This window comes from Tasmannia lanceolata, unplaced genomic scaffold (genome assembly GCF_043159265.1).
Source record: "Tasmannia lanceolata isolate RefF3 unplaced genomic scaffold, GAP_Taslan_0.1 ptg000018l, whole genome shotgun sequence".
In the NCBI taxonomy this organism is placed as follows: domain Eukaryota; kingdom Viridiplantae; phylum Streptophyta; class Magnoliopsida; order Canellales; family Winteraceae; genus Tasmannia; species Tasmannia lanceolata.
Genome location: NW_027518695.1, coordinates 7,315,734 through 7,435,604, shown reverse-complemented (window position 1 = coordinate 7,435,604; position 119,871 = coordinate 7,315,734). Strand labels below are relative to the sequence as shown.

The window sequence follows — 119,871 nt, the reverse complement described above, 5'->3', positions numbered from 1 at the left end:
TTATAACTTTACGAGGGGGTCACTAGGGTTGAGGTTGGATTTTTTTAAAAAATAATTTTATGACTGGTAGATTATAACTTCATTTCACTTACCCAACGTTAGGATTGGAAAATCCCATAACTTTACCGTGGATATAACTTCGGTTTACTTTAAAAATTGGGTGGCCTCCGAGATTATTTAAAATCATGTAAATGTAAAGTTTTCTTCCACTATCAAATACCATATAAATGTTAATTTCATTATAGTTCTTGAATACTAAATATATTATACATGTAAATATCTTCCTAGCTATTACATACCTAGTAGATGTAGACTTAAGCGTCAATGGTGCGATCTCATTGTAACTGAATGAGGCGCACCCATTGCGGCATATTGGCTCCAAATTTTTAATTGATCTCAACATATAGGTTTCGCTTTGGATCTTGCGTATTTTTTGCCATTTAACATGAATAGTAAAAAAATTAACATAAAGGCACAGTTCAATTGAAAAGCAAAATTACGAATTACGGATGTTAGGATTACATGATTGGCTTGCTTTTGGGCCTATAAGAGATCCAAAGCAAGTCCTGTCAAATGGCCAGTCTGGATCAATCAAAAGTGGGACCCACTATGCTGTAGTGGTCACCATGGTTTTAAATTTCGACCGAAATCCGAAATTTTCCAAAATTTCATTTTTCACCATTTACCAAATTTCGGTACAAAATTTCGATTAAATGCCATTATTTCTTTTTTTTTTATAAAAAGTGTTACACAATTTCGTCCGAAATTCCAAAATTTTGAACCAAATTACCAAATTTCGGATTTCGCCGAAATTTCGGTTTTCGGTGGGGTCAAAACGGTTACCGAAACCGAAATTTTAAACCATGGTGGTCACCCCTTGTTGTTTTACCTTGACATTGAACATTTTTAAGGACGCCCTAGGAGAATGCTAGGGTGTGGATGGCCACTCCCTTCGCAACCTACGTGTGGGCCAGACTGGGCAAATGGTTTGGCCCACATGTATGGCGTGCAACAATGAGTGGTCATCCTGGCCCTCACATCCTGCAAGAACAACTCCTTCAGAATTTAATCATAAAACATATATTTTTGCATGAATAATGTCCACGGTTCATTTTTTATAGCTAGAAAGAAATTTAATTACTTGTACAGAATATTTAATAGCCATAAAGAAATTAACATTTATAAAGTATATATTTAGGGATTTGATAGGCAATTTTGCGGAAAGCTATTTTGTGGCGGACTTCCGTAGGAGATAACATCCACCTCAGATGAATTAAATGAATAAGATAAAATATTCTGAAATGTGAGCATGTGTGATTGCCTAGCAAATCCCAAGTATTTACTACCTAAAGAAAACTCTACACTCATAAGGTTTTAAATAACCTCAGGCACCACTCAACTTTTCCCATTAGATAGTTTTGGTAGAGTCAAATAGAAGTGATATATTTGCGCCCTTTTTTTTACTTGGAACAGCACCCTCTAGTGTATTCACGACTACTCTTTTACACTAGAGGGGGCTCACAACTAAAAAAAAAAGGCGAATATTCTTTACCTTTCTTCAATTGATAAGAGGCCCATCACAAGGAATTTTGTGGATGCATTTACAACTCCACGCAAAGAGCACATGCTAATGCAAATATTTTTACGTCAAAACATTATTTAATTATTTAATTACAAAGGAAGAAAACCTTTCTGTCAAGAACATGGCTTAGGTTGAGTAATCCATTTAAAATTATTTTTATAATATTATAAAATAATTATATATGCTTTTGAATATTAGAGCTCCCATGTGAAGGAGATGACCAGAGTCACTAAAGTACATGTATTGTTATGTTACCCCATATCTAGAGTGATGTAGATCTAATTTATTATTAAACTTGATTCGGTATTTGATTAATTTTTCATTAAAACCTTTTTTTTTATGGGTTTTCGTAGGGTGGTTAGTCAGATCCATGGCTGAAATGATGCGATCCTTAATGTCCTAATCTCTAGTCGGATCCCAATTGGGATTCTGCCTTCCACGGGCGGATTGTTGTTTAGTTTGTCCCCGTGCTCCTCGAATGGATCTCTTAGTTGTTGAGAGGGTTGCCCAGAAGCGGTATATAAGGCGTAAAGCTTACAAGTGAACCAGATATAGATAATGTTCCAGAGTTGAAAATGCCTAACACATTATTTACCCCCTTTCTCGTGGTAGATTTGTAACCAGTGTCATTTTCCTCTTAATAATTCAAATGTACTATTAATTTTCCATAGTAAAAAAGGCCTCATACATTTGTTTTCTTTCTTTTTTCTTTCATATATTTGTAATTGCCGACCAGGGTGATTTTCCACAAAAGCTCCGTTTCTTTCAACATAAAATTTGTTTTGTGTTGTAAAAATGAAAATAAAACAAATTTTACATCCATTTTTACGTCGAAAGGAACAAGGAACAGAGCCTCAGTAACTAAAATGTAAATCATAAGTATAGGTAAAAAACTAAAATTAGTAGTTTTTTCGAATTAAAAATCCTAATCAATAAACAAAAAATGCGATGGACAAAGTCGTTCACCCCCATACAGTAGAATTGGATCCTTGTTTTAGGGCCTTTTTGAATATCTCTAAAAATTGTTTGCATATACTCTTATGCAAATGATTTTAAAACTTAAATATGATTATTTGCCTATAATGGTTACAATAGTTTTAGAAATGATATATTCGCCCAATTTCCTTCCCTGGGCCACCCGCCTGTAGTGTAAAAAGAGTAGTCATAAATACACTAGAGGGGGTGAACCGAGGAAGAAAAGGGGGAGAATGTATGACTTCCCTAAATTAAATTAGTCTTATATGTAAATAAGGATCAATTTTGGTGGCATCCAAAAGGCTTCAATGTCCCCTTTGCAAATATGATTAAAGTATCACAAGAAAAAAGCCCTAAAGTTCATTTATCTTGCCTGGGAAGCAATCTTGGATAAGACTGTCCTTGCAGGACACAATATGATTGTTACATGTTACTTTCAAGAAGGCCATCTTAGTTTCTTACATAGAGAAAGTACCACTATTTTAGCAGTTTGACAAATTTAGGAAGACAACCTTCGCCCAAGTCTAAGGCAGTGAAAAAGCCGAGGGTGGCTTTGTAACAAAGACCCACCTCCCTTTAGTAGGACTATTATTACTTGAGGTGGGCCCACATCTGTCTCCCAAAGTGTGGCTCAAATATGTTGTTAGAGACAAGCCAATCAGAGCTGGCCACGTGTGATGGTCGATTTCAAGGCAATCCATTTGGCATTTTCAGGGAGGGCTTGATAGGGATTGTGCATGCAACACTTTTGGGATGTGGGCCCGATGGACATGTGTCTAAGGTGACAGGAGTGATGTGGTGTTACGAACCTAGATCGGATTCGCAACGGATTGATCTTCTTAGAGGGAAGATCGGCCTCTTGACCCACTTCGAGGTAAGGATCAATCCTCCTCTGTGCATGGGAAATGTTTTGAAATAACTTTCTTCATTCATTCCCTTCAATGCCGTTTACAAGACTTAAATAAATGTTTACAAACGTGATGCTCCCATGAAAGTAGGCGCTCCCTCCCAACGAAATTATCAATTCCCTATCAAATAGCAATTTACTTCTATAGCTGCTAGTTATTATCCTACCAAAATAAGAAAAGATTAACAAATCCACATACGTTGCTAATTTCTAACGTGATAATGCCTATGTGGGACCATACAAGCACGTAACATGTGGACTAGTGAGGATGGGACACGTGGTGGATAGCCACCTGGCAAGGTTGAGGATGGAAAGCCACACATGAAAGGATCTCAGTGCTTTTCTATTGGAAAATGACAAAAATATCGATCTCAATATATCTCTTACATCATTCTCTATTGATCCAAGATTAGAATCAACATTTACAAGATAATTATGAAAGGAAATCAAATTCATTTTCCTAGAGCATGTTAATGCTTCACAAATAAGAATTTTGACCATTTCCAACTAGTCCATGCTTTTTGGTCCATAAATTTGGGTGTCTTAGAGGGTGTTTGGATCTAGGGAAAAAAAAATCATGGAATTTTTTCCATAGAAAATAATCCATGGAAAAATATTGTCCGCAATTTTCCTTGAAAATAAAGAAAAATTAAAATTGTGGGAAAAAAAAAGTGAAAAATTAGTTTACCAGAGGCTCCAAAACTTCATTTTTCTTAGAAAATATTTTCGAATAAAAAATTTCCAAGCATTCAAACATCCCATGGTTTCAATCCATGTGGGCCATGAGCACGAATCCCTCAACTGCAGGTTTTGAGTTTAATCCTCCGGATTATCGGACGAGAAGAGGATGCCACACTATTTGCACCTGATTTGTTTGTTGATCCATGCTTTTATTTGCAGATTTTATTGAGTTTTCGATCCTTAACATGCTACTTACGTTTAAAAGGATAGTTAAATAATTGAGATTGATTTATGATCATCCTACGAGAGAGACCGTTGATTGTTCGATAAAGGGTCAAAATAAAATTAATAAATAACTAATCATAAGAAAAGGGGAGTGATATACCCTCCCCCCCTTAACAGTTTTCGTTAACTTTTATGCTTTTGGAGTTAACAGTTGCTTCCCCGCCCCCGCGGGGGGGGGGGGGGGGGGGGTGAAATAGCCATCAGAGGGGGGTGGGGGATATTAGTGCCCTAAGAAAAATGGGAACATTTGGATTTATAGACATGAGTATATGACCCATATTTTTGGTCCTCTTGTAAATGTTATTTTATTGTTTTGGTAATTAAAATTTAAACATCTCTAATCAGATTTTGACTCTATCCGATTACGAAGGACTAACGACTTAAGTACATTATTTTTGTGCCATTCAAAGTGTAGGCAACTAGGTGGTCCACGTGGTTCATAGAGGATTAGATGGCCGACAACATGATCTTGAGCCTAGAAAATTATTCCCCATTCATGGTCCATTGTCACAAGGAGATAGAAATGAAAAGTTGGGTCCATTTGTACAAAGGAAATTCCTTTGAGCATGGCCTCATAAAGTGGGAGGAGAACATTTCTACTGTAGTAGATCTTGTTCCAGTGAAATTATTAAATTACCCATCATCTTTTATCTATTATATTTTTTGGATTACTTGATTTTTATTTTTTTATTTTCATTTTCTTTGTTTGGAAGCTCAGCTAGAGCTAGACCATAACCTCAAATGGGTGTGAGCCCTAGTCTTGAGTCCACCATGGCACATGATATGACTTTTCGGGGCTGTTCTCCATGGGAGTAACCAGTCGGGTTTATTTGTCATTGGTTGGTTTATTATCCTTCGTTCGGGGCTCTTTGGTTTTTGGTTGAACAAGAGCTAGAATGGATTAGGGGTCTTGCTTAGCATTTGGGTGTCACGTCACCAAAACTCTTTGTTTGGTTGCCAATGTAGCATTGAAATCCCAGGAGACCCCAGGGATATCTCTTGGTTAATCATTGCATGCTTGTTGATGTGTCATCCTTGTCTCCTCCCTTTTATTTGGCTTTACCGGAGTTTTAAAATCCCACCCTCTCCATGGACTTTACTTGCCCAAAAAATGCTTAAGCATTCAAATAGGGCATGAAATCTAAACCAAAAACTATAAAAAAAGCCCTAGATTTCTAGGGATTGATGTTTAATCTCTCTCTCTCTTCTCCTCTATATTAGTAATGACACCCCTACCACTACTCACAAGTTTGACAACCAAGCACTACCTAGTACCTATCACTATTCTACAAGGTAAGTTCCAGGTAAATCCAATACTCGTCTTCTCCGTGTTACTCCTTACACCACTTATCTACGAGGTAAATACCTGCAGCCAATCCCATTGGTTTTATTCAAGATAATATTATACAAGCTGGGTGGCCTTTCACTATTCAAGGACTTTTATCTGCCCAAAAAAAAAAAACAGAGGAAAAAAAATCAGAGTACAAAGACATATTATTCTTTCCCTATCATTTTGTCATTTACTATTCACAAGATAGTCCTTGTCGGCTGTAAATCTTTCAAAATCAGGCAATTTTTTATTGTTCGAGTTTCCTCTCAAATCAAGAGGAAAATGACAGTAAAGAAATGATAATCTGTTTTTCTTTCCTTCTACTTCTCCATATCAGCTTAAAACTTCTACTACTTCATCAATCAATGGTTAAAACCTTCTTTATTGATGACAAATAAATTAGGGCAGTGATAAATCCACTCCCCAAATGGATAAATAGACTCCCCGTGTGTGTCTTTCTCTCTCCTCTAGGTTAGAGAGAGAAAGACACATGGAGAGTGGATTTATCAATTTGGGGAGTCGATTTATCACTTCACATAAATTATTTTTCAAAATTTACTTGAAAATATTATTTGGGTTTCTCATATTTTAGCTAGACTTATTAAGTATAAAATAAAATAAAAATCTAAAATTCCAAATCTTCATATAAGGGATTTTTTTATTTTAAAATCCTACTTATAATGAAAGGAGAGAAAAGCCAAATCCCACTTAATGCTCAATCAATTATCATTTCAAGTGATGGGTCCCACTACACACACACACAGTGACAACTCACTAGATTTTAATCACCAATAATACACATAACCAAACATAAGAACTTTTCTACACTTGTGAAAGGATCCCCTTTATATTGATGACGTGGAGCCTTTGTATGTGTGGGCCCACCAAAGGGGGGGTGGGGGTGTCAAATCAAGACTCCCAACAACCAATGACAGATGGCTTTCATGCTGTGAACTTGGGCACTTGCACGAGCAACGATGTGGACATTCTATTGCTGATGTGGACAATGTGGGCCCGCCCAAGGAGCTAGAGCCAACCCTGCATTTAAAGCTCTTGCTTCTTCCACATGGAATGTTTGTTTGTTGTTTTCATTGTAGGGCTAGCTCACCATTCAAGGGGTTGGAGAGACGTACAAATCTCCCCCATTCATGATAAAATTTACTTTGGAGATTTTGTGTGAATGCCGATGTCAACCGAGAGTCTCATTTGGTTGAGCTCCATTGAAAAAAATTAGGGTTTTCAATGACAAAACCCTAATTATTGAATGTGAAATGATATTAATTTTCATATTATTTCCCTTAGGCTCTGTTTCTTTCTAAGTAAAAATGGGTGCAAAACTAATTTTCCGCTTATTTTTAAGCGGAAAAATGGGCGTAAAACAAAATTTTGTTTTACGCGCATGTTGCGTTGGAAAGAAACAAAGCCTTAGTGAATAATCACCAACTTGATCATCTTAAGCCTGCCACCAAAGTATAGGATGAATCAAGAGACCCAGAGCTCACATTCAAATTGTTCAACAAATTAAATTGTTCTTCATGTTAAGTGATCTTTATCTTTCCTAATTAAGTTTGTGAGTTAATAACACCTTCGAAAAGGATTTCATAGATTGAAAAACCGACTGTCCTCGACACATTTAACAGGCAAGGCCAAGGTGGTAAACCGCGTAAGATTAGGTGGGAAGGCGCCATTAGTTCAAGTGAACCAGTTGGGCAAGACTTATAGAGGTGTTAATGTATTAGGTATGAGACAGGACATGTTAAGTCCATACTAAACCCGTAGAAGCTTATATGTGCATGGGCCCAAATCCCAACAGATAATATTTCCCTGCTAAAGCCCAACCTAACTGATATTATTATGATTGTATTTACTAAAGGCGGGTTTGGGAAGGCTTCTCATTCTCATTGGAAGAAATGGGCAGAAATGGATGAATGAGAATCACCCCAAGTGACTCCGCATAATTTTGGAAACTCTGATTCTCCACTGCCATTTTAGCTGGATTTTGAGGCGGGCCTTGTGACTCTTTCAGTTTCTTTCGATCTTTTCATCCTCCAAGTAGAGAAAATCCTTTGGGTTATAAACTTACAAAAAGAAGTTTCATTGAGAAAATAGCGAACTAATAATGTTTATTGCTTTGGTTATAAAGTAACATGCACAAAATGAAAATGATATTTTCACCCCCTTTCCCATCATTTCCACTTCCTTTTGTTTGTTTTTTCTTGAAATTGACTACAGCAGCACCTCTTTTGTTTGAATTTTCCTAAACTTAATGTTATATTCATGGGACAGGCAAACCAAATATGGAAGAAATGCTAGAAAAGTTGGTGCAAATATCATTTCACTTTCATTTAATGGTAATAAAAATAACTAACAGTCTCTCAGGCTGATCTTAAGGGTCCAGACCCAATCATCATGCGCTCCCAGATGAGTAACCCCTTAAAAGCCCATTTGAGAACTTGACTTTTGGGTCTGGAAACGAATTGAGGTTGATCATCAGAAACTAACTGCATTTCCTGTCAACTGTTACCATTGATAGATATGCTAGTTTATTTAGGTAAAAACGATGCACGTGGCTCTTATACCAAATGTTAGATATCTAACCATATGCAAAAAGCTATCTAACCATATGCAAAAAGCTTCTAGAATGATGGAACGCATTAGGCTAGGCCTTTTAAACTTGCCCCATACTAAGTTGAGTCCCACTTAGTCTCGTACCTAGACAAGCCCGGACCCTACTTAGGACTGTAACAGTGCACACCGCCACCTTTGTCTGGTCAAAATATTGGTCGGCCCTTTTTTTGGTTTGAACTAAGGAAGTTTTCATCTATGTTGGTAAAGGGAAAAGGACCTATGCTTTCTCGACTTGACCTTCCAATTTTCATAGCTACCAAAAATTAGGGTTATCGAGTCCCATTTTTCGATTGTAGCTTCACAATCAAAGTGGGCTTGAAAAGACACATGACCCATGTCTAAAAAACATATAGGGACTTCTAGAAATCTATCTTAGGGATTTGCCAGGGACCATCTCAGAAAGCAATTCGCGGGCAGGCTGCTGAATGAGAGAACAGCCACATAGGCTCACTTTTCAACAGATTTTGTCTTATCATCTGATGTGGCTATTCTCTCATGCAGCAGCCCGCCCGCTAAATGCCTTCTGCGATGGTCCCTAGCAAAGGTCAAGGATATTTTATAAGGGGATACTTATTGGTACCTACAGATTTAGGCATTCCACCCATTTTAGTTTGTCCTTTTTGATAGTCATACCACGTGCAAAATTGTGTACATTGCGGAATTAAGTGGCCTGCCTAATTTTTCTGGGTGGCACCTCGAATTTGACCCCCCCTACAAAGAAGATTATTTTATCATCTGCTATAGTGTGAAAAGCTCTCACAAGATAAGATAATAGTTTTGACACCCTTTCGTTTTATATGAGGATTGACTAAAGTGGTGAGTCCACTTCGCTGCAAAGTGTTGTGCCGAAATTCCAACCCCATTCGATTCTCTCAGTGGGTTGGTGAGAATATACTATTCCCCCACTTCATCTTAAGATAAGACCCCTCTCTCTAATCCCTTTGCTCCACAAATACCCATATGAAACCCGTGTGGTTCTTGCCAACTCTTTTTGAAATCATTTTGATGCTTTCTCTCTCTCTCAACCCTTTGCAAAACCCATATGAAAAACGTATGGTTCTTGCCAAGTCTTCTTGAAATGAATTTGGTGCTCTCAGCTCTCTCACCCTTTGCATCTCTCCTCAAAAATCCTTGTAAACCAAGTATGGTTCTTGTCAACTCTTTCTTTTCCAAATGTTAGTGGTGCATGATAGGTAGGACTAGACAATAGTGACACGTTTTATGTTGGTCTAAGACGTGTTGAACAAGTACTAGTCAAATGCGCCAAACAAGATGATGAAACAAGATTACCAAGTGTTGGTACAGAAAAACAAAATGATTTTCACTAACCTTGATTAGCCCATAATAAACTCTAATCAGTGCTTATGTAAAGTACTAAGATAAATATCGTAAAATGAAGATAAGAATAATCCTAATCTAACATAGTTGCCTAATCTACGACTTGGATAATCAGTTTTGGACTCAAAATCAATTCTCAAAATCCAAAGCAAACAGAGCATTAATGAATATGGGGTGTCCTTTTTGGTAATAAGGGACATATTCTTTCAAGAATTGCTCCTCATGTACATTCTATTTTCCAACCCCAATCGCATTCTCTATTGGGATATTTAAAGTTAAATATCAAGGTAATTCTATGGTGATAGTAGGATTGACATTGGGGTAATGTACTATTGGGTAGAGTTTATTTTTTTCAATTAAGGTTTTCTTATCAAGGTAAAAAGAGTTATCTATTGAGGTAGAGGGGCTAATCTATCGTGGTAAAATATTAGGAAGTCCTACTAGTGAGTTCACATGAGAGTATAAGTGGGTCTACTTGTGAACCCACATGTGTACAAGTATATCTTTACTTGTGGTCTCATATAAGATCGCAAGTGGGGCCTACTTGTCACCACCATCGCCTATATGTGGGCGTCCCATAGAGTTATTTAGGTGGTCTTCATAGCCTACTGTGTTAAAGACTAGAGAAAAGCTGAGCCATTAGTAATTAAAACAATTTGTAACCCTATCAAGAGGATAAAGTCACATTGTGCAAGTTGTGAGCTAAAATGATACCCTGAGTTCAATGTGTAGCACAAATTTCACTCCTCGTCCCTAACCCCAGTGTCTCCATTAATCGGTTTCAGAAGTTCATTCTTATTTGTCAGCTTGCATTTTTCATACATTTTTTTACACTAAAATTTGTTATCTGCAGAGAAGCATGGATGAATGCATGTCTCAATAACCTAAGTATGTCTTGTTTGGAGGTACACAAATACATAGACAACTGTTAATTGAAGAAAACCTTATTGTTGAAAAAATGATTTTATTGAATATACATAATCATACTAAATATAAGAATAATCTTATTTTCCCATCTTCAAATGGAGGTTTAAGTTGGTGTTTTTTAGTAACTTCTAGAAAAAAACTAAAACCAAAATTACCTTTTAAGTCTACCAAATTAATTGTCTGGATTCGGGCCCGGAGTGAACCGGCGACGCACTTTTAGGTAACCGAACTTCCCGGCACCTGGAGACGATCCTTCAAATATATATGGCAAATAACCAGTGGCAGCTTTGTATCTCTGTTGAATCTGAAAATTCCAACACAACAATTACAATACGTGATTTTTCACACAGATTGTGAGTGAGCATGTTCATAGATTTTGTACAAATAACCAACATATCCAATTTTCCTAGTGAGAAAAAGATCAATATTTTAAATTCACTGATGACATTGTTTAAATTTAAAGGCAAAGGCAGCCAATACTGGCAAACCATAGCTCATCTGTCCCATTGGTGTGACCAAATGAGGCCCATGAAATGATAAAGGCACCCTTGTAGTGGCACTAGTCTCAATTAAAACATGGGATCATTACACTTCACTCTCTGAAAATTGAGGTCAATTTTCAAAGAAAGAGGTGAAGGGTTGAATTTTTCAAACATAATGAAACTATATTTAATATTTTGAGAAAAAGGCAAACAATCCACATTTGCTGTTTAAATACATGTATGGCCTCAATGCTTTATGCAATATTTATTACTAACCGTGTTTTCGTATGTGTTGATGTTAGAATTGCAGAATAATTATCGGTTATAGTTGTTGCAAGCAATCATTTTCATACAACCCAGTAACAGTTAATAACAGCTGATTAGAAAATGTTTTACAAGAAGAGTGGATTGCCATTATTGAATTAAGGGAGTGTGGAATATTTATCTGGATGTATTCTATGCAATATTTATTTGAATGCTTTCTACAAAAAATATCTCATAAAATAAATTGCCGTCTCTTGCAATGTACTATATTTAGCGAGTGCGTGATAAGAAAAAAAAAAAAAAACAATTTAATTTACTGTGTATCAAATCAAGCCCTTACATATAATACCAGATAATACTTTATCTTTGCACAGCTCTTGTACAACAGTACAAACATACAAATAAATATGATAATTGCTTAATTGTTTAGTCATTACTTATTACTGCCAACTCAATACCTAGATAATTTTAACACGTATAATTCGTATCATCGACGTTAACATTCAAAACATTATTCATCATAAAGGTTGAGTGGAATTAGTCAGTAACAAATAGATTCAATTTGGTCCTCCACAAGAGAAAAATTCTGGGTCTGGGTCTGGGTCCTCTCATCCACATCGCTCGGATGAGACCTATGGTAATTCAAGGTGGTTGCACAATTTCATGTCAGATTGGTCCGATCACCCCACCAATGGTTGGGCGAGAGAGCAACCTCCGACAGAGTACCAGACCGTTTCCTAGTATGCTGCTTTGCTAGAAAATAGGAAAAAAAATTTAACCTACCAAAAAGAAAGTAATAAATTTCTAATTAAAAAGTCTGCAAATGAAGCAAGATTTAGAAAAAAGCTACCTCAAGAATTTCCTTGCTACTTTGGATACAGTTCCTTCCCATAACACAAACAGAACCACCTGAGCCGCCACCAGTAATCTTTGCACCAAATAAAGTCCCGCTTTCACTACGGTTCTGCCTTTCCTCCACCAAATTTACTAGTCTATCTGTCCCATCGGATCCAAGACCGCACTCGCCATAACTATAGTGGCACTACAAAGCAAGAAAAAAACATTTTTACTTCTAGAGGAATCTATATGATTTAGAAATTGACATGGGTGTCAGTTTCACATGCAAACACAAGTCATTAGACACGATGGCCTTGGAATGACCTAGACATGCCAACACATTTGAATAGTTGCATGATGATATTGAAAGACATGTAATGCAGAAATACAATTCTTGTAAGTGCAGAACACTGGAAAATGTATCAACGTAAATTATAGCACAATAAACATGCAGAACTAACAACTAAGCCACAGCAAAAGCCCAGGAAAAGGATAAAATTAAGTTTTGTCCTAGTAGGCATAAAAGACCTGCCAAATCAATGCAGTGCAGAATCCAAGTTGAACTAAGTTCAGGCATCCTGATTCCTGACCTTCCAGAGGTTGTACTTTGAACGTGATTTCAAAGATCTCTTAGGGACCTAAAATTTCTATTCTACATATTTTACAAGATTTCATCATTTTGTATCACAAAAGTTGCCAAAGTTAATTGGCAAGATTGCTGACAAAAATTGAATTTTGATTGTCTAAGTTTATAATTTTAGTTTTAGTCCTTATGTCCTTAGGAAAGGGTTATCAGGGTTGCAATGAACTGCTCGAATTAGATGATAATGAAAGATTGAGAGTAAAGGTGGATTCTACAATTGTTTAAAGAGTGTTTTCCCCCCATTTTGATGAACTTTTAGCTAATTTTTAGCTATTTTATTGTTATGATTTGAGAACTGAAAAATTGAGAGCCCTTGCCCTTATTGAGTTCTTTGATCACTATCTTTGTTGTTTTCGCTAGTTTCTTTATTTATTTTCAAATCAAACCTTGTTTTGCATTGTTTAGCACTAAAGTAAGTTCTGGTCCTTGGAGTTTGCTATGTGTGGATTCAGCGAGTGACTGGCTTGATGGAAAGAGCAATTACAAGGGTAGTTGTAGATTGTGAATCTCAAAGGGAAAAAGGGATGCAGAACTTTCAACAGAAAATTGAGTAGATAATTCGTAGCCTAGAGCATGTGGGACTTCTGGAGCACAATGATGAGCCGATAGGAGGGCTATTGCCGAAAATCTTCAAGCTACAATTCTGATTGTGATGATTTTCATGTCCATTGCCATGAAATGTTAGTAGTGGTTGTGTTATTCCATGAAATTTATGGATGTTGAAGAAATTATTGGGAAAGTTGACCAACTTTTAATGAAAATATTTACAAAGAAAATAATGGAAGAGTTTGGAGAATTACTCTTTCATGAAGCTAAAGAAAATGATTTAGCTATGTTGACAAAGACGTTTTTGAATTTGGGAGGCCTCATCTTTATGATTATGGAAGTCAAAATTTCGATAAGGAGTTGAAGAAAGTTTTTAAGAATCGAAAATTTAATAAAGATTGCCTAAGCGCTGGGAGATGATGTTGCTGCCATTGATTCTGTGAAACTACCAATTACTCCAAAAGCGTAAGCTGTTGGAGAAGGCAATATTTAATCTTTTATACCTCAACACTCCCCCTCACGTGTGGCCCCTCTTTTTTTAGGGTTGGCCCACACGTGGCACATGTGGCCGCTCTTTTTGGGTTTGCCATTCCATGTGAATTTTTTAATATCGAGGAGGTTTGAAGTTTGAACACAGGACCTTTGGCTCTAATACCATGTGAATCTACCAATTACTCCCAAAGCTTAAGCTGCTGGATAAAGCGTTATTTGATCTTTTATACTTTAACATATTCAAATTGATGAGAGAAGTGTAAAATATCCTAAATGGAAATTTGCGAAAATTAAATCGGAACTCTATTCCAAGTACGTAATTTGATGGAAAGCATTTTTTGTATTACTTATGAATATGAAAGTATTGAGGGATTTAAACCCGAGGACGAGTTCTTTCTAACTGGGAGGGATGAATGCAATATAAGTTATTAATATGATTTCATTTCACCTGAAATGGACAAAATGTTTCATTCCATTTCCTAAAACGGAACAAATCTGCCTAAAAGATGGAGTATATTAGTTAAATAGGTTATTATAATATTATGATGGTAGGACAAAAATAACCCTTCATATGGGCCCATCAATCTTGTTAAATAGGTTATCATAATATTATGATGAAAGGACAAAAATAACCCTTTATATGGGCCCATCGAGAAGTATAATTAGTCTTTCTAAGCATATGGACCTTTCTGAGGACTCAAAACCTAATAAATTATGCAAATGACTATTTTTTGCAAAATTAACAACCCTATTCTTGTAAATCAACACGGAACTATTTTCATATTTGCAAAGATCAGAAGAGAATAACAAATTTAGCCAATTCAAAATTGTAGGCTATTTCTAGAGAAGAAAAATTGAAACTTTAGCATCATTCCAATAACAAACAAGAAACCTCTTGCACTCAAAATTGTAAGTACCTGGTACATGAGCTCCCCAAGAGCAGAAAGTTGTTCATCTGTTGTAGCTGCAGTCAGTAGAACTTTGAAAGCCTGCAGATTAAGCAACCATGAGGAGACAAATCAAAATTAGTTTACTCTAGAAACAGCTACCACCATTTTGAACATTACAGTAGAACCTCCATTAGCTAACACCTAATGGCTTGACACCAGTTTGTATTAGGATTATGGTATTAGATATTAATCACTCGTCTAGTCCTTAATGATTCCAGGAGGTTCCAAACAATTTAAACTAGGTCTATTAGTGATCATAACAATATATAGACACTCTGAGGTTACCTCTCTTCTTTATTGGGTTATCCTATTGGCTTGTGGTTTTTCAAACTTCACATACAAAAATCTCCACTTTTTCTGGGTAAAAAAAGATTAAGGGTTTCAACCAGTGTTTAAAAATGCGGATACGACGCGGAATGCGGCCGAAGAAAAACCTAGTCGACTCGACGCGGACGCGGCCAAGAACGCGGTTGACGCGGCTGAGTCATAATTTAAATTAAAAAATTAAATATGTGAAACGGACGGTTTGGATCATCCAATGGTATCGGCAGCACAATATTTTTCAGAAAAACTCTTGAGAGTATATGTGACCTATCAAATGGACGGTATGGATTATCCTATTGTATGGGTAGACAACAGTCGTGCACTTTTAGGAAAAAAATTGGACTATACACCATCCACAGATCCAAACCGTCCATTTCATAAGCCATAACATTAATGGGCTGTGCGTCATTTTTTTTTAAAATTTCGCAATGTATTAAAGAAGGAAGGTTGACTACTTGACTTACTTGCTGGCCATTCTTTCTCCTAAAAACGAGCACGTGTCCCTAAAAAGTGGGGAAGAGGAAAATATAAAGGGAGAAAATTAAGTAGGTGTTGAAAATAGAGCTGAAAATACAGCTCTCACAGCTTTGTTTTCCAAATCTGACGGACACATTATTTTTTTCAATGATATCCTCTCTCTTCTTTAGCGATATCCTCTCTTCTTTCGCTGTTTTTTTCTTTTCCAAGCTTTAATGGCGGATTTTTTTTACTCGGCTCGAACTCGTCCGAGATGGACTGGACTCGCCGAGTCCGTGACTCCACGACTCGGTAACCACCAAACCGCGTCGACTCGGCCGAGTTCCGAGCCGAGTCAACGAGTTTTTAAACACTGGTTTCAACTATGTACACAAGGTGTCAGATTGTGAGCATGAGAATCCTAATAGACTCATGTCCAGGCTGTTATAATAATCGTAAAAATATATACAATTAGATAGTATTGGCATACAAAATCTTAACCCACAGAAAAGTATAAGCTGGTGGACAGAAATAAATAGCAAATAAATAGACCTATGGAAAACAATTCACAAATCATCTGAATCTTATTTTTTTTTGAAAAGCGACAAGTTTATATATATTAATATATGAAGTCGAAATATACAGGAGATAGGACCAGCGGTCCCCTGCATATTTACAGACATGAAGGATGCCAACAGACCAAAAAACAAAACCATCTTTGTTCCATCAAAGCCCACTACTCCATAACTCAAAGTTTATCTGTAAAATCACTATGCATCAAACTCTAAAGTAGTCAAAATTAGAACTTTTGGAAAATACTCCCCTTAAGATGAACACTTATTTAATTCCAGAAGGAGGCCCACAACCTCAGAGGCGAAAACCTCCTTTTCAAGACTCAAGGTCGAGAACTCATCATCAGATTGATCTTTCTCTCCTATTGCTCTCTTCCTGATAATCATTGCCTCTAACTTCTGGATCCCTACCTTCTTTTCTTCCTCCCACCGAAGGCGTCTTGAGGTCTTTTCATCCTCCATCACCTTGATAAAGAAAGGATGCTTGTGCATGGGAGAGTGAGATTCTTTCACGTTACGCAATCCGGTCAGATTGAAAAACACTTCTGGCCTCCTGTTAGCAGCCTCTTTAAATAACTTCCATTGTCGTTTTAAGAAGTCCCTAATAACTTCTCTATGTGTAGGCGAGTGGTTAGAGGCTAATTCCTCCATATATACCATCTCTTTCAACTGTTTTAAGGAGACCTTCATCTCTGATAGTTCCACTGTTTGTTTTCTCTTTTGGCTTAGAATCAAGGAGCTTGAAGAAGCAGGGCAAGAGGAGGACGAAGCGCTCTGGTTTTCCATCTTGAAGTAAAAGATCCCGAGCCCAAAAAAATTAAAGGAGACGAGGAGGCAAAAAGGAACTAAATTTTTGATAAACTGCCTCGGGATGGTTACTGAGTGAGAGCCAAGTATCCGAACTTGTAATTAATGTGACGTGCAAAAATCTCCCGCTATCATATGTGATCATTAATTGCGCCGAAATGGCCATTTCTAAGCCCCCCATTACAAGTAACCTTTACGTCTTCCCAAAAAATATTAATGTCTCGAGAAATGAATACTTTAGTCATATGTCAAAGCAGGTATTTCAATCAACTCTCTCATGAAAAGAAGGTAATCATTCCTCCAATAGCCGACATCATTATAGTATCCGTATCAGATAAGAAATATTACCTTTTTCGATTATTATCCCCCAAACCCAAACCAGGACTTGGGGAACCCCCTCATCCACAAGCGACACATGCTTTGGGTAGCAAGGGGGTCCCATCAATCAAATTGTTAACTTCTAAAATCTCACACACACCTGGTGTAAATTTCTGGGGGGTGCTCATTTTGTCCATGAGTGATCTTCCACAAGATGGCCCCCCAGTGGAATCAGATTTATCCATTCTGCAGCCTTGTTTCCTTGGACATACATTTTCCGGCTTTCGAGCCTCAATGCGGGCTCCCGAGATTGGTAAGCGAGAGATCATTGGTCAAAAGGTTTCAAGATCTACCCTTGTCTTCACAAATCCACTCTACCATATCTTTTGGCACAGGGATCTGACAAACCTAGGGGAAAATTATGACGATGCCTCTTCCTATAGGGCTCTCTCATAGTAGGCTCTGATAGCGTAGGCAGGGGAGAAACTAAACTAGGAAGGTTTGAGATTTCCGAGACCCTGACTTCATTCAGAGGGAGGGACAGAAAGGAGGTAGACACCGTACCTTGCATATGACCTGGCGCCTTGGTAAGATTCAAATTTGAATTCGAGGGCCTCATTGGGTCATCGGTCTCCTTACCCTGAATTTCCGAGGAGAGACAAAGCAGCGACCCCCGCTCCGACAACTGCTCCGATCTCTGATTATTCCGAATTTCAACTCCAACCGTGTAACTTCGATCCAATACTCGAATCTGAATGAGGAATGGAGGTGGCTTCCACCACAGAGCAAGGATTTTAGCGGAAACGAATGCCATACAGCTATTATGGTCCCCTTCCATTTTCACTTCCAAAACTCGACCTAGCAAATTGCCTAATGCTTAGATTGTTGATAGGACCCAAACATGAAGGGGGATGCCATAAAAGTTAACGCAAAGCGCCTCCACACCTTGGGCATACTCTGTGCTCCAGGTGGAGAGAGAAGTCAAATTATTGTCCCACGCCTTCGATCCTTTGGCCAGGATCATGGCAGTCTCCTCATCCAATTCGAACATAAACAAAACTTCATTCCTTAATAACTCACAAGGACTAGGAAGAGAGGGGATGTTTCAGTATCTCTTCGGCCATTGCCAAAAGTCATCAAGGGATCCAGACGCATTCTGCTTGCTCCCGATGAGACAACTTTTAAGAGTATTCAGTCTCGTTTCAACCTCCTTACCCGAGATGGTTATGGATGGGACACCCCCTTCAACCAGCGAGGAGATCTGCCCCGAATCAGGCCATCGGCCAGCTTCTTTACTAGTATTATCCAATGAGCCACTAGGGTTTTTCTTTTGCTTACCATATCTAGTTCCCTCCAACCTAACCAAGTGGCACCTCCGGCATTTGTTCCTCCATCTGAAATTGAGATAATGACAGGATGAACAACTCCAATCTCCGGGTCTCCGAATTAACTCCTCCTTGCTTCGATTCCTTGACCCCCTTCGATGGGTATGGGGCTGAAACTCCTAGCAGGAGATCGCGATGATTTTGCATACACCATCGACAACAACGTCGCCATTTGAAGTTCCAGTAGGCACAGGCCAAGCAGAACCAATCCGCCTCCAACATCCCTAACTTCTTCACAAATCATCTAAATCTTATTTGATTATTGCCGTATGTGAATTGTATGATTCAATCAAAATAGAATGGGCATAACTATTGATGATTTTAAATTAATTTCTATTTGTTCGAGATATTGCACATTAAAAGTAACCTGAGTTGATGGGATTGAGATGAAAAGTATATATAATCTAACTTAACTGACTTAACTTCAGTTGGTAATGAGCCTCAATTTTGCAGAAGTGGGTTTCTATTCCCCGCGATTTCAATAAAGAATGGCATAGGTTGGCTTTCTCCGAACTCCATGAACAATTGAACACAATTATTTCCCCAAACAAAGATTATATGGAATCAAAGCATGGTTAAACCCTAAACTCAGAGATCCAAGGGTTCCTCTCCAGGTATTTTTCATTCATCTTGTATTCATGAATATTTTTTCACAGCTTACATAATCAATCGTATGGTCCACAAGTGTATCTTTGATGCGGTTGATTAAGAGGGAAGAATAAGAAAGCAATAACACAACCAAGAGAAGAAGGAAAAGAGAGCTATGCTCAACCAAATTGATATAGCACCAATAATATAAGCATGTCTAAAATCTCCCAACGTCATCTCATACAACACATTTTATAGGATTCTTAGGACTCTCTGCACAACATTAATTACTACAATTTTCAACAAAAGTTACTAAACTTGATGAAATACAACTTACTAGACACTAGTTAATGAAACACAACTTACCATGACTAATAAATAAGGTAGTTGTAGAAGGAATATTCTTAGGATTTATTTTAAAACAACCCTTGGTAATCCACCCAAGCCACCTAGGCATGGCATGGCAGCCCAGTTGGCACTGCACCATCCTTCACGGGTGAGGAAGAACTCGCCCACCAATTTTCATCGAATTCTCTATGATATGTTGCTTGAGTCTTGAACATTGAAAGTTGGCTGAGTGTTGATATTTGGTGGGAGCTTAATCTTGTAAGCATTTTCATTGACTTTCTTGAGAATTCAACATGGACCAACCTTCTTCTATTTGAGCTTGTTATAGGAGCCGAAGGGATATCATTCTTTCTTCAAATAAACCCACATAAGATCACATTCGTTGAATATTTTTGTTCGACGATGAGTATTGGCAGTTTTCTTGTCCTTGGTGGTACTTTCCTCAAGATTCTTTGTCTCACTTCTTAATTCATTCTTGTAATGGTGGTAACTAAATCTTCAGCCTGCTTGTTTAAAATTGATGGATTGGGAATGAGTGCAATGTCAAGATAGTGTTATGGAGATTTTCCATAGATCACCTTAAATGGACTCTTTCTGATGGAACGATTCACCACATAATTATAATAGAATTCAGCTTGAGGAAGCAACATATCCCATTGCTTGGGTTTCTTTGTTGCCAAACTCCTAAGAAAATTTCCCAAGGTTCAATTCACCACCTCGATTTGTCCGTTTGAGGGTGATAGGCACTACTATAGAGCAAGCTAGTACCAATCCATTTCCACAAACACCTCAAAAAATGACTAAGGAATTTGGTATCCCTATATAAAATAATGAACTTGGGAATACCATGACGCTTAATGAAATAAAGATTAGTAACATAGGAAGCATCATTAGACTTTTGACAAGGAATAAAATTAGTCATTTTAGGAGAGCAATCATCAACTACAAAAGTAGAATCATTACCTCTTTGAGTTATTGGCAACCTAACCACAAAATACATACTAACATCTTCTCATGGAGCATTAGGAAGTGGAAGTGGACTGTAGGAACCGGTCTTTTGAGTATCTCCCTTTCAAGTTTGGCATATTCGGCATCCGTTCACATAACAGGTCAAGTCTCGGTAAATGATGAGCCGGAAATTTTTCTTTCACTAGCAAAACAGTTTTGTCTCTTCCTAAATATCCTCTTAAACCATCCAAATGTAGCTCTTTAATGATGTATTATCTAAGGGAACATTTTGGAATGCATAGGCGAATCCCCTTAAAGAGAAAGTCATCTTGGCGAGGATAATCTTCAAGTTCCAGGGACAGCTAGAAGGCTAGAAAGGAAACCTTCTTTAGTTGAGCGGGGGAGGGGGGGTGGCGTGGCGGCTGGTTCATTTTGCTCAATCATGTGATGTCGGCTATGCATTTCATCCCTTAAGCCTCTTTTAGTGGGTCTTGAACGTCTTGGAAGCATATTTGCTAATTCTTGGCAGGGAACTATCGAGTATGGTGTAAGTGTATAACACATCACTGGGTAACTAGGGAAAAGCTTTGCAAACATTCAGAGTATGGTAAAAAAATCTTTGGATTGATGCTTCTTTACTCGTGTACTGAATGGCCAATGATTTCGAGGACTCTGGCAAAAAAAAGGCATAGAAAGGACTCTTTTATCTGCAGGAGAACTCTGCCTCTTTTGCGAGTTTGCTAATCCTTTTATCTATAAAAAAAAGCTCTCCATATTCGTCCACATTAAAAGTTCAACATATCCCTTTTCTCCCTTGGTAGCAAGAGTAGCTATTTTTCAACCAATTTTTTAATTCCAATGACAATGCTTTGTTAATTTCAGATTTCCTCACAATTAGTTATCAGAGGAGCATACTAAGTATATGTGTTTTATGTTTTACCACAATTCCCTTGACCCCTTGTAACATGCAAAGGGTTTGCAAAAAAAAAAAAAGGGACTTCCTTGGAGGTATGCATTTTATAGGAATAATCTTACATTCCAATGAAATTGAAGTACGTTAAAATAACAAACCTTGACACGGAAATTTTCATAGATAGGGTGTCTAGCGGGAGCTCTCACAGCATAGTTGCACTTGCAGTCAATCACTGTAACTGAATCATTGTGATCAAAGTACTTGTCCAAGAATGTCTCTCCAAGCATGAACTCTGGAAGCTTCTTTGCATAGACAGCTTCATACCTGCAACATAGATATATAGCAAACAAAAAATAAACATTCCATCTTCCCAAAACAATGCTGGGATAAAATAACTAGGTCCCCGTAAGCCAAAACCAGCCATGTATCCAGTTTTTTAGAATGGAGCACCAAATTCCTAAAATATGCCAATTATAAATATGTTAAATGTGCGAGTCTTCTCAGTGTTTAAAAACTCAGACTTGGACGAGAAGTAGGCAAAGGTAAATAGGAATAGACTCGAGCAAGTCAATGATTGGCTCATAATGCTGCATTAACTCAAGCAAGTCAAAGGACTATTTGATTGACTTGATAAGGCAAGACTCAGATCGGAGAAGAAATTGTCCAAGGTAAAGGGGTGTAAGGGGTGTCAACTCAAGTGAGTCGACGATTGACTCAAGGATTTTTTAAATAGTAAATATTCCACATAAATCTCAAGTTATTAACTGCATTCTAAAGGCTTTTTTAAAAGATCTTCGAACACACACAACATATATATATATATATATATATATATATATATATATAGAGAGAGAGAGAGAGAGAGAGAGAGAGATTTTAGCTTCAAAAATCAATGTGAGAGAGATGGAGGTTGATCTTCTCCGGTTCTTCCGTTCTATATTCTCTCTTTCTTCTGTCATTAGTTCTCTAATCTTCTAAATCGTACAGCTACAAAACCTTATCTGTTACGAACCCTAATCGGTTTGCAACGTGATTCGATCTTCTTAGAGGGAAGATCGGCCTCTTGATCCACTTCGAGGGAAGGATCAGTCCTCCTTTGTGCACAAGACACAATTTCTCAAACAAGTTTCTTCTGATTTCCATTACAGTAGCAGGTGCTTATATAAAGCACTCCAAGATAAACACAGAAAGATCTAAAAAGATCTTATGATAAATATAAAAATAACTAAATAAAGATTACACTAATCTAAATTAGTATTCTAATCTATCAAGCTAATAAATGTATCAGATCTAGTATGATATGATCTTATTCTCTAAAATAACAAAGTAGTTTATTCCATTCTAAATGGGACCCATTTAGGCACGTATCATTCCACCCCTCTTGAAATCAACCTTGTTCTCAAGGTTGGAGATTAAGAATTAGTTGGTGAAAAATGAGATCTTGTGTCCTTTTTTCCTCTCTTCGTCTTGTAATTAGTCATCATTACGCATGTCGTCATCATGAGTTTAGGCGGCTCCATTTTAAAACTGATATCATCGGGTCTTTTGTCAAAGCTCTTTCGTTGCATTTTTTTGGAATGGTTAGGATGGTGATTCAAGGATGGTTGTGGGCGAAGATCTTTACGTTGGTGTTTGATGGGCTGAGATGATTGACAGATTTTCCGGTGGCGAACTCGTCGAACTCGACGACATTGAAAATCAACGGTGATTTTCTTTTGTGGCTTCTTCAGTTTTTCTTCTATCTGCTTTCTTTCTCCATTCCTCTTTTCTCCTCTTTTTCTGTTTCGCCGTGTCTTTTTCATCGTGCATGCCTTTTCAATCATCGTCTCAATTTTGTTCAAGCCTTCCACAAACCGTCGATGTCCTTCCATCATTTCTCAAACGAGTGCTTTGATCTTCTGAAGATCTCCACGCATGGATTCCCAAAACTCTGAAGATGTAGCCATGGAGAAAGATCGACCGCTCTGATACTGATACATGCCTAAATGGGTCCCATTTAGAATGGAATAAACTACTTTGTTATTTTAGAGAATAAGATCATATCACACTAGATCTGATACATTTATTAGCTTGATAGATTAGAATAATAAATAAAGATTAGACCCATTTAGGCACATATCAGATACCAATTGTTATGAACCCTAATCGGTTCGCAATGTGGTTCGATCTTCTTAGAGGGAAGATCGGCCTCTTGATCCACTTCGAGGGAAGGATCAGTCCTCCTTTGTGCACAAGACACAATTTCTCAAACAAGTTTCTTCATTCATTGATTTCCATTACAGTAGCATATGCTTATATAAATCACTCCAAGATAAACATAGAAAGATCTTATGATAAATATAAAAATAACTAAATAAAGAATATACTAATCTAAATTAGTATTCTAATCTTTCAAGCTAATAAATGTATCAGATCTAGTATGATATGATCTTATTCTCTAAAATAACAAAGTAGCTTATTCCATTCTAAATGGGACCCATTTAGGCACGTATCATTATCCTTGTAAATAAGGCAAGAATATTGTCTCTATATAGTCAACCTACTCTTCAAGCAAGATATAAATGGTGGGGTGATTGCAAGAGCTGGTCTGAGTTTGGACACTGGGGAACTGATTTCAGAGTCAAGTTCATGATTTTAAAAGAGAATAATATCACGGCTAGTTTAAGACATGTTATGCGGTGTTGAAGTTGGAATTCATTTGCCACATTGAAATATTAACCGGTATGTGTTTTGGTTAATTTTGAAAAAGGAAAATGATATGTATGCATGTTTCATAAATTCAATGCAATTAAGTAGGTCCCAAACTGAGCAGATCATTTGAAAAGAGTGTCAATGAGACAAGCATCTCAAGTAGCAGCTAATTTTATTTTATTTTTTTGGAATGGAAGCAGCTAAGTGAATTGTTAAAAAGCCACTGCTTAAGGACTGAACAACATCATATTCATTGACTCCAATGGAAACCGTGTCACAATCTCTAAAACTAGAAGAAAACCATAAGTCAAAGGATCTTTACCTGTGAGGTGAGAGGTTACATAAGTAATCTAGCGATGCTTCAGCTTCAAGTAATCCAATGTCAGGCTCTTCAAATTCATCAGAATTTGTTCCATTCTCATGCTGAGGATTATTGGCACTAGCCACTGAGTGGGACAAAAAGGCAGCTGCCTCTGACTTTATCATCTTTCGGCCCATAAATGCACCTATTCTCACAGACCCATAGTCTGCACCACCAACACTGCAAGTGATATTAATTAGTGTTAAAGAACGAGGAAGGGATAGATACAGTACATTCATTATATGAAAACTTTTAGACGGGAAGTGATCATAACCAGACTCAAAATATAGATCAGTGAAAACGAGAGCTTAGCCAATTGTAAAAAATCTGTAAAGGGAAATTTTTCAGTATGGTTTTATGCATTTTGGAAGAAGGGTTAAGGCCTAAGAAGTTTGGTTGTGGACTTAATATATCGTCATGGTTATATATCACATGTTGATGCTAGTTAAACATATGAATGTAGGAAATATAATTATTTTGGTATTGAAGAATCAGTACAGCAGTGTTTTGCAAAGAATTCTACAGAGCAATAAGATATTGAATTATAAACACCTCCAACTTTGAGACCTCTTAGACTACAAACAAGATTGAAATAAATTTAATTATAATGTTATATAGTCAACAATTTGATATCACAAGAAACAATAATGAAAGCGTCAACTAGGATTCATACCTATGTCTTATCCCCGAGTCAATGCCCCAAAACTGTATATGGGTAGGAATATTAACAAGTTCTTTTACCTCAGCCGGCTGCACAAGAGAACATAGAAAAGGTAAACACATTTTTCTGTATAATAACAACTTGAAGGTTGTCTACAACTACCAGTGCACACCTGGCAAACCATGGCAAGAAGTTTGTTGGCTTCACCACATGCTGATGTCATTTGATCCATCACTCCACATGGGGCTCCCACAATGAGATTCTCCACCTGCCAAAGATTTGACAAGAAAAAATAATCATCTATAGTTTGAAAATTCATCCTAGAGAAACAAAAATATTTTACACAAAAGGCTATGCTCATGCCTTTTGACAGAGCAACGCAAGATCTCTCGGCGTGATTTTCAAGCCTGCAGACAAGAAAAGGTTGAAACTTAGTTTATTTAATAAAAGTGTCTCCAAGGGAATATGCATACCACCTTTCAGTACTAAAAACATAAATTTATCTGTGAATGTAATATTAGAGTAGAATTGGACTAATGGTAGCATAAAACGGAAACCTTAACCTATCAAATAACAAGCTACAAATACGTGTTAGTTGTCAATATTACATTTCATACGATTGCACATGATACCCATGTTATCGATCCTTCACTTTTCTTTACGTGGTATCACTGTCAAGCGCATGAGTCCCTATTCAGTACTTTACCCCAAGTAAACTGATATACTGAACTTAATTTTAAGCCCAGTTTCCACAAAACACCCACCCACAATGTGAGGCATACACCTCAAGCCTTGAAGCTTAAACTTAACTCTGAGCAACTATTCTTTTTCATGCTTTCTTTGTTTAATCATCCTGTCTTACTTTCTTTCTTTTATTTGTCAATGGCAAAGTGATTTACACAGACGACTGTCGACAGTAGCATCGACAAGAACGGGGAAACCTTTAGCAGTTAATAGTTTGAGCGTTGACTGTTGAATGTCTTAGTCATTGAGTGACCATGTCAGTTTGTTAGATGCATAGGCTAGATTTTCAGCCAAAAGAACATCTCAAAATTACAGTTAGTGATCATCAGTGACCATATGGAAATTGTGTGTAATTGATAAATGGATGATTATTGTATATTTGATATTATGGATATACCATGATTCATTAACTCTTAGTGAATGTTAATATGATTTTTTATTTAATTTTTCTCTTTTTTCTAAATAAAACCCTTTTTGTGAGGTTTTCACTCCTCACCTTCAAGGTATTTTAGCTTTTTAAAGTAAACCAAAGGTTAAATGTAAGAAGAAAAGAACTAAAGGCACGAAATTAATAAATAATAAGTCTGAATTCTAGTAATAGTAGTCCAGGAAAATATACAAGAAAATCACAATGATTTGGTCCAAAAAAAAAAGTTTAGAGGATATAGAGAATGTTGACAAACCATGAGCAGCAGCTATTGCGGACATGGTAGCAACCTCCACCGCGGCAGAGGAAGAAACACCTTTGCCCTCTGGAACTGCAGAAGAAACCTGGAAATTTACATTGCTTACATCAAACAACTAGAAATATGGTCAGCTGTATATGAAACTAATAGTACTAGTGATGTTTTAATCGATTCAAACCACAAAAGTGGCATTATAAAGCTACAAAAGAAGTGGGTCATGCCAACTATAAACGAGATGGAGTCTTCATAGAAATGATCCTTATTTCGAGTTAGAGTTTCTGAGAAATCATGTCACAGTTTCTTCTGAGTGCACCTACACAACAGTTCTTGATATAAATGGCTACAACAAAAGCTAGACTTGGAAACAACAATTTAATCTTTTTTTTTCCATTTTCAGTTAGTGCTAGGCACTTTTGCACTTATTGATTTTTTCACGACTAGTTTAACAGCTTCCCTCACTTTATCTCCTTCTTTGAAGTGTGGCCAGTTTTACCTAGCCAGGAAAAAGAATATGCTCCTACTGCTCACTAAAGGAGCAAGGATCAACCCCAAGGCATACTCGTACTTTCCGCCATGTTGTCATATAGATCAAACAGATCACCTATTTGTTTAGGAGACACCCTGGTTTTGAAAAAAATAAAAAAACCCTGCAAAATTGCAGCGAGTGAACCACTTTGCATCAATTCTTTCGAAGACTGGATTCAAGTTACTCCAGATGGGATAACTTGTACAAAAATCACCCTGGTCTTAAAGGATATGAAAGAAACAGATTTTGGTGGAAGATTACTTAGATCACACAGATATAGGTTGATCAACTTCTATTATACAAACTTTGAAGAAAAGAATATAAAAAAAAGGCACAGCCCCCAAAGCCAAAGTATCCTTATCAGCACAAGAAAGCAATTGACCAAAACTTCTGTGTGGCAGGAGTGTGCGGAAAAGGAGAAGAACACCGTCTTCAACCCGGTAGAAGAAGAACAACGTCTTCTTTGATAAAAGAAACCCTTGAATCCACAAGGAAAAGAGAGAAAAACTGAAATATTATTCCATCCAAGATATATCTTTTACATACACAAACGTCCAATATTTATAGTCTTCTTGTTTCCTAATTTCTCTCAACTAAAATACTAATTATTACTAGCTACTCCTAATCTAATAAGGATTCTAACTTATCTTTAATTAGAAACTCTAACTTATTGATAAATCTATAGGAAAATTAGAAAGTGTCCTACATCAACTTCCTTGACACTACCGTGAAACGATACCTTCCACATAATTTAGTATAATTATTATAGTGCTTGAAAATGGAAATAAATGAACTACTACAAAGCATTTACAAACTAAATTCAGAAGCATCCAGTGTTTCCTGTTTATTCTTAAACTGTGTATCAATGTAATTTGCAATTAAATCAAAGATTTTGACCCAACCAAAAACATCCAGAATGCCAGTCATTTGTGGCCCTTTTATGGAAATAAATGAACTACTACAAAGCATTTACAAACTAAATTCAGAAGCACCCAGTATTTCCTGTTTATTCTTAAATTGTGTATCAATGTATGTTACAATTAAATCAAAGATTTTGACCCAAGCAAAACATCCAGAATGTCAGTCATTTGTGGTTCTGGAGAAAGTTCAGAAAGATAGATAGCATGCATGAAGAATTAAAGGAAAAATAAAAGAGAATAAGAAGGATTTTTACTAAGAACTGGTTTATAAATCTAGTAACTGAAACTCAGGATCTACAACTCAAGGTTTGGTAATCTGAAATGTAACCTAGTTCGAAGACTAGACCCTGGTTTTCTTCTGACGGTTTTAATTACTGCAAAATACACACGTTTAAATTGTAAGGCATCATGCTTCTAACCAATTCAAATGCAGAATTTCCTTCCATTCTAATGGAAGTTTAAGAAGAAAGATAGGGTTGAGAATATCTTGATAAAAAAACAGGATAAGAAACTCCACAGTAAGTCACTGGTACAACTAAAAAATCATAATAAAAAGGAAAGGAGGTCTACCAATATGCTGATACTGTCTTCAAAACGAACACTCAATTCGGACATCAAAACCAAAATCGTCCCTGCAATATATGCTGCCCACCTGCAATGAAATCTATATTAGCAATCAATAAAGTACAAACAGATCAAATATCCAAACAAAAGAGATGAATGACCTACTTCTGGGATGGATCTTGTGCAAAGTATTTGTATGCTTTTTCATATGTTATAGGCTTATCACCATCCATCAAATCAGATAAGTCCATGTCAAAGGTTGGTGCACGGCTACCCAATTCTGACCCAAATGATACCTGAAATGGCCAAGAATTGTAAAAAAATAAACATAGGTTGAAAGTAAATTAACTGTTCATAATGAAATTTTTGCTCTTTAGCATATGGATGAACATATAACAAAAACAGATAAATTCAACCAAGCCAATGACGTACTATTTGCACTACAGGGATGGGTCCTTGTCCTTTTGCATCCCGCCGAGCTACAGTATGTCTCCAAAGCTTCTGCTTGCTAGGAGGATTTCTTTGCACAGCAACGTGGCAGGCCTCTTTAATGGGCATCTATGAGAAAAATAATTGTTAGAAATAAATATTTCAGATTAGTAAAGGAAAACTTAAATAATATTGATGCATGCACAGGACCACAGGCCCAAAATGTCCACATGGACCCCACACAAAGCAAAGAAGCAAGGGAGGCATTAGACGTTCACTACACGACTTATATAAATTTATTTGTCATTAATTACATCACTTAGAGGTGTTTCATCATTTTTATTTAATCACATAAAATAGAAATATTTAAGTCTTTTCCATTATAGTTCGCTTTGGAACAGGGGAGGGAGGTATGCTGGAGCCTTTCGATTGTTTTAAAGCCATCAGCTAGAGGTTTTTGGATGGAAAGATGAGAAAATGTGAATAGAAGTTCCTTTGCTTAGGGCATATATATATATATATATATATATATATAGAGAGAGAGAGAGAGAGAGAGAGAGAGAGAGAGAGAGAGGAAAATGATTGTGAGCTTGAAGCTCATATAGCTTATATGAGCTTGAGGGCCCAAACACATGGGTCCCGCATTTTTTGTGGTGATCCAAACCATTCATTTGCAAGGCCCCATCATAGATAGGGTGTGTACAAAAAATCAGCTCCGTTGGATCATCCTAACCCCTCCAAAAGTGGAGGGCAAAAATGGGCAGATTTGTGGCAAACGGTGTCTGTCCATTTTGCCCTCCACTTTTGGATAGGTTAGGATGATCCTATGGAGCTGATTTTTTGTACACACCCTATCTATATAAGGGCCTTTCAAATGAATGCTTTGGATCATCCTAACAATGTGGGCCCACATGTGTTTGGGCCCTCAAGCTCGTATAAGCTATATGAGCTTCAAGCTCACAATCATTTTCCTCATATATATATATATATATATATATATATATATATATATATATATATATATATATATATATATATATATAGAGAGAGAGAGAGAGAGAGAGAGAGAGAGAGAGAGAGAGAGAGACACTAAATGTTTTGCACTACAGGGATGGGTTCTTGTACTTCTGATGCTGAGTTAACATACTATATGGTTATTGTTGATAAAAAATAGTTGAAATTGTGGCACTCAAATATAGATAGGAAACATGGGAACGAGAAAGGAAGAAGCTGACCTGCAAAACAAGGCTTCCTGAATAGTCTGCAATACCTCCCATTACATCCAACCTTCCAGGGGCCCTTGCCACAAAAATTTCCTCCTGCAAGATAATTTATCCCAACGGTGAAGACATAAATTGTAAGCAGTAGACTACTGATCCGTTGAATGTAATTGCATGGAACAAATTCTAATGCATTTACTTGACTAGTACATGAAGGGAGATGAATTAGAAAAAAAAAAGTAGCAAATATAGATTACATGCACTAATAAGAGCAGTTGGCACACGTATTGCCTTTGCAAAACCTGATACTTGATGGTTGAGACTTCAGTAAAGGAACCAACACTCATCAACACAGGCAAATGCAGATACACATTAGATGTGCAATAACCGGTAAACTTTATCTCATAAAACTTAGATTGTTCAAGTGGATGAAATTTTCTGCCAAAATAAAAATTACTGTAAACACAATGAAATGCAAAATGGAATAAGACCTCCCAGTTGAAGAGTCCAGCAGCAGCAATACGCTCCCTCATTTGGCGTTTCTCAGCATTCTTTCCCGAGTCAAGTGACTCAAGTCCACTATCCAGTCCTGCCAAACTTCTTAAAAAAGCCATCGTATCAGGGAGATCATGCAGCTTACCATGAAGAATCTCAAAGTTCTCAATGCATCTGCCAAGACAAAAGTGGAAAATGTTATCCACTAAAAGATATAGACATAATACCCGAGAAACAAAACTTAAAAAATACTCAGAAACCTACGATTCTGCAAGAGAGGTTTTCCCATTTATTTCCACACTTGGCAATGCTGGGCGAAGACCAAGTTCATTTTCAGCGAGGATATACCATTCAGGAATGCCGATATCTCCACTGGGAGCTCTTTGTAATTGGTAGCCAAGTATTATAGCATCACGCAATCTCCTTACCCCACTAAACTACAATTGGTAAAAGAAAAAAAAACAATTAATAAAGTAAGTCCGGCCAATAGGAAATCATACATATTGTCAATATGTCTAAGAAAATGGACCCCTCCTAGTCATTGAACATGGTTATGAGATACCATTTTCTTAGCAATTCTTGATTCACTGAACCAACATGCAAGTGAAAAAGGTAAACTACAACCAAATCTGAAAGGGTCCCTGAACAATCTATAGATGGGATCAAAATTTTCAACCATTGGGCCAGTTGTTTAGGTGGAATGATTCACTTCAGTTAAGAAAGTTCAGATATATTTATTTTGATTATTTAAGTATGCTGCTCTGCCTTTACCTATCAAGAAAACAAAAAACCAGAAGCATCACAAAGTCAATGTCCTGTCCCAAACCAGTAATGAATGTACATTTCCTACAACAGCCTTTTGAACCAAAAGTTAGAGTATGACTTGGCAAGATATAGCCATCAATACATCACATCAGTTTTCTAAGCATAGTGGCTGAACACATTGACACCTTCTACCACAAAGAAGACAGTAGTTTCTCCATGTAAGCATGAAAACACGCCTCAATCCCAGCCAACATGAACAAGAGTTGCCAAATACCAAAAGCATAAAATTTGGCAAGCTATAAGAGGCAAATAAGGATATGCATTCATTGTAGAAACATCAAATCAATAACAAATACACGTAAATCCGACTTATCTGAATCTTAACACATAAGAAAACGTATGTGGTTAACTATTTGATGCAGGAGCATCCCTTGGATTTACTACATCGACCCACATTGGCCACTAGTGTAGTTTTCATTGTTTGTTTGTTTTTATGTTCATTTGTGCTACTTTCCTATGTAATAGGGTAGTTTAGTCTTTAGACTAGTTTGGTGAGTCCTTTTATGTCATTTGACTCATTTTACTTCACTAGGGATAGTTTGTTTATTGTGCTCCCTAGGGTAGTTTTCATTGTTTGTTTTTCTATTCATTTGTGCTGCTTTCCTATGTAGTAGGGTAGTTTAGTCTTTAGACTAGTTTAGTGAGTCCTTATATGTTATTTTACTTCACAAGGGATAGTTTGGTTATTGTGTGGCTACTCATGTACTTTTTGGTCATTTTATTCACTTAAGGGTAGTTAGGTCATTTCTCGTTGTACGTGGTCAATAAAAGGGACTTTTTCCTCCATTTGTAATAGCTTTGTTTGAAATTGAAAAGAGGTTTTCCCTAGATCTTGGATCTAGTGGGATTTGGAGGGAAAACCTCTTTCAAAGAGGATTTCCTTTTGTAATTTTCGTCCAAGGGAGAAATTGAGCATGGAAATCAAGCTCCTCCTTGGAATTTCATCATCTTTTGCCTTGAAATTCAAGGTTTCGTCCACCTTAACCAAAATTCAGCATCCCTTAGCTGAATTTCAAGCTTTTTCATGAAGAATCCGTCAAGAAGAGATCACAAATTCAAAATTCTGCCCTAAATTTTAAAGTTGTTGGAAATTCTAAGCTTCCATGTGTTTTCTCCGTCATCACTATTGGCATCAGATAGACACAATAAAGATCACAGAAGCTGAAAGCACCACGCCGTACTGGACAATGGCAAGCAGATTCATATATTTAAAGATATTTACAAATCCTACCATAATAGTAAAATTAATGGTTTATACTGCAACTCTTACAAATGGATAAAAAAGAAAATATTTTTAATTAGACTACTAAGGAAACAAACATGATATAACAAACCATTCGTTCATGAAGAAAAGAAGTATCACTGGATTTCAACTTACTGAGAATGAAGATAAAATATTGCAGACCAAAAAAGTAAACACTATGAAATCAAGAATTCTTTTCATATAAACAATAAACTAAGACGTTTAGAATGCATCACCTTATCTGAAGCATAATTCTTTCCAATGGCTGTATCCTGTAACATGCCAGCAGCCACCTGAAAATTTGGCGAGGCAATTATCACACATATTAACATCACAGGATATGAATTGAGGCGCACAAATATCAGGGAATAAAGGCGTGAGTGTGTTCCCATGCCAGTCTATGTGCAAAGGTATATGCTTTCTTTTGGTTGGTCATATATGCTATACCTAGTCATGCCTTTGTACAAGTGTATGTGCATCTATGGCTATAAAACAGGCCATAAAAAAATGCGGTCCAGTGCATGGCGGGGTCTAGGGAGGGCTAGATGTACGCAGCCTTACCCCTGCTTTGCAGAGAGGTTATAAAACAGACCATATAGTCGATAAATTCCAAGGGTATAGTCATTAATATGCAACAGAGAGTCAGCAACATACGATTCATCAGTCATAAATTCTTACCCAGAAGCCTAGAACTGAAACTATTGATCTAAATTCTATAAAATGGATCAGAAGTTAATTATTAGAAACTGTCTCTACTATGAAGATCATAGCAATTTTGATCTCTAATTTGACAAGCTACATTGATAGTTTTGAATTTCAAAGACTACCCATGGTTAAGGGCTGCCCAGTGCACAAGGCTCCCGCCATTGCAGGGTCTGAGGAGGGCTAGACGTACGCATCCTTACCCCTGCTTTGCCGAGAGGCTGTTTCCGTGTCACGAACCCGTTACCACCAGGTCACAATGGAGCAACCTTACCGTTGCGCCAAGGCTCGCCCTCTAAAGACTACCCATGGTTCCTTCTTTTAATTCCTAGCTAATTCAGCATTATGTGGATCATTATGCAACACTTGGCAATTGTGATACTAGTAATGTGAAATCTGCTTAGCAGCCAATCACAGTCATCTGTTAGGCCATTAACGTATGCTTGTTAAGCCATTACATAGGTTCAAAAAGTGATTGCAACCTTCTGTGCATTTAGTTCTATAATGAGCCTTCCCTGGAGTGCCCGTATTTCTCCAAAATTCACAAGCAGGTTTGTAAGGACAAATACATCCAGAACATAGTAAAAGATAGGAGTCACATACAGTTTTCATCATGTATAATTTATAGAAGTTATTTGGGATACAATGCTTGGGAAGAATTACGATATACTCTGTGTGTTTGTATATATTTCTGAGTACTCTATCAGTAAGCTATGAAATTGCTCATAGGCTTTGCATATATAACATAGTTCACTGCCACAAAGACAAGGCCAATGAAATTCAGCCTTCTACTATAAAAATTGAAAGGAAGTCATTTTAATCTATAACAAAAAAGAAATTTATGAAAATGAATGCTCCAACAGAATAGCCAAGAGAATCTTCCATGAACTGACATACAAGGATCTCCAACTAGAAAAATGTTGTCAGCTACCAAAGCAGCACAAATACACCATCCTGAGGCTGTACAAATATGACATAAATTAAGAGAAGAGGCATACCTCACCACCATTAATGCCTCCTTCGTAGCATGGTTTCAGACATATTGCACGCTCAAGGTACGGCATCCAATGACCAGTGATTAAATCCCTCCTAATCATCTCAACACCGCCCTGGTAATACTGTTGAAACAAAATAGATATAGTGTCTGACAGAGGTTGAAACAAAATAGATACTGTATCTGACAAAGGTGAGATGTTGCATGCCAAGTATCAAAGTGAAGAAGAATAGGAAGAAACTGATTGTACCTCAAGCATATTTCTCAGAAATGGTTCTTCGTTAAAATAATCTCGACGTACAAAGACAAATGGTAACTTGTATGCCAGAGCTTCACTGACAGTGCCATACTCAATTTTTCCTGAAATAGCAAATGGAAGTACATTAAGGTTAGTTTTTATCCAAAGAAAGCAATTCCACCCTTTTAGCAATCCCACAGCTTACCAAGCATACAATCGCACGCTGCAATCAGATCAGGTGTATACACATCTTCTGCGAGCTTTATAAAATTTGGGGGCAGTTCTTGATTGTCCGATGCTCCACAAACCTTAATCAAAGAGAATAAAGAATTTCAGAAATGCGTGTATGATGCAAAGATTATTAATTCTCATTCTTACAAAAGATAAAACAATCTAATATTAAAAAAACAAAAGCTAAAACAATCTAAAACTTATGTGCAACAATGCATACTAGACATAGCCATCCAGCAGGTAACCACTCCTGCTTCAACGTCCAGCCTGCTTGCTGCAAGTAAAAAATAACAGCATGAAACGGAATCAGAATGACTGAGAATTGACAGGTGTTAATAAAGAGTTATCAAAGGAAATATGCGAGATTTTTCATGTATAGCATGGATAGGAAATAACTGAGTAAAGTCTATTGAAGTACAGAACACAATGGACATCACTCATTCTGTCCTTTGTAGTACAAAAATTCACAACATAAGGTTCCACAACAAAATTGATTGTCCTTTGAGGTGCATGGAGAACCCAAAAAAATAAACATGATGGTGAAAATGGAAAGTAAGCAATGCTGACCAATGAGTATCCATTTCTCTTTAACTTTTAGTATCTCATGATTTTGTCATTGTTTTGGTCAAGAGTATTAGCATCCTCATTTTAGGGTAGATTTTCAGTTGTGGAGCTAAAGGGAATAACAGGTACACGAAGTGAAGATCAAAATTTGTACGTACATAAGTAAAGGAATAGATCATCATGTTATACCAAGGCAAGATATACCACAAGGAATAGGAAATTATTCCAGGGTTGTTAACAGTTATCGCAATCAAGTGGCTGCGTCAATTTATTCTATGAAAATATATTGATTAATAGAATGATACATCTCACGATATATTCTGGGATTTAATTTAAGTGATTTCATTGATTCGATACAAATAAAGAATTCAACCACAGATTAAGGAAAGGCATTTGGATCATCTTTTACACTGGTAAGATGAGTGTACAACTTGATGCATGTGCGAACCATGGCTCAGCAAGGATTCAGCGTGTGTGAGGGGCATGAAGCCATGAACCACCAAAGGGTCCATGTGACCCTTAGGGAACCTTAGGGGATCAATTTTATTTTAGTAGTACCTTATTTTTACTGAATAAGTTGCCATAAAAGGACATTTGTTTATATTAGAATAGGGGTTTAGGTAAAGATAATTCAGCCTTCACCTTTTGGCATGTAAGAAGAAGGGCAGAGATTATCCTTTAGCAACGAGAAAATAAACATAATGCCATGCATTAAATGGGGTCAAATGATAGTCCAAAGTTTCTTAAATGAGTGAGATAATCGTGAACAAACATGTTTAGATATTCAGGCACTGATTTATAATCACCATAGAAAATTTCCAGATCCAAAAAACATCAATAAGTGTTTCTTCGTAATGAAATGCACCCCACGGAAGTAAAGTGCTTAAAATGCAATTAAGTCCTTCAAAGGCATACTAATGAACAATTATGGTTAATAACAAATTTACCATAAAATAACATCTAAATGAATAAATGATGTCTCACCTGTCCACCAAAATTGAAAAGAACTAACTTCACATCATTTCCAATTCCAAGCTCCTTCCTCACCTGCAAAATGACATCATCAAGGAACTATATATATAGTGCATCCACTCTAACACCAAAATGCTCTGCACAATTGCATGGCCCAAACCTGCACACGCGATTTGTGTAACCTTCTAACCACAAGGGGTATGTCAATAACATCACGAAAAGCAGGCACTGCAAAACAAACAAGTATATTTTGGAAAAAGTGTTAGAAGCTGACTACAGATCAAGATACATATGTATGAACTCAAAGAAAACCTGATACGCGGTATGCCCTCTAAAGTCCAATATAACATACTTGGGCAATATCCTGGAAGTCGGAGTAGAAATTCACAATGAGAATAATCTTCAGCAATCTGTAGAAATAAATAAACAAACTAAATATCACATGCCTGAATTTTACTCTGTCATCAAGATAAATGGGAGAAACCGTTGGTTGGATGAGGTAGGAGAGTAGTCTGTGGGAAATTACTACATGGACTGAAATAGAGGTATAGATTGATCAGCTCAAGCTTCAAATATTTGTTAAGCACAAAAGCAGGAGGAAACTACTGTTTATGAAGAAAGTTCAAAATAGTGAATATGAAATACAAGTGATACATATCTCACAATGAATGGAAGACAAGCAAACAAAATAAATCACTGGTTTGGGCTGCTCTAATTTCGCTCTACGCTACTACGGGAATCGCCTTTGCTTTCTTTTCCTGTGGCTACTAAGATGGATAAGTTCGCCGCAAACGCATATAACTTTGAGAATATCTCTAAAGAAGCAAGGCATCAGTTTATTGGACCAATTGTATCTTTAATAACCAAGTTGCATCCCAAGAAATTTATTGCTTGACATTCCATAAAATTATAGCCTTCTTTGGATATTTGGGTGCTCAATCCCCTCATCTTTCACTAGAAAAGCCTTCTCCGATCCAACCCCCACCCTGCCACCCCCAATTGACTATGAGACCTTATCCGCAACAATTAAACAAAGTTTAAAATTTGTTAGTTACCACAACCTTTCCGTTTCATTGCCCTATCGAATTCTATAGTCGATGGAAAAAGGAGTTATTTTATGACAAACAGATTTTAAGGATGACACGCCCCATCTAAAGTCATTATCTCAAGATACATCTCTTTAACAAATCAATAACAATTTTCATTATGCCTTCCACCACCGAGATCAGGATGTCTGTGGATGTCTGTTTAGCTGGGGAGAAAACAAAATAACGAGCATAAATGAGATAAAACATTGCTGGCACCTGATTACAATGATCCAACTTATAACTCACCCAAAGGAGATACATGAGTAAATTTGAACCTAGAATCCAACGTTGTATGTTACGATTCTAAGTGGGGGCCTGTCTAGATATGAAAGTGGGACCCAACTTGGAATGGGACATGTTCAAGGGGCCTAGTCTAATTGTTCCATCTACTCTGGGGCTTTGGCGTCTTGGTTATGTACCTAACATTTGGTATAAGATATGCCCCCACATCACATGTTTGAGTCATGGAAGGGGCGACCTGTGGAAGGACTACCTGGTAAAAATGCCAGAGTGAAAGCAGTTAAAGTGAAGTTACCACAGAGTGGGTTGCAGCACAAGGGGCAACCTGTGGAAAAAAAGGCCAGAGTAAAAGCCACAACAGTGGAACGTTATGGTTCTAAGTGGAGGCCTGCCTAGGCATGGGACTAGGTGGGACCCAGCCTGGTATGGGGCAGGTTTAAAGGGCCTAGCCTAACGCATTCCATCAGCTCAGGGGCTTTTTGCATATTGGTTATTAGTGTAGTGGAAGAAGAAGAAAAACATAAACCCGAACACAACTCGCCTGCAAACCACTTGAATCTATGGGCTTTTTGCGAAATCCATAATACAAGAAGAGAGAAAGTCTAATAGTTCAAAAACGTCCAAAAGTCCTTTTTCCTATGCTCCATCGTCCATATATAGATCAATAACAAGACAAAAGACTCTTAATAAAAACTCCTAACTGCAGATGACGGATGACCATCAAACCTATTAAATGACACAAATAACAACATATTTTAACTCCTAACAAAAAATAAAACTCTAAAAAGAACTCCTAAAACCTCTTACTACTCGATAAGGATAATCATTAGAAGATAAAATCTCTAATGTGAGGCTTGATTATTGGCTCCAAGTTTTCTGAGGATGCGCCTGCATCAATTATGCACCTAACACTGTATGTAGAGATCAACCATAAAATCAATCTAATAAAACATTTTACACAAAGATACATCTCAAAGAGTAGTATAACATTACCACATTTTACATGAAGATAGACCTCAGTTATACACCTCCAGTTAAGGTTTTCAAAATTGAGATTTTTGTTTTATCAAACAAGTCGGGTCCCTTGTTCCTTAGAGCTTCAGTAGGCAGACTTGGTGTTCAAGTATTGGAGAGACACCCAAGTGTTGTGAAGTTGAGGATTGCAGAGACTTTTGATCCTCTCATGCGTCTCACTGGCGACACCTACACAAACTCTTCCAAAGTCAACAAAGCAGGTCGATGATTCGTAGATGGTGCTTTCATGCATCTTTGGTTTGGTAAACAGCTCTATTTGATTCAAGACATTCACATGCTATTATTTAATCTTATTTTACTCTTTTGTTTCAGTTTCTCTCTCTCTCTCTCTCTCTCTCTCTCTCTCTCTCTCTCTCTCACACACACACACACACACACACACACACATGCATGTGCTAATGAATCCCTCTAGAGATCCTATCTCCTCTTCTGTGTCCCTTGGCAATGAACAGTAAAATCATGGAGCCGACGTGGCGCAAGGGAACATCGAAAGAATTTGAAGAACGGTTGCAGATATTTACAATTTGATGTATTATGATTGTTGTTCAGTTCAGTTAGGAGTTAGCGGTTGGTGAGAGCAAGGGAGATGAAGGAAAGTTGTAATCATGTACTCCTGATGTAGTGGAAATTTGTCTTTTCATGCTTTATCTAATATTAATAAAATAAAGTGATGAATTTTCCCAGAACATGGATTGTTATCCAACAAGAATATGGTCCGAGCATAATGGGGCCTAGCAGCCGAATAGTTTGGACCATCAAACAAGGAGTCACGAGAATATGGTCCATTTATAGTGTGGCCTAACAGTTGAATAGTTTGGATCATCAAACAAGTGATTTGATGCCCGCCAGTGTTTTTCCAAGACAAAGAAAAACAAATATAGCACACAAGAACTATATCTGTAACTCGGGATGACTAGTATTAGTATACTTGTCAATTAAAAGTATTATATAATAACAACTTTTCATTTTTTTTATGTTTTATATGCGTTGACAAGTAGGCAAGAGAAAAAGTTTTGCAATGAGGGAAAATTGAATTTTTACTTTCTAAGCAACATAGGCAGTTCAAAGATTGCAGAAATAAGAAATTATATGTTGAAGTGATATAGTCAGACAAAGAAGTTACTTTACTCTTTTCAGTAATATGTATGGTTAGGGGAAATTAATATGTTGATGTGAAATAGTTAGACACAGATTTTACTTTTATTTTTTCAGTAATATATATTGCAGATAAAACATTTTGTGGAAAATCAATTTTCCAGCATTTGGCTCACTTTCCATGGAAAGGTCTTTTAGGCTCAAAGTTTTTCCTTTTTATTCTAAGAAAATTTCAAACCTGTTGAACCCTGGAATTTTTTTCCCAGAAAATTTGTTACTCTAGACCCAAACAGCTCTGTTTTGACCAATAAAACTCTAGTACCATCCAAATTTAGAAACATACAATTAAATGAAAATCTGGTTGAAATTTTGCAAAATTCATCCACTAAAATGAATGTAGAAAATTGTAACTCTATATATTCTTTGTTTGCATAACAATTGTCCATCATGGCCATCAACCACAATTTTGTACTTGGAATCTACTAATGGGAATAATTGTGTTTCCTGGAAGGCTGACCTAATAAAATTTGGTGTGCCATACAGAGAAGTTGACCAAAAGGGAGCATGGAGAAGGGCATGCTTTCACAGAATTTTGTTTCAATAATTTGCTAACTAATCATACTAGCCATGTCATTATCGTTCGAGTTGTTGACAAAAACAAAAAAACAAAAGGCTCTTTGTGAACCCATGTTCTCCTTCCAAGCAATTTACAGAGTATTAAACTCAAGAAATTAGGTTTCCATAACCTGAATCCAAATAGTTTGGAGGAATAAAAAGATACAATGAACTTTAGTGGTGGAATCTAAGCAAAATGAATTCCATATGAATGAATGGTTTGATTTATTCAAGAAGAACGGATTGGTTATGCCTCAACGGAATTAGCAACTACAATCTTAGAGAAACCTGCAAAGGAACAATATAATCCCACATAGAAATTCAATTAATAAATAACATTTTATTAATTCACCTGCCAAATTATAGAACGATGATGGTATCCAGCTGCCATTACATACTCAGCGTAGATGAAATCCCAACTGCAAAAGGAAAAAACAACAATAAGGCAGTCCAGGAATCAAATTAATTGACGTCATGAAGTGGCTAACAAGTCGCAGAGACAATTTTTTACCGCAGTGAAGATTGATCATTGTAACAAATACAGGCAGATAGCAATGCCAAAGAGGATATAAGGATTTGAACGTGTCCCAAAGAATAGATCTAAATGAACAGTGAAGATATAGTAGTTCATATATCTAAATGAATCAATGATGAACAATTTAGATATATTCATAAATCTTTAATTGTAGCATGAGATTGAATATTTGAATGGGTACCCCACCAATGTTCTTTTCATGGATTGGTCTGGGTGGCCGATGGGTTTTCAAATTTTGACATGGGCTAGGTTCGTGTTGAGCCTCTTCAGCACAACTTGTGTTTGGGGTGGTTTTGAGTTCAAAATTTTGGACATGGGCTTTACTCAGTTATACCCCTACCCGAGTTTTGAACCCTGCCCAAATTTCACCCCTGGTTATAAACAAAGATGGGGACCTCAATCTCCAGCACAACTTGATTAGACATCACTACTATAATGACATGCTGAGAGATGAGAGATCAATTTCAACAAGTTTAACTCAAATAAGATCTACCATCTATCACCATTTTGGAGAATTCTAGTTCCACCAATTTTGTTCAGTTTATTTACAAACAATTCTTCTTTCTTTAAGAGAAGTTTTAATTCGTCCTTAATACATTCTTACTTCCTCAAGGGAAAAACTAGTTTTAATAACAGTAACCCCAACAGATGCCAACATAACTTCCAAGTTCATCACTAACAAATCACCCCAAACAATAATGCAAATGAAATCTTTTAGACACTTGATCTCATGCATACATAAATATTAACCTCAAAAAGATCCAAACTATTCTCTTGGCTTGCTAAGATTTCAAAAGATCATGAGTCGCGCCACAATAACTCCAAAAGGACCAACACTCATCTATGATTAAAATTGAATAAACACTTTATTTTTCAAGAAATATCAGTTTTAGAGGAATACATTTTCCATTTATAAGCGTATATATTTGTTGGGGCTTCCAAGCAAAAGCAAAGAACCTACATCGGAAAAGTGAATGGAAATGGATGGGCTTATAAGGACTGGGGCACCCTCCCCTTATCTGCTAGCTTTTAAGGGTGAGTTCTTCCCGGGTCCCAACAAGTGGTATCAGAGCCGGGGCACAGTAAACCCTATGCGCCCTCGGGGAAGATCTCAGTAACCCCGATGTGCCTCCAAGGACGGAAAAATCCCTCAGGGAAGATCTCATAGTTCCCATGTTGCTCCTGCATGGATGGGCAAGAATCGCTAGATTGTCCACGTCGCTTCCGCGTCGAGGGGGAGATTGTTGTGGGTTCCATGCAAAAGCAAAGATCCCACATCGGAAAAGTGAATAGATGTGGGTGGGCTTATAAGGACTGACACACCCTCCCCTTATCGGCTAGATTTTAACGGTGAGTTCTTCCCGGGTCCCAACAATATTAACTTCTCATTCCTTGTCGGGTTTTCACTCTCATAGATGTGTCTGAATAAGCAAAAAAAATTATTAGAAAATATTCACTCAAATATTTGAAGCAAAACCACATGAAACTTTGTCCATGTTCTTGGAATTCTAAGGTTAAACTATTTTAAGCAAACTGCATGAAATTATTTCAGTGTGCTTGAAATATTAGAAGCAAATTACATCAGAATTGGACACACATCAATATATAACAAGAAGAATTAGAACACCCAACAGGGGCTTGGCCAAATAACAGTGTAGTTAATCTCTCATAAGAAAATGAGTAACAATACAAACTAAACAGTTACCTGAAGTTTGTAACACAAACGGAGCGAATTCCAGCATCTGCTGCTGCACGGCATGCAACAGGAACAATATCGGAGACCTGTTTCCATAAATCATTCATAAGTGTCACACCAAGGACCATTCCTGTCCAAGAAACTTCGGCACATGCTCCATCATGAATCTAGTTCAACGTATTAAAATGCTTTGTGATGTAAATGGTGACATCTCAAGAAGATAATCAGTAGTCCATGGCATTTAAAATCATAAATGATTTCTGAAAAAAAAGATCATGGGTTTTAATACAAGAACTCAGAAAACAGGGGCCAAAAGTACCACTAAATCAGCATTGATGGAGTCCAACCACTCTACTTCTGTCTCCAAAATAGAATTCCGAGGGACTACAGCTGTTTGAGAATACTACATCATCACGGAGAAAGAAAAAGCAAGTCACAAATAAGAACATGAAGTCAAATGGCCAGGCCCAGTATTAGGAACTGAAGTAGTTAAGTAAATGACTAAACAGAACAGCAATTCATTTAAACAATGGCAAGTTTGACACAGGCGGTGCTATGCCTGAGAAGCACACAATAGAACTGCCTGCAATACTTGGGAAGTAAAGGTAACTTTCAGGAATGACAATGTTTTTTATTAATTATAACCACTTTCAACAAGAAAAAATGGAAGAACTGTAAAATAGTCTGTCGTGCACTTGTTCAGTTTTTCCCTATACCTTCTCCAAGGAGGCAAGGCGGTCCACCGTCAAAGCATCTGCTTGCACCGCTCCGCAATCCAGCAAAACCTATGATCCCAATAAAAAATTTTTTTATCAAAACAAAAGATAGATAACGTATATTTGAAAACAAGAGTTAATATACCGATTTAAAGTATACAAGGCTAACAGAAACTGATTTCAATCCCCTCCATAAAAAAAAGGATTAAATAACATCCTTTGCCAGAGTAAATTTTTATTGAGAAACATCAGACAGGGACATTCCTATCCTTGAAAAGGACACGACCACTTTCCACCTCAACCAGCTGAGAAGCTGTCCATCAGCAATTCTATTTGCCCCTCATATCTTCTTCATGGGAAGCAAGACTAGGATTCGATACCATTCAAAATAAGGAAGATGCATCCATTGCTTTGAAAATCCAGAGGGCACAAACTGATTTTCACCTGTCTCCTTCAGGAAAGTTACCAGTATTTCTGGTTTTTATCAGAATGTGACTCTACTGCCATAACCTTCAACATATGATGTGGGTATAACAAAGAATAGTCTTTTTAAGTAGGCAGATCAAACTAAAGGTCTCATCGTTATAAGAACACAAATTTATGTATGATCAGTATTGTAGATAAAAAAAATAAACACACGCAGACAGAGAACTTAATATCGGCATTTTACTTCACCATAGCTAAAAGGAATCGGTGTTGACACCCATTAATTTGGGAATTTTGCACCATGCCCATTTATCTTGCTTGATTTGTGTTTACTTTTTTAACATATAGGACCAGCTGGAAGGGTGTCCTGACTCCTGACTGATTTTAAGGGTGTCTACACAGTTCCCCAGCTAAATTGAAACTCTTGTGAAATTTAACTGAAACTGACCTTGCGTATGTGGAGATTTGAAGACTGTTTTTCACTAGTAAATACAGAGTCAGGAGCAGCCGTAACAACATGAACATCATGTCCAGCTGCAATGAGATGTCGTACAACCTGCAAAAGTAAAAGAGAGGAATTTATAGACCTTTCAAACTAAAGAGACACAGATAAATGCAAAAGAAAACAACCATAAAAACACCATCTCATGATAAAAAATGAAAAAAAAAAAAAAAAAACTCGAGTGGATGAAAATCAAAGGGGAAAAAAGGAATGAGAAAAAAAAAATCGATTCTGATACCTCGACGACGCGAGTAGCGTGGCCGAATCCATGGCCGGTGATGTAGTAAGCGAAGACAAGATGCTTCTTAGAAGCCAGAATGTGATCTTCGTCCAAGAATCTCATTTTCTTCTCTGGAGAATGCAGAACCCTAGAAGATAATGAAGAAATGGGGGGAAAATCTTAACCCTAGCTGGAAATCGAAGGATTCGAAACGCGGGAGAGCGGAGGGGAATACGGAATTGAAGGTTTTTTTTTTTTTTTGCATGCAAAAGCAACAGTTAAGTATACGACACGGAAGTCGTAATCAAGTTTACTATTTTGGACTTCGTTTTCAGAAGATAATGAATCCACGCCGGATTTATTACAATGACGAACTTGCCCCTGTGTTTTATTGTTTTTACTCATACCGCTAATCGCCCACCTGCTGTGAGGAATGATTTTCTGCGGCCATAGTGTATCCCACTCCAATTTTTTTTTAGTGCGGGACTATTCCCATGCACGCAAGGGATTTGAACTGTGTCAATGGGGAGCATACTATTACCTGCTTGTGGGTCCAACTTGGAATAAAATAAATTAGTTTTGATTATATTACTTTTATTGATTGATTTTTTAGTTGTTTGGTTTGGTTATCTCAAATCCAACCTGTTTTCTTTTTTAATTGGCTTGTGAGAGTTTTTTGGGAACTGTAATAACCTTTGATAGCTCTTTAAATACTAAAAGACGAGATGAAATAGTGAAAAGTTTTTAAGAAAAAATTAGTGCTCTTGGATTGTTTGGGATAGGGGAAGAAAAGGAAGAAAAAGGAAAAATAGAAAAAACAAAAACAAAAAAGAATTCGAAAATTTGGGAACAGAATAAGAAGGAAAATAAGGATAATGAGAAGAAGAAAAATAGAAAAAAATTAACAAAAAAAAGAAGACAAGAACAAGTAGAATGATAACGAAAGGAGGTGGCAAAAAAAAGAAAAAAGAAAACTAAATCGGGAAAAAAAGGAGAAGAAGAAAAATGAAAGTAAACTAAAATAATTTTAACCGAATTTTACTTCTAAAGCAGCTCATGTTTCCGAGCAAAGCAGTGCTTGTTTCTTAGTTTCTCCTTTTCTCCTTCTCAACCAATCTTATGAATTTTTTTTTTCTTAGTTCCACCTTTTCTACTTCTCACTTGATTTTATGAGTTTTTTTGTTTGTTCATTTTTTTTATTTTTCCTCTAGTTGCTGCCTGATTTTTAAGGTTTTTTATATTTTTCTAAGAAAGCTGTTTGGTTGCCGAGTTTTTTTTGTTCCTGGGAGTTATGTGGGAGAGTAAGTTAAATTTTGGTCTCATCCCATGTTTGGTTACCTTTTAGCACTAGGTTTTTTTTAATCCCACTCTTGTAATGATTGCTTGTGTGGCGAATTTTTTAATCCCACTTTTGTAATGATTGCCTTTTCATCTCATCCCAAAATAACCCCAAGAACAAAAATAAACTCAGGAACCAAAAATAAGCTTGAGAATAATTTTTTTCTACCCAACAATTCAAGAAACCAAATAATTTTTTTTCCCACCATAATCCGGTCAACCAAACATGAAATTTTTATTTTACCAGGATACTTCTAGGACTTTTTTTTTCCCACCTATCTCCCAGGGTATTTTTTTCTCCCACATAACTCCCAGGAACAGAAAAAACCAGGCAACCAAACAGAGCGGAACTTGGTAGCTATGCCAAAGTAGCTTGGCAACTTGTATTATTTTCATAATTAAAAATTGGTAGTTTTGCCGAAGTAGCTTGACAAATTGGAAGTCAGAAGTTTTAATACCATGGGTGGTAAGGGTGTATCTATCAAAAAGGAGGGAATATAATTTTTCTACTTAACACGTAACGTGGACGAAAAATTCATTAATTTAGGATGATGGCAATTGACAAAAGGTCGGGGATATATTTGACAATATGTTAAAATAATATAGCTTTTCTGTCAACCCAAATAAGAACCAGCCAGCCCGCCCGAACGTTTCGCATTCGGATAAGAATTTAATAATTTATGTACATATCCTCAAAGAATAGATTGAATATTGATACTGAAAAGAAACTATGTCGGGAGCTGGCGTCACCTCCACGAGTCCGGAAACAGGAATCATATTCCGATTCCCATTCGGATCCCAACTTAAATGGAATGAGAAAAAAAAATTATAATAAAAGAGGTAATTCAACAAATTTAATAAAAATTCTATTATGATTGAGGTGGAATCAGAATACGAACTTTTGAGGTAATCAGAATATCTCCTCTTGCCCTCTTGGGGCGAGAAACAGATCCCCCGTTATGCAATCTTGATTCCGCTCATTCTGAATCAAATGATTCAAATCGGTGGAGATACAACTAATAATGGAGGTTATATGATGGATACATAACCACCCCCGCCCCCGCCCCCCGCCCCTCGGCGCTTTCTCTTTGATCCAAGGCATCATCTAGTAAGCATCACTACGGATGGGACATACATCAAAATTCACTCTCATTAGATGCCTCTTGATCGTAACATGCTCTTGATGAAGCTAAATGCCTTTTGATCTCTCCTATTGTCTCCTCGATTTATTTCTAGTTGAGTCCGTACGAACATGTTGCTTTGATGCCAAATGTTACGAACCCAAATCAGTTCGTAGCAGATTTCATCGTCTTATAGGGAAGATCAACCTCTTGATCCACTTTAAGCGAAGGATTGGTCCTCCTCTGAATACACAATTTCTTGGATAATTTCTTCATTGATTTTCAAAAATGGCAGATTACAAGTTATTTATATCAAATAAACCCACTTAGCAACCAAGAGACATAATCTTATAAAACTCCTAAAGATAACCACTACCCTTATCCAAAGAGTCTTACTAAATCTAAAAACAAACACAAAACTCTCAACTCATCCCTTATCCCATCCTAGGTACGTAGCATTAGCCGACCCTAAATCTAAAAAGAAACACAAAATTCTAACTCATTCCTTATCCCATCCTAATCTACTTAACAATTGCCTACCCCTAATCACAATGAAATGTACAAAGATAAGAGAGAATCAAGAGAAAATGAGTTTTATTTAGAAGAATATCGATAAGCAACTTCACTAGAGCTTTGGAAAAGTAGTCATGACTCTTGAACCACAAGATGATCTCCAAATCACTTAAATCAAAATTGAAAAAACAAAGAAGAAAAAGAATTGACCCTTTTCTTTATAAATCACACCCTCCTAAACCCTAGTCCTTAAGCAACAACTAGTTTTAACCTTAAGAGTAGGCTCAAAATGCACCCAAAAACACAAGCCATAGATTACAATGTCTTAATTCTAGTCTTTCCTTCATCTCCAACTTTTATTTGTTCATCACAAAAAACTAACTTCCCTCCCTTCTTACACAAACCTTGTTCTCCAACACTCTCAACAACTTTCCCATAACTATACTTCAATGGCATTCTTCCTAAAACCCTATGAAATTCCCTTATACAATCCCCTCTCCTCTTCCTATGATCTTCCCTCTTACTCAAACCCACCTCTCTCACCTCCTCCTCCCCTTCCTCCTCATTCCTCACATCTCCCCAATCTCTCACATTCTTCCCTTCCACCAAAACAGGCCCCAAATCAATCTTCCCCGCAACCACGAAATTCATCAAAATATCCTCACAATTCCTCATCTCATCCACAAAACCCCTCAAATCCCTCATCTTCTCTCCCCCTCCACAACTATAATCATAAAGATAATCCGTTTTCAAGATCATGAATTTCGTAAGCACGATCGAGAATTTGTCCGGATGAACGGTGTAGATCCACGTTTTATGGCTCAGATCCAGATCGTGCGATCGGGGGAAGAACCCTACGATCCGATCCGTGTTGGTTTTCCAGATCTTGAAGGCGAATTCTAGGGTTTTTGGATCGATCTGGACATCATCATCGCAAATCGCGACTGCGCGAGTGAGGATTGAGGGGTTAGGGAGGAATCGGGAATTGAGGGAGTCGGAGGTTTGCCGGAGAACGGAGATCGGAGCTCCGAAAGAGGTGAGATTGGATTCTAGGGTTTGTTTTAGGGTTTTGGAGAGGGTTTTAGGGTTTGACCAGAGGATGAGGATGGAGGAGACGGAGGGAGAGGAAGAGTAAGAGGAGGCGATGGATAGGAGGAGTGGGAGGCGGGATTCGGAGAAGCCGTTGATTAGGATGGTGAGTTGGTCGGATCGGACGGTCAGGGGATGAGGTAGGGTTTTGGGGTCGCAAGGGTTTTTGGGAGGGGGGCGGAGAGGGGAGATTAAGGGGGGGAGGAGAAGAAAGAAGATGGAAAGGAGGAAAATGAGTGGTTTATGGTTTGAGTTTTTGTTGTTTGTCATTGGAGCAGTAGGGAGTGGGGGAAGGAGAGGAGATTGTAGTGGAGAATGTGAGTGGAGAGATCAAAGAAGGGGAGGGTGATATGGACGCTGTTGTTTTGGTAATGACACTCCTCCGTTTATTGGAAGATTGTTTTAGTGGGAAATGATAAATTCGCACCCCCTGTAGGATGATGATTCGCACCACTCTTAATAAAAGCGTTAAAGTCTGCCACAGTTCACGTGACAGTGGTGCGAATCATCCTAAAGCATGTGCGAATTTATCATTGCCTAACAAATGGACGGTTTGGATCATCCTTATCGTGTAGGCCGTACAGTACATTTGGAAAAATACAAGGAGGCCCAACAAATGAAGGGTTTGGATCATCCTATGACTCTACTTTTCGAGAAAATACTTGACTTCACATACACACCGAATATAAAATCCTAAAGACTTTACTTTTTGAGTCTTCATTTCCAAAACCCTAGCTAGGGTTTTCTGTTCATCAGTCAAGCAAACCCTAAAACTACCCAATGGAAAAGTCCTCAATCCCAAGTCCTCTCCCTCCAATGACATCATCTTCTTCGAAGGAGAAAGAAACCCAAAAGAGAAAACCCCCGACAGCATTAGAGCTCGTAGCCCACTACGAATCTCAAGGCCTTGATTCTAAGGAGGCTTCTCTGAAGGTGATTGAAGATATGCAGACCATCTTGATGAGGGTTGTGGGGTCTGGTCGAGGCAAAAAGGATAAATTCATGGCAGATACTTCTCGAAAGCTCGATAATGTAAACACCCGCCTCGCGATTTTGGAGATGAAGGTTGATTCCAAGCCTGGGTTTTTGGAAACCCTAGCTATTGGGGTTGGGTCTGGTGTTGTGGTCAGAGGGGCTGAAAGAGTGTTTCCTCATGTTTTGGGAGCTTTTGGGCAGATTTGGAATGCTGTAAGGAGTTCTACTAGGTCTTGAATAATCTGTGTTAATGTTGTATGATTTTGGTCTAGGGATATGATTGAACTTTGTTTTTTAACTTTTGTGTTTTTTTATTGAATTTTTGGGACTTACAGATGATTTTTTCTCATGGTTTTTTAGCTTGAGAACTCCACCTGAAAGAACTGGGGTACCTTGGTTTTTTTTTCTCTGAGGCCATGTTTGGATTGCAAGAAAAACATTTCCAAAAATTATAGGGAAATGATATGACTGTGGTTATTTTAGAGATATATTATCATAAATTGAAGGTCTCTCTTGGTAAAAAAAATGGATAGGCTTGGTTCAATTTATATTTTCTAGTGTATAAAAAAGTAGGAACTTTTTGAAGTAGTTTTCCTTCCTAAACTCTTCCAGAAAATCTTGGAATCCATTTGATTTTGGGGAAGGAGGAAAATTGGAAGGAATTCAGGTTAGTTTTCTCTCATTTTCAAGGGTATGATGGCTTAATTATTTTCAGAAAATGTTGATTTTCTTTGGACTTTGGTTGAAGAGGAGAAAAGAAGTCAGATATTCTTATCCATTGGGAAGATCTGTCATCTGGTCCATATTGATTGATATTATCTGCACATAAATTCTGATGAAAAAGGGTAACATGAAAGTGGTTGCTACCCACTTTCTCAACAGCAGCTTCTTGGATCCCACTCTAACGTAATTAAGTCTACACTTTTGGATGATCCTACTCCCTTGATATGATAGGCCTCGTTTTGGGTTCCACCAAAACTAGGGGCTGTTTGGATGCATGCATTTTATAATCCAGGATTGTAAAATCCATCCACAAGTTAAAACCTGGATTTTACAATCCTGAAATGCACAATCCTGGTTTTAGCTTAAAAACTACGGGTTGTAGGCTGGTAAAGTCCAGCATTTTACAATCCTGGATTATAAAATCCTTATTTCCCTTGGCCAAGAGAAGAATCGATTTCGATTGAGATTGGGGCAAAATGGACATATTTTGATGTTGAGCACTGGCCTGGTATTTTGAGGAGTTCATCGGTGGAAGATCAACGAGCCTCATGTAAAACAGACAGATACAGGTCCGTTTCAGAGTGGGTTCCCTGGTTTCTCTTCATCCCTTTGTGTGTTTCTTACTGCATAGATGCGGCCAATGTGCTTGTGCTTGTGCTTGATTAGGGTCTCAAAACAAGCATGAGAAATATATTTTTAAACTTGATTGGTGATCAGGGAATGCTGCCCAGTTAAAACTTGAATTCATGCTGGCCGCATTTTGGAAAATCTGGTTAGCCGGGTTGAATGACTTGGATGCGGATTGGTTCAGGTTGATGCTCCACGGGTTTGAGGCTTGGGCGAGGTTGGGTTAAGGTGCCCGAGTTGCACCCCTGATTCCTTGAAAGTCCTACAATCTGAAGGTAGCAGAGTATGCAGTCTTTGAGATCACATCCAGAGTTGCAAAGTTCAATTTCGATGCAAATTGGCAATGTAAATGATTGAAAAAAGTTGGGAAATGTTTGAGAATACTTCACGAAAATTTTGGAATTTTTTTCTATTTGCTACACATAACTACTTTATATACTTATTTTTTCTAAGACAAACAAAAAGGGATGCTGAAGCGCATCTGTTGCTAGATTTACAAATAATACATGAATAATGAACAGAGGACAGGGCCAAAGGTGCAATTCTGATAAAAGCTTTTGTAGATTATAACTACGAGTCTGGAGACAATAATAGGATGATAGAAGAATAACTGAGCATGGGGTACAGATTAGCGTCAAGAAAGTGAGCGTATTGCTGGATGGCCGTGGCTCTTTCTGGGATGTTGTCGGAGAGGAAGTCGAATGGTGCGGCTTTGCTGGTGTCAACCATGGGTTCCCATCGATAACCCGGGCGTTCTGGCAGCATGACCATGACAGGTAGATGGCTCGTGTTAAAGGCGACGTAGATTTCTCTCTTTACCGAGTCAATCTACACACATCAGACAGTTTAGAGGATCAGTTAAAAGACTCCACATCTTTGGGGCATGCTATACAGTCATAACTACAGAACAAGGACCCAGAAACACAAATTGAGCATAGTTTATTTGGACAAAATTTATTCCATGTCTTCTAGTATAATCTATGAAGTATGGAACAGAAAATCCTATGTGAAATGCATGTGCCAAAGAATCAGTATGTGTGAATCCCATTATCATCCGATTGTCAGGAGTTATGGGACCAACCACTAGCTAAAATATGAGAACATGACTATACAAAGATAGTGGTGGGCACAGCAACGGAGGAGGAGACATAAGAGGGCATGTGTGATGAGAGGTTGAGAATTAAGGCTACTAATGTTGGGACTACCATTTTTTATAATTTCACTAACTCATCATGTTGTTTATGATTTAAACAGCTGCCAAAGGTTCTTACAGTTCCCAAAATGCTCTCAAAAACCAATTAAAAAAGAAAAGGCAAGCTTAGTTTGTGCAGTTATTAAAAACAGTAGTATAAATATCAGTAGCCAAAATAAATCATATTTTGAGTAGATTTTTTTCCTTGTTTTTCAGAATTTTCTTAACCTCTCCACTCACAAGTCACAACCTCCCAGGTCTCTTCCTCTTCGAACGACGCTCACCATTGGATAAACTAATATTCCATGAAAAAAAAATTCATGGTTGCCAAACATGGCCCTAATGGAATCATTTTCAGTACTTTTAAATCCAACGAATTATGAACTAATTTTTTATGTAGCAACGTATCTTCCAATACTATCACCTAACTAAACAGATCTTTCCTGGGTAATCACTTCAGATATCTCAATTCAAATGTCTGATGCTTTCACATTTATACATGTATAAATCACAGCAGAGAGTTGATGATATACTAAAAATACACTTTGGGGTGACAGAAAATATGAGATAGACAAGAAGCAACGCCATAAGACACTAAAAAACGATCACAAGAGCAAAAAGATATTAATGTTTCATAAAAATTAATATTAATACATAAGGATATGATACTCACACTCATTTTAATAATGGAACTCCTTTCCTTATTTACACTTTTCCACTTAGTTGTTGAAGACTGCTATAGTTTCTAAAAATCTATCAACAGCCAATCAGAGAAATGCTTAACAAAGTGAGGAATGTCACTATTTAAACAAGAGAAAGCGGATATCATTTCCCCATATATCACTATATAAATATGGGAATTGGTATTGACACCCATGAATTTAAGCATGTTTCAGCATGTCAGTTTGTCTTAATTTGCTTTTACTTTTCCACATATAGGATAAACTGAGATGGGTGCCATACCTACTCTTGCCAGATAATTAGTCCATAAAAGCATGAGAAAATTCTATTCACTAAATAACATAACACTAGAACTATATAATCATAAAAAATAAAATTAAAAAAGAAGAAGAAGAAAAAGATAGAAGATAAATTAACCATTTTCCCAATAACCAAGTAAACCTGGCCAGGCATGCATCTTCCGCATGCCATAGACATAATGAAGCCTAGACAAAAGTAATAAAATCATGGAATTGAAGAATGGATAAGCGGGTGATTGCCCACATCCATAGGAAATAGTCCTGCCCTAAAAATTGGGGTGGGGATACCCTATGTCATCAAAAAAAAAAAGGAAGAAGAAGAATGGATAAACTTACCAAAGAAAATGCCACAAATCGACTTGTTTCTGACCAGTCTGGTATCCCGGGCAAGTGACCGTGCCACTGTAGCCGATCTGCTGTCGGAAAGTCATCCAAACCAAGAGATTCACATTCTCTGTCAATCATTACAGGACATAAGATAGGTCATTATCTGTAGATGGATATGACAAAAAAGATCAAAACTGTAAGCAGTAAAACATTTTACATTGTAGTACTTACTGGCGGAATTTTGTCATGAGACGGCAAAATCGGAAAAGGTCAGATGAGGATTCTTCCTTCCTATCCCATCGAAAGTAGTTAACCTGCAGTCAAATATAAATATAAGTTAAAACAAACATTTTTCTAATTAATTCTTGTTAGTAATTTTGCACGAGATTGGCAATAGGGAGTAGAGGATCACATAGTTGTCGTGGCAATATGTATTGTTGTTGCCTCCTTTCGTGTGTCCATACTCATCACCCATGTAAATCATAGGAACGCCCTGATCAGGAAAATTTTCACAATAAGAGAACAAAGAAACGTTTATAGCCCTGTGATAACTAAAGGCATAGGAATCAATTCAAAAGAGTCTTTCTGCTAATGTTCAAATATAGATAGAAGAGGATGTGACATGTCAAAATATAAATTCTTACTTGGGAAACCATGAGACAGAGGAAGAAATTTTGCATTTGCCTCTTCCTCAATTTCTTCACAGGTAGGCTTACAAACTCACCTTCCTAAAATCATCGAAGAAAACTATATTATGAAGCATTTCAACTAACAAAATGCATAAAGCGAATTGAATTCATTAATCAGAATACATTAATCTACAGACAGTTAGATAAATCCATGCCAATGACAATTATGGAGTTGTTGTGAGAAATGAAAACTAATTAGGTTGAAAAATGCCAAACTATCTCATCACCTATTCAGCAGTAGCAGTTGGTCTAGGAGGCATGACAGTTAACTCAAGCATGCGACAGTGGCTGAGGATAAAAACAACGACAAACAGCGTTTGGGGACTGGCTGACAGACATTTAGCCCTGCCATCTGTGTTAATTTTCCATTGCATATCTCACAATTACCAATTAAGATGGAATTAGATTTTGAATTGCATTGCATTATGGAGGATGTGTTAGGAATTTCTTACTTTTTGTCTGTCAAATAAGAGAAGGGCATTATCATCATTTTCTGTTGAACAGTTGGTTGTACACAACTGTTTTCCTCATGATGCTAGAAGTACAACAACCTTTTGAAACATTCATGACCATAAACCTCGTTTAGCTAAGGATTGGCTCATTGCCATTAGGATCAACTAGATATCCCTTCAAAGCCATGCTCCTCTATTCTGTAAACCACCAGGTATACTGTGTAGAATGCTATTTATGTCCAGTCAGTTACATAAAAGATCAAACTGCCATTTCCAAAATATTGTTTATGTGCCTGGTCATCTTCCCTAATGATTTGAAAGCCATCTTTAGGGCCACTGAAGGGATACACTGTACCAAGATTAGAGTGGTTCCTATACAGAGCTTTTAATGGCATTTCGTTTAACCTGGTTTGTTCTTAATAATGTTCATGATGTGTTAAAACATGGTAAGTTCTCTTTCTCACATATAATATATAAATTATTACCCGCACACTTAAGATCATTTTTCTGCAATATCTCATAGTCATAGCACAGGCAGGAAATATTTCTGTTGAATCTAAAAGCAATCCATGGTTTAGTCCATTGAGCATCAGATTTGTCTATCAAAAGCAGTTTGTTTGGGCAACTCAAGCGTTTGCAAAGTACTTTTTGATTGTTCTAAAATACTTTCTGGTTGTTCTAAAATCTAAATTCCCAATATGCAGATGAAGAAGTAATATGGCACTGCACAGATTGCTGTCAGGCAAACATAAGATCAAAATATTAAGAACTTGGATTGGGGAGAAACTTGGATGTGAGGGTAACTTGTTTAGAGGCCTGCATGTAGCATTGATTGAGGAGAACATTTGATGAGTACAGTTTCCACTGTATAATACTGACTGGAGAAACTCTGACGAGTTGCAAGTTGCAACAATAATGGAGTTGAAAAAACAAACATAAGATCAATATTAAGAACTTGGATTGGGGAGAAACTTGGATGTGAGGGTAACTTGTTTAGAGGTCTGCATGTAGCATTGATCGAGGAGAACATTTGATGAGTACAGTTTCCACTGTATAATACTGACTGGAGAAACTCTGACGAGTTGCAAGTTGCAACAATAATGGAGTTGAAAAAACAAACATAAGATCAATATTAAGAGCTTGGATTGGGGAGAAACTTGGATGTGAGGGTAACTTGTTTAGAGGTTTGCATGTAAGTCAGTAAGATTGATTGAGGAGAACATTTGCTGAGTACAGTTTCCACTGTATAATACTGACTGGAGAAAAAAAAATACTGACTGGAGAAACTCTGATGAGTTGCAAGTTGCAACAGTAATGGAGTTGAAAAATATGTGCAAAGCCAATTCCAATAATAAAAGAGTGGACAAACAAGATCAACAATAAGAATTTGATGAAGATGTTTCGTAAATCGTAATAAACAAAATTAACACAATCCAATCAGAACGGGACATATTGAAATAGACCAAAACTAAAATGAGCTTTTTCTCTGAAGATATTTTGATCTTTCAGGAGATTCAAAGTATCATGTTCATAAAATATGATTACCAGAAAGATAACTGGTGAACAACCAAAATAAATACAAGCAGTTAAATCATCTTGTATCAGGAGATTCAAAGTATCATGTTCATAAAATATGATTACCAGAAAGATAACTGGTGAACAACCAAAATAAATACAAGCAGTTAAATCATCTTGTATGTTGAAATTACTGCATAAGCAGAATCTGCGTTCTACCCATTCTCAGGTTGTCGATGTGAAAGGAAAGAAAAAGTGCAAAAAAGTATCATTATTGTTAAAGTATAAAAGATTAAATAACGCCATCTCAAGCAGCTTAAGCTTTTGGAGTTATTGGTTGTTTCACATGGTATCAGAGCAAAGGTCCTGGGTTCAAAACTCCTTGATATTAAAAATACACGGGTAATGGCCAACCCAAAAGAGGGGCCACATGTGAGGGGGAGTGTTAAAGTATAAAAGATTAAATAACGCCATCTCCAACAGCTTAAGCTTTTGGAGTAATTGGTCGTTTCACAATTATAATTGAGAGGCAAGTGACATGCAATGATCAATTACAGTTATGACATGTGATGGATGACAAATGGGATAGTTCAGTGATATCTGAAGAATCAACAGAAGGCCCAAGTACAAAGATTTACCTGTCCACAGTTCCAGCTATTATTATGATTCTCTCCATCATTATTGTCCTCACCATTTGACAAGTTATGCTTGTCATTATACATCACTAGATCAGCCAAAGTAAATCCATCATGTGCACATACAAAGTTGATACTGTTCCATGGTTTTCCTCCTTCCTGATTCATGCTATTGGTGAGGAGAGTGGACTTTAATTAGAATAAAATTCACAGATGTAACATTTATAACATCTCAGATATTGTAGATCTATGCTACAGTTGACTATAGAAAAAAGAAATCATGATATGCCAGATACAAGTATTTTCAGTTGTAATTCAGATCAAACGATTAGTAAAATCAAGAGATGTGCTGTAAGAAACCAAACAGGTTCAGTACAAGATACTGATATTTCCAGTTACACTTGCATCAAATGATGAGTAAAATCAAGAGATGTGTTGGAAAAGACGAGATAGTCTCATGAAAAATCTAAATAACGTCTTGCATTCCGGTATACCTGCATCAAGTTTCTGAGTGGTTTGGCATATTGTGAATATGTTATAACATTCTCAGGTGCATTTACAGCAAAAAAAAAAATTATTGTCTGGGCATTTCTTTGATTCTCTGCATACATTTGCTTCATGACAGATGAGTTAGCTTTTTATCTTGTGGTAATGGGAAAAAAGTGAAGCAGCAAAACAAGCAAGATTCTCACTAAGGACCCATTTTAATCATTCCCAAATTACTCAAGCTCCTAAGGAGCATTGGAGTCTAAGTCTTCGACTCATTACACTTAATAGCTTGACAGGCCACCCTGTCTGCTAACTTATTCTCCTCACAATAAGCATGTTGAACTTTCTAGTTGTCAAAGTAGATAGAATATGACGGCAAACCAAAACTACAGGAGCCAGATTCCAATCAAATGATCTTAGATTCTCTGAAGCATGAGCAGGAGGGAATCCCCGTCAATACATAGTGACCAGATACCCTGTAGTTTAGCTAATTGAAGACATAAAAAGAGCTCTTGTTTCTGAATCAGCATTCGAATAAGCTATAATCAGCATAGTTGCAGCCTGGATAAATCCTAATACATACCATAGGTGCTTTCTTTATGTAGCCGACATAAGCCCAGTTAAAATATAACTTACACAATCTATGCAGACAAAGAGTCCATCTAACTGGGATGCATATGTTCAAGTAAATTTGGTTTAAGAATTTCCAGATCCTCTATATCCTCAAATATATATCAGTATTGAACTAGAAATGCTCTTAAAAAGCACAGATGATTATTACATGGGCTGCAAAGGGTCTAATTGAATTGCATTATGAATTCCCTTAAGACTTCCTTTATTCTTCCCTCTAAAGCCCCCAAAGTAATTCCAAGATGAAAAAAATGTTGATATCTTAAAGTTACGATGGTACCATGAAGTTTAAGACTCGTGATGGTCGTACAAAATTTTAGATTGCGCTATGCATGTTTATTTAATTGCTTTCATATTGCTTTGCCTAGCAGTTTTATATTACATCCAAAACTTAAAACTGAAATTAATTATTTGCCAACTAATGTCTTAGGAGAATATCCAAACAATTGGATCTGATTTCCAATCACGATTCACGAACAATTGCAATTGAAATGGTTTTGAGAGGCAAAGAGCTGCAAATTGAGGAAAAGGAAACAGGTGGGAGATATCAAATCCTCGCCAAATGCAACGCCATCATCAAGATTGTGAAGCTTTCAGTCTCCAGAACAATCATGCCAATGGTCTAGCCCCTAAAAATAAGTAAAACGTGCCATTCTCAAATATAAGATTTGCCCTTAAAACAATGATGATCGTAAATTTGTATCATGATAATTTTACTTATTTTATCAAACCTGGAACCAATAAAAATATTTAAACCAGAATCAGCATTCAGCAAATATTGAGAAACGTTCTAGATTTAAAAAGAAAAAAAAGCGTGTTCTCTTCTCTTAGTCCAATAAAAAAAAGGGTGGGGAACTGAAGAGGTCTACTTGCCATCACATATCAATTTCATAATTATACCACCATGAAATATGTGTATTCTGAACACCACGCAATATGTCAAATACAAGTTCTGGAAATGAAGAGAAAGGTGAGGAATTTATGTTTCAAGATGAAAACTACAAATAGAAATAAAATGAAGAGCACTGTTGGCACAGACATCTCCCATGGGGAAAGAGTAAGAGGAAAAACACCTGGAATATATTTGGGAGTTGATATACAAGTCAAGAATAATAAAAATGCAACAAGTAACAGTTACAGTGCAGCTGAGACGCGACAAATATGCTCCAACAAAGTTATCATCACACACATGGGAAAGGCATACCTGGTATAAATTTGGGCTTCCACAAAGGCATTGAGCAAAAGCTCCTGAAAATCCAGCTGTACCCTTGATAAACTGCCGCACTATGTCACGGTACTGAAAATTTATAGAAGAAACACATTGGGAAGCTTACAGAGAATGCAAATATTTCCTCATTGTCCAATAAACAGAAAAATTAAGCACTATCTTGGCCCTACATACCAATCAAAATGAAAGACATTTACTGGTTCGATAACCAGTCAAGTCTTAAAACTTAAAATAGCACTTGACTCATTCTTTTATTAATACATTGTGTTAATAATTAATAAATTGTGTTAATCTCAAAAAAGCAAAACCCCAACTATGATAATCAATGTTGAAAAAAAATCAATGGAAACCGGTTAAGTACATCAACTAGTTGATACTAAGGTGTACAAATTAAAACATAGAACATGAAGATCTTCTTGTCGTTCGAAAGATAAAGAAAATAGATAAAACATTAAAAGGAATTTTCCAAAGAAAAAAGTGAAGAAATAGGATAAATAGATCAAAAGTAGGGAATAATTACAAGAAGAAGAGTATGAAGGATCCATTTTTAATAGGAAGGATATGTTACAAAAACAATTACATACATCCACTTTGCTAAATTCTAATCAGATAGAAGGCATCTAACTCATGCATGCTTCCTCATATTTCACTCCCATGAGACCATCAATGAAATAATGAAACAAATAAAATGAACACCAACCTGCCCATTCCATTCTGACCAAACACCCCAATGAGGAAATTTACCAACTTGGTAAAGGCCTCCTGCGTCCCATGCTTCCGCAATAAGCTGATTAACAGATGAAGACAGAAGAACTCAATTAAGCCTTTTGAAAAATGATAACAGCAATGCACTTAATGTGGGTAGCTACAAATTACTTGCGAAAAATTAGGAGTATTAATATTCAATCGGTTACAGATTTCACTTTGTAGAAAAAGGAACTCCACATGCAAGGCAAATAAAACCAATTAACATAAGTACCTTAACCCCACGGAGGACTGGATCATTACTGATTATATCAACTAGTGGAGGGCTGCCGAGAGGGGTGCCAGTTGTCAGCGAGTCACCTTCTATTAGATTCCCATATACATTAACTGCATCCCACAGACTTTGAAAGAAAAAAACAGCATCCTTTATGAGCTGGATAAAGAGAAGGGATAATCATTGACGTAAGAGTATGACAGACAACCTGGAACTCCTGGTCATGATGGAAGCAAGATCAAAGCGAAAACCATCCACATGCATTTCCACTACCCAATATCTGTTTCATGAGAGAAATAGAAAAAGGGTTATAAATCATCTGTTCCAAGAAAGAAAATAATGGTATAACCACTAAAGATTGGAAATCTGAAAGGTATCATTCAGAAAGGTAACATCTGTTATTGAAAATTTCCCATAAATAAAGAAAAGGTATCCATAACATATGGAACAAGCACCACACTAGTCTCAGTATGCGTAGGGGCCTAAAAGAAGCTTCTGAGTTTGATTCATCGAATTTTCGAGATATTGGATAAGTACTCATTCATCTAAGCTAGACCTCTCCATGACAGTTCCAAACCTCTTATCACATCCTATATCATTCTATAAATGGTGTTGAGCTTGAAAATGCTTTCTGAAGCTTCTTGAAATGTTCTTTACCGTTCAAAGTGCCTCAACTGGTTAATTTATTCCAGATATTATCCATGCAAGCTCAACTCTTTGCCAAAAGTAAAAGGTTTCCATTGATAAGAGATATGTAACCATGTCTTCCAAGACAATAGAAGTACCGTTCTGGAATTGTATCCTGTACAAAAGAATTTGTTTAGTCTGTTTCTCCTGCAAATATAATCTTCCAAACATCTTACATGTATGTGCTTTAACCTTCTCCCATGGGATGACAACATTCATCGAGGTCTTGCTGGTATCCAAGATCAATCTGATGCAATCTTTCTTGGTAAAAGGCATGAATAAAAAGAATGGGCATATGGGACAAGAAGATTTAAAAAATGTTGCTTAGAAAGGAGTTATCACATTCTTATATATTCTTCTGTTCCAACTCTGGAGCAGTAACTCCTATCTCTCTAACCATTAATGAGGGTCTTCATCTCCTTTTATGAAATTGAACTCTGAATGAGACAAGGTAGGCAATTAAATCTAGGTAAATCGTATCTGAGCCCAAGCTCAGATAGATTATCCTAAATAGGGTGGGTGCCTATGTTGTTTGGGTTATGTTAGATATTGATTCTATAGGACCTAACATAGATAGGCTGATAGGGTGTCCCTAAGAAACCATCTCCATAGGACATGCAAACCGTTGATTTGTGGAGGTTTAAAATGGACGTCTAGAAAATGGGCCATTTTGTGCGTCTACAGATCGAATGGTTAGGATGATTGTATGGAGATGGTTTCTTATGGTTTCTTAGGAACACCCTATCTATGTCAGGTTCTATGGAATGAATGGGTTGGATGAGTCAAACAACATGGGAGATGGCGTATTTATAGTGGCTACCTCAGATAAGCTATCTGAGCTTGAGATCAGATACCGCGCCCCCTTAAATCTACAACCTAATAAAAGAACCCAAAATGCTCCATGACCAGAATGCACCCAACTGCACTGTGCATCAAGTCGAAAAAATTACCGCGATGACAGATCTGAGCAAGCGAAACCTATGATGTCTGCTGAATCAGGTCACTGTCAAAGAACCAAAGCTTTTATCTGAGAAGTTAAATCCCAGGAGAACAAGCATAAGCCAAGAGGTTGCACCTAGCTCATAGAGAAAGACTGCCCCAACCCCACCTTAAAAATAACTTCTTAAACATTAAAGAAAAATCCTAGTCTGTTAGTCTGAAATATCATTTGTGACATGAAAATATTTTACAGATTCTTGATGTCAATACTCAATAGTAGCAAGATTAATTCTCTAAACTATTTTTCCATCCGCAGCTTTGAAATATTTAGCCCAAGGTTAGTCTTCCAGCACGTGAAGAGATCGAAGAATTGTGGTGCGGATAGGCTAGCATGGGAAGGTGTTAGTAGAGAGGTGTTGAAGACCTTTGATTATCTTCCTCCTTGAGAGTTTTGATTCTTTGTCGTTGCCTTTGATTTTTTCCTTCCTCTTAAGATATGTTTTATAATTTTCATTAATTTAGCTAAGCATGATTATTGTCTGTTTAGCTTAGTCTTCATGCTTCCAAATATTAGAAATTAAAGACTCGGGTCAAACTGCAAATTCAATGAAATAATTTATTTGCTAAATTAAAATTTTAAAATATCCAAATAAACAATATTTGTTGCATATCCATCTATGATAGTTACACAGTACAACCATTTGTAAAATTATACCAAATGACTATAATTAAAGAGCTAAGGATGCAAATCTTGTGAATCTACCTTAGGCAGTCCAATATGAATTGCCGTACAACAGGATGGTTGCAGTTGAAGGTGTTGCCACAACCTGAATAGTTATAGAATTCTCCCTATAGAAACATCGAATCAGCTGCATTTGTTTAGCCAGTGATTCAAGATTGCATCCAAAAAGCATCAAGACAAGAAAGCTTCAAAATGAATTAGTGCAAAGAAACAGTTCAAGATGCAGTTCTCAATGTAGAACCTTTTTTTTTAAAGAAAAGAAGGCATAAATCAATTGTTATTTGCATGGTGGAAGGATCACACTTGGAAAATTTGATTTACATGTTCATCGTTTGTGTAAGAAAGCAGAGTGAACTTACTAAAATATCAGGAACGATACCTTAGGTGCAAGCATATAGTAAACACTATTATCAACACCTCGGAATGATAAAATAGGTCCTTGCTCATTCCCTTCAGCTGTGTGATTGAAAACAATGTCCATGATAACCTGGCAAAATAAAATCAAGGAAAAAAGTCAACTGATGATCAGAAAAGAATGTCACAATCACTAGTTAGCAGTCACCTCGATGCCCCGTTTATGAGCTTCTCTAATCAGAATCTTGATTTCATTTATTGCATCGCGACCACAGTTACGTATGCCAGCAGATGAATATCTTATCATCGGTGAAAAATAACTCACAGTTGAATATCCCCAAAAGTTCATCCTGGAACAAAAAATCAATTACATCCTATACCAGTTGAAGAACCCTTTTCCACATATGTAGCAGTGTCAAAAACTTGAACTGTAATCCTACTCGTTTGGCCTAACAAAAACCACTTTGACTTTCCACAATCCGATTGTGCTGTCAACGTGCACATGAAAGAGCAAGAGATTAGCAAACCATAAGAGTTTACAGTAAATTCCTTATCAAACTTTCCCTAGGATGAGGAAGAGAAAACTAGGCATGTGAATATTATAGCGGATACATATTAAAGTTTGGCCAAAATAATAATTTTCTTGGGAACTTTAGAGGCCCCTGGACTCCAGAACCATTACTCTGGAACATTGCTGTGAAGAGGGAGACATAGAAGAGGATTGAGTTATGAGATTTCCCGTGTGCGTGCAAGTTTCAAGTAACTGAAATGAATTGACTAGTGTCAATGTTGATGCATGACTATCTGCACACTTATGCAATTATTCAGGATAAGAACTTCCATTTAATGATTGATCCCACATACTTGTAATCACCCAGGACAGAATTATAAGAGAAATACTCCAGCTCGTTGAATTCCTGACATGGCATTAGCTCTATACAGTTGACTCCAAGTTCCTGTAGCATGTGAAGCACAAAAGTAGGAAATGTCATAAGTTCTTATTCACCAACTATATGCATTCAAGAAGAATGGACATAATCCTGGGAAAGTAATCAGTGTAATTTATAAAGCTTTCAGCAAAGCAGGATTTAAGTCTTAATAGAAGGGGCCCAATATCACATCACAGTTAAAAAGTTATGAATCGATATAACTTGACAGTTACTTTTAACTTACTAAAATCCTACAGAAACTCCAAGTAAATGTTAAAAATGGATATTTCTACAAGGATTGAATTTCAAGATATGTGAAATTAGTATCTTTTTAAACTATACTGTTGCTTGCCTGAAAGAAACATGAAAACTGGCTTCCCTGTGAACTAAAATTTCTTAGTTTTGCAACACAGACCAAGGAGATATTATAACATTCCTCATCTTCTCAGGAAAGGAACAATGAAAATTGACATATAGTAAACAAAAAAGATGAAGTTCCAGTTATACTAGCTTCTCATCAAGGCCTCAAAAGGAATACTACATTACTAGCAAGTGTATACCTTTAAGTGATCAAGTTTCTCCACTGCACCAAGGTATGTGCCAGGGAAATTAGTTTGACTTGAATCATGCTTTGTAAACCCACGAATATGCATCTCATATATTATAAGGTCTTTTTGAGAATAACGCAAAGGTAAGTCTCCTTCCCAATCAAACTGAAAACATCAAATATTGCAAAAGTAAGATGAATGTATGACCAAAACTAACAAAACAGGAATGTGCAGAAAATAAGAGGACCATTCTCATCAAATTTTTAATGTATAAGACAAACGATAAAAAGGATGAAACCACCCTTAACCATAGAGGAAATGAAATGAGAATGAAATATAAAAATATGAACAACAAAGAAATTATATTTTTCATAATTCTATAATACCTCATTGTCAGAAGAAGGTACCATGCCGGCCATTGGGGGCCAACAATTACCTGAAGGTCCCAAGGCACCATACTCCCCTCTGCTTATAACTGCCTAAAGAAATAAAAGAAGATTTAGTTATGAGTGTTGTAGGGTAAGCATGCAAGGAAAAATGCATAGAAGCTATAAATAATAAAACAATACAAAAGTGTGAAGGGACTTGAATAGTCTAGCTCGCCAAAGATGCATGAGAAGAACCAAACATCATAAGGCATCATATTAACTAGATCGCATGTAATTAAAGAAGCATTTATACACGAAACTAACCTTAGCATAAGGGTCCAACAAAATCCGAGAAGAATCATAGTAATGCCCTTCTTGAGGAGAAAATTTTCCATCAAATTTGTATCCATATAGCATGTCCACAAAATCACCTTTAAGAAATGCATGCCAAACATCTCCAGTCTTGTTGACCATCGGATCGAGTTGGATCTGCTGTGTCATTCTATTCTGCAGCAAAAAAAATGAAAAAAGTTTTTGGTAGCTAATACGAATACAGAATTAAAGAGCGTATACACAAGGGAGGATTCAGATCCAACTACGAGACAGTAATATCACCTAAGTAAGACATGATAATTTCAATTATTGTAGGATATTTTCTAGCCATTTCATAGACTTTAAGAAAGGCATCCATTTTTTATGCAAGCAAAGTCCATGCATGAGCCCATCATTCAGCAAGGATCACTCAGCCAAAAACAAAGGTCCAATGATATCCAAGATCAGGCCTCAAGGAGACTGAAACATCATGCTAATGTCAATAGTAGGCCCTATAAGACTCCATTTGTCAGGAAAATTGGCAAACTATGTCGTTATGATTATGGTAACATTTAGCATTTAAATTTAAATTTTCAATATAGTTTAAGTAGGTTTTATCTTCTTTTCTACTTACGATGGATTCTTAATAGCTTTCAATTTGTCGTTAGATATGTCAACTCAATTACTTTATGATGCATAAACGATGAAAAGAATTATTTGGCACATACAGTTAAATGGTTGTGTGTGTGTGTGCTCGCGCGCGTGTGCATACAGTCAAATGGTTGCATTGAAAAATTAATGATGTGTGTGTGTGTGTGCGTGCGCGCGCACATACAGTCAAATGGTTGCATTGAAAATTTTACTATGATTTAGCTGACACTTTAAATTTATTGCCGACACGTGTGTCCTGCCGTGTCCGACACGCGACACTTGGACACACGTGTCAACACTCCTTTGGACACTTCTAAAGGTATTTCTATAGGTGATGAGACTTAATGAGGGTGTGTGAACATGTTTTCGTACCGAGTCAAGTGTGACATTCAGTTTTATTATTGAACATTGTGTTTACCTCCTTTATTAGTAAGCTTTCTTTTATAATAAACTCTTATTTTAGCTCTTCTTTAACTAATGTTTGCGGCTATATCCCCTCCCAAAAACCTAAAACCCTAAACAAACTCTTATACGAATACTATATACATTGTATCATATCGGTCCCCCTTTCTCGTTGTATATTGGGGAAAAATAGAACTATATTAAATTCATGAATGTGTTATTATTTGTTTTAGATTATAGTTCTAATTCTACTATTTATTAGTTCGTTAAATGGATATAATATTTATATGTTACAAATTATGATAGTAATCAGTAATGTTATATGTATATACATGTCAACATTTCTAAATTTTTAGATGTAGCCATGTCAGACAACTCGTATGTGTGTCGAAACTCAACACACAAATCCGTATCTACAAATCATGATTACATATACTTTGTATTTTAGCCGATTCCCCGTTTCTAAATTTTGTGAATTTGCCGTGTCCGACACTCCGTGTCCATGTCGACATGCGACACTCGTGTCCGTGTCCATAAATCATAGAAATTTTATGGTGTGTGTGTGTGTGAGCTAGAGCTTATATAAGCTTATATGAACTAGACCTCACCAACATAGGGGGGACGACATTGTTTGGATGATCCAAAGCATTCATTTGATATATAAACATTGATTCTAAACTTGATAACTTGTATATAACGTTTTGCCAAATTCTTCTAAGATATGAAAAATTTTCATTGACCAATTATGAGCGGGGAATATTACTTCATGTTTCACCAGCAATGGTAAAGCATCTAGCTTCTGTAGTGGCAACCAAATCCAAACAATGTTAGCTTAAAAGGTGCGGTTGCATTTTCATTTTCCTTCGCAAGAAGCAAATTGAAAACATGAGAGTAACCGACCACCATTCAATGGAATGCTCCTCACATAGAGGGGAGTAACAAATTTATTCTTACTATTGGTAAAGAGAATGCATCAGTAGGAGCAACAAAATGCGAGGCTAACACAGATAAACCACCTAAAAGGAAATCGAGTCTATACAGAAAGAAGTAAGCAGGAAGCCCAATCAACCAACTTATCCAACACAGATTCATCAACAGATATAGTGAACCACCCAAGAAGAGCCTCCAACTTTAAGTATTGAATTTGAACAATGTAGTAGGACCAAAACATTATGAAGGAAAAAGTTGCAATAAATTACTAACAGCCCATAATGGAGCCCAAGCAACATGTATCAGTGGAGAACGCCATCAAAGCTCTCAAATAAGAAGAATTATTCGACTGAACTAGTTGGGTGAGGTTTAGGGATCATACTAACTATACTGGTGTAAGGAGGATGATTCTGCTTATGATAGATTATAGCAAACCAAATGCAAATTAATACTGCTTATGATAGATTATAGCAAACCAAATGCAAATTAATACTGCTTATGATAGATTATAGCAAACCAAATGCAAATTAATACTGCTTATGATAGATTATAGCAAACCAAATGCAAATTAATACTGCTTGAGATAGATTATAGCAAAATAAATGCAAATTAACACCAATTTACCTCCTGTAAATCAGAGAGGCTGATCAGGCAAAGAGTGGCCGATGAAGCATTGCTAGAATACACTGCGAAATTGACACCACTTTCTTGAGCTGTGGCACCAAATGGCATTGGACTTCCTGCAAACACTTCATATTCTCTTAACCTTGGCTTTTCAACTACCAATGTCTCTGTCTCAGTCCCTCCCTCAATTGCATTGACAACTAACGACTCTCCCCCCGTAAAATCTTCAGAATTCTTCCCAATTCTCCTCACATTCAACACATTTCTACTCCATTTATATAATTCTTTCTGTTTCTGTTGAAAATTGGAATGAATGTGAAAATCCCCAAATTTTCCCTTTCTAGTACTGTAATTATGAGTGTGTAATAAGCATGAAATGCTCCGAGCTAACTCCATTGCTACAAAAACCCTAGAGATCACAAATCAATTAAAAGAACATAACTCTGATGCTAAAGATCAAAGCATCTGAGATCGAAGATAATGAAAACAAACAAAAGCACTGAATTTGTAAGAAATCACAAGGTTGAATGAGACAGGAACTAAAAAACCTTAAATCAACAGGTTGTATGAAATATTTAAAGAAAAAACGAGAGAATTTGGGAGACAAACGAATAGAAATTGATTGAAAGAGTAGAGAATTGCAGAGAAAGAGAAGGATTTGGAAAAACTAGGGTTTAGAATTCAAGATGTTTTTCTTCGGCTATGGGATCTGAAAACTGTAGTTTGATTTTTCGATTTCTGTCCACGTGGAGATTACGGACCAGAAACGAAATTTTCTTTTGGAAAAGGGCGCTTGAGATTGGCCCGTTACTGTTGTTGCACATCCGTCGCGACAAATTTCGTCGCCTCAATATCAGCCTTTCACTTTTACGTGAATGGCTGAGATTAAGTCCACTTGAAAGCATGTTTTATAATCGCATTATTGCCTTTCACTTAATCTTCCACTAACCAGCATCAAAATCATAAAAATCGCCTTTGCCATGTAACTCTTCTTTTGTCACGACTCACGACCATGGTTTTAACTTTTAAATTTTAACCGAAATCCGAAATTTCGGACAACACATAAACCAAAATCGGCAATACCTGAGATGGTACCAGATTTCGTTTTTTTTTTTTTAATATTTCGTCTGAAATTTCGAGAAATTCGACCCAAAAATCTCAATTTTTTAACTAAATAAATAGCATTTCCCTGAAATTTTGGCCAAAATTTGGTATTAAATAAAATATTATTTTTTAATGGTGAACCGCATTTCGGCCGAAATTAGTCGAAAGTGAGAGATGAAGCGCATTCCGAAACCGAAATTTAAAACCATGGTCGTGACTATAAGCTCAATCTAATTGATAATTTGGAATAAGTGGAACGCTAGAAGATATATTAAAGATCTCAATGGACTCCTTTTATAAACCTTACCAATTTCAAGTCATATATCAAAATACAATTTCTGCCACATTGATTTTTTTTTTTTTAAGCTTGTCGATGCATACGAGAAGCTAAGGCCATGTTTAGCAGCCATGAAAAATTATTCCATGGAATAATCGTGGGCCCAAGTGTACAAGAAGACTGGGGGGAGAGAGAGACTCGAGTTGGTGGGCATGGAGAGAGCGTCTAGTGAAAAACTAATACCTACTTAAAATTACTTAGAATTGGATTTTTGTTTTCCTGATTTGTAGGAGTTTTTCATGCTCCTGTCACTCACACGCTCTCTAGTTCTCCCTCCCTCCCCATCCTATGCCCACAAAAATTCCATGAATATTTTTTCAGTGTTGCCAAACATGGCCTAAGAATCTCTGAGGATGCTAGTAGTTGATCTCGAGACCAACCATTTCAAAACTCGGTGACTCATCTCTAGACCCAACACAACTTAAAACTCATCTGGAGACCAATAATTGAGAAGTGGGCTCACTCAAGATGGCTCATCAAATTAACGGGCCCAGTCACAAAACAAGCCTGCCTGGCTGCCTGTGTCTGGAATGAGTTCTTGTCATTTTCCTTTATCAAGACGATAGCATTTTGATAGTTTTATCTTTTTGGCTTTATTGTCTTCTTTTTGTGAGTGTTATTTTTGATAGTTACACCATTTACTGTTTATGGCCCACACCATTAGACCACAAAACCAATTTTGATAGCATTTGTTTTGGACGTTTTCTATCGATTTGATTGCAACTTGGAACCACTTTTATGTAATTGTTTCATGAGGAATGATAGATACAAGGGAGCCCTTGTATAAAGAGCCAAAAAAGGGCTCTTGATTGGATCAACGTCATCAAATGTTACTGAACTTACCTTTTCAACTAATTTTAAAATGTAACTGAAAATGACTTGGATCCAATGAAGAGCCCTTCTGCGGCTCTTTATGCAAGGGCTCCCTTATGTCTATCATTGCTCTTGTTTCATTTTATATCAAATTGCTCCTGTCTATTAGGTGCGTGTTTGGCGTATCGTTTAAAACACCGTTTGGCGTGTGAAACACCGTTTTGGGGCCAAACGGCCGTTTGGGAGTGTCTGGGTGCGCAGGCACCGTTTGAAATGCCGTTTGAAACACCGTTTTGAACGGAGTTTTTCGGCTGTGGGTTTTTACATGTTTGTCCTCACCAAAACCTATTTTTACGTATATGCGTGCAATTTTATGCGTTACTTCAAATACCAAAAAAGTGGGGGTGTTAATATCATTATTGATGACACAAATTTGTTAAATTGTTAATATTTAATTCAAAACAAGGGGTTGCTGATATCATTATATGATCTCTTAATTTTAATTTTTTAAAGACAAAAGAATTAAAAGAAACCCTAGTTTCTTACTTTCTTCATCTACATTACAAAGTTGCAAACCCTCTCACGCCTCACTGCCTCAGCGCCTCCACTCGTCCGTCAAATCCGACAAATCCGGCCGTTAAGAAGAAGAAGGAGAAGAACCCCAAAGGTATAGCCGTTTTTTTTTTTGGCAATGATGTTTAATTTTAATAATATTTGAATGAGATCCTAATGACCTTTTAATATTGGGCCTAATGAGAGAGTAGTTGAGTTACATTGAGACCAACCAAACAATGTCATTTTTGGTCATGGTACCACTAAAACTCCGTTTTGGGGCATTTGCAGCCAAACACACAATACCTCCGTTTGCCGTTTAAAACGCCGTTTTGATCTAGCCAACCAAACATGAAAACGCCGTTTGGCAAAACGCCATTTTGCGTTTTAAACGCTATTTCAAACGGTACGCCAAACACACAGTAACGAATTTGCCTAGGGACCATCGCAGAAGGCATTTCACGGGCCGGGTGTTGCATGAGAGTGCAGCCACCTCAGATGAATTAAATGAATATAAAAAAAAAATTGTTGAAAAGTGAGTCTGTGTGGCTGCTCTATCATGCAATAGCCGGTGATTATTTTCCTTAACAAAAATATATACGAGGATCAGCATACGTGCACGTTGCAATGGGTTCCATTCGTACAGTGACTATTTTCCTTAACAAAAATATTGCTCTTGAAATGATTTTCCCCACTTCACTATTTTTAGATTGCAAATTTTTTTAACTCGAAATTTATCTAAGAACCTGGGGTGACACCTTAAATTTTATTGATAAAAATGGAAGATACACGAGGAGGATCTATACCTTGCATCTAGACGCCCCCTTCGTGATATAAGAAAAATATTTCAGAAACCCCCCTTATATTACATATATAAGGAATACACAGCTGGTCGCATTTAGCAGTTGATTGCAAATTAGATGCCCAATCTATACCACTTATTTATGAAGTGGAGTCATGGTTTTAAATATCAAAATACATCATCCAATATATCAATATAAATGTGGGATTTGCTAGGGACCATCACAAAAAGGCATTTTGCGGCCGTCTTTTGCATGGGAGACACATAAAGGCCGTCCTTTCGGGATGGGCTATCCATTAGGGGTGCAACTTGGGTCGGGTTGAGGCCAGCCCTAACCCAACCCAAGAAAGCATCCTCTCAACCCTAACCCAACCCGACCTGACCCGAGGAAAAAAGCATAATCCTAGAAAACCATGAGAAAACTAGAGGATAGAGGTCGGGCTAGGGTCGGGTCGGGTTGCGAAGGCCTCAACCTTAGCCCAATCCGAAATTAAATTGGGTTGGCTTTTCCTAACCCAACCCAACCTGAGCCAAAATCGGGTTGAACCTGTCCGGTTCGGGTTGAGCCCGACCCAAGTTGCAACCCTACGATCCATCATACATTGATTAGGATTCTGCCAATAAAAATTAAACCACTGATTTTTGTAGACCTTGTGGGATGTCCTTTCCGGATTGGGGATTAGGTCGGTTGCCTCGTGATTTTCTACACAATCAACCGTACATGTCCCATGTGGAAAATAAAGGTGCCTCTTACCTTGAATCTTGAAAGTGGCTTCTCTACATAGTAATAGGTTTTATGATCCTGTTCAGGGTAAAGTAGCCCCTCTTCCTTTGGGAGAATGTGGGGTTAACCATTAGATGTAGTATACTCTCGACTATGGTTAAGATCTATTAGTGGTTAGACAAGATAATTGTCCACGGGCCCTAGAATCTTCCAAAATTCTCCGGTTGAGAATTTTGTTCTATCTCTGATAGAACAATGATACCACTTGATGTTCCTTGTTTCATAGGAGGTGCTTGAAAAATCTATTCTCTTGTTATAATTAGTTTCATAGACAAGGCCTACGGGGTCCCACATGGTGTTGGTGGTGGGCACTTGGGAATATTAAATCAATATGAGACGGTTTGTCCCTTTCAAAAGCAAAGTATCTCATTCAATTCTAGAGTCTAGACATGTGGTCGTTGGTCATGCATAATTAGAGAGCTGGAACAGGGGCTCTTCGGGGATCCCACATGTCCATTGTTTGGCTGCACTACGAAAACCTCCTCATTTTCTCTCATATTTGGCATGCAATTGTAACATACAAGAACATCTCTTTTTAGTTCAGTTGCTCCCGACCGTCCATACCAAGGGGGGAAAAAATGTCTGCGACTTGCCAGTTTGAATGTTTACAGTAAGTAGAAAAATGCTGTTTTGGTGACTTTTATTGTGTTTGGTAGCCAATTTAGCACCACAATCCCTATAGATAACTAGACAAAATTCAAAGCTAATTAATGCTTGTATGATGACGTGGCACCCATGTTCCCTACTTATATCTCCCATGCCATCATCCTCAAAAAAGAAGAAATTCCTCAAGTAGAATTTGCTCTCTCTCTCTCTCTCTCTCTCTCTCTCTCTCTCTCTCTCTCTCTCTCTCTCTCTCTCTCTCCTCTTGCTATATATTAGTAATGACACCCCCTCTCATTACTTTTACTAGATTGGCAACCAAACACTACTAATCACTATTCTACCTAGGGGTGCAACTCCGAGCGGGTTGGATCGGGTTGAGGCCAATCCTAACCCAACCATAGATAACATTTCCTCAACCCTAACCCAACCCATCTAACCAAAATCAGGCCGGGTTAACCTTGATCCAAACAGAGAAATATGATAACCCAAAAAAATCAAGATAAAATTAGAGGACGGAGGTCGGGCTAGGATCTGGTTACCAAGGCCTCAACCCTAACCCAACCCGAATTTAATCGGGTTGCCTTTTCCCAACCCAACCCAAGGTAATGCCAACCCAACGCAAACCAAAATCAGGTCAAACCTGTCCGGTTCGGGTTGAGTCCAACCCAAGTTGCATTCCTAATTCTACCAGGTAAATCCTGGGTAGATCAAACATTATAGATGTTTGTCTCCTCCCTGTTGACTACTTATAGGTAATGGAGCCTAAAGGCGGCCATCCCAAGTAAAAAGGATGGGGCGAATATATCATTACCCTTTTTAAATAGGAAAGGCTGCAAATTGATAAAATCCATGACACATGGGAAGAAAGCCAAACGTACGATGCAGAGAAGGGTCTAGAAGATAAACACAAAGGTCCAAAAAATCGCTCCAAACAGATTTCGAAGGAGAGTCAAAAGGTGGTGAAATCTTTGAGGGAAGTAATATAATTGGAAATATAAGGGGTTTGAATACCTAATGCATTTGTATTTTGATTTGGATCTGAGTTTTAGATACAAAATACATCCATCATCTTCATGAACATGTTTTAAGAGAGAGAGAAAGAGAGAGAGGGAGTGATGTCTCGCTGCTGCCGGAGCAACATCGTGGAGCAGCGACGGTGAAGGAAGTTGCCACAAATATTGATTTCCAAATAATGTCACGCAGAAAAGATTTGAAAATCAGAATTTTTTGCACTGCAGTAACTAATTTGGAAATTAACTAAATCCAAATCTAAATCTTGCGGGTATCCAAACGTTGCCTAAGGGTATTTACTGGGAAAGTGGACGTTGTCGTTTTAGACGAGAATGGATACGGCCGTCCGGAGGACTACGAATACCGTGCTCATTAACCTTTTTTAAGTTTTCTGGTAAATGACTAATATACCCCTTTTTCGCTCTCTCGGTTAGATGACTCATCTGAATAGATGATAACAAACGCATGTGAGGCACCTATTGGTTCTAGGAACCACCTCCTTTTAGCACACAGAGGAGATGATATTTCCACCCCTTTCCAAATATATAAATGAAATAAACAAACTCCACATTGAAGAAGCCAAGGAAAATTAAACCTTAAGGCTTTAAGCTATCATGAAATGTTTCATTACACATGAAATCATCAGTGAACTTATCATGACTTCCATGTTATGTCTGAAACATGGCTGAATGAATGAGCCCAGAGGTTAGGCAAATGGGCCCTACCTGTAAAAGACTCACAAGTGTACCACTTAAAACTAAATACTATGGATGTGAACTCAAGGGTTCAATGAATAAAATAAGCGAAATTGCTTTATTAGTCCTGATAATAATGATGATGATATTTATAGAAAGAACAACAGTTCTAAAATCAAAACACACAAATCTACCACTAAATAGACACAATGAATCTAAAGTTACCTTGCAATCTCATTAAATTTTAATCATAAAAGAACTTGACTAGTTGTTTGAAATAAGATTTAAAAAGAAGAAAGAAAATTACTAACCAACCCTAATAATACTACACTGTATTTGGATACATGGAAAACAAAATTACAGTAAATAATATTTTTTATGGAAAAATATTCCATGAAAAATAAAATACCAAGGCTAAATAGGTTTGCAATTTTTCTTGAAAAATTCCTGAAAAGAGATTATTTCCCAACATCCTAATAGAAGTTACAGCTCCCTTCACTTGTTTTCTCGGGAATCTGACATGGCATTAGGAAAAGAAATTCAGAGAATTTTTGCAGGAAAAAGTTTCCCTAAACTGTTAACTTGTGCTGGAAAATGTTTTTAGGGAAACTGCTTGCCCTTCTTTTTGCACTCGTTTTCGTAGGAAACGAAATTCGTGTGTTTTTTTGTGAGAAAATGGGCTTTTCCACGTCATTTTTTGCATTTTTGCAAATATTCCATATGTGTAATTCTATTTTCCCTGAAAACAAGTGAACACCAGAATTCTGATCAAGGTCTTGTGGGAAAAAAGAAGCTGTTTACCAGGAATTTGCTTTCGAGGGAACGCAAGTGAACAGTAAAAGAAGTAGAAGAGGAAAAGAAAAACAATACCAAAAGGAAATAACAGATATAATGAAATCCACTGATAATGAGAAGGCAGGAATTTATCCTGCCAAAATTAACAGAAATTTTCCATAATTTCAAATTATCTTCATCTTCAAAATATATTCACATGACCTCATAATACAAGATACCAAAAAAAAAATAATTAACACCTCATTAAAACCCACAAATTTGGGTTCATGGATGGTAAGAGAGAAAACCCAAACACCCAATTGCATTACTATGTACAACCCTTTCTTTCATTAAACCTAAAAAAGAGAATACAAAACAAGGAACATATAAAAACCCTAAAATCCCAAAAATACCCCTCAAACCCTAGCTTTCTGCAACAGAGGCGTGAATCCATGGCGAGAACTCGTTCCTTCCTTACAAGAATCAAAACCCACCTCAGTAAACATCCTCACCATCTCATTCAAATCGAACGTACGATATCTATGCTCATCTCGTTCGAGAATCTTCAAAACCCCTTCGAAAAACCCTACTTCACAAGGCAGAACGAGTCCACCTCGGGCCTGAAAACCGAATTCCTCTTCTGCTTTGTTTAACAGAGAAACGAATATCGGAAAGTTAAGGTAACGGGTCGGAATCACGAATCGGACCCTCTCGGATCCTACATAGACGGCGAGAAAACCGGCAGGGATCCGACGGGCCGAGCCGGAAACAGGGTCCGAGTCACAGTCCGAGTCGGATCGGAGACGGAGACTTTTATTCTTCCATTGTTTCACCATCTGCTTGAGTTTCACTACCTTTTTAATGGCGCTCGCCATGAAAGCTACAGAGAAGATTTCTTAGTTTCTCTTCCTCTGTTTTTTAATCTTATTTTTTCTTCTCTAAAGAGAGAATTTGGGAGAAGAAAGAAGAAAATGATGGGTTGGACACTTGGACGGTTATGTAGAGACGTGAATATCGGTATTATGATATTACGGATATACCCTCTTGAATTTCATTAACTAACAGATTTGGTCCTATACTTTTTAATAAACAAAAAATGGATTTTCTTAAACAAAATGGGGAATTATCAAACTACATTTACCCTTTCTTTAAGCTTGGTTTCCAACTATAGCCACAAAATCGAAACAAAATCAGCCACCAAATTTCTTTAAGCTTGGTTTCCAAATACAATATCCTTGAACAAAATAACCATATATTTCCTTCAAAATCAGCAAGGAAGCCAGCTCCAGTGTCCTGATGACCGGAGAGGGGATGATGTACTTCACGTGGGAAGGATTCAACGGGACTGATTGCCACGTACGCTGGAGCTGACTGTCCCATGTAAAGAAAAGGGGTGAATTTATCATTTCCTAGTTTCTTCCCAATCTTAAGACCAACACCCGTGGCATTGCTCTTGTTTTAAATAAATTAAGCAGCATCAATGCCTGTTTACACCTCAGAGCCTTTCACTATGTCAAATCATCCCCTTGTTGCTCGGGCACGGCCCGATACAACTCCTTCCTCATCGACCGTTGTTAGATCCTCTCCCTCCTGCGTGGAACCTAAATGTATACTGCTGATTTCATTAGAATTCAAGGTGGAATTGAATAATTAGGTAAAGATATCTGTCGCGGATGAAGGAGCCGCCTGGTTGGATTGGTATTATTTTGGATACGGCAAAAAAATTCTATTGGATCTAATGTACTTCTTCGATCTAATAAGTACCTTGTGTCATAATTGAGAAATTCTATGGATCAAATCTTTAGTATTCTCTTATTTTTCATCTGTGTCTACTATTTAGGTAGAATATCGTCGCCTATTGTCACTAAGAAGCTGAAAGAAGCTAAGGAAAGTGTTTGTCGGCCTATTGAGATGTCGTGGTAATTACTATTGTTCCTGATATTCCCTTGACAATGGTAATTCATGTAGTTATTTGATCCTCTTTGCGTTCTTCTTGTTCTCTCGACCTCCTCGGTCTTACGTTCTTTTCTTTCCTTTGATAAAATGCTGTCATTTAAAAGAAGAGAATTGATATATATATATATATATATATATATATAGAGAGAGAGAGAGAGAGAGAGAGAGAGATTTTTACCTCCACAAATCGTAGGGTTGGGATGATCATGATTTTTTGTAGACACTCTATCTATGTGAGGGCCTTTAAAATGGATGGCTTGGATCACCCAAACAATGTGGGCCCCCACTGTATTTTAAGCTAGTGTGTAGAGAACTCTCTACACATATGTGTAGGAACTGTTTGGGGTTGTTTGGGTGATCCAAGCCATCCATTTTAAAGGCCCTCACATAGATAGGGTGTCTACAAAAAATCAGATCCATAGGATCATCCCAACCCTACAATTTGTGGAGGTAAAATGGATGTCTTTAAACCTTCACAAATTAGTCCATTTTCTCCACAGTTCGAATGGTTAGGATGATCCTATGGATCTGATTTTTTCTGGACACCCTATCTATGTGAGGGCCTTAAAAATGAATGGTTTGGATCACCCAAATAATGTGGCCCCCACTGTATTTTAAGTTAGTGTGTAGATAACTTATCTACACATATGTGTAGGAACCGTTTTCTCATATATATATATATATATATATATATATATATATATATATATATATATATATCCACCCCTTATTTTGCTCAGGACAGCCACCTCCAATGTACTAATGACTTGAGAGGGGGTGATGTACTTCACATGGGAAGGATTCAACTGGCCTGATTGCCACGTACAATGGATCTGGCTATTCCATGTAAAGAAAAGGGGCGAATGTATTGTTTCTGAGTTTCCTCCCAGTCTTAAAACCAACTCCTGCTGCATTGCTCCTGTTTTAAATAAATTAATCCAGATGGTTTGGAACTAGAAAATGAGGGCATTGCCTCGTCTCATTATTAATAAGCAAAAAATATACATTCAGGGGTTTGTAATTTGTCTTTTTCCTCTAAATAGCCCTAAAAAATGGAGCTTGTTGCCACAAAAGGGAGGAGAGACCGAGAGACAGTGAACTTCACTTTTGTGAATATTCTAATAAGAAATATTACACCACACTCATGTACTCACGTTTGTTTTCTTCTGCCGTACTAAAGTTTTTCTCCAACTAGCGCTTTACGTTTTGGCACTGGGGTGCCTTTTATCTTTTATATATTAAACAGAAAAGACCTTCTCCAATACAAATTAAAACTCTAACTACTTTCTATTCTAATCGGAATAAAATCCTAAACCAACTAGAATTAATCACAACTCCTAAAGCTAGTAAAATTCCTATTCCTAAGCAACTAATTAGCAATTCTAGTTGGATTCAACCATGTCAGCCCGCTTCGGCTCTCCCTCCGGCACGTCTGTAGAGAGTCGGTGATGACTCTTAACACTATCATGGGATTTTCTAGGCAATTTTATTTGCAGCATAGAACAGGCACACATGCTCACTTTTCAGTAGATTTCGCCTTATTCATTTAAAACATCTGAGGTGGATGTTCTCTCCTTCCAAAAGTGAGCCGCGAAATGTCTTCCCGTGAAATTGCCTACCAAATCCCTCAATATGAGTAAGTTATAACTTTTTATAAATATTTAGTGCATTAAAATTATAAGACGAAAACAAATATCCATTTTAAATTGTTAAAATTCTCGTATACACATTAAATAGTATATTAATTGTTTAAGTATTAGTAATTTAGCAAGAAATTAATAAATAAGTGTAACACTTTTTCGGAATTGGAGAGATTTTGAAATTCATATAATTCCTTTGAATTTTTTATTATTGCAAATTAATGTCATTTAATAAATAAAATTATCCTAAAAGGGCATTTATGTAAATAAATAGGATATTCGTCAATTAAGTATATTCTCCTCGAGGGCAAAAGGTAAGAGGGTAAAAAAGGGAAAGGAGGACTGATTTTTCACTACCTTAATTGAATAATGGATATTCAATTTGTTTTATTCTTTTCTAATTATCTTTTAACAAGCTGTTACAATACTCAAATTGGTATCAACATCACCGCAAAAAGTGTAAAACAAAGTGAGTTGTGCCATTATTAAAAATATGGTAGTGCGGAGTGAGATGATTCTCGGCAGACTTTAATGCTTTTTGACCTGAATCACGTTAAAAGGTGGGCGCATAATCCTCAAGGGGTGCGAAAAAATCATCACCCAACAGTAAAACGGAATTTTGGAGTTTGAAAAGGAGTAGGATATCCAAATCCATACAAGATTGCTTTTGCAGGATATCGGCAGTTAAAGAATCTTGTTTTATCCTCATTACCAGCGTTTTCTAAGCACAAAATCTTGGATTTCGTAAATTGATTCAGTTAAAACCATTTGTTGGTAAGCCACACTTTAATATAGTATATAATATATATATATAGATTCCTCCAATATAATATTTTCACATGAATTGTTGCTAGGCAATTTCTAGGAAAGCCATTTCGCGGCTCACTTTTGGAAGAGAAGAACATCCACCTCTGATGAATCAAATGAATAGGACAAAAACTGTTGAAAAGTGAGCTGGTGTGGCTGTTCTCCATTGCTAAAGAGATCCACGAAATGGCTTTCTGCGAAATTGCCTACCAAATCCGTTAAATATCTTATAAATGTAAATAATTAATTAATAAATAACTTATACATGGTAATTTCTCTATAGCTATTAAATACCTTATACATATAAATTTCTTCACAACTATTAAAAGCATTTTTGCATGAATAAGGTTTGTGCATTGGGGAGCGTATTCTTCTAGCTATAAAGAAATTTACATATATAACATATTCAATAGGTATTGTGGAATTCACAATTATTAGGTATTGAATAGCTAATGAGAAACTTATATTTAATTATAATAAGATATTGAATAGTTAAAAAGAAGTTTACATTGATAAGGTATTTAATAAATATTTTCATTTATAAGGTTTTAAATAACCCGAGGGCTTGTTTACGGCCATCTTTATTTTCCCATTGATATATAGTGGAGAATATTAATATATAACACAGTTTTGTAGGCAAAAGTGCATCATCAAAATCTTCCATGATCTTAACCATTTATTTGTTAGGCAATTCAATTGCTAGAACCCTAGAAATATTGCCATCAAATTTTCCGGATCCTATCGATGAATCTCGACCGTTGACATTTTAATATCTAGCCGTCTATTTTTAAACGGCATAAATTTGAATCTTTTGAGTAGTGGCCCAATTGTAAATAACAAGGCCCAAAAGATAAAAGGTTTTGATCATTGAACATGTCATCCCACTTTTCCCTTGCCATGCCACTAAAAAAATAGACATTTAAATTGAGTGAAGGTATGAGAGTAAATCCGTGTGAATAGAAGGGTCTTATTGTCAAGACAATTTGATTCCCCGACGCGCACGGGAGTAGTTCAAGTAATTGTAATTTGTAAATCAAGCAACTGAGACCCAATGAATTAGGGGTGCAACTCGGGTCGGGTTGGGTCCAACCCGAGGAACCCATTTTTCCAACCAGACCTGACCCAACCCGATTTCCAACCCGACTGGACCCAAGCCGATTTGTAATTTTCTCAACCCCGTCCCAACCCGATTTCACCATTTATTTTATTTCTCCATTTTATTCTTGTATTTCCATCTCATCCTAGTCATTAGATGTTCCCCAACAATAGGGTTAATTAGGACAAGTTTCACCAAGTTTTTTATTTCTTTCTAAATTTGAGTTATATAATGACAAAACAAACATAGAAATAAAAAATTTATACATATTGGAATTGGAAATCGGGTTTCGAGTCGGGTTGCCCGACACCCCAACCCGATTTCCAATTCGGGTTGATTTTTCCCAACCCAAATTTGGGTTCAACCCGTCGGTTTCGGGTTGAACCCGACCCAAGTTGCACCCCTACAATGAATCAAAAATCACGTGATGCAGTCATGCCCCCCATAAATCACGTCACATTATCCTTTGACTAATTTACCCTCCAGCTGCGACAATGGAGAACGGCCCCATGAGAGAAAAATAGGGTACCCATGACAAAATAACGCTGTGGGCCCCTATCATATATAGTGACACGTGGACTCATTTTCCATACATTTTATTTTCGAAAAGGGCCGGTGATCTCTTTATTTCCACAAAAATATTGAAGATATTTGTATGAACATGGCCAAGTAATTTTTTTTTTATGGGCAAGGCCGAGTAATGTTTAAAAACTTGTTGAGCATTCTATTAAATTCATCAAAAACTAAGAAACAATCAGAAGGACAAAAGGGAAGTGATATATTTGCCCCCTTTTCTTCCCCTGGCACCCCCTTAAGTGTATTTATGACTACTCTTCTTACAATAGAAGGGGGGGTGGCCTAGAAACGAAAAGGGGGCGAAATGGCGAATATATCATTTCCCGAGAAGAAAAGGAAAAATGAGGAAATGTGGACCTTCTAGTGGGCCTTAAGTGTGGAAATTTAGAGTGGCTTGTTTATATAAAGTAGACAGAAGGAATAAAATTATTTTGTGATATATGTGTGCTTTGTTTTCTTCTTCTTAACAGTGAATCTTTCCCCTTACAGGTGGAACGCACGCATAAGATTGATTGCTTCATTTGATGGGATGCTATTGAGAGCAAAAATCTCATACGGGTCTTTACTTTTGCAAGTGGCTGTTTGGATCTAGGGGAAAGAAAATAATATTTTCATGAAAAAAATATTCCATGGCAGATAAAATTCCAGGATCTACTTGGTTTGGTGTTCCTTGAAAATAATGAACATTTTTTTAGTGGGGAATGATATCCGTGCCAAGTTTTTCAATAAACATGCGCTCCACTTATTTGTCGTGTGGTACTTAAAGGGTTTAGAGAGCTTTTTGAGAATCGTAATATCCTTTGAAATTCCTTTAAATACTACACGACAAACAAGTGGAGCGCTTGTTTATCGAAACTCCTTGGCGCAGATATCATTTTCCTTTTTATTTTGGAAAAAATTATGGAAAATGAGTTTAAAAACACTGGAGAATTCATTTTCCTTGGGAAAATTTTCAAAAATTATTTTACGCTCATCCAAACAGCCCCTGAATATTTCACATTTGTCCCTAAACCCCCTCGGTCCTGATCTCTTTGCATTAATAAATTTCCACCTTGTCAATAAAAAAATAAAAACAGTGACCAAATATCGATTAATTGCTGTCATGAAAGTGTCTTGTTTCCCAAAATTGGTGAAAACCAAAATTATTTTTCTCAAAAATTGCAATGGCTGGCTGAAACAATATGGTATGGCGTTTAGAATCTGCCTTTATTTTAGCGAAATGATGTGTGGCGATGGCTGAAACAATATGGTATGGCTTTTAGAATCTGCCTTTATTTTTAAGGGAAAAATACATACACACTCCCTCAACTTTCTAACATTTTCAACGGTAACTGACTTTTCAAAGTCATCAACGACACCCTATGACTTTTCACTGTCCATAAAGTAGACCCCCTAACTTTTCACCTTATAGTTCAAAATTCATCAAAGACACCTCATGATAATTTCTTCGTTCCTATCCACCCTGTCACGTAACAAGCATTATTAAAAAATAAGGGGGGTGTCGTTGATGATTTTGAAAAGTCAGGGTTATCGTTGAAAATGTAAGAAAATTAAGGAAGTGTATCTGTATTTTTCTCTATTTTTTATTTACACCATTATAATTGAAATATAAGATATGATATCCGCACTCTCAAATTTTGATATTGTCACTCTTGATTTGTACTCTCTAGTGATTCATTCTTGATTGATTTGTGTGGACGCAACAATCTAGAAGAAAATTGTAAAATTAAGGAGGAATTATACGGTCTTTAAGGAGGAATTGATTTGCTAGCAGCCCTCAACATAGTATATGTAGATGAATGGTTTGGGCTTTGGATCACAAAAATTGGTGGAACCCTCGTATGTTTTTTCTGCCAATACTTGAAAACAGTAAGCGGGAACAAAGTCTTTATTAAAGAAAGAGAAGTGCCAATATCAAAATATTGGAAAGCCGGATTGCATTATTATATTGATAGTAGTTAAGATAAAGCAACAAAGCTGCTCATTACAATCTACTGTTTATCATCTCGTACCATAATAATAATAAAGTCACGTGAAACGATAGAAATTCTGGCATCGAATAATCCATTCATGCCAACGAAAATTAGAGGCGGTTGGCCCTACATTACAATAAATAAAGCAATTAAATATGGGGAAAGTGATGTAGAGTGGGTGGCTAAGGGAATAAAAGGGGGAGAATATATCATTTCCCTTACGTGAGGCTACCGATGTCGGCACTACCATATTTTGATAATTACACTAACACATCTCCTATTTTATTATTTAAACAACTATCAAAGGTCTTACAGTTTCCAAAATGCTCTCGGTAGCCAATTAAAGAAAAAATGACAAGCTGAATTTTTGCAGTTATTAGAAAATGGTAGTGCCAATATAAAAAGACTGGGTACAAGTATAGCAACAGCTATTTTCAAAGAAAATGAGAAAAACAAAAAGAGAATTAAAGAGCAGTCATAAATAAACTAACTCTACAGAAGATTTTTAAATCCCAGTGTCGAGAAAAAAAACGAGTGGAAGAAAGTAGATTGGGAATTTGTGGAAGAGATTAGGGTCAAACGCAATAGGGGTATTTTAGTAAATTTACATGAAGGAGGTCGGCTGGAGAAATGAATGTGAGAGAGTACACCGTAGAAAACGTGACCCGTAAAGTACGGACAGTGCTTGGAGAGTCGATTGTTAGTCAAACGTCCTGGGAGAACCAAAGTAAGAAAACAAAATGATTCAAACAAAAAAAGAAAAAGGCAGTGATATATCGACTCCCCAAATGGATAAATCGACTCCCTTGCGTTGGAGCGTGGGTTATCTTCCTCGGCTTCTGTTGCTCGATTCCTCGTATAAAATACTAACTAGTTGTTGACCCGTGTGATGCACGGGGCAAGGAAAAAATATGCTTTTAAATTGTTTTTCAAATTAAACAGTATGTCAAAAGAGGAAAAAAAGCATTCAAATTGTTCTTGAATCAATCAATTGTTTTGTAGATAATCATTTTGAAGAAGAAACATGGTGTACCCTCATATAAAATAGAAATAAAAAACAGAGAGCAAAGATGTTGTTGAAAACATAATAAGAGATAAGATATTATATAATACATGAAAAATTAAGATGGGAAGAGAGTGAGCGGTGGGGGTGATACAAATTACCTTAAATCAATAAAGAAATAATCAAGTAATAAAGCCACCATAATCAGCATGCAAGATGAAACAAATCAAAGGTCCTAATGTCCACCTCCATATAATAATTTATCTGTAACTAGTCGCTCAAAAGTTCTGAAAATTTGACAATAAAAAATAATAATTAGATTAAAAAATAACAATTGCAATCAACCAAAAACAAATAGATGTTATCAAGTTTATAAATGACTTTCTAAAATGGCATAACACAAATGAAACATTAGTTTGGATTTCATGAAGAATACCCACTTCGTTGTCCAACAGATTATGCAACTGCAGAAGAGAAAGTGAATATCTTAGCCATATAACTTTACGAAAAAAATTGTACAATTTCAATTCAAAACCCAATATCACACGGCAGATGTGGAGTTAAAAGGTATAAGGGAAAAAATTATGGAGAAGAAACCCATAGAAACCAGAAAATTTGGAGAATAAACTATGCTCTTCATCAAAACAAATAAATCAAATATCACACAAGAATTGTCTCAAAACACAAATGAAAGGAAATTTAAAACGAACATGCATTGCACCTCGTACTGTCGCCAGTTTGTTTCTTCTCAGCGGAGAAGTAGAACAAAAAGTTACAATGCAATGTGAGAGGGAAAAATTGGGAGAGGAAAATGGAGAGGAAGAAATTTGTTGGTGACTTTAAGGGATTTATGAGGCGTTTAAGAAGGCTATAAATTGTGGGGTGGAAGAGGAAATGTTTTGAAGAGAAAAGTTTTAGTCAAGAGAAGTCTTTTCGTATTCTTCTTTTATTAGAAAATCCAAAAAATTCTGAAATATCAGAGGAAATCGAAAAAAATATGAAGAAGGCCACGTTGAGCACCCACAAAAGCCTTTTCACATTCTTCTTTTAGTAAAGAAAGATTTTTGGAGGTTTTATAATGCCTAATTAAAGGAAAGAAAGATTTTTGGAGGATTTATCTGCAAAATTAAAGGGGTGTTTTTGGCTATTTAATGCAAACATAGAGGTGAAACCTGGCTATACACAAAAGTTGCGTGTATAGGAGGGTGTGCCACATGGTAGCACCGCGGCTTAAAGCGTCAAATCGGAGGTACTTTTTATTTGCTATGGATAGGCCAAGCGTAAAAATCCTCTCCCATTCCACGATCCTAACACTCCAATTTGTGGCATTGAATACCAGTTGTTGATTTATTGTTTCATCACCGTCTATTTTTTGCTAATTTATGGAAAGAAATCAGTAATCTATTTCCAGTTGAAGAGACGTATACCATTTTGATTGCACTTATTTAGGGATCAAACGTCTCCTAATGAAGACATGTTTTATAAATATAGATGTTATATTTAAGAAAATAAAAACGGGCGCTATATTTATGGAAAGATATTAGCAATCTATATACATTCGAAGAAAGAAATCAGCAATCTATATCATTTGAAGAGACGTATACCGCAACTTTTCAATGTAGACGATATATGAGAGAGAAAGAGATATCAGAGATAATAGGATATTTAATAGCTTTTAATAGTAGTATAATACATGCTTTTTAAAATTGCATGATAGAGGAGGCTGACACGTGGCAGCACCACGGGGTGGAGGATTCCGCTTTATATATACTAGTAAAAAACCCGTGCGATGCACGGGCCGACAAAGAACGGTACGGACCACGTGATAGGTTGATCCAAACCGTCCATGTGATGGAACACAACATAAATAGGTTGTACCCCAAAAATCATTTCCATAGGCCGATCCTAGCCCTCCAATCTATAGATGTTTCCATAATTCCTCTTATCTTAAATCGGATGGTCAAGATCGCCCTATAGTTTTTTAATTAAAAAACCATAAAGAAGGGGGGTAAGATCGAAATTATACGGCTCTAATGGGTGCCTTTGTTAAAAGCATAAAGGAGGGGTAGGATTGAAATTATATGATCTAATAGGTGCCTTTGTTAAAAGCATAAAGGAGGGGGGGTAGGATTGCAATTATATGAGTTGAATGGGGGCATTTGGTCAAAAAGTCAAAAAATATGAGGTGTAATTCTCACGGATTTTTCAAAAAAATCGAAAAAACTCTCTGTACGAACCACGTCATAGGTTGATCCAAACCGTCCATGTGATGGAACACAACATAAATAGGTTGTGCCTCAAAAATAATTTCCATAGGCCGATCCTAGCCCTCCAATTTATAAATGTTTCCATAATTCCTCTTATCTTAAATCCGATGGTCAAGATCACCCTATAGTTTTTTAATTAAAAAATCATAAAGGAGGGGGTAAGATCGAAATTATATGGCATTAATGGGTGCAGTTGTTAAAAGCATAAAGGAGGGGTAGGATTGAAATTATTTGATATAATGGGTGCCTTTGTTAAAAGCATCAAGGGGGTAGGATTGAAATTTTCTCGGTGAAAAGATGCGAATGGCAACTGTAGCTAGCAAACACAAAAAAAAATTAATAATTACAAATAAAAGATCCTGTGTAAAGATGCGCATGGCAAATGATGGCAAATGTTGTAATCATGACAAAAAAAAAAAAGTAAATAAGCGAAATTTATAAAGTTTTCAATGAGAAATTACCAATAAATGGTTACAAAGTTTTGAAATTACCAAACAAATACGAACAACATGTAGTAATTTATGACAATTACTGGAAAAAAGTCAAACATCTCTGACATAACTATACACCGAAATATCTCTTTAAAATGAGGTATACACAGAAGCTGCATGTATATGGGGTAAATTGAGGGGACGTATGCCTTTCTATACACAGAAATACAGTGTATATCTTTCTCTTTAAGAGGAGGTATACACAGAAGCTGCATGTATATGAGGTAAGAGGGAAATCAAAATTTGTTGGAGGGCTGAACCGTAAAGAAGCAGGCAAAAAGCAGCTGGGAGAGGAAGGGACGATGACACGCGGCTGGGGTGAACAGTAAAAAAAGCTTCCGGCTTATTATAGTAGATATAGTAGATAGGATTATGATTTATGGTATGAAATTGTCACCCCCATGATATTGCCACTCCTCTCTCTTGTTTTAAGAGGGCTACTAGCAAAACGGGTTTTTCAGTGATTTTGTAAAAATTCTGATTTTTTTTTGTGATGGTGGTGGTTGAACTTTGTTTCCCAAACTTACTTTGCCGTACAATCCAAAAGACCCTTGTACCCTCAAGTTAGAAAATTCCATCTTTTTTTTTTCTCCGTCTGGTTTTTCATCTTCATTATTTTTATGACCATCTTGCAACTCAGAAGAGGAAGAAGAGGAAAAGGAAGATGAAGGAAAAAGAAGAATATGATGCCGAAAAAATAGAAGGCTCCAGAAAAATGGAAAAGAAGTAAGAGAAGGGAAAAAAAGAATCGATGTCGAAACAAAAGAAGACGTCGAAAAGATGGAAAATAACTATAATTCGGGATCAACTAGATCAAACTCTGGTCATCTTAGTAGACTTGAGGTCACCTTGGTCTGACTCGAGGCCATCTCGGTCTGATTCATGGTCATCACTTGTCTTGGAGTCGCCAGTTCCGAAATGATCCTGGGTTCGTCCAAGATGAGCGATGGCCCCAAGTCAGACTGAGATGATGCCGAGTTAGAACGACATGATCTCGAGTACTGCTTCTTTTCCATTTTTTTCGGCATCAATTCCTATGTTTTTCATTCTTCTCCCTCCTTCATCAGCTTTTTCATTTTTCCGGAGCCTTCTATTTTGTTTCTGGTGCCGATTCTTATTTTTTCCTTTTACTTCCTTTTCCTCTTCTTCTTCTTCTTTCTCCTCTTCTTATACCTCGTTTTTTGAGTAACAAGATGGAAGGTGGTGGAGATGAAAAACCAGAAAGAGGAGATGGAATTCTTATGCCTTATAAGCAATTGAGGGCAAAAAGGTGTATTGGACTGTACAACGCAACCAAAACCAAAAAAGTGTGATTGAATTATGACTCAGGGATCTGACTCCAATTCTGCTTAATTGTGAAGAAAGAAAATAGAAACGAAATCATGCGGGTATTTTTATTATGGCTTGGTCAGACTGATGATTAAAGTTTTTATTTTAATTTTGTCCCATTAGTTCAGGGAAGAATTCGAATACGAATCGGAATAAGACGTCAATTCCAATTCTTGATTCCAGCAATCCAAACATGGTATATTGGGTTTTATTGTAGCATTTTAATGCATAGAACGTACATACTCATTTAACATGATAAGAAATGATACGAATTTACTGGTACGAGAGTAGCCCGGGGAATAAAAGGGGCAAATACATCACTTTCCTTTCACTTTTCATACATAATATTTACCTAGTTTTCAATACGACAACTATGTGGTTGACGGCCTAACTTTGAATTTTTTACTCTGGATTTGCTAGGGACCATCACACATGGCATTTTGCGGAACGGTTGTTGCATGAGAGGCCAGAGACATATTCTCACTTTTCAAATGATTTTGTCCTTATTCATTTAATTCATATGAGGTGGCTGCGCTCTCATTTTATTTTCACTCCCCTGCATTACGTGCACGCTCCCTGATAACGTGATTTGACGTGAAAAGGAAGCGTGCACGTAATTGGGGATATTATTCAAATATTGTTGAGAACACCTTGATGAGATGATCCGAAGCCCTTGGTCCATTAAATCAGATTTAGGGTTCAACCAAGAAAAGATAAACCGTTGATTTTGTAGTCTAAGATAGAATGTCTGTTCCACATGGGACCAAGATGTCTCACCTCATAATGTTTTACCAGAGCAATGATCTTGATTTTACTTGCATCAGTAGGACCCAAATATTTCATGTGTGGGAAGTGCAACTGGGCCGGTCTGGGTCAGATTGGGCCGGGTCCAAACCCAACCCAAAGTTGTGTAAACCTGACCTAATCTGATGGTTGACACACATCCCGACCCAACTGAACTACTAGAGTGTTGGAAATTAAGTCATCTATCGAATGGTAAGACAATATTGTCTTGATGAGCCCTGATCCAATGCACATTTGGCATATTTACTTGGTGATTGAGACTGTTAATCTGATGGGTCATCACAGGATGACTTATTGGCTCTAGGCTTAATACCGAACGGAGATCTCATTCACAAGACTGAGGCGTGCAAAGCTCAACGCCTTAACGACATCTTTAGTGTTTCTTTTTCATGATGATTAAAATCATTCGATGAGTGTGAGATCAAGTGCAATGTGCCGGACTTGCGATGGCCAACAAAATCCTTAGACTTGATGGTAGCACGCATGGTTATTGATTGAGTTAGATAGGCTTTTGTGTTGCGTTAGTATGTCTAGCCCAAGCCCAACATAGAAAAGATTGGATTCGGCCCAACCACAGTTACCAGTGTGTGTGTGTGTGTTCGCGCGCCTAACTTACTTGGATAGAAGCCCTTTTTTGTGAGCGTGGAATTGTTCTCCTTACTTTGCCAACGTCATAGTTTGCAACGTTGCAGCCACATATTTGACAGTAAATCCTATCTTATATGGTCGTTCGAAGCATGCAAAAATTGACTTCCACTTTGTACCTGATCATGTATCCAAAAGATTTCTCCATGTTCAATACATACTATATAAGGATTAACTTCCACACATTATGACTATGGTGTTACTCTCCACTTCCTTCAATCTTCTTTTCAACAAAATTTAAGTCACTAATGGTGAGCTTCATTTGAAGGGCCATATTAAGGACATTTCCAATCCCAGCATCAATTCGTAAGGCAGCTAGATCGACTAGGTTTCCTTATTATAACAAGGGGGCGCAACCGTGCAAATATCATTTCACTAAGGATGCCTGGCCACCCCATAGTAGGAGTCCATCTTCAAATCCCTTGGTCTTCCAGCACATGCATATTAATCAGCCCATAAATGCATTTTAGTATAATGTTTACCTTAGGAAGTACCTCAAGGCCTTCAACTATAGCTGCACTAGAATCACAGACTTAAAAGAATTGAAAAAATAGAATATAGAGAGAAGAAAGAAAGAAAAACTTAGAAGAAATGAAGGATTTGAAGTTCTAAATTGTCGATTAAATTAGTAAGTGTCTGCCTCATGTGTTAGAGAATATCAGATTGTATGAGATCTGGATTAGGTAGTTGGGTTGGATTAGCTAGGTGGCTTGATTAGGATTAGGGTTATCTTTTCCATCTTATCATTATCCTTTCTTGTTTTTCCGTGAGTGCTTATTTAAGCACATTTTACTGATTAATGAAAATCATCCGAGATTACTAGAGTCTGAAATTCTTCATGGTATCAGAGCCACCAGTCCTTTGCTGACCGCAACAGTAAGTAATATCGTTTCTCGGCAGACAGCTGATGAAGCCGTAGCCGTCCGCCGAGCTGCCATCGCTCGATCCCACTATCTAGTGCAAACGCAATCCCTTTTCTTCCACGAACTAGCACCCCACCATTGCCTCCTTCCTCATCAGCTTCCATTATTTCCATCCTCCAACCCAAATTGATTAAATCCCTAAAAGGAGTCATTTGGATACGTGGATTTTAGAATCCCGGTTTTTAGTTTGAAAACAGTGTAAAAGAGGGTTCATGATCAAGCTGCTTTATGATGTCCAGACAGCGTTTCTTGGATTTTAAGTGAAAAATTCAGGTTTTAAAAATCTCTCCCGCATCGTGAGATTTCTAAAACCTGGAAATATGGGAGGATCTGCTACTCTAACGGAAAGAAGGGCGAGAAGTCAAAAAAACGGCCGGTCCTTTTCTTCTCTTCTCGCTTAGCTACAATTTTGAAGAAATCCCGGATTCTAAAATCCGCGTATCTAAATGGCCCCCAAAAATTGAGGAACAGAGGGTTTTCCCTCCATGTCACAAATGTGGTCTCGCTGCTCCCACAGAATCAGACCCCATGCTCCCCTGCTACCATGCCCGTAGCTCCATGTGGTTCATCTACTTCTAAGCAGGAAGAGGGCAAATGATTCCTAAGTGAGAAGATTAGAATGAAGAGATTACTAGAGTCTGAAATTCTTCACCTCCGACTACAAGAACTCTAAACCTTATTAAATCTAAATTCCTCATACAATGGTTCACATATAAAAAAGGAAGAAAAATGATAAATTTGCTTTTATTTACCAAGGCCAACCCCTTCATAAGATATCACAAAAGACTGAAAAAAGGTGGCAATGTTAAAACAGGGGGCGAATTTATCATCAGCCACAAAGAAAACAGCCATTATCTTCACAATGGCTTTGGTGGGCCATGAGATTGGGTTTTCTCAATTAGTCATGAAATAAATCCAACCATCTCGTCCTCCCCATTGAAACCCAATTCATGCATGAAAAAAACTTCCCTCTTTTCTTCTACTACCTTCAAAATCTTCTCAAAAACAGACACTTCACATGGAATTTTCAACACTCCTTCGTTTTGGAATCCAAACTCTTCTTCTGCTTCTCTAAGCAAAATCCCAAATGCTATGTGACTCAAATATTCTGTTGGGATTATGAATCTCTTTAGCTCTTCCCCCACGCAGACCGCAAGAAATCCCTTTGGAACAACCTCGTTTGAGATTTCAGAGAATGAGAGAGTTCTCTTGAGAAATTTGATGCTATTTTTTGGTGCATTTGCATGCTTTCTCCACTTCTTGAGGATTTGTTGAAGCCTAACAATCTCACTAATTTTGTTGGGTTTCTTTAGATCCATGTTCTGTTTTGCAACTTGAAATGGATCAAGAAGCAAAGACCAACAAAGATATTAGCTCAAATGTGTAAATCTCAAGAGTGAGGTAGAGATTTAAAGTACTTGGCATCCCTGAATTGCTGCTTTTTGATCAATTTTTATTGAGTTTTTAATGTTTTTTTTATTAATTTTAAATTATTTTATGGGATTTGCTAGGACCATTGTAGAATCCATTTCGCGGAGCGTGTGTTGCATGAGAGAGCAGCGACATCAGATGAATTAAATGAATAAGACAGAGTCTAAGCCTATGTGGCTGCTCTCTCATGCAACATGCGCTCCGCGGAATGCCTTCTTCGATGGTCCCTAGCAAGACCCTTATTTTATTTATTTATTATGGTTTCTGATGCAACTGCCTCAAGAATCAACACCCATCAAGGCTTTTTATTTGTTTAGTGTAAGATGAGTAATGCTCAAATTTTAAAGAGTGCAGTCTTCTTGGTTTTTGTAAATCGGTTGCTTTTTTTAATCTTCTTATATATTTTTAATCATTTTTTAATCTCTAGGTACTTGGTTTTCTGTTCCAACTGCCTTAAGAACAAAACCCATCAATCTATTTTATTTTCAAAACCCAGATGAGTAGTACTGAGATTTTCAAGGAGATGGGCCCTCTTGGTTTTTGTATTTTGGCTACTATTTTTTATACTTTTTGTTCCTAAAAAAGGTTTTTTTTGTTGAATTATTCATGTAATAAGATATTTGATCCAACTGCTTCAACAATCAAAACCAACTATAGCATGTGTTACTATTTGATAATTTAATTCTATGCTTCATAATGATGAGACTTGAAGGCTTTGAGGTTTCCTCGATGTTTGTATTTCAATATTTTATTAAATTATTTGAGAATTAATTTCATTTTTTCTTGAGTGTTTCTCTAATTTCCCTTTTTTAAATTGGATTTTGGGGGCATGGGAGATCGTGGACCATGGGAATGAGGTTTCCATGTGAAAGAACCTCTTTTCATGAAACCTATTTACATGCATTTCGTGTTCTGATATTCATAAGAACCTCTTTTCATGAAACCTATTAACATAGGAGTGCTGTTATAAAAACAAAAAGAGAGAGCTTCTAAGAGCATTGACATGTGTTCTTGACGCATTGCATTACCAATTTACCATGCTTCCTAGTTTCAGTCTTATGAAATATAACAAAATAGATTTGCTAGGTAATTTCGCACAAAGCCATTTTGCGGATATCTCACTTTTTAGCAGACTTTGTCTTATTAATTTAATTCACCCGAGGTCGCTGTTCTCTCCTTCAAAAGTGAGCATAGAAATGGTTTTCCAAAAAACTGCCTAGCAAATCCCATATTGGAACTTTTGAAAGAGTTTCACATCCATATAACACACACGCCGGGCTGGGCTGTGGCCATGGTCTGGGTTTGGGAAAAATTAAAATAGCTTTTTAGTGCTAAAACGTTTATATTTTTCCCATTAAAACATAAACAGATTTTATTCTCCCAGAATGAATTTGCAGTACTATTATTCACACAGATTTGCAACCATCAGCACACGAATTTTATAGATATTGAGCACACTATTTTATTGACAATACAAATCTTTCTCCTTGTATTTTCCTCCCTCCCCTTTTCATTCCGTGTCAGAGCACAGTTTCAAGGTGGTTCTAAGTAAACCATTCACTGGAGCTTGTTTGGGCCGTTTTATATTAGAGCGTCGATTCGTGGATCCCGGTTGCACCGTAGGGGTGGATACGATTCTTAATTAGAGTGACCATGTGGCACGACTCAGCCTTCCTTCCTCAATCATCATCAATCTTATTTCCAAAAAGGGTTTTTGGGTCCGACTTGTACAAACTTGAGGCCGAGTAACCAACTTTGTTCTGGTAACTAGTTTTGGGTACGAGTAACTAAGTTGGGTCTGACCTTAATTTTGGGTTCGACTAAGTCATAGATCAGTATGTATTTTATCCTATATTCTCCAACATAGATTAAAACTTTACATTGCGGAAGACCCCTATCATTTGGTAAAAGAGTGCTGCTATGGAGACCGAGAGTGGAACCGGGAATGGAACCTAACAAATCCCCATGTGCCACATGGCATGGGAAGGGTAGTTTTGCTATTTCAAGGGATAAAAAGCCTAAACTAAGAACAAGATTGCTAATGTGTAGATAGATTTTTTGTTCGGTTCCACTCTCCCTCCCCACTCGGTTACCGTATCACTATTCTTTGGTCAATGGTCAAAGTAGTACAAACTTTTCGTACAATTTGACGTAAGGCTTTTAAAAATGATATTAAGATGGCTAATTATAGCTTATAATACCTCAAGTTGGGCTATGATTGCAATGGCCATGTGAAACTTCAGCATTGGGTTTCTATAAAGGGAGCTATTTTAGGGGTTTTAAGCGTTTACTCAACATTTTCCATTGTTTCAGCTCACATGATACTGACACCAACTCTCATGAACTTAAAAACACTCTCCAAAAAAAACAGTACCACTAGTACCATGTGAACTATGGTCTGATGCCAATCAAAAAAAAAAAACCCACTATGGTCTGATTCAATCCCAGCATATCCACACAAAGAAAGATTACAATCTCAATAGAGATATGGGTAAATGATTTATTTTGGATTATATGGTTTGCTAATCCTGTTTTTGTAACATGACAAACTTCGTATTATAACTAGTTTCCTCAAGTAGCATGTGAATCATGGCATTCATATATGGTTATGGTGCAGTTGCTTATTTATATAGCAAATGGCTTATGGTTTTGGATAGTTTTGTTCACTAATCTGGTGTCTAGATAACATGATTCATCCAATATTATAACTTCTTTACAATGTTATTTTTGGATTTGCTGCCGATTTTAGATTTTATTTAGTTTAATAAACATACACCACAATCAATGTCTGCCATGTGTGGCCGGGAATGCAGCATCTTGGCCACTTGGGGTTCGAGGGCTCCAGTCTCATTGTTGTTTGGTTGAGAAATCCAATGGGTAAAAACTATTCGTTCAAACGAAAAGTATAATATAAAGGAACAAACCACAAGATGCACACAATGAGCTTTTACATGGTTTAGCCGGGTTTAAGCATACAACTTGTGATTCTCATCCTCTCTCAACCTAATGATTGACTAGGCTCTCATCTCCATGCCCTAAGAGGAGACCTAAAGGTCTCTCTTCCTAGGGTAGGAAACATTTGTTTCAAATTATATATTTTTTCCCTTTAGTCTAGGATGTAAATTTAGAGGAACACTGAACTGAAGGGTTGCAAAAACCATCCGCAAGGGCACCCAATTGGATTCACTTCACCAGAGTGCATTTATATTAGCATTGAAAAATGTGAAAGTAGAGCAATAATTAATGCGCTTTAGAGACTTGGATCCAATGGGGTGCACTTGTTGCTGTTTTTGCAAGGGTGCACTTCAATTTAGCATTCCTCATAAATTTTAAGACTAAGGAAACCATATATTTGGTCCCTTTTCTTCCCGGGGCCAGCCTTTGTAGACTAGTCATAAATACACTAGAGGGTATGGGCCGGAGAAGAAAAGGGGCGAATTTTCTTAGTTTTGGGATGCATCCATGCATGAACCAAAAGGGACCTGAATTTTTTCTGCTTGGAATTAAAGAAATTAAGTCAGTTCCCTCGCTGTTCTCAAAAAAGTGCAGCAGAGAAGCAGTGAGATTTGAATCAACTAACAAGTGAGGTGAATGGGGTCAGCTTCTTCAAGGGGAGCAACAATAATAGAGTCAGGGATCTCAGCTCTTCCTCAACTGCCTAAAGAAGAGGATCTCTGTGGGCCCTTAAAATCAATCATCAGTTCTCTGACTCTTTGAAGGTGGGCGGTGGTTTTCTATCATATGGGTTCTGCATCTACTTCTTTTAATGGATTCCTTTGTTTTTTTTTTTTCCTGGCCGGTTTCTTACTTCTCTTTATGTTTTTGGGTACACGAGTCTTTATGGGAGTGGAGGGAGGTGGCTGTTGGGTATATAATATAACCTATGTATGTTCTAATATAAGCCCAATAAGATAATGGACCGGTGTAGTGTTCCTGCATGGGCTAGAGTCCATTAACTAGTCATTAACCCTAGAGTATCTCTATATATAAGGGCTGGAGGCAACAAACTTAGTATTCCAAACTAGATACCTTGTAGGGGTGGACATGGTTCGGTTCGGTTCGGTTTTGGGCTAAACCCAGAACCGAACCATATATAATCGGTTCCTTGAAATTGGAACCAGAACCAAACCATATATGTAAGGAACCGAACTGAACCAGAACCATATATAATCGGTTCGGTTCGGTTCGGTTCTGGGTTTACCCAACCTTCACCAATGGCCCTGTTTCTATATGAATAATGAATTACACTTGGTTATTCTGTTCAACATGGGACAAAGACAATGTGGGCTCCCTCGTGGTGATACAGAAGATCAACGGTCTTGATCTCACTTACTCTATACCTTGTGGTGATATAGAATAAGGCCATGTTTGGAAACCATAATTTTTTTTTATCCATAAAATATTAGTTTATAATGTGGAGAGATGGGTTAGGAGGGTGGGAGGAGACACTTGAGGACACGAGCGAGGAGAGGGTGAAAATTTTCTAAAAAACAGGGAGAAAATAAATCATATTTTCAATAGTTTTTTTTTTCCTTGTTTTTAGCCCAACATTTCTTGGGCAAAAAAAAAAAAAAAATCAACCATGAAAAATTATTTCAAGGAATATTTGTGGACCCAATAGTGTAAGGGTGGAGGGGAGAGACTTCAGTTGGCAGCAGTGGAGAGCATCAAAAGGCCGTAAACAACAGTGAAAAGAAAATAAAACTTTAAATACAAGTGAGGGTCGGTTCTCGGTTCCGGAATCCCAAACCCAGAACCGAACCGAATTTGCACCGGTTCCTAGATTTCGGAACCGGAACCGAACCATATAAATATGGAACCGAACCGAACCATATGTGCCGGTTCGGTTCGGTTCCTCGGTTCGAACCGGAACCATGTCCACCCCTAATACCTTGGGTGTAATGCTTCAAGAGGTTGAAATGGACTCTAGCCCATGTAGGCCCACTAGATACCTAAGGTATCAATGTTGATTAGGAATATGATCTTAATTATATACAAATGCGATTGAAATAAAATATGATTATTTGCAAATAATGGTTACAATTATTTTAGGAATGATTTAGTTAATGCCCAGGGGTGTCAACGGATCCATTTCAGTTCGGATCTGCCTATGTCTTAGTAATGATGCATTCATATCCCTTATTGTTCGGGTCCTTTTCGTAGTGCTTCTTGGGTCTACTCTTAGTCTGGGTCACAATCTATTTCAAATCGAACCGTCAATTAGAGTGTCCTAGGTCCTACTAGTGTTAGACACAGTTTGGGCATAATTAAGATTAGGGAGGAAAGAGGGAAGAAGGTAATGGAAGAATTCGAAATGAAGTTACATGGATTGAAAAAAATGATTCAAGATTGTAAACCATGAAGATGGAAACTATTAGTTTTGATAGATTAAGAGACAATGATTAGGTATGTTTGGTGATCTATTGTTGGCTGGCGATTATGTTGATGATGATAATTAGAAGAATTGGTTGTAAATGGAATAGTTAGGTAAGACGTTTAGTTATGATGATTTTGATGTTGATGTTGATGGTTATGGTTATGGTTACGGTGACCGTGAAGAATTTGGGCTGGTGAAGGGTGGAAAAAATGTGCAATCATTTATGACTTAAGACATGTCCACATCGTTCTCCAACCAAGTAGGCAGCATGTGCATTGGATTAAAAAAAAGCCTTTATGTATGCAGAGAGTCCAAAAAAAAGCCATGTGCTAAATTTATGGAGAGAGGGAGCGAGAGAGCTTATGCGTGCGCACGCCACTTAGTTTCCAACTAGCAATCGAAATCTAAGAAAACTAATCATTTTAAACAGTCGATAAAATCCGTCATACTTCTTTCCATTCTCCAGAACCATACAAACTGCATGTGGTTTTCATGGCTCCACCTGTAGCTGAACACCTAAAATCACTGGAGCCTAACTGGCTGAGTGACAGAAGATTCTTTCATAACTTTGAGACATACGCCACATCACCCAAAGTACGGACCACTTCATCGAACAATTTGATCTTCACTGTTCCAATTCTCGTGAAGTCACAAGCAGACCCATCACCCTAGGACACTACTCCTGCCCTTATCTCTAGGAACATATCAAAATATTTCCTCCAGGAGTATACATGAACATAGCACCTTCCACTCATCATAAGAAGAAGTTTGGTTACATGTGGAGACTTTGTGAGAACATCTCCAACCATTTCGCTCTACTCATCTGTTACTACCACCACCGTATTTGTAACATCATTATTCAATGTGTTGGCTCACTTTGGGCAATCCCGCTTGATCTGGTTGTATTCTTTACAAAGATGACATTACACACCTTTCCATTGACCCTAGATTTTAACCTGCCTTTTCTTGATCCCATGTATTTCCATTTTGATTCTCCCCATAAACAATCAACGCATTCTCTTAACTTAACATCTTGATTATGTCTCCTCCTATGAATTGATAAAAGCATCATCATGACTTATTTTATCTTCACGGTATTCATACCGAATAATAATGTAGTCACCAAATTGTTATCGGAAAGTAAGAAGTAATATGACCTTGTCTTCTTTCTTCATCTTTCCATCAACCTTGTGGAGTTGATCCACAAGCCCATTGCACACAATCATTATTTCTAGAAGATTCTCATCTTCCTATATCATCAGGTAGTACACAGCTGCTTAAAATACAATCGTTTGGCCAAGCTTTTTGACATGTAAAGCTTTTCCAAATCCTCTCATAGTTTAGACGCTTTTTCTTCTTCTATAATGCTAACCATAACGTTATTTGCGAGACATAGCCGAATTGTGTTGACCGTCTTTGACTCGATGTCTTCCTACTAGGTATCCGACATCTTCTCTGGTTTCCCATTCTTTCTCTTCAATATCTTAGGTAGCCAGGCGATTTCCTTCACCCTCCTCCGTCATAGAGTGAGACTGCCCTTTCCGTCAACTTTGTCAATGCTGAACTAGGCAAAACTTGATTTTATCGCCATCTTAGATCACCCTTGATGAGAGCCTTTGCCTTAAACGAGAATTTCTCGGACAGCCTTTGTACCACCAATGAACTCTCTAACCTCGATCCATCCACGACACCCGTGATCGTTCCAACTGTGACACAACAACGATCGCTCCAACCTGAGTTGCGATACTACTTGTTGAGAAAATCCGTCAGACAAATCCTACGCGATAGTGCAAAAAATAAACAGAAAAGTAAAAATATACACAAGCCACAAGATGACCATCGAGATCCTACATGGTTTGACCAAGGTATCTACGTTCACGGGCGAGAACACGATCTCTACTATGATGTATTGAAATACAATTATTACAACGGATTAATTCACAGAACCCGCAAACTCATAACCCTTTCATTGTTCTCATGATTTCATAAAACAAGGGAGACCTAGTTTGGTCCAAGAACATGTTTTCCTCGAATGCACTCACATCTATCCATCAATCGAACTTTCTGCCTGTGTTTTGATATTTGAAGCCGTAAATTGTTCACTTTGGGCATCTCAATATTCCTTCCCAAGCTTTTCTTCAGCATCACTACCATTCCTCTGCAAGTAGTGATTTATTTCAAATGGTTCCTTGCTTGCCATTACGCACGTTTCCTCGACAAGCTTTTTGTCCGGGTGGTTTCTAGGTTAAAAAATATTAAGAGATTTTATTTTTAAAAAAGGAGAGGGGCCCAATTCATAGGATAATCCAAACAGTTCATTACTTGGGCCACAACGTTAGGAAGATCCTAACCCTTCGATCTACTTTAAAAATACTGGACTTCATGCACAGAGCGCATAAAAATTTCAAAAATTAAAAGCTTGAATGGCCAACTCTGGTTATCAAATTTGGATTTGGGTGGATGAGGAAATCCTATTTTATTTTAGGATTTGTTCGGGGCTTCACTTTGCAAAATTCCACCAATAGGGGTGCCCTTGGAGCTGATTTTTGCAAGGACGCCCTTCATTCTATCATCCCTCCTAGATTATATGGCAAAGTGGCTAGAAAGTGGCATTTGGGTTAATAATGGGGAATTTTGGTTTGAGCTTTTACCGTAAAATTGGGTTAGGTTCGGGTTGATCTCTATTCATTTTTTAGCAAAGGCTCAACCCGACCCGACCCAAATTGCAACCCTATCGGGCCATTTTAGGGCTATTGGATGCCACCAATATTGGTTCTTATATGCAAATACGAGAATAAGGAAGAGGAAATATCCTTGGAAAATAGGCATGCACCCACTGCCACATGTACGGAGGAGATTTTTGCACGCCTCAATATTGGGGCGAAATCTCCATTCAGCATCGAATCTGGAATCTGGACCCACTTGATCAGCCTGAGAGGCCCATCAGATAAACGGTCTTAATCACCAAGCACAAGTGCAATGTGTGCCTTATATCATGGTCATTTTCGTTCATCAAGGCGCGCGCAATGGCCTTGCTAGTCTGTCTCGATAAGAAGAAAGTCAATTTTACGATCCATCCTAGAAGATGGCCCTTCTATAGTGTCCCATAGATTGAGGGCTAATGGATCGCGAGGACACCCTAATGTCAAGATGGTCCGAAACTATCCTTTTAATATCGCATTACATGCCAAAATAAGGGCTATTTTGTCATAAATTAATAATTAATAATTTACTTTTATATACATCGCTTATTATAGGGGTGTGTTAGAAAGCTCCAAAACATGGGTAGGGGTGTCAATGGATCCAGACGGTCTGATGGATCGTCCGAATCCGAACGTTAATGAACAGGATCTAAACATATGAATAGGATCCATGGGCATATTTTGGATCATCAAATCTGGGATCCGAAAAATTTCGGATTGGGTATGGGCACACCACAGATGCCTATTGGATAGTCACGATCCGAAATGGTTTGCACAAATACCCTCCAAATTTTGTTAATGCTAACAGTTCTATAAGGGAATTTTGGTCAAAACCTCTCTCATCACTTAATGAATCGGATGGGAATGCAATTTCACTCATTTCAGTCGTTTCATTTCATACTTTCATGAAAGAAAAGAGAGGGGATTTGTTCTTTATGTATATATTCTTTGATAATAATTATACATTATATTTGTGTATGTAATTTTGATTAGTTTTATTGTTTACAAGCATTATTATACACATAGATTAAACATACATAATTTTTTTAACTTGGTTGAAGAAAATGTATAGAGACACACTAAAAGTGGACTGCCATTCTAACTCTTTTAAAAAAAATAATTGTTTACTTAGCTTAGTGGGACATAATAGGACACTCCGATGGACGGTCCGAATTAAAATGGATCGTGATCATGACGCGGAAAGTAGGATCCGAAGAACAATCCGACTCTGACCCGACCGATAAGGAATTTGAATGGATCGTGACTGTGACATAGGTGGATCCGACCCGAAGTGGATCCGTTGATACCCCTAAACATGGGTGTGTCTTCCTAGAAGGCAAGTGGCTTGAAAAGTGGCCCATCCCATCAAAGTAAATAGCTTATCCCATAAGCTCATCCCACCAAGGAAATGGAAGACAACACTTAGGCTAACCCTATTTTATTTGTTTAAGAAATCCTTCCTTGATTGGGATGGTCCATTATCGAAAGAATTGTTTTTGGTTATCTTGGCATTCAACCGGAAAAAACGCGTCTCAATTTGGTTGGCTTTAGCTGTGTTTCAATGTATTTTATATATAGGAATATAAAGTCTATCCTCCATTGTTTCTTCACTTTCTTAAGCACTTTTCTACTTAGTTGTTGGTGATGGGATCAATCTTTTCTTGGGAATCAGATAACTTTAAAATAAAAAGAGGATTGCTATTAGGGAAATGATTTCAGCGCTCTAATGTTTTGATAAACATGCGCTCCACTCCACTTGTTTGTCGTGTAGTATTTAAGGGCTTTAAGAGCTTTTTGAGAACCGTAATATTCCTCTGACAGCCCGTTAAATACCACACAACAAAAGTTGGAGCGCATGTTTCTCAATACCGGCGGTTATATGACCACTGGAAGAATGATGTAGATGTACCAGCAGTCAAATAAATTCGTTGGTATAGATTAGTTTGCATAATATTTTTCTATTTTCTATCAAAGATCTTCCAAATGTATTGGAGCCTTTTGATCACGATCAGTCTACATTAACAATACGATCTTCCAAATGTAATGGAGCCTTTTTAAAGAGTTGGTTAACCATAAGAATCGTATCATGCATTGCACACTAGAGAAAAGTTATCTCCCTTGTAGATAGATAGAAAGAACTCAAAATATTCAAGATGCAAGGAACAAGATGGACAATCAGCAATAGGAACCGGTCTTTCTTTATCATCGACCTTAACTTTTTATCTTCAACATTTATGCCATAAATCGGAAGAGTTTTCATTCACTCGATTCCGTTACTACGAATATTACTGGTTCTGTTATTACCAATATTACTATTTACATCACATGAATAATTGAAATAGTATCTATCCACTAAATGTTTATAAGACCATCAATTAAATATGATTCAAACATAAAAATATTTGGGATTTATCTTCCTTTTCAAGCTATTCTATGAACGCAAGGCATTTATTAATAATGTGTCCTCTTTTCTTATGAAAGTGGTACTTTATACCAGGCCTTCTCTCATTGATCCTACTGGCCACCACATCTACAGGTCTATTCTTGTTGCCTTAATAAAAGGAGTTTTTATACTGTGTGGCCGACCGTCAAGTACCGTCAAAACTGTACCGCCCTTGATATTTGATCCAACAGCAGCCCACTTTTTAAGATGCTGCTGTTGGATCAAATATCAAGGGTGGTACTTTTGAAGTACCACCTTCGCGTGACTTGATGCCAGGCCTTCTCTCATTGATCCTACTGGCCACTACATCTACAGGTCTATTCTTGTTGCCTTAATAAAAGGAGTTTTTATACAGTGGCCAACCGTCAAGTACTGTCAAAACGGTACCGCCCTTGATATTTGATCCAACAGCAGCCCACCTTTTTAGATGCTGCTGTTGGATCAAATATCAAGGGTGGTACTTTTGAAGTACCACCTTCGTGTGACTTGTTCGTGTGACTTGATGCCAGGCCTTCTCTCATTGATCCTACTGGCCACTACATCTACAGGTCTATTCTTGTTGCCTTAATAAAAGTAGTTTTTATACAGTGGCCGACCGTCAAGTACTGTCAAAACGGTACCGCTCTTGATATTTGATCCAACAGCAGCCCACTTTTTTAGATGCTGCTGTTGGATCAAATATCAAGGGCTTCGCGTGACTTGATGGTCTGGCATCATATAATTTCTCTTATAAAAGTATTCTTTTATTGAAGTGATTTTTGGATGAGCTGTGAGTGGTAAAGTAGCTGTCTCTCTCCTCCTTTCCCACTTGACACACATGGAAATCAACTTGCACATTTCTCACTTTTCTTTTTGCATGTTATGGTTGTTCTAAAATAGGAGGAACTATAGGAAGAGAAGCCATAATGAAATGAATGAGAAAACCTCGAGAGATTTTTATGTCCATACTCTTTAATTAAGATGCCCTGTCATTCATTATGGTAATGTGATCATGTACACAATTCCAGCCATCATACTTTATGGTTATGATCTTTAACGTCTTGGTACTTGCAAGTAGCTTGGATGATCATATGAACTATTCCTTGACTGCACTCATAAAGTATGATACTTTATGATGGTACTAGTTGGAAAAGTGTCGGGTTTCCCACATTTTAGTAGGAAACCAAAATAAAAACACATATTTTAGGTTTTAGAAAAAAAACCTATGGTATAAAAGCCACTTCGCTGCAACAAGAAAGGTGGGCGGCTGCAAAAGATAGGGTTTTTCTCTTAGGAAGTTGTGGCTAGGGAGAGAGAGAGAGAGAGAGGAGGGAGGATTTTAATCTCGGGTTCCTCTTGGGTTTTTCTCATGTCTCTCATGTATAGTCTTGTTTGAAAAGCAAGGAAAATGGTATTGGGTTTGCGGGTTTTGCATTAATCCATTGTAATTTTGTTTACTCATAGTGTAAGATCGTGTTCTTGCTCATCTATGTAGGCATCTTTGCCAAACCACGTAAAATCTCGGCATACATCTCGTGACTTATGCTTATCTTTTTACGTTTTTATTTATTTGTGCATGATCGAATCGGAGTTGCTCGAGGGATTTTCTCAAAAAGTGAGATGCTGTTGGATCAATATCAAGGGTGGCACCTCTACCATATTGTTGCAAGGCCTTACACCATATAAAAACTCCATAGAACAATAGTAGTTTTTAAACATGATGAGAACCCAGGTCCCACATCTATATAGACTCCTAGCAAGATAGGCTCCAACCTCGTAATGACTCAAAGACCTATATAGTTTCAAAACTCTCATATGTCATCGTGGACTCCCCCGAGTCGACTCCCTTTTCCCTTGGTTGTATTATGTGTTTTACGACCACGTTTCACGTTTTGCCCTACAGAGTGTTACGGTCCTGAGTGGGGGCCCACCTAGGTATGGGATTGGGTGGGACCCAACCTGGTATGAAACATGTTTAAAGGGCCTTGCCTAACGTGCTCCATCAGCTTTGGAGCTTTTGGCGTATTGGTAAGTACCTAACATTTGGTATCAGAGCAACCACTCCTTGTGTTCGAGTCATGGAAGGGGCGGCCTGTGGAGAGGACTACCTTGAAAGGGCTACCTGGTAAAAAGCTAAAGTGAAAGCCGCCTGAGTGAAGTTGCCACAGAGTGGGCCGACGCAGAAGGGGCGACTTGTGGAAAGGGCTACATGGAAAACAAGGCCAGAGTAAAAGCCGACACAGAGTGGGCCGCCGAGGAAAGCGGATGAGGAAGCGTGGTGGTATATTACAGTTCTGAGTGGGGGCCCGCCTAGATATGGGACCGGGTGGGACCCAGCCTGGTATGGGATAGGTTTAAAGGGCCTTGCCTAACGCGTTCCATCAGCTCTAGAGCTTTTGACGTATTGGTAAGGTACCTAACACAGAGTCAATCAAAACTCTTTTGACTCTCCCGAGTTATGATCATGTCTACCGGTACTTATCTGTGTCAACCATGTTCTTCGCCGCGTCCGTGCCGAGTCAACAAGGATCTTTCTTGACCGCATTTTAATCTGTATCTGCATTTTTAAAGACATGTAGCACACAGCTACCGCGTCCTAGATGTTTATCCCAATAAAATATTTCTATTAAGAGATTTTTCAATACCAGCAGGAAACTCCATTTCCAACCCACTACTCCCCCATGCCACTACGGAAACACACTGTAAGCATGCACTGAACCGGTCCAAAGCCATGAGTCAAGCCCTGGACCAGTCTAAAAAGGCCAAAACCATGTTTTAAGCCCTTGACATGTCCAAAAAAAAAATGGCCCATATATACCCCAAAAGTAGACCTTGAACCTATTGAATAAAGCTCCATCGACCCCTCACCTAAATTTTTTCTGTGTTTCTCCTAACAAATTTTCATTTGCCTAGCAGAAACAAAAAAAAAGAAAAGAACATTACTAGAATGAACTCTTACTACATGGGCATCCATGGGTAGATCTCTTATTTGTGGAAAAGTCCAGTAAATTGCTTTTGACTAGGCATGACAACAAACGTGAATTCTTCATAGTTGAAATAAATTGGATCACATTTTAAATAGTTAGAATCACATCTTTATTTATTCCTTCTTTTTCAATCTTCTTTTTAAGCTAATTAAGAACCCCACTACAGTTGAAAGCTTCTTCATAGCTATTCCTACATAAACCCCGGGTTCATTAGTATCAAATTCCAACACTTGCGTTCTTTTTTTTTGTTCATCATCTACAACATATATTTCAGTTAGATGAATTCCTTTGCTTGTTATAGACAATCATTTAGATGTGCTCTTGCCTATTTATTTCGGCTTTTAGTCTTCCAAGTAAACTCATTCTGGATTCAGTTGTGCTATTTTATCTCTCTTTCCTTTTTGGGTCCTCTTGCCTATTTATTTCAGCTTTTAGTCTTCCAAGTAAACCCATTCTGGATTCTGTTGTGCTATTTTATCTCTCTTTCCTTTTTGGGTTTCCTGATTTTGAAGATTATCAGTCCAAATAACACATCTTATAGGCCTAAGGACTTTGATTTGTACTTTACTTCGGTGTCTGCTACAACAGTTTCTAGCATCTCGACCGTTGAAATGGAGGATTTTTCAAATTCCCAACTTATGGTTATAACCGTTTTGATGCTAATGGGTGGGGAAGTTTTCATTTCTCTGCTCAGTCTTCAAATTTTCAAGGCCATTTTCCAAAAACAAAAGGGGAATCAAAACCGAAACAGTTCAGTGAGTACCCAACTAAACTCTATAAAGCCCTTCCACGTCGATCATAGGATCGAATTGGGTTTGATAACGGCACCCGATTTCGAATGTGCGAAGTTGGACAATGTGGGGACTGAAGTTCAGTCTATGGGTCTAGAGAATTTGAAGTACAAATGTATAAACTACTTGGGTTTTGTGGTATTGGGTTATCTTCTAGTGGTTAATGTGGGTGGTTCTTCATTGATTTTACTGTATGTGACCTTTGTTTCAAGTGCAAGAGATGTACTGAAGAAGAAAGGGATTCAGAGAGGGACATTCTCCGTGTTCATGACGATCTCTTCATTCGTGAATTGCGGTTTCATTCCGACGAATGAGAATATGATAGTTTTCAAGCAAAACTCAGGTCTCCTTCTACTGATTATTCCTATTCTTCTTTTAGGGAACACTTTATATCCAACTTGCTTGAGATTGGTGATATGGGTGTTAAGGAAATTGACAAAAAAGGATGAATTCTATTACATGTTGAAGAATCCTAGAGATATTGGATATGATCACTTGCTCCCGACTGTTCATAGCCTACTTTTGGGTCCAACTATGTTGGGGTTTATAATGGTGCAATTCATACTGTTCTGCTGTATGGAATGGAATTCAGTGGCCTTAAGTGGGTTGAGTTCTTATCAGAAAATCATCGGCATGTTGTTCCAGTCAGTGAATTCGAGGCATGGCGGTGAATCAGTCGTGGATTTATCAATCCTTTCTCCGGCCATCTTGGTGCTCTACGTCGTCATGATGTTAGCTCTCTGTTCTTGTTCTTTTTCTTCTTTAGAGAAAATATTCTAATATTTAGATATTTTTCATTTCTACACGAAAGGAATAAATTCTTCTAGTTTCCATCATGCTTAGGTAGGGACATAGATTGTTTAAGTGGCAGTCGTTGGATTAAATATCAAGGGCTGTACTTTTTTTCTCTTCTACACTCACCAATAACTATTAGGGAGATGATATTTTCACTCCCCTGCATTACATGCACGCTCCCCTTTTAACCTGATTTGACGAAAAAGTGGGCAACTTTATGTCAAATCACGGAGCATGCAAGCAGTGCACCGGGGGGGGGGGGGGGGGGTGAAAATATCATCACCCTAACTATAATTATAATAATATTTGCACTCTCTCTCTGTGTGTAAAAGAATCCTAGCAAGTCTATTTAAATTAATGAAATTTAATTAAACATAATTATTTTTGCTCATCGATATTGTTACTTTAAAATTTAAATTGGTTTGTGCCTTTCAAAGATAATTGATGCCTTTTCTGATACTATTGCAACATAAGTTTTATCATATTTGGGTGAATTTCCCCTGAATAAATTAAGATAAAACGATTGTTTTAATAGGTATTTCATTTGATCATACTCAGAAGTATTTTTATCTCGAATTAAGTTTATCTAATAGTTATAACTGCCAGTCTGATATTTTTTAAATCAATTAAAAAATAGAACATCGTTTGATTCTTTAAATATTACAAAAAATATATAGTTTTGTAGTCAATTTGGTCAGTTTTTTTATTATTTTTTTGTTCAATTTTCAGGTACCTTCCTCCTTATACTTCCTTTTTACCTGTGGAAGATGATGAGAAGTCTCTGAGAAAATGCAAAAAGGACCAAAAAAGAGGAAGGGTGATGGTGAAGAGTCTCATTTTTTCTAACCTCTCTTATTTGGCCATCTTCATCATCCTTATTTGCATCACTGAGAGACAAAAGCTGTCAGAAGACCCACTTAACTTCAGCCCCTTGAATATTGTCATAGAAGTGGTCAGGCAAGTTTCTAATTAGTTTCTCCCTTTTTTATTCTTTTCAACACCATAATAATAATAATAATAATGAGGATAACAACAGTAACAGTAGTAATATTAATAAAGATATCAATAACAACAACAATAATACTAATAAGGTAAATGATATTTGCACTCCCCTTTTCAAGCAGTTGCACCCCCACTTGTCATCCCCATCTCCTTTCACTTATCTTTTCTTGAGAATAAAGTCAGGAAAAGAGAGATAAAAGGGGTGGAATTCTTCTATTAGAACAACTGGTCACAAGTGGATTGCATTCGGGAAGATAGTGCCATCGACAGTTTCATTCTGTCAGTAAGTGAACTCCATATCTCTAAGCTTATGAGTGGCCACACGGATTCCTTGCCATATTTTTTTTTGTTCTCTCATGTGGAGTTCGAAACAGAGACAGGAATCACAGTTACATGAACAAAAGAGAAATACCTTGATTTCAGTTGCATTTCCCTGTTCTTAAAAATACCCAACTTGCATATGGAGTTCAGAATCATGCAACCACTTCTAACTGCTTGTGCTAGAATCCAATTCCCATGTTGTGGAAAAAGACTTTATACCCAATGTTTCAAAACATGTATGCTTATCAAAATGCGGCCAAAGCAAATCCTAGTTGACTCGGCAAGGCGTGGCTGAGTACTCGGTTGACACGGCCATAGCGCGATGAGTTTTGATTGACTTAGCAGGGTAAAACACGAACTTGGACAAGAACACAGTCAAGGTAAAAAGGGTGTTGGCTCGGGCAAGTGAACGATGACACACGCAGGAGATTTGAAACTATGCTTATACCCCATGTTCAGAATAGCTGTATTTTTATAGTTTGTATAAATATCCATACCCCACTAACGCTACAAGAAAGTTAGTAATTGATTTCTTTAAGGATTTAGCCATACTGTCTTCCCAACCAAGTGACAAGCATCCCATTATTGCTGTTTGCCATCTCTGGATTTACAACTTCGTAAAAATGCATATTAAAACAAACATAACTTTCAATCATTAAAAAAATTAGATTAGACATTTAAAGATCAACTGAAAATCTATCCATAGTTATTGAGTAATTATAAAAAAAATTCTTAGATAGTTTGTTTAAATATTTAAAGATCAACAGAAAAATCTGTGCGTAGTTAATGAGTAGTTAAAATTTCAATTTCCTTCAGAAAAAATGAAGAACATAAATATAATACATTGTATATTACAAATGTACTGCACCAAGGACTGCACCAAGTATCAGCTCTAAGCCCTAATCTTTTTACGCTAGTTATGGATGAGCTTACGGAGGGTATCCAAGATGAGGTGCCATGGTGTGTGTTATTTGTAGATGACATAGTATTAATCGACGAAACCAAAGTAAGAGTAAATGCTAAGTTAGAGTTATGGAGAACTACTTTGGAATCCAAAGGTTTTAAACTGAGTAGGACTAAGACTGAGTATATGGAGTGCAACTTTAGTATTGTAAGGAGGCCGGACGAGATTGTAGTAAATATGACTGGACATGAGGTACCTAAGAGGGATATCTTTCGCTATCTTGGTTCAATCCTACATAAGGAAGGAGATATTGAAGAGGATGTTAACCACAGCATAAGAGCAGGTTGGTTGAAGTGGAAGCTTGCCTTAGGAGTTCTGTACAACCGTAAAATCCCTACCAAGTTGAAGGGAAAGTTTTATAAGACAGTTGTGAGGCAGCCATGCTGTACAGCTCAGAATGTTGGGCCAGCAAATGGCCACACAAGGTTAGATAGAATTAAAAATGAAGAAATTCGTAAAAAGGTGGGGGTGGCACCAATTGAGGAGAAGATGAGAGAGCACCACTTGAGATGGTTTGGACATATCCAACGTAGAACTTTGGGTGCTCCGATGAGAAGAGGCGACTCATGCCAAATTGATAGAGTAAAAAGAGGTAGGGGTAGACCGAAAATAACTTGGGTATAAACAATGATGAAAGACTTGATAGCTAGGAACATAATAGAGAACATGACCTTGGAGAGGATAGGATGGAAGAAATTGATCCACGTAGAAGAACCTAACTAGAGCCGGGATTAGAGCCGGGTATATTCCTTTCACCTTCTTCATGAATTTTTTCTAAAGGATTCATTTTAGCCGACCCCAACTAGTTTGGGACAAAGGCTTTGTTGAGTTGAGTTGAGTTGAGTTGAATTTGTGTATATTACAAATGTATCTACCTACCAAAAAAATATTTCAAATGTATCCTTTTCAACCATTGAAAACTTCAATCTTGGATACTGATCAAAATTGTAGCTTATTTGAAATGGTTTTAAACCTAACTGATATGTCATTAATCATATTATTGCTGATTACTTTCTTATTTACTGAATACCAGGATAACAATACAACTAACAAATTAACATGGGCCCTTCTCTTTCATAACAGACATGATATGAGTGTTAATGATATCATGAGTGTTAATGAGCATATGTGATAAAATGGTTCATTGGGTTTTATTCCTAAAACCCAGGCCCGGTCCACAATGCAATGGGTGGATAGAACAAGGCCTAAGAGCAGCCCTGAACTATCAAGTCAGGCCCAAGCCCATCCATGAGGTATGTATCCGGCTGGGTCAGAACTCAATGAGGCCCTAGTGTTAGGTTTAGTCATACTGTACACACTGCATCCAGGACTTCTAAAGGCCAGGTCAGATTGTGTACTACCTGAGATAGCAGAGATGAGGTAAATTCAATTGCAGTGAGCCTCCTGAGCTTTACTAAGATACATGGAGCAGCATGTTGTTCCCAGTAGCCATTTTGGATAGAGATCTTCCAAAAACGGTCTCATTATGGATTGTCGAAACATTGACAATTTATTTGAGAGGCCTTTGTCAATACAAATAGACAGAGATTGCACTTGGTAATTTCTCTATTCAAGGCCTCAATTTTCCCATGGCAATATCATCAATGATATGACTGGAGCTTTCCTTTGTTTTGGTTCAAGGAGATTATTCACATCATCAGATAGGTATATATAGTCAACATTAAGATGAGGTACTCAGTAGATGAGAGTGAGTACTCTGTTGACGCTCGGGAGAGTCATAGGAGTTTTGATTGACTTTAGAGGGACAATGCGGACTCGGACAATAACGCAGACAAGGTAAAAGGGAGTGGACTCCAGGGAGTTCACGATGACGCTGGGGAGTTTTGAAACTCTGCTTTTGATAATACAGAAAAGAGGAGTTGTGCTACAGAATCTTCAAAAAATAATATGAAGGATAGCTAATGACCATAATCCTGAAAAACATCAGAAAGCATAGCTGTGAAGTTGGTACAGTGGGAACAATCATTACCTTACATAAATATACATTCTTAAATGGAGATGCTATTCACACTCTGTTTAGTCAATTGCACTGGTTTTTATCATTTACACCTGTTAAATGGATGGTGTTAACTCTTTGGGAATTGCAACAACCTCTAATAGCCAATTGGAAAATTGTAAGATAGAGAGGACTCCCTTATTAAAACCAGGTAGTGCAGGTAACATGTAACTTAAAGCTTGTCCTATTGTAAATAATTTACAGAATACTTACAATTCAATATATTACATACATTGGGGAAAAATATTGTTTATTACTATGCGCATACAAAATTTATTACCCATAAGACTTACTTATGAAGTCATAGGGACAACCCTAAGTGTTGTAAAATTTAATCACCTTAGCCTGATACACTGGCTTGATACTGGAAACTGTAAATACTGCCGTCAGAATGCTAACAAGAGAAAGATGAACTGAAACAACAAAAAATAAAATAGGCTAGCAATAGTGGCACTACCATGTTTTGATGATTACACTAACTCAGCTTGTCCTTATTATTTAAAGAGCTGTCAAAAGTTATTACAGTTCACAAAAAGCTCTGAGAAGCCAATTAAAAAAGAAAAGACAAGCTGAGTTTGTGCAATTATTAAAACATGGTAGTGCCAATCTCAGTAGCCATAAAATAATGGAATCATTTCTATCACAATTTTCCCACCTTCAAAATTCAAATCTTGGTTTCAACCTAAATGTTTCAAAAATGATTGCAGTGCATATGGAAATGTGGGATTCTCAACAGGCTATAGTTGTCGAAGGAGACTGAAGCCCGATGGCAACTGCAAGGATGCATGGTATGGATTGTCAGGAAAATTCAGCAACAAAGGGAAGCTCATTGTCATCCTCGTCATGTTTCTTGGAAGACTTAAAAAGTTCAACATGGAAGGGGGTGAAGCTTGGAAGGTCATCTAACAGGTAATGAACTCTGCAAAAAATTTTATTTAGATGTCCAACAGGTGAAAAAGTTATCCAAGGCTTAAAAGAAAGCGGGTGAAGCTTGGAAGTTTATCTAACAGGTATTGACTTCTAATAAAATCCTATTTAAATGTCCAACAGGTGAAAAAGTTTGAGAGCTGTTATATAGTACAAAATATTAGCAATGTTTTTGGCTCTTCTAGTAATTGAAAATTCGGTAGCTGTGGTATTAACTATGCAGTATTGCATGCAAGCTTGTGAGTACATAATTAAGAAAGATATTTTTCAGTCACCAAGAGTAATCAGCTGCAGGCTATAGTGACACACCTGCTAATTGTATAGAATCAGCTGCACAAAAATACACTAAAACCGATATCAAACAAGTCTGAAATTCAATCTCTAAGAAAGATAATGTTTTTTTTCTTGCTTTTCATCCTTTTCTTACCCTCTCCTCACTCGATCCCTCTCAGGTCTCTCCCTCTCTCACCCTCCCTCACCATTGGGTAAGCTAATATTCTGTGGAAAAAAATTGCGGTTGCCAAACATGGCCTAAGGCTCCATTTCTTTCGGTGTAAAATGTGTGTAAAACAAAATTTACGCCTATTTCCACTTAAATTGTGCATAAAACAAATTTCATGCGTATTTTTCCACTTAAAAATGGGTGTAAAATTTACGTTCTGCCCCATTTTATGTCAAAAGAAACAGAGCCTAAGCAAACCACAATTATAGTTTAATATTTACTTGTGCATACAGTGATGGAACTGACCAAAATTATGTTGATTTAGAGAGACACCCACATAACCAGACACCTAATAGTATACAATCTTGAGTACAGGATGTAAACAACAGAGAGAAGGAACACTGAACAAGAATGGAAGAAAGAGGTTCATTTACAGAGGTGGGTGAGGATTGCATAGGAAGTGAAGCACTAGTTGAACTTCAATGAAGAGACCACAATTGAGCCAATGACATTATAGTTGGCATAACAACAGGCCTTACTGTAGACACCCCATTTTGACCGAACCTTAATTTTCAAAATCGAATAAAATTCCGAAGTTGAGCAGGTGCCTCAAAGCCAACCTGAGTCTCGAAAGATTGATCCTTGTGTAAATTCGGGAAGGCAGAAGAGGGGCATATCATCAAAGTAAAGGAGTGCCAATACTAGTTCCCATTTGAAAAATAGAAGAATTTATGCCTTATTTCCTATCCCAAACCCCCCATTTAGGATGAAAGAGAGTGAGAAATACACTAGTAGGGGCTGTCCAGAGCAAGGATAAGGGGTGCAAATGTATCATTTCCCTTTGCATGAGATGGGGGTTACCCATGAGAGAAAAGGGGGGTCAAATATATCATATCCCTTTGGGTCTGTTTTGCCCGGCCGCCCCCCCTTTGTGCAAAGAGTAGTTATAAATGCATTAGGAGATGGCTGTCCCAGGGAAATGGAGGGGGTATGTCGAATGTCTCGTTTCCTCTTTAAAAGAGAAAAACGAATTAGGGTTACAAAAAGGGAGGGGGGAGCCCCATTTTCTTCTTAATAATAATAATAATAATAAAAAAAAAAAAAAAAAGAAAGAAGGGGAGAGGAGGGCAGCCGGATAGCAGAGGCAGAGAAGCAGTGAGAGGGAGAGGGAAAAAGAGGGTGAGGTTTTGGTTTTTTCTCCCTCTCCGGCCTCTTCTTCTTCTTCTTCTTCCCCGCCTCCCACCACCATCTCCGGCCTCACCATCCTCGCAGCCACCACCACCACCACCATCAAACCCTCTTCTCCATCTCCTTCTTCTTCTTCTTCTTTTATTCTCAAAACCCACATCAACCTCCATCATCTTCTCCGGGGAGAAATACCCAAATTCGGCCGGCCACCATCATCAAAGCCGCACCAAACCCACCTCCGGCCACCACTCCATCCCATTTCTCTGCAAACCCACACACAAACCCCATTTCATTTTTTTCTTCTCTTCAAACCCACCGGAATCCGGCAGAGCCAACTCATAAACCCAATCCGACCCTTCTCCCATCTTTCAACAGACCCATTTTCTCCCTTATTCCTTAATTAGATCCTAATTCACCCTCTTGCCTTCATTCCACCCAAACCCTCTTCCATTTTCGTTTAGAAAATTTAGCAGAGAGAGAACGACAGGAGAAAATTGCAGAGAAAGGGAAGAAAGAGTTGCCATCTCCGACAATTTCTGCGGTGCCGGCTCCCCACCTCCGATCATCTTCTTCTCCAAATCCCCATCTCCTCCACCGAGCCCACCATCTCCTTCAAACCCATTTAGCTAGGCCCCACCATACTAAACCCTTACCACCATCTATAAACCCTCCTCCATTCTCCTTTATTCCATCAGATCCAACCCATTTACATCAGCTTCAGATCCCATTTCTTGCTTCCATCATCTTCACAATCTCCCACCCCCACGGCCACATCCACCTCAACAACGCCATTTTCATCATCTTTTCGTCTTCTCCTTGCAAAGGGTCTCAAAAGGATTTACAGAGGAAAGAAAGAAAAAAAAACAAAGAGGGTTTTGGGATACTAACGGTGCTGGGTTAATGAGATTTGAAGAAAAAGAAGGTAGAGTTGAAAAAAAAACAAGGTCTGCCTGACTCTCATTTTCTTTAATTTTTCTATATTGATAGCTCATTTTTGCACTTTGATTTGGATCAAAATCATCAATTTCTTACATTTTGGCATGTTGATTTGTATCTTGATCATATCTGTTGAGTTAGATCTCTGCATTGGTAGCCCATTTTGCACTTTGATTTAGATCCATATCAAATACTTTGATTTGAATTTCAATTTCTGTGGTGAATGGAGGGTGAAGTGCCGTATGCCTAATTGATGTAGGAAATCAGATGATACTCACAGGAGACCCCATGCTGTGGGTGTTGCTAGATGGAAAATTGATTTGCTTATTCTCTTGGATTCTGGAGCATTTGCAGATTTCTTAAATTTGACCCTCCCCAATGCATGTCGGCAGTTTCTTTGTTGAGTTACATTCTTGTTCTCTTATTTTTTATTTGAGAGTAATGTAGGCTGAATGGATAATAGTGATTAAATGATTTTTTTGCCCCATGTTGTGGGTGCAAGGGCATAAATTGCCTGATTTTATGTCTTGCTTCTGAAATATCTTTGGTTTTATCAAGCTGATATCTTGGCACCCTGTGGATTGTCCCCCTCCTCTATCTTCATGAAATCATATATGTCTTGTGGAGCATTATTGCAAGTTATCCTAGAATGGCGTATTGCTATCTTACAGACTTTCGTTAGATGCTTTTAGGAATTTCATTAGAATTCGAGGCTGTCTTGGTGTTTGATATTCGCATCAAGTTTTGAGTCTTCCTCTTGTTGTTACAATCTTCATTGAAGTATGAGATGGCCTTCAGTAGCTTTCCGCAGGGTTCAAGCGATGACGGAATATTTCTTGAGCCAATCCCTTGCCCTTCTTATCATTTTTCCCCATCTTAAGGTCTTCACAGGGTTTGAGGGGTTATCTTTCTTTCCGGGACTATTCTTTGCACGTTCCTCGGGATCCTTTTCGAGTTTCGGGATTCCATCGATTTTGGGAACCCTTCTCTCGGATTTAGGAGGCAACGATGGAACGTTTCTTGAGCCAGCCTCTTCCCCTTCATGCCTTAGAGTTTTCGCAGGTTAAGGATTTCTCTCTTCTTAGAGTGTTTAGCCAGTTAGGACCCTTCCTAAGTGGCTTATCGTTTAGTAGATCGTCTTTTAGAGTTTTTATCTGTCCCCATTTTGTTTAGAAGTTTAACCTTAGGGTTATGAGCTTTTTCATCTCTCGTTTGTTTAGGGTTTTCCCTCGCGGGTCAGATATCGTCTCCTTTGGAGATTGATTAGGGTTCTTTAGTTTTGTTTTCGTGTCTTTGAGATTGTTCTTTTCCTTGGGACTTTAGTTCCCCCGTTTTGATTTCTTCCCCCCTTAGGCTTTAGGGATCCCGTTTCTCTCTGTAATACTCTACCGCGATATGGTGGGTATAGATGCTCTTCTATCGGATCCCCTCTAGCTGAAAGGGTGTTAACTCATTTTAAAATCTGAAAGCATTAACAACATTTGAAATTTTAAAACATTTTGTGCGTAGTTAAGAAAATTTGCTTTCGAACTACGTTGGCTTGATCATCTTTCACGAGGTACGTAGTACAGTTTGGGATTCTTATCCCAGGTCCAGCCAAACTTTGTAAATAAACCATTCAAACTTTTTAAAAAGGTACAAAAATATTTCATAAACCTGTTTTCGAAAAATCTTCCTCTAGAGTTAGGACTTTGTCCTAGATAGAGAGTTTTAGAGTTAGGGTTTTGTATTTGATTTGTTGTGTGCTTGTTTGTGTTTGTTTTAGAGTTAGGGGTTTGTCCTAGAGTTATAGGAGTGCCTCCGTCCGGTCAGTTGGCGATTTTAATCGTCGACTGATGACTAGGTCTAAGATGCGTTAGCAATCCTATTGTTTTCCTTAGAGCATAAAGCCTAGTTACACGTAGGTTGTAGGAACCACCTGCATTAGCTTAGGGCTAACCTGCATTTAGTTAGGGCATATACGGTGTCCTAAAATCTACAATTCATTGGAATTTAAATAATCGCACAAGAAGCTTTAATAACTAGTCCGGTCTTTTAGATCGAGTCTAGGATATAGGTCTAGGTGTCTTAGGCATCCTAGCTTAGAATAGGCACGAAGAACTACGTTGCCTTGATTCTCGTGGAGGCGGGGATACGTAGGCTTCTTTGGATGAATACCAGACCATCCGAGGACTCAGGCTAAATCGTTTAGAGTCTTAGGATTTATTATGTTGTGTGTTTTGTTATGTTCTCTTACTTTCTTGTACTGATCCTATACCTTTAGCTATAGCTTGTATGTGTTTGTCCATCAGAACTTAGACACCAGTTAGGTATGTCACTCATAACATAGCAATATTTAGGTGGCACCTCTTTCATTTATTTTTTGTGTGCTTATTATTTCTATTCTCAAGAAATGCATGCTTAGATAGACGACTCCTGAGGATTGTTCCTATTTCATATGATTTTCGCTTGAAACTCTTCAAGGTTAATAATAAATGGCATAAGAGACCAAGCGTTCGCACTCGGGCGAATTTGGGGCGCTCTTCGGACCTTCTCCATTCGTCATCAGGCACGGACCTTTTGTATCTCTGGTTATCCATTGCAAACAGAGCATTTGTTTTGGTTCCATGGCGTGTCCATGGATGGCGACTCTGAGTTATTTTTAGATATATCTTGGTTTCGAGCCCCGGCTCCGGATGTATCTCTTTCTTTTTATATCACCACTCATGCTATGCTGTGAGGGTAGCATCCATTTCGAGAGTTCCGTGGCAGAGCTCTCCATTCACGTGGATGATTCGGAGGATGTGGGGACCCGTTCCCTCACCGTCCTCCTCAGGATCGGGGTCCACACTTACAAATCAATACGGTTCCGTTTTTTTTTTTTTTAATGGCAACGAATTCAATTGATCGTTACCTCAGACCATGATGATCAGATTGAAGTTGCTCACAATGCACGTGATCCGACTGTTGAAGAAGCTCCCTACGGCCACAACGAAATCGGTTCTGATGTAGTCTAAGGATATAACCAAGACTTATGCTTGGATTAATGGAATCACCGTTTGGTAGATCAGGGACTTTTCGAAGACAAAACTCTAAACCCTTTAGTTTAGGCTCCTTGATGCAATGGATAGTAAGACCCCAAATTGGTTGTAATTACTAATTAGGAACTCGATTTAGCAAGAAGTCTTTTCTTGCTAAATCTTTCCAAAACTATAATAGCAAAAATCTTTTTCTTGCTAAAACTTAACCATTTGTAATCTTCTCCAGATCATAAATACATAGAAAACTTGGAAAAGGATCATGGAATTTGAACTGTCTATGATAATCACTTGTACAGTGTTGATCATCTCCCATCTCTCTTTCAAGGCCATGCAATCTCTCTCTTTTGAAAGTATCTTCAACCCATCTGGGAGAATGAAAAGGTGCACCGCATGGACTCCATGTCAATGTCAAGGGCCCTTCCCTTCTTGTTTCTATTTTCATTTCTACTTTTGTTTTGACGTCAATAGTTTAGGGCCGGTTTGGATTGTAAAAAAATTATTGCTGGCAGAAAAAAAAAATTCTCAAAGAAATTTTTTTCTTTCCACGATTTAGAGGGAAGTGACATTATTATCTTAAATCGAAGGCCTCTGTAAGAAAAACTTGAATAGGGTTGGTTCAAGTCATCTTTTTTCTTGCAACATCATTTTCTTTATTTACACTTTTCTAATTAGCTACTAATGATTGTTAAGCTGTGTTGGGATGGCAGGAATTAGGAATCGGAATTGGCATCCTATTCTGATTGCCCTATAAATGTAATGGTAAAAATGGGTTTGAGTTGGCAGCCGGCCGTAAGCTTTGCTACTCTTCTATGAAATGAATCGGAAGGGAAAAAATCATGTTAAAAATTTTAAATGAAAAAATTCTATTAAAAATTCCATTCCACCCAGGTAGAATTAGAATACCACGTCTTACGGCTGGAAACAAATTCCAGCTTTTTTCCCATTTAGCCTTGGTGTCAATTCGGCACCCCGCCCCTCCCAACGCATCCATCCACCCACCCACGCTTATCCATTAGTTTTTTTAAACAAACATTGGAAGGGCAGAATCGGAATAAGATGATGATTCCACCTGATTCCGGCAATCCAAATGCACCTTTAAAGTTTCCATTAAGTTATCAACATCCAATCTAAATGTGTTTAGTGAAGTGAGAAGTGGCATAATCAAACCTAGTGAGTGCATTTATCATCTTACTAAAGACCTGTTATTTAAAGCATTAAAGCATGGACAGAACAAGAAGAAAACTTTGGCATAATTAAACCAACGTAATTCATCTTGAATATGATTTTTTCTATCAATCAACATAAAGAAAGGGAAGGCATGACCATACTAACATTTGATACCAGAGAACCAATTTGTTTTAGTATCTTTGTCTTTTAGAAACGATCCAAAATCCACTCCTACTGGACAATTCTTGTTGGATTTTGATTTTCAAAATCAATGTTTTAAGAGTCAAAGTAAAGTTTGAAAAAGTTTTTCAAAATGTTACTTTTTCAAAATGTTACTTTTTCAAAATGTTTCGACAAGAGAGAAAACGAACGGATGTTTCTCTTGAGTTTTTCAAATTAATTTGCGACCCTTGCTTCCGAGAGTCATGAATGGAAAGTTTAAGTTCCAAAGGACACTTCATGAAGGTTCATGACCATTCAAGAAGTGAAAAGACACAATCAAAAGGACATGGATTTGAACTTTTGAAAATATGTTTCCAAAGGGTGTTTCCACTTCAAAGGACACAAGTTCTCTATAAAGGGAGAGGAAAAACATCCAGATTAAAAGATACTTAATTTTGAGAAAGCCATGAAACTTTTAGTCTCT

At 37.4% G+C, this 119,871-nt stretch overlaps 6 protein-coding genes and 1 pseudogene across 14 annotated transcripts; 2 read left to right on the top strand and 5 right to left on the bottom strand.

The window, feature by feature from the left end:
- Positions 1-10,586: 10,586 nt before the first annotated feature.
- Positions 10,587-45,018, bottom strand: LOC143849306 (L-arabinokinase-like). 5 transcript variants are annotated; one of them, XM_077358291.1, is made up of 30 exons: positions 44,779-45,015; positions 44,487-44,594; positions 43,613-43,681; positions 43,216-43,299; positions 42,906-42,982; positions 41,018-41,084; positions 36,945-37,002; positions 36,753-36,820; positions 36,605-36,667; positions 35,277-35,330; positions 35,031-35,133; positions 34,838-34,947; positions 34,592-34,711; positions 33,128-33,184; positions 31,088-31,260; positions 30,820-30,997; positions 30,586-30,630; positions 30,344-30,427; positions 29,112-29,237; positions 28,845-28,975; positions 28,686-28,767; positions 26,667-26,754; positions 25,603-25,646; positions 25,412-25,507; positions 25,252-25,328; positions 24,540-24,758; positions 21,685-21,850; positions 14,835-14,906; positions 12,250-12,441; positions 10,587-10,957 (listed from the first exon to the last, which is right to left on the bottom strand). In XM_077358291.1, the coding sequence occupies exons 1-30, from the start codon at positions 44,881-44,883 to the stop codon at positions 10,826-10,828; spliced, it is 3,048 nt and encodes a 1,015-aa protein (XP_077214406.1). In that variant the 5' UTR covers positions 44,884-45,015; the 3' UTR covers positions 10,587-10,825. The 5 variants fall into 5 exon arrangements, 4 of the variants coding, with proteins under 4 accessions (XP_077214406.1, XP_077214407.1, XP_077214410.1 ...); XM_077358294.1 differs by lacking the exon at positions 10,587-10,957 and adding an exon at positions 11,689-12,152 and having other exon boundaries at positions 44,779-45,017; XM_077358292.1 differs by lacking the exon at positions 30,586-30,630.
- Positions 45,019-47,798: 2,780 nt separating this feature from the next.
- LOC143850754 (Nucleotide-diphospho-sugar transferases superfamily protein) lies at positions 47,799-49,122 on the bottom strand. Its single transcript, XM_077360003.1, has one exon. It carries the CDS (start codon positions 49,089-49,091, stop codon positions 48,048-48,050), a length of 1,044 nt encoding a protein of 347 aa, XP_077216118.1. The 5' UTR covers positions 49,092-49,122; the 3' UTR covers positions 47,799-48,047.
- Positions 49,121-50,094, top strand: LOC143850756 (uncharacterized). Its single transcript, XM_077360004.1, has one exon. It carries the CDS (start codon positions 49,602-49,604, stop codon positions 50,031-50,033), a length of 432 nt encoding a protein of 143 aa, XP_077216119.1. The 5' UTR covers positions 49,121-49,601; the 3' UTR covers positions 50,034-50,094.
- Positions 50,095-51,517: 1,423 nt separating this feature from the next.
- ISA1 (isoamylase 1) lies at positions 51,518-68,363 on the bottom strand. Of its 3 annotated transcripts, none has more exons than XM_077360000.1 (19): positions 67,749-68,363; positions 65,154-65,336; positions 64,848-64,940; positions 64,474-64,626; positions 63,849-63,940; positions 63,425-63,472; positions 63,193-63,334; positions 63,010-63,117; positions 62,652-62,737; positions 60,471-60,542; positions 60,263-60,389; positions 59,984-60,070; positions 59,260-59,352; positions 56,940-57,095; positions 54,290-54,373; positions 54,058-54,138; positions 53,877-53,959; positions 53,655-53,772; positions 51,518-51,974 (listed from the first exon to the last, which is right to left on the bottom strand). In XM_077360000.1, the coding sequence occupies exons 1-19, from the start codon at positions 68,142-68,144 to the stop codon at positions 51,717-51,719; spliced, it is 2,460 nt and encodes an 819-aa protein (XP_077216115.1). In that variant the 5' UTR covers positions 68,145-68,363; the 3' UTR covers positions 51,518-51,716. The 3 variants fall into 3 exon arrangements, with proteins under 3 accessions (XP_077216115.1, XP_077216117.1, XP_077216116.1); XM_077360002.1 differs by having other exon boundaries at positions 65,154-65,331; positions 67,749-67,887; XM_077360001.1 differs by lacking the exon at positions 63,425-63,472.
- A 7,036-nt stretch (positions 68,364-75,399) lies between these two features.
- LOC143851114 (protein SMALL AUXIN UP-REGULATED RNA 51 pseudogene) lies at positions 75,400-76,176 on the bottom strand (annotated as a pseudogene).
- A 15,363-nt stretch (positions 76,177-91,539) lies between these two features.
- LOC143851857 (auxin-induced protein 6B-like) lies at positions 91,540-92,095 on the bottom strand. Its single transcript, XM_077361358.1, has one exon. It carries the CDS (start codon positions 92,053-92,055, stop codon positions 91,639-91,641), a length of 417 nt encoding a protein of 138 aa, XP_077217473.1. The 5' UTR covers positions 92,056-92,095; the 3' UTR covers positions 91,540-91,638.
- Positions 92,096-105,771: 13,676 nt separating this feature from the next.
- Positions 105,772-115,401, top strand: LOC143850897 (cation transporter HKT1;3-like). Of its 3 annotated transcripts, none has more exons than XM_077360182.1 (4): positions 105,772-107,177; positions 107,971-108,198; positions 112,253-112,454; positions 115,298-115,401. In XM_077360182.1, exons 1-3 carry the CDS (start codon positions 105,934-105,936, stop codon positions 112,449-112,451), a joined length of 1,671 nt encoding a protein of 556 aa, XP_077216297.1. In that variant the 5' UTR covers positions 105,772-105,933; the 3' UTR covers positions 112,452-112,454; positions 115,298-115,401. The 3 variants fall into 3 exon arrangements, with proteins under 3 accessions (XP_077216297.1, XP_077216296.1, XP_077216295.1); XM_077360181.1 differs by lacking the exon at positions 115,298-115,401 and adding an exon at positions 112,596-112,744; XM_077360180.1 differs by lacking the exon at positions 115,298-115,401 and having other exon boundaries at positions 105,774-107,177; positions 112,253-112,744.
- The last annotated feature ends 4,470 nt before the right edge of the window (positions 115,402-119,871 follow it).

Coding starts and splice junctions, on each gene's coding strand:
- LOC143849306 (XM_077358291.1), bottom strand. CDS start 44,883: ATGAGATTCTTGGACGAAGATCACATTCTGGCTTCTAAGAAGCATCTT. Junction 41,085..42,905: donor GTTTGTGTTACAAACTTCAG/GTAACTGTTTAG, acceptor TTCCTTTTGCAG/TTGGGATTTCATCTACGCTG. Junction 28,976..29,111: donor CCATCCCTGTAGTGCAAATA/GTACGTCATTGG, acceptor TGGCCATTTCAG/GTATCATTTGGGTCAGAATT.
- LOC143850754 (XM_077360003.1), bottom strand. CDS start 49,091: ATGACAAACAACAAAAACTCAAACCATAAACCACTCATTTTCCTCCTT.
- LOC143850756 (XM_077360004.1), top strand. CDS start 49,602: ATGGAAAAGTCCTCAATCCCAAGTCCTCTCCCTCCAATGACATCATCT.
- ISA1 (XM_077360000.1), bottom strand. CDS start 68,144: ATGGAGTTAGCTCGGAGCATTTCATGCTTATTACACACTCATAATTAC. Junction 63,473..63,848: donor TCTGTCCTGGGTGATTACAA/GTATGTGGGATC, acceptor GCACGTTGACAG/CACAATCGGATTGTGGAAAG. Junction 54,139..54,289: donor TCTGTCTCATGGTTTCCCAA/GTAAGAATTTAT, acceptor TTTCCTGATCAG/GGCGTTCCTATGATTTACAT.
- LOC143851857 (XM_077361358.1), bottom strand. CDS start 92,055: ATGGATCTAAAGAAACCCAACAAAATTAGTGAGATTGTTAGGCTTCAA.
- LOC143850897 (XM_077360182.1), top strand. CDS start 105,934: ATGAATTCCTTTGCTTGTTATAGACAATCATTTAGATGTGCTCTTGCC. Junction 107,178..107,970: donor GTGCTCTACGTCGTCATGAT/GTTAGCTCTCTG, acceptor TTCAATTTTCAG/GTACCTTCCTCCTTATACTT. Junction 108,199..112,252: donor ATTGTCATAGAAGTGGTCAG/GCAAGTTTCTAA, acceptor AAATGATTGCAG/TGCATATGGAAATGTGGGAT.